This window comes from Patiria miniata, unplaced genomic scaffold (assembly GCF_015706575.1).
Source record: "Patiria miniata isolate m_02_andy unplaced genomic scaffold, ASM1570657v1 HiC_scaffold_8, whole genome shotgun sequence".
Lineage (NCBI taxonomy): Eukaryota > Metazoa > Echinodermata > Asteroidea > Valvatida > Asterinidae > Patiria > Patiria miniata.
In genome coordinates, this window is record NW_024037075.1 from 3,619,136 (window position 1) to 3,723,824 (window position 104,689).

Genomic DNA, 104,689 nt, shown 5'->3' on the forward strand with positions numbered 1-104,689 from the left:
AAAATAGGTTATTTTTTTCTGGCAGCCACTAATTCGAATTTTGGAGAGACAATTTTTTTTTTAAATGTCGGTGGATTTTTTTCGGTTATTCAATGTCTCATTTAGGAAGTGAATAATTTGTCGGCCTATAGGCCTACTGCTAGGAAAGTAGCAATTGAAAAAAAAAATCTAACTTTTTTCGGATGAGTGAACTCGAAAGAGCACGGGAAATGCGGGAAATGTGTCTTTAAAGTTTTAAATTTAGTGTTGATATTGTTTTTCTAGCCGTATTGGAAAGGTTCACACAAATCCACATAATGTCTTCATTTACGGAGAAAATGTTGAAAACCCCAATCCACTCAAAGCTGGCGCTTACAACCGTTCGCTCACAAAAGCCATTGAATTTTGAGCAAATTTTGTTAACATCACACTGGCGACACATATCACATTATGTGTGACGTCACTAAACATAAACATTTCTAAGATTATGTGAACGTCCATACTCTTTCTTTTGAATGATCTGTTCAACTAATGTCAGTTCGTATAGTAACTGCACTTTGAGCGCAAATGGGCGCATTCCCTCAAATCAATGTGCTCCTTAATTAATAGAGTTTCGGCCTCGGCCTATATAGGCCCACGGTTTGGTCATGCGCAATCTGATGACGTGACGGGCGTGCAATCTCGTGGTTTAATAAAATGCAGCGAGTAACGCATCGATGGGTTGGTTATCAAGAAACAGTTATCAGGCTGGGTTTTCCGAGCGTTCACGTGAACGTGCCTCGAGGGAAGATTCATGTTTACAAAGTAGCTGCCACAAGCTTGCAGTTACTGTTCCGATTTCTATTCTCGTATATAAAGTAAAAAGTTTTGTTTTGAAGTCTAAACCTACAGTACAGGCACTGCTATCGGATGACACCAACATTATTTTGACGGCAGGCTTTATTGAGAAACTACATGTAGTCTCTTGTAACCACATTTACGAGGTGTCGTATTTAAACAGGAGGCTTTGGGTGTTCTCACGCACTCGTGGACAGTCACAAGAATAATACTTCGGACATTCGGACGTATAATATGCTTTGTGATTTTAGCAGCGGCAAGATGATTTTTCGCTGGCTAGTACTATTTCTGGTGGTTCCGAGGCCGGCGATTACCGGCATCATCCCGAGTGCAGCACACGCCAGCATGACCAGGCCCGGGCATGTTATCTTGGGGGCAAGCTTACCGATTCACGGCTGGTCCTCCGGGCCTCCGTGCAGTGGCAAACTGTCCGACTGGGGGATCGAACTGTCTGTGATTCTGCTGTTCGCCATCGAGGAGATCAACAATCGCACCGATATCTTGCCGAATATCACCATCGGCTACGACATTCGCGACAACTGCTACTCGGAGACCCTGTCAATGTGGACTGCGCTCAGCCTGGCAAGCACATCCGAGAGACCCCAGGAGGATGTCCAGTTCCCAAAGATCAACCCAGCAGAGTACGGGAATCTTTTCTGCATCATAGGAACTCAATCGAGTGCCACTACAATTCCGACGGCGCAGGCCGCCAGCCTGTATCGCATCCCTGTCATCTCTCCATTCGCCACAAGCAACGAACTCAGCGACAAGCGCCGGTTCCCCTATTTTCTCCGCACGGTCCCTCCGGACAGTCTACAAGCCGCGGCAATTGCCGATATTCTTCTACGATTTGATTGGAAGTACGTCGGTCTGTATTTCCAGCTGAACACATACGGTATTCACGGCGCCCAAAGCCTGCTCCACCTCGCGGAAAAGCGCGATATATGTATCGCGTTCTCGGTCTCGGTACAGTCTCAAGCAACAGATGCCGAGCTTCGGGACGCTGTGGGCAGACTGTCCAGCTCCCCCAAAGCCAGGGTCGTTATCATGTTCATGGATGTCGTGACAGCGAGTGGCATCTTGACGACAATGAGCGACGTTGGAATTCTACCCCACATCACCTTTGTGGGCAGCGACGGCTGGGCATTCCCCGAATCACTGACAAGGTACAACGTCGAGCTGTCAATGTTACAGGGTAGCCTTTTCGTCCAGATGCAGTACGTGAACATTCCAGGTTTCAACTACAATCGATTTTCGCAGACGACCGAACTCAGCCACCCGTGGTTAGCCCAGTGGAAGGCCGAGCGTAAGTGCTCCGATCTTACGGAATGTCCGGTCCCTATTTTTGCAAATGATCATCACTTGGTGGACGCCGTTTACGCGTTCTCGTACGCTCTTCATGACTTGCTGAACGATCTTTGTGCCAATTACACTGACTGCAATTCGACAGTTCGCACTATCACCGGCCAAGATTTCTTTCCTTACTTGCTAAACACCACATTTCAGAGGTTGGCTGGGGAGTTCAGATTCGACAGCAACGGCGATTCTGGCGGGAATTACAAAATACTGAACTTTCAGATTCACAACGACACTTTTACAGCAACTGAAGTTGGGCGATGGAGCTCATCTGCAGAGAATCCCCTTCAGCTAAACGCAAGTGCTTTGCAGTGGTATCGGGACTCGCCGGATCCACCAGTCTCATTGTGTCGAGAGGTGTGTCCACCTGGTTTCATAGAGGATCCACTGGAAGAGAAATGCTGCTACGGCTGCCGGAGATGCCCTGCTCATGCCATCGTCAGCGGCAACTCGTGCATGCCGTGTCAGAGGGACGAGTGGCCCGACCAGAGCTTTAGACACTGCCAACTCATTGTTCCGACGTCTCCAAGTTGGAGCGAGCCCACAGTTATTGCCATCCTGATCCTTTCAGGCCTCGGACTGGTCCTGTCCCTTCTTTCAGCGCTGGGACTCTTCCACTACCGGTACCACGTGTTGATCAAAGCCGCCAGCCGTGAGCTGAGCAGCATCAACATCTTGGGGCTCACTTTAGCCTTCCTTGCTCCTTTCACGCTCCTAGCTCCGGTAACGACAGTCTCGTGTCGTGCCTCGGAGATCATCGTCGCTTTGTGTTTCACCCTGACGTACGCGCCGACTCTGCTGAAGGTCAACCGGATCTACAGGATCTTCGAAGCCGGGAGGAAATCCAACAAGCGCCCTCGGTTCGCCGGTCCTCGGGCTCAGCTTGCGTTTGCATTTATTGCTACTCTGCTTATGGTGAGCGTGACCTAGGAATTTTGACCACACCTCCGATCCCTGTCCAAAACCTAAATTGAAGACTATGACTAAGGTATTCCCCTTGAATATCGCATCTACGTTGTCTGGTTACCGCACCTTTTCAAAAAATGGCATTGTGACTAGTCGGAAAACAACAAGGCACAAAGCAATGTTTTACATCGGAATATGTAAATCACCCAGATACAATGTGGATGGCTTCTACATAAATATGCATGAAGTTAGGAAAGGGCAAATGAGGTCGCCCTTGTTCAGGCACGGTCCCCTACATGACAGTCCAAGTTAAGCCCCGGGTGAATGAGTGTCCTTTGTAAATTATTGGCAGATCCGGATGGTGTCCTATAACAAATCAATTTGCATGTTTGTTTTTGCACGCCTTCATACATTTTTTAAAAATTGGTTTTAAATGGCGCGCGTTCCAGTTCAGAAATTGCACACACCATGGAGAACGCGTCCCGCTCTTAATTCTAAAAATCTATTTTCAAGGTGCCACACACAAAAAAAGCACGTTTACACCAACTTTAACTTTCCCGATTTTTTCGAAGCAGCTATCAATCGTAGTTAAACAGTGGTGATTGTTTCCTTCATTTAAATTGAGTTCTCCCTTTCTTTCATTTTTACCAGATGTTGATCTGCCTATCTGGAACTCTTATAAGTCCAGCAGTCCCAGCCAAGTTATATTTCAGTCCTCCGACCGGCTACATCGAGGCCTACTGTGCTTTCGGCTACGGCTCAATAGTATCCACTTTTTGCAGCCTGTTGTTAGTCCTAGCCTGCTGCTTCTTCGCCTTCAAGGCCCGCAAGGTACCCAGCAACTACAACGAGTCCAAATTCATCGCCATCAGTGTGTACTCCACGCTGGTCTTCGGCATGGCGGCCGTGCCCGTCTACATGACGGCGGCTACCGTTCAGCAGAAGGTTGCCACGCTGTGCGTGGCCATACTGCTCAACTCCTTCCTGACGCTGTTCTGCGTCTATCTGCCCAAGTTGTACGCCGTTCGCTTCGGGGTGGACGTCCTGGTTTGCGAGTGGAGGAGTAACGGAGTTGTTTCGGCCAACAATGTTTCAGCTGCGTCACCATCACCATGTTGTGCCGATGCACATCAGAGGAATGCCTTACCCATGGCGAACTGAGCCTCAGATCAGGCGAGGCGATTTTTGGTCACAATCTTTACTTTTACTTTTTCTGTCTCTTTTACTACCTTCATCTTAACACAGGAGTTCCTAATACCGGAACCAACGATCACAATTTGATTTTAACGTGCTGAGTAAAACTATTTGTGCGCACAAATGTCTCTGTTATTTTTCTGGACACCAGATAGCGCTGAATGTAATGTCCATTACAACACTCATAATAAATGTACAATTAGGAAGTCTCCTAAGAAAGGAAGGGGGTCAACTTCAGGCCACTGTAAGTGATACTCGTTTTTTGCAACTACAGTAATGTGGGTCTACAAATTAAAAATACCTCAAAAAAGTAGCTTGTTGGAAACTTTTGTGCATAATGCTTGCTGACAGAATACATATACCTCCCATCAACAACAAAATACACATACAACAGAAGTTCTACTTCAGCTACACAAGGAGGAATTGAGCAGTCGGTGATAAACAAGATAAATATTTTTGTGCACCGAAACTCCCCCTGGGACTCAAAAAAGTCTTCAAACAGGCTAATTCTTCTCTCATCTCAGTAGATGATCAGATCAAAAACGCTCACAACAACCTCCTGAAATCGGCTTTGCCCTTTCTCCGACGGTATGATGCTGTGGTGGACCCTGAATGTCCCGACGAGGTCTCCAAAGATATTATAGAACAGTTATCTTCTGGACTTGGATCAGCCAGTCAAAGTTTGGCAGTTGCTCGACAGCATACTTTCGACGAAGTTGTCGACAACAATTTTGATGTACTCAAGAAAACTGACCCATCCATGCGTGAACTGTTTGGGGATTCACTCATAAAAGACATCGAAGACATTGAGAAGGCAACCAAATTGGCAACCAAAATTTCTTGAGAAACGGTTTAATAATTATTACTTGTTGATTTATAAATTTGGTCAGCAGAGGGCGCTCACCTACTCACCGTTAAATTGCCAAGAGCTAACATATTGCTGTGTATGTGCACTAATCCAAAGATCCTGTATAGGGGGAAAATAGGACACTGTGAAGGGACGTAAATCCGGGGGGGGGGGGATGGGTGGGGGTATAAATCGCGTAAAATTTAATCTGAATTCAAGTCACTTTTTAATTGAACATGAATAAAGCACTCTTTGTGGAGATGATAACTCAAGAAAAACACATTGCACTGAATTGAAATTTCGTCCAATAATTGTTCGAGATATGGGACACAACCAGTTTGAAAATCGATGCGAACACTTGAAGAATAAATTTAATATGATTTAAAGAAATACAGTGTACAAATCACGAAAAATTCAATCTGAATTCTAGTCACTTTTTAATTGAACATGAATAAAGCACTCTTTGTGGAGACGATGAATCAAAAAACCAAATTGCATTGAATTCAAATTGCGTCCTCTAATTGATCGTGATGTACGACACAATAGTATTAAAAATCAACAAAAACCGTTGAAGAAAAAAATGAACACAACAAAAACAAAAAGTACAGTGCGTAAGGGCACTCCCGTGCATTTTACCAACATCATATTTCTTCCAATAGAGGGCGCGCTACACAAATAGTGGTCACCACCGTAAAGCAACGCGGATCACGATCTGCCCAAACGAAGTCGGCATTAAGTGAACAAAAATAACACACAGTTTGTGGAGATGATAACTCAAGAAAAACACAATGCACAAACTGTGTGTTATTTTCGTTCACTTAATGCCGACTTCGTTTGGGCAGATCGTGATCCGCGTTGCTTTACGCGGTGGTGACCACTATTTGTGTAGCGCGCCCTCTATCGGAAGAAATATGATGTTGGTAAAATCATTGAGGTAGAATGCACCGGAGTGCCTTACGCACTGTAGTTTTTGTGTTTATTGTGTTCATTTTTTTTCTTCAACGGTTTTCGTTGATTTTTAAAACTATTGTGTCGTACTGTCCACTCCAACTCCAGGGTTGGGGTTCGAACCCACTGGGCCAACTCGACACTCACCTGTTATTTATTTTATAAGTAATATCTTCTGTATTCTGTTTTCCCCTTCTTCCTTTATTAAATCCTAGTGTATTTTCCTTTTTCAGCTTTTTTTTTTTTTTTTTTTTACAAAAATCACCTCCTAAAATAGTCATGAAGCCCATCGCCATTTTGGCGTAAAAGGCCGCTGGTAAAAAAAATGCACTTAAAAAATAAGGCGGGGCACTCTTCAAAAATATTCCGGGGATTGTTTTTTTGAAAAAAAGGCACTTTAAATGGAAAATGGCAGTCTGTACAAAGAATTTGGGGGGGGGGGGGAATACCCCCCCCCCCCCCCCCCCCCCCCCCCCCGGCTACACTTCTGACCCAAGCCCGGTGCATGCAGCTTGTACTTTTTCTGACTACATTAAGGCTAAGTTGATCGAAAAACGTGTCCCCGTTGGTGGTGCGCGGTGCATGATTACCACCAAACCAAAAAAATTACCAGAAAGTGAAAGGTGGATAAAAAACTTATTTTTTGGTGTGGGTCATGTATCTTCCCTGATTTTTAGAACGGGTGTTTTTACTTCATTGTGTCTTGGGCAAGTTTATTTACTGATTTTCACTAAACACAGGCGAAGAAAAAAAGTATATTTATCATTTTCTATTTATTATCGCAGTTATATGATCGACTTGGTCGTTCCCAGTTCGGACTCGAACTCCATCCACCACCACGTGCGTTATCCACAGCGCCCTCTTGAGATAACATCTGCTCATAAACAATGTAATTTGTAAACAGGACGTGGTGTTTGCGTTTTCTTTTCGCTTTCTGCCCACATAAAGTGGTATGGTTAACCAGACTTCTGATTTATGCATCTCTAAGGTGACTTAGAGTGAATCGATTTGGAGGTAAAACATTGGCCTTATTTTCTGTGACTGGAAATACCTGTCAATCGAAAGTAGTATTACTCTGCGCGGCTCACACACGCACTCGCACGTCCGGCCCTATGCTACTTCATGTACATGTACATGTATATCATATGGCCATAGCATAGGATAGGGCCAGCTCACTGGTTATAAAAACATGTTGCAAAATGGGGGGGGGTGGGGGGGGGGGGGGGGGGGGGGGTGGGAGTAGGGAAGCTCTGGCATGGAAGTTTTGTATTGGCTGTGAAATGCAGATTTGTCTAGGGGGGGGGGGGCACACCTTGAGGTTACTAACACAGGAATATTAGTTGGGCATTCCTGGATTTCTTGTTTCCATTTGATTTCTGAGAAACATTTGAATATTTTTGGTCTTCACATTTCATCTGGCAGTTACACGGAAACTAAACATCTGTTAATTCCGAACTTAATTTAGAAGTTAGAAGTTTAAGGTTGGGCTTAATCCCAGTTTGTTTCTTTATTGTAACACTAACAGGAAAGGGACCCAGGATTGTAAGAGAAGCAGTCATTGGCTGAAGCCCAGCGAGGGTGAACACTCCGTAGTTTTCGTTTTGCATGGGCTGTTGTCCCTCACGGATCTGCCGTCCTAAGACCAAGATGTCTACAACAGTCAGTCAGTTTGCCAAGGAAGTATTGCACTTTAGTTCCCAGTATGGAACGGACGGCAACGTGTCCTACGTGGTGCCCAATCTGGCTGGGCCGTCGACAATCTACCCCAGTTACGGGGACATGACAGCAGCATGTGTGTTTGTGAGTGCACAATATCTGTTACTTGTTTGCTTTTCTGAAACATGGTGGACACAATAGTAGACTGCTGTTTTGGTTTTGGTAAATTTGGGTTGAATAACAAAGAGTTTACCCAAACCAAACAGCGATTTACTGTGTGTCCACCATATCGCTATTTTGAAAGGCATGTAATCAGAAGCAAAAGTGATTTTTTTTCTTCACCTTAATTTCTTAATTTGAAACTTGCTTGTAAACATAATTCATACTTGCTAGATCAGGAAGTTTTAACACGGGTTTTGAAATGTTGATTTGTTTTAAAGTTAAAAGTTTTGATATTTCTTTCTTTAATTACAAAACAATCACAAGATCTCTAAATTTTAAGGAAAAATCTTCTATAAAGACTCCCATGATTTGCTCTAAAATGCACCAGAGAGCCTCTAAAGTTCAAAATTTTTGCTTCGCAGGTTGGTGAAAAAATCCTGGGGAGAACCCTGCATCCTCCTAAATCAGCTATTTTTACCATATAACCTCAATCCTGCAAAATCCTCCATTTTGCAAAGAGGATTTGGGAGGGTTAGGGTTAAATAATGTGCCGCTTGTTACTATATAAAATACTGTATAAATTTGTTGATTGTCATTCTATTGTTTGTGACAGCGGACGTACGGACCTTGGTGGGAGTTGGCCCCATCCAGCCAGCCTGAGATTGGCCGCAATGCCAAAAAACCCTACCTCGGCCAAGACTTTGTTGGTAAGACCCTTAGTCATGCCTCAGGCGTGCATTAGCTTGAGTACAGCGCCCCTTAGGTATGTCTGGAATTGCTCTGATCGAATGCCAACGTTCCCTAGAGAGAAGATTTGATTCATCATGTTTAAGATGCTTCAAGGGGAAAAACCTTAATCCAGTCTTGATCAAAGACTATGAGTAGGCTGGACAGCGCCCTCTATAGTTCTTGCACATAGTCCATTACAGCCTGTGTGTCTTCTCTTTGCCCTCTCTACAGACCTGTGGTATGCCGAGAAGGTCTACCCGACTGAAGTCCGCATCTATGAGACGTATCACCCAGGCGCTGTGGTGCAGATATTTGCGTGTGAGATACACAGGGACCAGGCTGGTCAGATAGTCAACAACAATGTCAGGTCAGTACTAGCTCTGCACTAGTGTTGCGCAAACCCGACCCAAAACCGAATGTGACCCAACCCGAAACCGTCAGGTCAGTTTATCCATCATTTCAGTTGGGTCGGGTCGGTTTGTCCATCATTTCAGTTGGGTCGGGTCGGTTTGTCCATCATTTCAGTTGGTTCGGTTTCGGTTCTGCGTTTGCGATTTTCAGCTTGCATCGGGTCGGTTAAGCCATTTTTGAAAACCTGAAATAAACCAAAATAAACTGAAACAGTTTGGAAATTCCCACGGTGCAATATTTCTTGCATAGTGACTGTGCCCAGTACCAAAATGGTTTGCGGTCTATCAAGCATGGTCTATAACATGTTGGCCCACCAGTAGGTTACTTTGTGAGTGCTGTACGGTGTGATTCAGTTACTGAGAGGCGATGATTTTTTACGTGCTGTGGTTAAGTTCAGGCACAAAAAGCAGACACAGTTGCCCAAGCCAAACATTCAGGGGTTTTTCTGGTTGGCTCGGTTTTGGGTCGGTTTGGGTCCATTTTCCTTGAATTTTTGTTGGGTCGGTTTTAGACAGTTCAAAAGCGTTTTTGAGTCGAAACATAAGTGTGGTTGTTTTGTTTCGTGCTCAGGTGGCAGTTGTTATGGTCAGGCAGGCCCCAGGTATCGCTGTCCGATCCAAGAATCTTCTCTCCACCTCTCAGGAAAGTCCGCTTTGCATCCAAGTAAGTTAACCTAATCAGTTTCCTCTTTGTGATTTAGTAGATTGCTGTCTGTTGTCTTTTGTGTTCGTGTTCTACATAACCCCCGAGGACAGACACACAAAGGGAGAACAACAGATCCATTCAGTCCTCAGGCGTTGGGTCTTTTGTTCAAAATGGTCCTCTTTAGTAGGTTCGTGTGCTTAGTCTGTGGGAGAGTGTTATATTACAAGGACAAAGGGACACACAAAGCATTGTCCTCGGCAGTATAGTAAAACGAGAGTGCGTGCCTGTGTCTGTTTTTTTTTTTTTTAAGTAAGACTGAAGAGTACTTACATTTACAAATTTGTGTCATGTCGAAATCAAACTTATTGCTAGTTTGGAATATCATGAACAAGATCAACAAGTGTGTTTTCTTTTATCCCCAAACCAGTTTGATTCGTTTGGTTGTCCACCATCAGCATTTACGGTACTACACGGAGTTGGATGCGGTGGAGTTAGTTGGCACACTACAGGATGACGGCACAGGTAAAGCATAGTCATTGCATGGGACATCAAATATTTGTTTTTAAAATGGTAATCTTTGTTAAAGGTGCTATACAAAATTTTGCTTTTTTTATAATTTTCAGGAATGGATTGATTTGTTAATAAAGTTTTGTGTTCATAGATGCTGGAAAAACCATTAACAAAATGCTGTTTTCCTAGTCTGGTTCCCTGACCGTACTTCAAACAAAACAGAGCAATTGATAGACGTCTGGGAATCGTCAGGTCGGGGAACCAGACTAGCTGCCTAGCTGGCTTCCACCTGTCACAGATGTGTAACCGATTGTAAACAAAATATGCATTAAATAAATTTTGTACATTTGGGGCAGTATTTGAAGAAAAAAAAGTCAGTTTTTTCCCAACGATGGCCGCCTGACCATCATTGGAAATTGATCCAAAAATGCCACTTTCCTTGAAAATGACAGCACACCAGGTGCCATGATTTCACAGGATGCTTGAGACTATTACTCACTTACAGTCAAGTAAGGTATTTCTTTATAATCTGTGTAGTTTTGATTTTTGATGTTTAAATATTCCTCACTACCTTTAAATGCTGTGTATAATAAATAAGATGTCAATGATTGAAACCATTTTTGTCTGTCCTCCAGATCTTGATGCAGTCTACGCCTTGCGCATGCAGACACTATCCATCAGGTCTCAAGATGATCTCAATGTGTCTCCCAGTATGGCTATCGATAATGGCTGCTTTGATATGCTACCGGTATGCAAGGCTGGTTACTTGAATCTCGTAAACTGAAAGTCTGTTGTTACTTTTCTGAAACCATGTTTGCATTCGACAAATTTGTTGAAAGATTTTATAATAATCGAGATGATGGTAAAAACCGAATGGGTAAAATCTCACCCGTGTCCACACTTAGACTTTTGGCTCAGGAAAATTTTAAGACTGTCACTATTAAAGAGAAACCTATCTGGGGCTTACATATGTGTCTGACTAATGTCCGAGTCTGAGTCTCATAGCTGAGCTTTGCATTCTTTTTTTTTTAACAAGTTGATCGTCGTTATTGTCATCGTTTCAGGGTGAATTAATCCAGCTTATCTTCTCGGATCTGGAGTTGCTGGATCTCTGCCGTGCTGCACCCACCTGTAAGCTATTTAAGAAGCACTGCTATGACAAACTTCAGTTCGTGGAGTTGGATCTACAGCCCTACTGGCACAAAGTAAGTTTTAGGAACACATTAATTAGCTGGAACATCCATTTCCCTCGACTATGCCTCAGGAAAACATAACACTCCCCGGATCACCTCTGGCGGCTAGTTGTATTAAATACACCACTCGAAGCAGTCAATATTTGTATTTAATTAATATAGCTGTCTTTTGCCACAGGTCAATGAGAATACATTGGATGGTCTAGCAGAGCGATGTCAACATCTACAGAAGCTAAGCCTGGCCTGGTGTGGGGACTGGGGCAGCCTCTCTACAGAATCCTTCTCCAGGTAAGCAACTTTCATGGTGATTCTGAGAACAGACATTTTCCAAGCACGGAAAACAGTTGCTTAGCAAAAAACAAAATTTTCATGGGATTGTTGAACTGAACCAGTGTTTTTCATTGACCTGTCGCCAATGTAGTACAGCAGTACTTTGGGAGTCTTGAGATATAGCAGCGCGGAGTCGTGAGGCAGCGCAGAGTCAGCCACACATCAGAGAGGGACACGACTTCACGGAATCACACTGCATACATTGTGTGGGGGGGGGGGGGGCTGCGGTCTAATGGTTACGGTGTTTGACTCGTGTGCCGTGGTACCCGGGTTCGAATCCTGACAGGGAACATGGTGCTTGTGCTCTTAATTGAGCAAGGCACTTTACCATTATTGCTTCCTCCTTCGGATGGGACGTAAAGCCGCAGGTCCCGTGTGTTGTGTAATGCACGTTAAAGAACCCAGTAGCACTGTCTTTAAAAAATCGCTGTAGCAAACAACCGCTATTACAAACAATCTTTGATCGTGTTCGTTGTAGTCAACAGTCAACTGTATTAGCATATTGATAAATGCAATGTTTGTGTGTTATTTTACCTAGCTTCATTTTAGAATGTGGTGCTGAATTGAGATGTTTGCGACTGTCAGCCTGTGCCTTCCTGACACCCAATAACATCAGTGTTATAGCCTCAAAGTGTCCCAAGTTGGAAGGTAGGTTGAAATTAGAATTTTCTGGTTTCCTTCTTAAAATGTAACGCTCAGATTTTAAACAGCATGTCTTTTGTGTTTGAACTAGGGATTCACATTTGTTGACTGAGTTGGAGTTACAAACGCAAGGTGATCGGGCAGGCAACTATTGCCGTTTTTTGTACTGGGCATTCCTTACTCAACATTTCCATAATTTGTTTAATTGTGGTAACATGCTTCCCTTTTGAAGTTATCAATTTTTGTCGCACTCTCGGTAACACTGGAGGTAAAAGGTCAAAACGTTTTGTGCCTGGGAATCCTCTATATTGCCCAAGGCAATGTGTACCGGATTTCAAAAAGTGAGAACGATAATATTCCATTCGTTTGAAAAATTATAGTTCAACGTAACTTTTTCAATTTGATTTTGAATCACTTGTAATTTGATACCTGACGACGTCACGATGACATCATGAAATTCTTCACATCTGGGGACTAGGGTTCAAGTTCATACACAGGTTTTATCTTTATTTGTCCCTTGACCCATTGCGAAGAAATGAAATCGGATTTAATTGGAGACTTCGGTGGATTTTCACCTAACTTTGACCAAACTTTGCCCTTCCGGTAGCCCTGGAATTAAAGGTCAAGCCACTTCACCAATACATGTTCATCTACATGAAAAAATAATGGTACATTGGTGAAACAATTAATACGACGAACATTAATATTTACAAATACAAGCGTATCAGAAATCGGTGACATCGTAAGAAGCCAGGGTTTGCTTGTCCATCAAACAGACAAGCATCAAATAAATAGTTGGACCATTTACCCTTATCGTGTGAACACTTTCATTAATCATGCAAACCATGTCCTAAATCTTGCACTTTGAAATGATTAAGGAAATTGTGGTCACAATATCGGAAACATTTCCCCAGATTTTTTTTTTTCTACAAGATAATTTTTTTCTACTAATTTTTTAGCATCTGCGACTTTTTAGATATTGTACAAAAAAGCAGTTGATAATGGATGAAGTACATTGAGAATCATCGTGGTAAATTATTTATTATAATAAATTGTTTATTAAACAAGTATTAATGTTGCCTTTGGCAGAAAATACAGCTTGTTAAATAAAGCTACAATTAAATAGAATGTACATTAAAATCAAAACAAAATTAAATTTAAATAACAATAATAGATTAATTTGATAGAAATAATTTTGTTACTAAAATGCAGCCAAGCAGGATTAGAGGGAAATAGGGGGATATTTAGGAAAGGACAAGGGAGAGAAATTACAGGGTGAGCAAAAAAACCGAAACCCAAATGGCAGGACCAATTTTTGAATGAAGTTTTGCCTGCAGCACTTTCAAAAATCCAGGGTGTGAAAGCCCAATCAACGAGCTTTCTTTGAGTTCAAGAATCATTCAAATCACTTGTGTACTTTTCAAGTTAAGGAATATTAAACGCAAACACCGTTTAAAAGTTCTGTCCACGGATCATAAAAAAAGGATGTATGTGAATTATTTTGCCGAAAGCACACTTACCTTTTTTATGCTCCGTTGACAGAACTTTAAAATTTGTGGTTGTGTTCAAAATTCTGTAACTTTAAAAGTGATTTGAAAATAAAATCTGAAAAAGGCTGGTTTTAGCCTAAGATTGCAGGACTTTAGCGGTACTGATGAGCTACATGCATCATTGGCTCTCTCTGTGGAAACATAACATACGTTTTGCTGGGAACATGAATATCCGTCGAAATAGTGAACATGATACATAACAAACATGATACACAGCACTGGGGCTAGTAGGTAGTGGGGACACTGACAGACAAAACACCATTGTCTAGTGACTTGTCCTCAATTCTATCTACTTTAGAACACCAGGACCCTATCATTCCTGCTGTCGCAGACAAGTATCTGGTTATCTCTGGAAATAGTGACACCCATCGGTGTTTTCAATTGGTCCGACCCCTCCCCTTGCCCACCCAGTATCTTGAATGGTTTTCCTTTCTTATTGAAAAGCTGCACTCTGTTGTTGAGACGCTCCGACACTGCGATGTAACCCTCAGAATCCACAGCAACGCCCGTTGGTCCTTTCAGTTGGCCAATACCACAACCCTCTGTCCCAAATAACCAAAGGAAGTTTCCAGTTTTGCCGTCACACACCTTGAGACAAAAATGACAAGTGATCTGAATAAAGTATAGATTCTAGACATTTTTCCATTGTATTTCTGGAATCAGGACGGACCATTTTGACTGAGATTCCAAAGTTATGTCCGCAAAAAAAAGAAGTACTATTATTCGAGTACTTGGGTGAGCTCCACTTAAATAAATCAAGTGAACAATTTCAATGCTGGCACATTCACTGGGCCTTGCTAAGGAAATCAAACATGTTTGCATTGGGAATGCACCCCTGTTCTACAATGCCACATTGTAGTACAGTGGTCTGCAGGTCGCACAAAAAAAAAAGATGAGGCTAGTATTCTCGCACCTGTATTCTGTGATTATTGAAATCTGCCACAGCCACGTCCCCGTCAGGCATCAGAGCGATGTCACTGGGACGATTGAACTGCCCCGGTTCCTTACCACGTGCACCGAATCGCCTGATCTCAACACTCTGGTCAAAGACGCGGACGGTATGGTTGGCCCAGTCACAGACATACAGCTCCCCACTCGCGGTACAAGCCATACCCCTTGGAGAGAATTCTTCATCCCTGGTAGTGTGTGCCTGTAGTTGGTAATGTGACTTGCCATCCAACGCTAAGACGTGAACTGTATTCATGTCAGGATTACTCACATAGAGTCGGCCCGTTGGGCTCATACACATGCCTAAGAAAAAAACACACAAAAGGAGCAATTATGGTGGTCTGTCAGCACTTTGTTGTTAATAGAAGTAGATGAGGTGATTGTTGACCAACTGAAGTGACAAAATGGAAACATTAAGTGTTCCATATGCAGGATTTTCTTCTATGAGTTGCTATCATTTGCCAGTGCTCACCAAATTCACTGACGAATATCCCAATATTTGATCTTCCAACAAATATCCCAATAACATTTAGTAAATAAAATATTCGAAACGAAATCCATCTCAAGAAGAATGTTCGTGATGTTATTTTAGTCGTATAAGAGGTTTTATCGTTTGTTCAACGCCACAGTTTGTGGACAGCCACTTTACACGCATGATTTGTGAGCTTCTGTGAAGAATACCAGCCCTCATTTGCATCTCATGTATTTAATATACGAGTACCAAATAGTTACAAAAACCTCACCTGTTACTCCATCGTTGAATTTTTCCCCGGGAGGAATACCGAGACTAATAGATCTCTTGTCTTGTGGAGATGAAAAGATGCTGATCGTGTAAGACATTGCAGACCCCACGGCAACATCCCCATTTGGTAGCTCGGTTACACAGCTTGGGGAGTTCAACTGAGTACCGGGCTGATTGCCGTACGTCCTCACTGACTTGTCCTTCATGGCATATTGACTCAGACTCTCTCCAGCCGTGTCGGAGACTGAAGGATTGGATCCTGAAGCTTGGCAAGAGGGATGTGGGACCTTGATGGGGCAGTGCTCCTTCTTCAGGTTACCCCAGGTCTTGATGTTGCTGAGAATATCCCCGCAGTGGTCGTCGCTGAAGACCAACCTGTCAGATGCCACTTCTTTCCCGTGGTGAAAGCTTCTGGCCTTCGCTTGAGCCTCTTGGATGCACATTTCCAACTCTCCAACATGAGCTTCCTCAGCTTTCTCAAAGTCCTTCAGACTCTTCCTCAGCCCTTTGCAGTACTCTTCATGTGATGCCTTCTCTTCTTTGTACTCTTCTTCCTGAGCCGTTAGCAGGGCCTTACATTCCTTGAAAGATTCCTCCAGCTCATTCAAGAGTTCATCCTTTCGATGATTGGCAGCCTTGACGATGTCTCCCAAAACTTTCTTGATGGAGCTCTTCGTCGTCTTGTACGTGTCTGAGAGCACTGCCCGCTCGCTCTGGATTTTATTGATGGTGTCTCCTAACAGTGTACCAGACTGATCAACATCTTTGACGGAAACCCTCAGGGTTGAGAGGAGTTGCTGAGTCTCTTTAGACAAGGACCCTTTGGCTGCTTCCTTCCTCTGATGAGGGCTAGACTCTTGCGATTCCTGAAACAGAAAGATTCTATTAGAGTTGCATCAGTCTGTCACATGATCATACATGATATGGTCACCAATATTGGTGTCCCTAAGTCAAGTGCAATGATGTTTTAGGTTTTCATTGAAATAACAAGCAGTGTTGTAGACTGAGACAAAAGGTGGAGCCTGTCCAAGATTATTACCTGGTTGTCCTAGACTTCAACACCAAGCGTAAGATTACTGTGAAATTAATTATCACATACTGTTATAAAATAATTATGAGAATATCCCCTACAACACAAAAGCAGAATACCACTATGGCTGCGTGAAATATGTATCTATGAGACACTTAGTCAGAACTCATTGGCAAATCTTACCTTTGTTCTCAACTTTGAAACTTGACGTTTTGTGTTACGGTGGTCCAGAAGGTCTTGAATAACGAAGTTCTTGGGAAGCTTTTCCACTCCGCCAAATGGAACTGGATGTTCCCTCCGGCATTTTGGGCAGTGGATCATCGTACCCCGACAACATTGGTCAAGGCAGATGTGGCAATACGTGTGTCCACAGGGCAGCACTTTGGGCTCTCTGTTCTTGCCATATTTTTCCATGCAAACTTTGCATTCTAAAGTGTCGGACACGATGCTGTGATCACCAGATGTGTACGATTCGTCTGATGCCATGACCAGATGTGCTTTCTACATGTAAATCATGAAAAATATGAAAAAGTTGAGTTTTAAACTTGGCCTACATTTAAATATTCCTTTGAATATCAGCCGGCTCTAAAAAAAAAAATGATTTGGAGAAAGTTTTAACTAATGTCATGAGTTTTAATTTCTCCTTTTTGCAGTTTTATTCATGCCACTTTTTTGCATTTAAAACATCTCATTTTAAGCTGTAGAAAAAAGTTATAGCTATTTTGGTCACATTTGTTTTAATCATGAAATTATTATGATGAAATAAGCATTTAAAAAAAAACCAGCATAACATTATGGTTCATCCATTCTTTTTAGATGTAACTTTTAAATATTTCATTCAAAGCAGGCACTTTGCTTCAAACCACATTCTGTAAAATTTAATTGTAGGCATGCATACACACAGTGGGTCATTCCACACATCCATACAAACGTGTGACATTTACATCCGTGTTAAACCTGATGTGTAATTTGCTTCACAAGTATCATTAAAATTGACTGAAACTGATTCGTTTTGCAGGTTTTTTGCTTTTTACATGTAAATGGATTGGAAGTTGGAGATATAGGAGGCAATAAATAACATATTTTGTCTTGAATTTATGAAATCTTGCATTATTTAACATTAAAGCACATGAATAAAAATTGGACCCCAAATTTATGGAATGACCCACGTGTATACATAGGCCCTTAATTCTCTTGTATGTGAAGGTGTGAATATCATTCATTAACACCCGTGCCGTAAGTTCATATTTTTTTTAAAGTAACCCAGATTTTTTTTTTCTAAACCCAGCTTGAACAGTGCATATATCCATGAACACACAATTGTTGGCTTCACTCTGGATGTACACCTGCATGTACCACACCAAAAAGATTTCATAACGTTTTTAAGCTGGATATATGTCATGTACCGGCAGGCCTACATGTGATATTTCATATTTTAAGACAAAATAACCAAAATTGACACTCATACCTGGAAATCAGCATTCACATCGGTTCTTTTTAACATCAGCTTGTCAGTTCCGTTGAAAAATGGCGGCGGGACCGGACTCTGTACCCTCCATGCGCTATATTTAGATTCTGGGGAAATCCCACTGCCTGCCTGCCTGCTGGGCTTGTATCTAATTATAGAACACACACAATGCAGCCAGTGCATACGTGTGGTGTACTGTGTTCATGACCTTAAACCTGGTGACAAAGGAGTGAACCTATACATACATGTACATGTACATCACATTATATTCATGAAGATCACCTGAACTACATGTATTCAGGACAGTTGCATGAATTATGAGTTTCTTTTATGGGATTAATTACCGGGTGTGGAGGGGGGGGGGGTGAATGAATTTGAAGTTTGTCAACAAAAAAGTTTGGCATTGCATGTCATAATACAACAATACAAAAAAATTTAATTTATTTTGTACTATGTTACATGTACCATTCAAGTCAGGATTGACAGGCTTTCGAGTTACAGTGTTTTATTATACTTTTGTCAATCCTGGCCAGCTTGGATTGGATTGTTTTTGTTTAGTTTTGTTTACTTTTGTGGATTGCTTGTTGTACCTTGTAATTTGGCCGAATAAATAATAATAATAATAATAAATATTTAATGTATTTAAACTTTAAAAAAGAAATCCTCTTCTGTAGTCTGTACATGTACAAGGGAAGAGTCTGGGCCTTACTTGAAATATGTTTCTATATTATAGAAAAGAAATTAAAAGGACTTAAATCGTAAATTATTGTTTAAATATAAGTCACTGGGCAAGGAATGGTACATGTGTTATATATAAATGTTTATTCATTTAGTATTGTCATAGGGGGGCCAATAGGGCTGGGGACTGCATCTGAATCGATTGGTCTTGCAATTTATTGTCCCAAAAAGGTTTTTCTTTCGCAAGGTTATTTTTAAAAAATGATCCGGTACCAGCGAAGGAGAGCAAGTACTGCTCGACACCATGGGAACGAGATTGCTGAAGCTTCTGCCTTAAGTCACATCCCTGATTTGTCATGAAATGCAAATTCATGTGCATAAAACAAAAGGATCAGAAAAACCCTACGAACAGGCAAAAAATATTAATAACAGGGGCATATATATGCAAAAATAATTATGTTACATTGCTGTTTCAAATATTGTGTTTCTAATTCTCTTTTGCACAGAGCTGGATCTGTCGTCAGTACGTGTTAAATTGGACAGTGATGCCTTCAACCCTTTAACAACACTGAGCAACTTGACACGGCTGAACCTGTACCGCACAAGGATAACGGAGACAGTGGTCATCAACATCATAAGGTTGGAATTCTTTTAGTGTTTTTTTAACACTTTCATTTACTGCTATAGGTGTGGGTGGAATGAAGTCAGCTTGTGAGAACATCTATTTATTTGCACACCAGTTTTCATCACGTAAATGTGAAATAAAACCCTTCGACGTGTGCAAAATGTTCAACCTGAATGTCATTTGTCCCATTGTGTTAATACAGTGAATATTCCAATCAACGTATCAATCTGTAAGCCCAGTAAATTCCACTTCTCGGAGAGACAATTATGGAGGCTGGTCCCAACGTTTGCAACTTTTTGTAATCACCTGGGTTGCTGATACCCAGACTAGCTGTGGGCACAGATTGATAAGAGCCCCATGAGTACCAGTTAGTGCTGCAATCTGTAAGGGTTAGAATTACATGCCTCACCCTGTGGCCAGACATGCCAAATATGCAGATCCAGACCTTCTGTCTGTACGTATCAGATATCACCTCTCCCAGGTTGATGTGTGTAGGGTGGGTGGTCATGCTGGTGTGCTGACACAGCAGAATCACTGTTAGGGTACTTGGTGCAGCATGGGTGCAGGAACAATGTGCATGTCCTGTACAGTCCACTTCTAGTGTCCCCTACAGAATGTACTTGTATGTGTTCTTATTCCTCCATGGTGTGTGCTGAGAGTTTTTGAACCTTGCCAGTATGGGCTGCAGAGTGTTTCCTTTTCTGGCAAAACATGTCTAGTTTGCTCATCACAATACTAGATGTCCAACATCTTAGAAAACCTGAGTGGAACATTTGGATGGAGGGGATTGTTTATTCCTGGATGGGACCAGTCATTGCCAGTGCAAAGTTTGCATCAAAGTTGCTGACAGTGCTAGTGGTCAGTGGTCTGCCATAATGTTGGTGTACTCTTGGACATGGCATACTTCTTATTCCGCCATGGTCAATTGTCATGATGGTGTACCTTATGTACTTGTGCGTACAGACATGTAATCCTGGTAAGTGAAAAACAGAAACTTGCTATTTACATGATGTTGGGGCAGTATAATTTTCAAAATCTCTTTGTAGAAAGTCTGTGTTTCATCAAAAATGTTTACTAACTATAGTTCTAAATACTAGAAGCAAGAATCAAACTTTCATTTCCGAAGCAAAACAGTTATGATTTGGAAATCTTGCTTACAAACATGACAGATTTGCACAATGCTTATTTATAATCAACCTGGTAAGCTGTCCAAGTACCAAAACACTTTGTTTAGCTGACGTCATGCAAGAAATGTTTTGGGATAGCTGCCATTAAAAAAGTGATGTGTGTGTGTCAATAGGTTTAGTAAAAGTTCAGTTTTTTTTTAGCCAATGTTCACGAAGTAAACTTCCCTTTTATCTACTACCCTGACTACTAGTACTACTAGCGCCATAGTATTATAAGTGATTTTTTTTTCAATCTTCTTATTGAACCTGCGTTTACTTTCAAATTCAAGATGTCAGGCTGGCTTTCACTTTTAGAAATTGAAAACTTTTTGAACTTTTGAAATCGAAGGACCAGTAGCAGAGAAGTGGAGTGTGCCTCGGTCATTGTGTCGCAGTTTAAGCAATATCTTCAGAACCAATTGGCTGATTTCATTGATTTTTGGGTGGTACTACCCGAAGATATCAGGAATTATGATGGGTAAATTTCATTTTTGTAACCTGTGTAGTTTTTAAGTTAGGATTCAAAACAGTTGGCTGCCATGTCGAGGTCTGTTGTTTTTGTCAACAGGGAAAAGTCGCGTGACTAAAGAGCCTACGTAGTAGTACATGGTTCATGTACTTGATGTAGGTCCACAAACATAAATTTATGATTACTTTTTCAACTAATGGATTATTGCCGTTTCGATTACAGTGTTGATTAATTGAATAACTGACTTTCTTTGCCATGTTTGCATAGACTAATTATTCAAAAGCAAAACCTGGTCCACCATTTAATTTTTTTTTCACACACAGACGTCAGCTGTAATGTTTCTGAAAGCATTTGCCCCAAAGGAATTAGTTTATAGTCCTCTAGCCCATACTTGACCAGCACTGACTGCAATTTTTGTACCTAACATAAAGTCTCTAGTGTATAGTTCACTCAAACAAAATCATCCTTAATTTTTTTACCACATGTAATAAGGAGACACATAATAGTCAAGCCCCTTTGGGTACATTAATGGAGACCACATTTATTTTAAGGCTACTACTACTAGGTCCAACCAAATTGAATTAAGAAATTCTACAAGGCCAAACCACAAACTTTAGAGTCTTTATTCCAACTAAGAAAGAAAAGAGAATCCTACCCCAAACAACTGGATCACAGGTACATGTAGTTGAAATAAATTTGAATAGTAACTTACTGGTAGTAACATTAACACATCTGTTGATTGATTGGCAAGGCCTTGGAGAATGGTTTTGTTGATTTTAACCTTTGCTCAGGAGAGAGGGAATATGCTTGGAATGTCTCAGATTTTCAGTCCCCCATCATGTTCACTACATGAACATGTATCAGAAGAATGAAGGCCATACTGCAAAGCCCAAGTCCCCCCTCCTCCAGTCTGCCTAATCTGTGAGTGCCAACAGATGGTGGAAGGTTTAAGTTAGTCAGCAGCTTGTGGTGAGAGTGGTTTGGGAGTGGGAGGGAGTCTTGAGATAACAGTAACTTGAAACTTTGAGGTTTGATAAAGGCAGGGCTATAATAACAGTGTACATCTGGACATCATGAGAAATATCCAATGAGGGCAGTGACTGGGCAAAGCTGGTGTTGTTTGAGTTGGGTGAATTAGGACCATGGAATATTCAGCAAAATACCCCAAGAATGTACAGTATAATCTGATCAGGGAAGGTGCTGTTGAACTGTGAGGAAGCTGGACTTGAGCAACAATAAAAAAAAGTTGAATGATTTCTAAGCTCTGGCAACAGAGCTTCTACATGTCTCTCGGGTGTTGGTCGGTCAGTTGGTTCCCCCAAAAAAATGACCAAAAACGAACCCCCAACTCACCCAAAAAACTTTAAGAACCAAATTGTAACTGTCCCAGAAAAGCAAACAAAATACATTGAATACTTGACAAAAGGTTTTGTAAAAATGTGTGACCTTGTTATGATTTTTTTAGGAATAGAGGCAAGATAACGTGTGGTAATGTAATAGTCACATGGTAAAGGCACTGGGGAGTGTTAGCTTGAAGGGCTAGGGGCCTTCTTCTTCCTTTGTTCCCTAACAGACCTTGGAAAGCACCTGTGCACTATAAATTACATGTACCTTGGCTCTAGCCTCCGGCCCTGCGTTACTATTATGGGTCTCAAGGGGGGCATTTGGGAGGGGGAGATTGACCAAAAGTATGGTGTTCCATATTTGCCATCAGCATTGCATTTTTGAGCTCTGACAGGGATCATATTGATTGATTTCATGCAAGACGTTCATGTAAGACTTCTTGCAACATGGCCGGAGCTTATTGTGCACTCACACTTGTTTCCTACAACATTTGCTTTTGCTGTAATTTTCTGAAATGAATGGATTTGGTGGTTAGTATTTTATAGTGTCACACTGATATGATCTGTTTACAGTTTAGTGTTCATGAATGCTGGAAAAACCAAAGGAGAAAATGCTGTTCTTTTAATATTGTTAACGGTTCTGATAAGCATACACATGCATGAACACAACGCGAAACAACGGACTGGTCGATGACGCCTACAGGTGGCATATGTGTCAACGTACATGTATCTGGATATGAAACCTTTATCGTCAGTTTTACTTTTGTTTGTGAAGTATTCTGCTTATTTTTTTACTCTTCCCCTGTGCAGAAATTCACCCAAACTGGAGCATTTGAATCTAGGAGCAATACAGACAATACAAAGCTTTGACAATGTGGTAGCTGAACTGGTTAAGTGCAAGTAAGTAACTGTCATTTGATTTCTTACATGTATGTTGACATGTTAGTGGGGCAGATAGGGAAATAGTTGGGGGAATTGTGCCTTTGAGTTTGATGATGAAAGCATGGAATTTGGCAGACAGTCAGAGCATAGCTCTATGGTCAGAGTATGTCACGAGAAAGATGTGTGGCTGTAGGGCCATCACAGATTTGTCCTGTGACAATTGTCTTGTGACATGAATAAACTATAAAAGAGTAGGCATTTGTAACAAGTTCAAGCATGAGTACGCATATGACAAAGTACCGCTACAGGTATTCAGTATTCCATGATTAAGTGAAGCCATTCTTGAGACTATGCTATTGCATATTTATGGCAGATACCTACTAAGCTTGAATCTATGGCGTGCAAGGTCCCTGACGATTACAGGCCTCGGTGCTCTATCAGAAGGATGCAAGAATCTACAGGAGATTGACTTGGGATGGTGGTAAGTAGGCAACTTCTATCAAATATAAAATAATGATACATTTATAAACACCCAGGACACTTTACCTATTTCTGTTGGTTAAGAGCATACTATCATTTGCAGCTATTCAAAAAGTAACTGACAAAATTATTGTTAAAAAAACATACTTGGTTAACAAATTGCAATAACTCTTAATCTTAACTCCATGTGAAATTCTTCTTTCTGGCATGCTGTCATTTTGAAAAAAAAAAAAAAAGTAAAAGAAGGTCGTTTCCAAAGATGCGTCTTTTAGATGCATTTTTGGAAATTTCCGTTAATAGTTCGTTTTTAATTTGGCAAAGCAGTGAACGGGTGCATGCAAGCATTGACACGACGTACAGGCACACACGGTTGCTATTTAACTCTTTTGTTCAGTGCGTGACATCGCATAGCTGCAATCAGCTGAATGAGAACGTGTCCCGGACGCTGAATTTGGGCGCAATTCACAACATGACTTGGCAACTTTCGAATTGAAATCGAGATCATTGCTTTCTCGGAATATACAGCATTCACTAAGCTAAGAGTAGTTTTGTTTCCTGATGTTTGCAAATGTTGTATATTCCCTTTAATGCTCACTCCCTACAAAGTTAATCCCAACTTGCCTGAGTCTTCCCTTTCCTTTACCTGAGAAAAAAAACCGAGTAATGTATCTTCTTCTTTTTTTCAGTGTCCAGTTGAGAGGCACTCAGTTTTCGTCGAGTTTTGTGAGTTTTGTGCAGTCCTGCAGGAAGTTACGGAAGCTGTTTCTAACTGCAGTCAGGTGAGAATAATAGGGACAAAGGAGTAATGCAAGATATGTGATCTGCACAAAATCATTGTGTACTATTGGATGGCTTTGAGGGGGAATACAAGAATATATTGCACAAGCTATAACAATATTGCATGAGTCGCGTAATATATTCTTGTATCCCCCGAATAAAAAGCCATCCAACATTGTTATAATAATTTATATTAGGCTGACTAGCTTGATCCGCAAGAAATAAATTTCAGGACACTGCCTTTATTTCTCAAATTTCGTCAAATTATCACCGCTCGAAGCTGCCATTGTGGATGTTGACAACAGTGTGCATTTATCCTGCTAGTGCTGCATCCGCGTGCCGCGAGCTATGCTCTGTTAACTGGTTCAAAGCATAGCTGTATCAAGTCACATAGTCACAGCCAGTCAATCCTGCTCTATGTAGCTGGGGGCTCTCAGTTGTTCAACTGTTGAAAACAGTCACTTGATAGATATTGACTGAATCTATGCTCTGCGGGTAATTCATGTTTTGCATTATTGGCTTGTACAATGCAGGAGCGTTTCCAATAACGACATGAACGCCATTGCTGCCTACTTACCAGACTTGGAACAACTGGACGTCCTTGGTACGTTATCGGTGTCTACAGATGGTGTGCAGAGGTATGTCAAAGCAAGATCCAAATACTAACGGAAGACATTATTTCCAAAATGCACTAGACACCATTTTGTTACATTTGTACCGTTTAGAATCCTGCTCGCTCCTAGCTGGCTGCCCATGGTCAGTTTGGACAGGTCTTATATTGTTCAACACAATTTAAGAAGAAAAAAAATAATTTTTGAAATAAAATTTTCAATTTTAGGAGACTATTTCACAAAACAGCGTGTAACTTATGCTGTTGAAGAATCTACTGTTGTAGCATATAATGTTGCACAGCTGGGCCATTGTACTTACAATTGATTCATGAAATTTATTGAATACAGGCATGCAACTTTTCCTCGGATCCACTGATTTCCTAATTTTTATTTCTCTGGAATGCCATTGCAAATTGAAAAACACTTTACAAAGTCTTGTGCGGTTTGGAATTTCCTCATTTTTTCCTAAATTCCCAGCTGCATGTCTGTGGAAAAAAAGATGTGGATCAGAAAATAAAGTTTAGTTTGCAGTTTTTATCATGGACATGGTTGCATTTTGTATGGTCTTATGCATCTTAATCTTTATATTTTGAAAAAATAAGCTTATTTACAAATTATGTAAAAAGCCAGAATCTTCACTATATTATTTTTTTTATTGTCAACCATGGCAATGCTACTAGCCAACTACTGTGCATTTCACCAATCTCACACTCCAGAATACTGGAAAGCTGCCCAAAGATGCGTTTCTGTGACCTGTCGTTCTGCAACAGCATGTCCGATATGGAAATCATCGTGTTAAGGGCAGCCTACCCAAAGGTCACTATACAGAGGAGCTTTGTCACCTCTTGACCTCTGCCCTCTGACCTGTCAGCATCACGTCATCAATGTGTCAAGCTGGAGGACTGATCTGGCAGATCGAAGGTGGAATGCTGGGTCTTGATGATACGGATGCTCTGTAAGTAGACCAGCATCAGGAATCGGTGTCAGAAGCGGGATGTCAGCTAATCAAGACACAGGATTTTGTCTAGAGCACCAATCAAATATTTTGATCCTCCGGTGCTCTGTAAGTAGTAAGCAGTCAAGACTTGTGATGAGAATTGTATCACGACAGGGTTTGTCTCTCTGTTCACTATGCAAAGTACTGATGAAATCCATGTATTTTAGGATTTGGTTTTTAGTTCAGGTCTTATGGAGTATCATTTTTAACTTTGAAGTTTTCTCAGGGCCTTTAAAAAAATATACTAACAGCTGTAGGTATTAAAGTACTTTCCAAAACCTCACCGCACTAAACATAGTTCTTACATTAGATTTGCAGTGGAATCCTTGTCCTAATTCAGGCATCAATAGCCAAACATTTGAGTTCCAGTTGAATCCAGAGCTGGGTAAATCAAAAACCAGTTGAGGCAAGACATGCATGAAATGACATTGAACATTCAACCAATTTGTGGACCTCAATTAGAGCCACTACTGTGCGTGGAGATACCGACACACTCATTGCCCCTCTGACCAAAAGGGTTGCACCTCAACTCGCAACATGTGGATGTGCATGGTACCACATCAGCGATGGCATCTAATTGTGTTTTAAGGAAAAGTGAAGCATTGGTTTCTAGTGATGATTTTTTCTTCCTGCTCTTGATTCTTGCAGCGGCTTGAGCCTTAGACTTACAAGCCAGACGAGGCACTTTTGTTTATTTGAGCTCATTCAGGAAGCAACAAAAAAAAAAACTTGCCTCACCATCATCTTGTAAATGTTGTCAGTCAGCTTGGTCTACTGTTCCTTCTTATTGGCCGTCTTAGAATTTTGCGTCTTGTCAGGTCATAAGATGTAGTCAACCTGTTTAGCAGCTTGGCGTTCGAGGAAAATAACCCTCCACAAAGGGTCAGTAATAGTAGCCTTTGAAATCGATGACAAATTTCAACCCTCATGCTATGATTGGATGGCTTAACTTTGATTTGCATTTTTAAAGACACCATTGTAATGTTGTGTTATGCAGGAATTCTTAATCTTAATGGCTGCGCACTTGGCAATCAGCAACATTAAATAATCATCACACATGACAAAAGAAAGTTATTTTGCTATTATGAGAAGGTTGTGTTCTTCAAACTTTCTCAACTACATTATTTACAGTAATTGTGCATTGGGTTAAAGTTTACAAAACATTGATGACCATGGTCATCAAGAACAAGAGCCGGTTCAGTTGAGTTCATGTACTTACCTGAGCTCGCTTGCTTGCTTGCTTGTGGGTTGAGACGACTTCTCAGGGTGCTGTCTCTCGTTGTAGTGTTGGATTTGGATCGGAAGTCTTGAATCGCTTGTCTTGGGTAAGGTGATGGCATTGGCGATGTGCAAAGATGATCACTTGGCTTTGGGCATGCCAAGATCTGAAGAACTTAAGCTATAGAAGCTGTTGGAGTTTGATGTGTGTGTGATCTCCATGCCTCGTTCCATCAGCAGAAAGTGACTGGCAATCTTTGCCAGCAGAGATTGAAGAATTAGCTCTCTTGAGTCAGTCCTTCTAGCCAAGGGTCTCAAATGGTCCTTAGACTCTGTAACTCACATATCGGTACAATGTAGTCTTATTTTGTGGTATTCCCATCTAACTGATTACCTGTATTTAACTTGAGGAGACTATTGCCTTTAAATTCATGTTTCCTTCTCACCTTCTTGACGAAAGAACTTAATTTTGTCCTTCGCTGAAATGACCATGTTCAGCTTATTTCTGCCATAGGTAGAAGGCCGTTTTAGTGTCACTCCTGGAGGCATACCCACTGCGTGAATTTCTGAAAGGTGCTTGTAGGATATCTTTTTTTTCCCCCGTTGCTTCCTCTACATAAAACACACAGGTAGTTGGGGTGCAGCCCCATATCTCAAAGGAAGGTCGGCGAAGGGCACAGCTCAAGGACAAACAGTCTGAAGTCGAACAAGGGATCTTGCAGCGTCGGTGGGAGTCCCAGGTGGACGGGAGGTGCAGAAATTAAATTATAGACAAGAATAATATTATTGTGTGCCAATATCTACAGTTTATTGACTGGTTGATGAAATGCATGTAGTTATTTGTTAGTTTTGGTGGCCTGATGGTAGTTGAGAAACAGTCGTTTCCTCAACCGGTTCCTCCACTCACCCGACATCTCTCTCTTTTGGCAAATGCATCGCTGGACCGTTTTTTTTTTAGATGTTTCTGTCACTGGGGTAGTTGAGAACGATGGTGACTTCAACGATGGCACAGCATCCTTCCGCACATGATATCTACAATCTAGCCCCAAAGACACTTTCACTGTAGACTGCGGGTATTGGCAGTCGGCAGTGAAATGCTCGCCACAGACGAGTCTTGCGTCGTCTCAACAAACTTGATCCACTGCCGACGAACGACCTCATTCTTTGGAAGTTCTAAAAATCTCAATTCTGAATCTTTTGCAGAATTTCTCATTAAACCTCCGATCACACAGGATTTGGACATTTTCCTAAAATCACGGAGAAAGGAGCAAAAACTTCATTGGTCTTCAAATAAAGTTCAACTCAGCCTGTATTTTTTCTTTGTTTGCTTCGATCTGACTGGAAAAGTTGGAACCTGGACTCGGACCAGATCACCTTGCTCCAGTCATCTGAGTCCAGGCTGCCTGCTCTCTGGCCCAAGCTATCCGGTGGGCCTTGTGGTCTGCAGTAAGGCGGGGCTTGTGCCTAGCTACTCTGCCATTTAGGCCATCAGCTGCCTATCCGCGGGAAACAGTCGAGCGATGGATACCAACGCCGGTCACGTCAGCATGATCGATGGCCAACTCAGGGGCAGTCAGGACTTGGTTGCAGCGGGAATTCCGCACACGGTGTGGTCATCTCTTCTGTTGTCTTTCTTGGACGACCAGATCTTGATGCATTCTACATAGAATCATTCTCTTCCAATTTCTTCAAAATATACCTCACGGAACCCTCCCAGATCTCGAGCCTCCGGGCAACTCACGATTGGGAATTCCCTCCCCATGCAGGGCATGGATCATCCCTTTTTGGTGATTGTTGAGCTGAGATTTGTGCGGCATTGTGAAACGTTCGGTCGCACTCACATGCAAATTAACTATCTTTTAATATGTCCAGGGGATTCTATGTCCAATATTTATTAATGGATGAACAAAGTAAACATAGAAAAGTGGCAGGAGCGGTATCCTACTCCTGCCAGTTTTCTTTGTTCACTTTTAAATATTCTGACGAACTTCACAGTTGAGATTGTTCCAACCTTCCCATGGGACTCTAGCACAGACACACCCCAACCAACTGCAGGAGATTCTTGTGTGCCTCCAGCTTGTATATTTGCCTTGCTTCATGTACATGTAGGACGCTCTCACACAGTTTTGGCACAGGTAGTTTGTCAGGATTTTATCAATTGCTTGATGAACACCAGCATTCCTTTGAAAGTCGTTTTGAGACATTCACTGTTGGCTCCGGAACCTACAACTTCTTCGGTCGGAAACAAGTCCCTTGTTATCATCATTGAATGGGGAAGTTGCTTAGTCATATGATGCTAAGCATCCCAGGCTGCCAGCCGCTTTTCTGAAGCTTTTGGAAAGCCATAGTTTTGAGTACATTTACAATTTGTACTGCATGAACCATACCTTTTACGGCATTGAGCTTGTTTGGGCTGAGGGGTGTTTTCACTTCCTGGCTTTCTTTGAATCGAGAACAAATTTTGCCCTAGACTAAGCAGTCTTTTAGCTCTTCTGTGTCCCACGTGGCCTCTGCCAACTTGTCCAGGTATAAATCAACATTGCTTATATTTACACATGCGAAATGATACCAAAGATCACAATTATTGCACTGGATCCACTGCAAAGTTTTCGTCTTTGGTTGACAGCAAGTGGAACAGGCATATCTCTTATCTTCCGCAGTGACTTGTGTATTATGCAATCCTTGATGTACCTCCTGTACATTGGTACGTGCTGCTGCCGCATGATCATTGGTGGCATCTTGGCAAGAATTGCTTCTGCATACTGAACAAAAACTACAGACTCCTTTATGTCATCTGACAGACTATCCCATAGTGTGAGTGCATGACCACTTAATTTGGCGAGGAGGAGGGTGGCTAGGTCAGGTTGAGTTTCGTGGGGATTAGCATTAATGGCTACCTCGAGCCAGTGACACCAAAGAGTGAAATCTTCGGTGCCGTTTCCAGAGAATGGGGCAGGGAGTTCGGTCTTAAAATACCGTAATGGGGAGTGTTCTACTACTCGTGGGACAGGGAGACATGGCTAGGGCAGTTGGTGCAGTGTAAGAAAAAACAATGCAAAGATAAATAAACATAAAAGTAATGAACCTAAAAAAGGAACTAATAAGGCTACTATCATAAACAATGGCAATGATAATTGGCTAACTACATGTAGGAGCAATGTGCACAATTTACAAAATATGATGAAATACGAGTGAAGAAGGAAAACACAGTTAATTAAAATCGTCTAAAAATGTTGTGCGAGAACAAAATAACTTGCAAGAAGACGCCAGTTGGGCACTGTCAGCATGGTTCCATCGGCGATGCACTGTCCACAGGGACGATTGTGTTCTTCTCCAGAAGACAATCATCTCGGGAGGGCAAAAGATGCTTGCCCACAACGTATCACACTTATGTAACTCCGTTGAAATCCTTTCCTTCAGTGCTGTCTCCTTCTGTGCCCTCTTCTCTTTCTGCTCATTTTTCTCCTTCATTTTCTCTGCTCTGGTGGCTTTTGTCCACCTACATTGTACATCTATCTGTACAGACTGGCACAAATTTCACCTCTGTCATTCTGTAGTCTTCAATCAAGGCTCTGTCAAGACTTCTTACTCCCATCATCATCTCCCTCAAGTGGCTCACACTCAGCAGCACACTTCCCATCATCTTCTTTGTGTCCCCCCCCCTCCCCCTGCATACAACGATTTCTCTCCGTCCTTATCCAGCCACATATTGCCTCAGGAGGGCAAAAGATGCCAAGTGGAAGGGTAGGTATGTTTTTATTGACTCTGAGCCAGTCCGGAGTCTCGCCGCGCATGAGGGTTTGTTCTAGCTTTGTTGCCTGTTTCCGAACCTGATTTCTCAGGCTGGCCAGCGGATTACTTCTATTTTGGCACAGTGTACCACCCTAAGTGCGTCTGGAGTGAGCCTGATGTGCCCGTCTGGATTTTGGCATCAATCAGGCTCAAACCCGCTGTTTTGACTGATGCTAGTTGGTCCTTCAGCGAGATAAGCTTCGAACAGTATTCGTTCAGAATCAGGTTACCCAATTCCACCGTGCATTCTGCCAGTTTTCTTTTCCACGAGACAATCATTTTGGGAGGGCAAGAAATGCCAAGTGAAAGGGTAGGTATGCTCTCTCTCTCTTGCAAGAAACTCTTTCCCTTTGGATCTCTGCATGAAAATCAAACAGCATGCAAATAACTTAATCATATAAGGCAGAATCATATTTGAAAAATAAACAGACAAATACAAACATACACGTAAGCTAATTAACTGACCTTGAACATGACCTGAGGGTTTCACTTCCTTTTTGGGTTTGTCCTGTTGTTTATTCTCTATTAAAAACATCAAATGAAGCAGGAATGAGTGAATATTTTGTTTTGGCTTCTGCAGGTCGATCAGCACATACTCATTTAGTGACGTAGTGACCTGTACCTCTTCGTTGGTCTCCCACCACTGAACATATTCAACAGACCACTTTTTGACTGTTCATCCTTGAACACCTTTTTCCTATACCTCGTCTGCACTCTCAACAAATCACCCTGTTCTCTTTCATTCTTTCCATGCAGTCTTTCATCCATCTGTCTCACACTCACCCACAACGTATCACACTTATGTAACTCCATTGAAATTCTTTCCTTCAGTGCTGTCTCCTTCTGTTCCCTCTTCTCTTTCTGCTCATTTTTCTCCTTCATTTTCTCTGCTCTGGTAGCTTTTGTCCACCTACATTGTACATCTATACGTACAGACTGGCACAAATTGCACTTCTGTCATTCTGTAGTCTTCAATCAAGGGCTCTGCCAGGACTTCTTACTCCCATCGTCATCTCCCTGAAGTGGCTCAGACTCAACAGCACACTTCCCATCATCTTCTTTGCCCCCCCCCCCCCTCCCCCTGCATACCACGATTTCTCTCCGTCCTTATCCAGCTACATGTTGCCTCAGGAGGGCAAAAGATGCCAAGTGGAAGGGTAGGTATGTTTTTATTGACTCTGAGCCAGTCCGGAGTCTCGCCGCGCGTAAGGGTTTGTTCTAGCTTTGTAGCCTGTTTCCGAACCCGATTTCTCAGGCCAGCCAGCGGATTACTTCTATTTTGGCACGGTGTACCACCCTAAGTGCATCTGGAGTGAGCCTGATGTGGCCGTCTGGATGTTGGCATCAATCAGGCTCAAACCCGCTGTTTTGACTATGCTAGTTGGTTCTTCAGCGAGATAAGCTTCGAACGGTATTCATTCAGAATCAGGTTACCCAATTCCACTGTGCATTTTGCCAGTTTTCTTTTCCACGAGACAATCATTTTGGGAGGGCAAGAGATGCCAAGTGAAAGGGGAGGTATGTTTTTATTGACTCTGAGCCAGTCTGGAGCCTAAAGCCCCCCCCCCCCAAAAAAAGCTTCCTGACGACAACTATTGGTGATGCCTGTTCCTGAATGTGTCTCCGAACCTCCTGATGCTGAGAGGAGGGAAGTGACCGATAGCTTTGTTTGATAGGAAGGGCATCCTCAGGGTCTATGGTGTGCTTTACTGTGTCAAAGTAACCCACATCCCTGTCATGTCTGGAAAACACACCATTGTACTTCTCTGCAGGAGGGTAGACTAGAACTATTAAACTGGGCAGTTGCTTGTACTGGTACATTAGAGCCTGCACTAGCACAGATTCAGTCTTCTGTGTACTCATGCCAGACTTTGTTTTTTTCTGATGCCTCTTCCTCAGTGGATAAAATCATTTTGCCCCTAGTGCTGCGTGACATATATGGGAAGCCATATTTACCATAACATTTTCTGCGCAGACCGCGATCCCCCGTATGGCATTTGAAGCCTTAACTGCCATGGTTTTCATTCTATCAATTAGTTTTTAAGAATGCAATGGCCTTAGCCTGTGTCCTTTGACTTGCATCATCAGCAAAACGATCTTGCAGTTGTTTACTTAGTGTGGCACTGTTGCAGAGGAACATTATTTGAACTGAAATTTGCGCGACTGATGGCAGAGCATAGTGATCTGTTCAAAGGCGACAGATCGAGTTGTTTTACAGTTTCAAAACCAGTTCTAGTCTTCATTTGTGTGTTCAAGCCTGCTGCCAGACATCCATCTGCATCAACGGTGACACTGTTGACTAGTAGGGGCTCTTTGCATTGCAAAAGGTTTTCAACACATTGAGGGCACTTTGTCCTTTCTCCTTTGGCTTGCCTAATTTCTCTGCTTTTGCACAGTTTATTTCTGTGATTTTCTCACACCCTGTTCTTGAGAGTCAGAGAGTTTTCTCTGTAAGTAGCAATTGTTGATGAATTGGCTGCTTAAAGATCTTGACCATGACGATAGTGAGCATGCTCACGAGTGGAACATGGTATGTCGCTTACCTCAGCTCCTGTGTCAATGAGAAATTGTTGTGTTCTCTCTATCTTAAGAATATGAACATGTACAAGGTATTCCCATCTTGCTGTGAATCAATTCTTGTTGGTATTTTTTTTCTTCAAAAATTAAGGCTTGATGGACCGCCATTCCCGCTCAACAGTACTCTGTTTCAAAGCATTGGGGTAAACTATACGTGGAAGGAGTTCTGAGAAGAAAATCACTGCATGTGGGAACATCTTGCGTGTGGCAACAAGGCATTGACGGGCCATAAAAGTCAGCAACTGTTTGTGAGCAAGGCTGAGGTCATTGGACCCAACATGCAGCATGATGATGTCCGGCATCTGTGTGGCGTTGTGCTATACTTGAGTTATGAGTTCATCGAATCGGTGAAGCCGCACTCCCCGCCGACCCTTCCACTGGATGTGGGCCAGCCTTTGCATCTCCCCCCAGGGTGAAACGTCCGCCACATGAGATGATCAGGTCACAAACGAATCCCCAACAACCAAGACTGTTGGTTTTACTGGGGAATCTCTTGCAAGTTAGACTGGCCACCTGGTCCTCTCAGTTTTTTAATGGGCTACTGAAGGACAGTGGCAGTCTAGCACTTGCTTCTTTACAAATGTTGCCAATTCTTGTCCTTAGAGAGCCAACATTCATACATGTACCGGTGGAATAAAGCAGAACTCTCCAATCGCAAGATTTAAGTAATTCTCCTTGTACATCGTCTAACTCTGTTTTTGCCTGCGCTCGTGTTAAAATAAACATTTCTTTGGCATGGATTTCTCCACACATTTTATCAAGATCATGCCCTTATAGGACGTCCCTTTCTAGTCCCTCTAGAGCTGCGACCACAACTTGTCCTGAAACTACTGCACAATGCAGTTTAACCAATGTCAAGGGTACAGTCACCTGTCCCCCTACTCCATGGAGAGTGACATGCCTACCTGGCAGATAACACTCAGGAGGAACAATTTTGCTTTGACTGCGGTTTGTGTGCAAGCCGAGTCTCTCAAGATGCGGACTTGTTTACCTTCTACTGTCCCTGCAATCATACACTTGTTCTAACAGTGTTTCCGCAGGGTCAATTTGCACTGCGTTTAACCCTTGTTCTACGTTTACTTCACACCTTTTAACTGACTTGGGATTTGGACCCTTGTTGTGTGATTTACTTTGACCAGACATATCATTGTCTGCCTTAGGCACTGCCTCGGCACGTGCCTGACTACTACTGTTACTTTTACTTTTGCTGCCCTTGCTGACTTGTAACCTTAAAGGGCAAAATGGACTAATATGTCCATACTCATGACAGTGATAACACTGCCTTTCACTGACCGGTATGTATGGTTTGGACCTACCAGGATCATTACTGTCCTGCAGCTTATTCTTAGTGCCTATACAGGCACACTACTACTAGTAATAGCACCCTGTCCCAGGCTCCTGTTTGTAACTAACTTTGCCACCGAATGGTGTTCAGAGTGGCTGATACTCTCACTACCTAAGAAAAATTAGGTTTATTGCTAGGTATTTCTAGATTTTCAGTTCCCTTTCTGCAAATCTACTTTATACCAGTAGTCGGACCCCCCTCTATTTGCCACATATGCATCTGCCATATCTGCAAATTCCTTACAAGTATGAGGATTCCGCCTTAAGATGTATTTTGAGGTAATACGGCAATTTATTCATTGCCTGTTCCACGATCATGAGACCAAAAATTTCTGATGGGTCTCAACATTCCCATCCAGACTGTCTTTCAGTCTCTGCAGATTTCTGTAGCCATGCAAAGGATGGTTTCTGCGCATGCAAGCCTCTTGCGCAAGCTCACATTTACAAAATGATGTCTTACAATGACAAGCTGTAAACTGTATTGGTCTATGTGGTGATTGAGCCTTCAGTCTTATCAATTGTTACAAGATGCTATCTTTCAGGTAGAACCCATTTCAGAAGTTAGTCTGTTGTTGCATGCTCTCAATACCACGGTCCAGTAGCTGACTGATCTTGTTTTGGAGGAAGATATTCATTCTTCTGACCTTTTGCTAAAAAAACCACTACTACATGTACTTCTCACTTTGTTTCTGGCTTTCATTCTGCATAGTGCAGACTGGATACGAAAAAGCCTCATGGCACATCTTTCTTACCATGGTGCTAATGCAAAAGTCGAACACGGCCTGCAGACAGCTGACTGGTGATGATATCTTGATGAATGTGTTCTTTTTGCTTCATAAATGAGCGGCGGTACTACATGTACCTTATAATAGTTAACCTGCAAAATAAGAGGTTTTTAGCCTTTGGGTTGCTTGCTGTGGCAATTGAGCCATCATTATTTTCTAGGTATACTTTAACAAGAGGAACTTGTGCTTCACTTTTCTTTATAAACTCTTGCTATCTAAATATTTCATATGAATTTAATCACTTATTGGTTTAGCTCTGTATTTTAAGTTGTGTCAATATGCAAATTGCAACCTCTTTTTTCGTTGATTTTTTTTTGCTGCACATAAAAAAGTTGAAAAGTGTGCAGTGCATACTGCTTGGTATTGCAGGTTTGCATACGTCTTAAAAGCCATGTAAACCCGTTTCAGAACAGTGTTCCAAAGTTGCACCAAACTAATTTATTTCGAATCTTCCAATTAAATTCCAACCCCGGTTCGCGTACAAGTTGAAAAGGTTAAAGATGCAGACCCTGAACTCTTCAAAAAATTGCCTTTTTTTTCGCCCCATGAATGTTCAAGTTGTATGTTTGTTTTCACGAAAACCCATTTTATTACCCGTGTTTGATGGGCCCTGGTTCTGCCTTAATTTTGTAAAAAGACATGTATGCAGTGTAGTACTCTTTCATATTTCACTATTGTAATATTATTTATTTTGTTATCCTAACTGGCACGAGGGAGTTTACATAAAAATTTACATAAAAGTTTTTAACTGAAAGGTTTATATTGTGATTTGTCTTGCCTTAAAATTGTTTGTATGATTAAAAGCAATGAAATGTAATGCAATTGATTTGATATTTAGATTAATTACACCATTCGGTATCTATATAGGACAACACCAGTAAAATTTAATACCAGATGGTCCTATATAGATACCAATGGTGTGAATTTAACACTGCAGTTTTTGCAGTGTACTTGGCTCTTGGTTTTTTGGCACATTGTTGTATCTTGTCGGCATTTTATGCAATGTGTATACTTCTAGATCCCTTTAAAAACTTGTGAACAGCGATGAGGAAGTTATGAGGGGAGAATATATTTTCTTATATAAGAACTTATAAGGAATTGTTTGGGAAATGAATATCCAAACATTGGATATTATGTTTGGGACAAATTGATGAGTTGTAATTTAGTTGAACAAAGTGAGTTTCTTTAACTTTGGTTTTATCACAAATCATGAACATGTACATGAAGTAGTTAGAAAAAAGTCTTATTTCCAGCTGTTTAAACAGCATTATGGAAGTGGTAAATTTAAACTGTTTCAACTTGTTCATTTTTCTCCCATCCTTTGTATCAAAACTCCTAAGCCACGCTCTGCCCCTATGGACTTGCTTGGGGAAAAAATTGATGTTAAAAAAATATGTTAACAATATTTTTATACCTATATGTATGTACAAAACAAATCCCTGTGCATTTTTTTCGTAGAAAATATTCTTCAATATCAATTGAAATAAAAGTTTATTGAGTAATTGAGAATAATAGCAGTACGCGTATATCGGGGCACCATGTACCATGATAGTTGCTATTGGGCAATTCCGTAAATTTGGACGCACATGTCAGACAGTATAATGAGCTTTTGTTGGTACTGTGAATGTGATAATGTGATCTAATGGAGAGAAAACAAATGTACCACTAGTTTGATGTATTCCAATACACTGACCCTCATAATGAACTTAGTCACCTGATGATTACGAAAGGGGGTGTATACATAAAATGTATTATTATCAATCAGTATTGTATACTTTAAATATGAGCATAGTAATTTTTTTCATTTTATATTTAATGAAAATTACAGTTTTTGTCACATTCCACATCTCTTATGAATAGACGGCCACTTTTTGTACTGTTTTGTAGTGATTTTTGTGAATTCGTTTCCCTCTTCACTCACTGCGCTTGATATTTAACTACACAATTTTAAAATAATCTTCACTTTTTTGTAATAACAGTGAATTGTTTAGTATTATTGTATACTTATATGCAAATAAATGCACAATTATGAGATAAGAATTTTCAGATGAGTGTTGTTACATGTATGTGTTTTATTTAAGGTTCGCGTCAGTTTTGGACATTCTTGTCAGGTTTTTTTTCTCTATATCGATAAGTACATGTACTTGGAATTTTGTTATAAAGCAGGTATTTTTAAAACGATTTTTGTATTCAATTATAACCCCAGCGATAGTCTGCATAACAAAAAGTGTCAAACCATTTTTATTTAGGCCAAAAAAAAATAGTTCTGCTTCCGGTTTCCCTACCTACCCTAGTTCTGTTATGGGAAACTGGGGGGAAAAAGACCAAAACCATCAATTTCTATACCCTTGCCTACACCCAGACACCTCCATATGATCGTACACACACAAAAAGTGACCCCAAAAATGCCGAATCTAAAGGCGTACCGCATGTTGACGTTACAAACTAACGTCGTTGATGACTCGACACTGAACATAAACTGCGCGTATGCACGGGCAAAATTTATTTGTTACGTCATGACACGCCATACATCCACCATTGTTCTTCCTTTTTCTAAACCGCGTGCGCGCTGTTCGGACGCCCAAGATGTCACTTTTGACCAATCAGACGAGCGCAAAATTATATCGCGCGCACAACACACAATGGCTGAAAGGGTTACCTTGCTTGGTGCATGCATTGTATGCAGAAACTTAGATACCGATGATGTTTTCAAACATTACAGCTTACTCAAGACAAACGGTGAATCTTATTCTTGCTTCATTGTCACATTACCGCTCTTAGTGAACTCGGAAATATCAAGAAAAATCTGCAAAATGGCTGCTTATCCAGGAGAAGGGAGTCAAATGTCAAATTATGGCTTAAAAGTACCAACACCAGAGGAGCTAAAACTGCTCTGGGAAGAAATAGTCGGGGTAAGCTCATGAACTTCAAGAAAGGGAGAACAAAATCATAATAAACATAATTATGATAATTTTCTCTTTTGAATTACATGTATTGTTCGATAGTTCCTCTATTTGAATAAGTTCAACTATTTTTGTGCATTTTATTTTAATAAATATAAAGTAATAAATATAAGGGACAATAATTTCGTGTTGCAATCTTTGGTTTGATTTTTATATGAGAATTAGTGTTCAGCGCACTATGTTTATTATACATGTATATACAATATGCTCTTTTAACATCTTTTAAATTAATCAAGCTCATTTAAGTCCATTTTAAAGGTTTTTTTTATTAAACTTTATTTGTAAGCGAGAACGTAGGATCCGTGCAAACCATCTAGCCACCAAAGGGGCGGGGTCGCGCGAGCATTGGCCGGGGGTCCAACATCAGCAACCCACTGAAGAACAGATGAAAACGAAGTACACTTACTTCAACAACAACAAAGAGGTCAGAAAAGAAAGTGCATTATGATTTTTTACTAGTTTCAGTTCAATAACTCAGTCTTAGAATACAAATTATTTTACATTTCAAAACATTAATTTCAATAACACGCTATTAAGAAAAAGGCTTGGGAATAATGAGAATAGCTGCTCTTTCGTGATTTAGTAGCCTATAGTTAATCGTCGGGTGATGATACCTCGTTTGAAGTGTTTTTCAAAACAGAAGAGTTGGCTATAAAAACAGGACATTTTATGATTTAACATTCTTGCAGTTTGGCCCCTACTCCACGTATGACCGGTTGTTCCACGTGAAGGAAGGCTACGAGAGCAAATTGCACAGAGATGATCGTGAGCATACTATCGGACTCAATGTTCACGAAGAGGTAAATAACTCAAGGTTTTCGAGGGATTATCGGAATCAAATCTCTGAAAGGAAGGAACGAAAAGTCGTCTCTCCCCCCCCCCCCCCACCTTTAAAAAAAAAACCCAGTCATTAGGCCAAAAAAAAAAGTCTCCGGTTTCTGGTATGCGCGCGCGTCGCCGTAGCCATGCGCGTCGGCAAAATGAAAAAGTTTTTTTTTCAATAAAAGATGATGTCTCAAAACCGCCAAACTCACTGGTTTGACTGGAATTCTGCTGCTGCACAATTTTAACGTGTTTTTAGACGGGGTTATGATCGAGAATAAGCTTTATGTGGCCTCTCTGGACTCCCATATATTTGCACTAAGTTTAGTCGGGCACCATTTGCAGTCATCAGCCGACATTTGAAGCCAAAAAAAAAAAAAAAACAGGTAAAAAAAAAAAAAAGCCGCGTCGCCGCACCACTTTTGGGGCAAGCTCCATACCAGAAACCGGAGACTTTTTTTTTGGCCTTAGGATGTGCAAGCGCGTCAGTGGCGTCACGTACTAAGTTCAATTTGCAGGGTGAAGGGAACTTTCTGGAGGGGCCGGGGGCACCCGATAAAATAATAGAATTTGTTTAACCCCACTCAGTTTTGCCTGTCACATACTTCTGAGCTGACCGAGGAGTTAAACGGGACGTTAATTAAAATTTCCTAATTGACCCACTTATCAAGGGCATGTAAAATTGCCATCTTTTTCGTCATTACATCTTTCTGATAGTAGGTAGAACTATGAAGGAGTATTTGTTCTTTTCTTTATTCCTCCATACTTTATGCTCCACGCTAGTGGTAGCTCTGCACGACTTTAGTCGGCCTCCGGAGGGGGGGGGGGGGCAATGGATACGGTACCGGTGTCAAATGAAAATCCGACTCCTATGAAAACCGGACTCCTTTTTCCCCATTATTAGTTAATCCTCGCACTTCCCAGGTCATTCTCACTGATCTCTAATGATCCTTAAAATAGCATATTATCGCATGCGTAATGAGTCCATATTTCATGGTCGGATATATTCACGCGACGACGTCTATCAGCGAGCACGAGACTTGTACAAGTTTATTATTATAAGGTGGTCTAGATACCGTACTACTTCAATGCAATGCTAATGTATATGGTTATGGGTATGCTGACTATACATCTAACAATAACACTTGACTTGAGGTTTTCTTCTAGATTTATCGGCGGTGTAAGGTGGAATAAAAAACGCTTGATTTGAGGAGGAAAAACGGCGTTGACATTTTGTGTTATATAGAACTGGTTATGACTGTGTGGAATGTGACGGCCTTTACAGTGGTGATCTTTATAACTCTTTCAGAGAAGTAGAAATTGTCACTTTTTCCTTTCATTTTGAACGTGCATGCAGATCGTATACGGCCTTGACGGCCGGGTGTAGACAATGATGTGATTGTCATTGATGATTGAGTGCTGTTGTCAATGTTATGACTGTTGACTACTTTTAGTGTTCAATCATGGAGTTTTAAATTTACAAGTACGAATAAGCCTACTTTCAAATGGTTGGAACTTGACATTTCTGTCAAGGCGCTTTGTTGTTGCAGAGCAGTATTCGTTATGACATCGAGCATGTCCAGGAATAAATTTTTGGTGAGGGCTTCCCTCCGGGCGAATAACTTCGCACGTACGCCACGCAAGCCAAACTGGTCTGAGGTTGAGTGCGAGTACCTGCTGCAGGAAATCCAGAAAAACCTGCCCATGATACGAAGCCGCAAGCCTGACGGTCAAGGGTCCCGAAAGTCGCCCAAGGCTGACATGTGGAACAGTATGTGCATGGGGCTTCACGTTAACCGACCTACTGTCATGAGGTCTGTGCGGGACCTCAAAGACAAGTGGAAGAAGCTACAGTTCATGGCCAAGCAGCACATCAGCAGGATCCGCTTCAACTCCACGCCGAACATGTTTAACCGCAGTCCCAATGGCCTCATCGTCATACCCAAACTGGTGTACAGGGTCCTGGAGGCGCGAGGGCAGGATCCAACAAAGTTGGGGTTTTGCACCACACCACATGCGTACGAACTGAGACAAGGCAGCACTGATGCAGGTGCGCTGAATTTGGAGGGCGATTCCTCATCGGTGGAGCAGGAGCCTGCAGGAGCCTCCTCACAAGCTGTGGAGCCAAAGACAGAGGGGGAAAACGTGAAAGAGGAAATCACCGATGTGGATGAGATGTACCAAGACGAAAGTCCGAATGAGCCAGATTTCACACTGCAGATCCAGAGTGCGGTTTCCCTTAATCCTGCTTACAACCAGACGGAGCACGATGCAATTCAACCAGTTAGCACTTCCACAACAAGCACCAACTCCATGACCACAATTCCTGTGTCAATGGAAAAGGCTGCACCTTCCAGTTCCAGTCAATCTGACATCAGGCCAACATCGTTTTCAATTTCCTCCAAGCTTTTGCAGAAAAGGGTGGCAAAAACCTCTACAACTAACTGCAGTTATCGGCAGCACAGTCGCGCAAACAGGCCTACTCAATCCTTCAGCGGACAGCGTGCACGTGCAATATTCAACAATCAGATGCAAGTGCACAATCACGGGCTGGAAACTTCACAGCAGCACTTCCACCAGGATGGCATGGAGGACCCCAGTGCAATGAGACTTGAACTTGATGATTCCCTTACTCCATTGGATGAGCTGCAAGACGGTATGTCGCTAGAAGCTCACGATCAGCCTCCGCCGCACAACTCTGGGCCTGAGTCTCAGAATCCTCCAGGTACCTACTACTCTGCTGTCAGAGCGTCATCCTCCACACCCGCCGGACCCCATCCCAGAAGGCTGTGCCGAGCAGGCCTGCTTGGACACGTCTGCGATGACCAGGTGGTTGAGCTCCAGCGAGAAGTCTTGAGGGAGGAGAGAGACAAGATCCGTCTGGAGAAGGAGATCCTGGAGATGCAGCGGGAGAAACTCAAACTGGAGATGATAGTTTTGCGGAAGAAAGTCAACGGCATGCAATGAGAAAGGAGAAAGAGTGTTTCTTTAGCACGCAGTGCCCGTACTAAGCCTGTATATTGTACAAAATGTATGCATGTCTCCTTAGCACTACTTATGTTGCTAGCTCATTTATACTTAAGTACTGTTAAATATGTAGAGAATATAGTACTTTTTGTATTATTATGGGCCAACTCCACAGAGCTATGTACATGTGTATAGGCCGGTTCGTAAACATGCGAATGCGAACACGAATTTGTGACGTCATGGTACATTTCCGCATTGCAAAGTTGTGAAGTTGAACACATTTCAATGCTGGCAAACTTTGCAGCGAATGTTTCATGATGTAAAATTGGCTCCACATTTGCATGTTCGTGAAGTCTGAACTAGCATTTATTAAGCTTAAAGGAAACATGCAATAGGATTTTTGTGACTGAAATAAATTTATAACAGCTTTCTTGCCATGTAAACCATGACTTTCCACCTCCTTTGTAATGCAGGAAGAAATTTCAATATGTTAGTTTTTATGCTAATGAAAATTTCCATATTCACAAGCCAAAACGTGATGTCATTCCAGGCAGAACAGTAATGTCTCTATAGCTTTGTGTACTAATATATATCACACTTTTCTTCATTTTCTTGGAATAAGTTCCACTTTTACTTGTTTATCATGTTAAACAGCTTGTTTGGACAATAGTAGTGGCCAGTATTTCTTCCAAACTTTTTTTTGTGGGTAATTTTGAAGGACTAATTTTACTGTTCCACTTTTGACAAGGAGTACCTTGTGTGACAAAAGTAAAATAGCGCCCTCTTACATGTATTTATGAAAAGATTCGCTAATAATTGAAAAATTACCACTTTCTCGTCACTTCCAATGTAAACAATTATTAAGATCTTGTATGTGTTGTTGCAAGTAATGTGCATGAAAACACAATTTCCACTGCATGTTTCCTTTAAGAAAATTGCAGAAAATATTTACCATGGAATAGGTATGCATAGAAGAACAGGTTTACCAGCCAAAGTACATGTTGCTTGTGACTGGTTCTATAGCTACTTTTCACTGAGCCTATGCCTTTGCTCAGCAACATTTCACATAGCATTTCTTCTGTAAAGTTAGGATGTGGTTTTATAATCAGTCTGTCTCAATAGATGTGTTGTGCCGCTAGCCTTTAAATGGAAGACATTTGTATGTGTGTTCGTGTTTTTAAATTTGGTTTTAAACTTGTACAGTACCAAAAAAAATGTCACAGAGGTGCTATTTTAGTATGAAATGGGCGCGTGAAAAGAGTGGTGAGTTTGTGGTGTGCTCTTTAGATACAGAATAAACAACAGCAAAAGACAATATAGAACAAGAATTACAGCAAAGGCAAAAGGTCCTGTACGTGTTGGCAACTTCTCCCGTTCTCCGTACTTGGAAACCTCATTGTAAACAAAAAATGAAGATGGGAGAAGAACATGGGAAATTCGAGCGATTAAATAGGCATTAAATGTAAATGTTTATGTGTTGGGTACTGTTGGGGGGAGAATGCAAAATTAAACAGGCAGTAACTCGAGGTTTATCTCAACGTTTTGCAAGGTTGAGCAGGGTTTTGTGAAGTAAACCCTAGGGTAAAACCTGGAGTTACTCCTTGTTTGATTTTGCATTCTTCGCTTACAGTAGTTTTACTTTTATGTGCGAAAATTATTTACTTTAACAATCTGCACACTCATTGAGTAAAGAAAGACTGCTGAAGGTGCTTACAATGTGCATGTCTGAAATACATTGTAAATCCTTACAAATGCGTTCTTCCGATCCTAATGGGCGCAAATAAATGGCCTTTTAAGAATAAAGCCATGCTGTGAGATGTTCTTGGTGAAACTTTTACACATATTTGATTTTATTGAAATTTTGTTCCAAAAACCCAACTCGTCTGTGCATCATTTTTTTTTCAGTTAACATCCACTTCATGTGAAACAGGGTTTTGAAAGTGTTTTTCTTTGTTTATAAAAATGAAATTTTTTTAAATAGAAAAATCATTGCCCCTATTCCATCTCCAAAATTGCAAATTACCCGGTATGTACAAATTCTCCTCACAGTTGAACTTGCAAAGGCTACAAAGTCCTGTAATTTTTTTGTGAAACTATTAGACTGGCTCATATTTTCTATAAGTCCTTTCATCCTTTTTATTTCAGGAGTCGCAGAAAGCAATCCCTGTTTTGACATCCTCGGCCTATGGCCACCGCTCGGCGCTAGAGGGACCATGTCGGGAACATGTCCGCATTGAGAGGGTCATGAAGGGATTCTACAGGACTAGGGGTACAAACCTTCCCGAATACGGCTCAGAAAATTAATTAAAAAAACACATTTGCACCTGTCGTAATTGGCCATCATTATAAAGCGCACTATGGGACTTCATTTTTGAGTAATAGATAAATTTGTAGTTGGTTGTTAGAAAAAGCTCGGGCATTTTAAAATTTTACATCAAGTTTGAAGTATACTCCATACAGTACAGGTACCTTTTGAAAAGTCATTGAAAAAAGCAAGTGTTGCGTAAAGTGAAAGAAGTTCAAACCTAAAGTGCAATGATTTGATAATAAAGTGCATTTGTGATTAATGTATTGTAATTTTATACATGTACTTGGATTTTATCAGCTCATGCAACACCAGGAGTGTTCTTGGTCATGTTAATGTGGAATGGTATTTTGTCAACCAGGCTTGTCAAAAAATACACAAGAACTGTACTCTGCACAGTAACATATTTATAGGGATAAAATAATAAAAACTACATAAAAAAGACTCGTTTCAAATTCTCAAGTAATTATGATCACATCTTGTTTCTAAATCATTTTTTATTTCCAATAAAAGCTTCAAGTTCATTTCTCCGATTTGACATTTGAAAATGTTTCTCGCCATAAAAAAACTTGATTGCACTTTGTACAAAGTCGTTATTTGTAGATTACAAAAATTACAAAAATTACAAACTATACAAATACATTTAAAAGCAAAGTAATAATCGTGTCTCAAATGTGTGCGATATTAATTGGTCTCAAAGCACTTTAGTTATTACCCCCGTTCATCAAGCCATGAGACCACTTTTCTGCAGCAGAGATCCACGCAATCTGGTCTCTACCCTCACAGGTACCCCTGGTACCCATTTGTACTCCAGGATGGAAAGAGGTAATTGGAGTAAAGTGTCTTGCCCAAGAACAAAAGCATGTTCCCTGTCGGGGTTTGAACCCATGTACCATGAAACGTGGGTCAAACACCATAACCACTGGACGGCAACAGGTTTTCTTATTGGAAATGTGAAGAATTACAAGTCTTTTTAATAAAATTATAATGTGGGGGTACATATGTGCATGAAGTAAACGTCTATTGGTGAATCAAGGTAAAGATCACGATAAATGTGCAAGAGAAATATTGTTTTTCATTTAGTTTTGTTTATTTATCCAATTAGTACATGAACCAACTTGCGTATTAATATTTATTACTGTGTTGAAGTATATGTGTTTATTTTCTGTCGTACTTTGTTCAACTACTTCAAATTAAATCATCAATCCTGAAATTTGAGAAGAACTGAAATTTAAAAGGGAAAAATGTCTACAGTTATTGGGTCCCCTATGTTATTATTAGAAGCTTAATGATGTGAATACTGGCCCATATCATTTTGAATACATCAGCAGCATATAAACTGCTGAAAAAATAATTGGCATTACTCCATTCCATGCTTGCTTATATTTATCAATAAAAACATTCCATAAGGGCTCAAATTGTAGTCACACACTTTCAATTTTTTTTTTCCATCCTATTTCCCCCTGCTTGAGGAATAAACCACATCTAGGCTGGTTTATCGCATAAGCATTTCAGCCACAGTTCATGTCCATGGTGCATTGTGTAATACCACTGATGGCATACAAGCTACATCAAGCTCCTGGTGCCTTCGGCCGTCATAGTTTAGGCTGCTGTGGTTTGGCTTCGGAAGTTGGTAATCTCTCCATAAGCCCAGCCCAAGCCTTCTCCGCCTAAGATACAATAAAATGGAGAAAGAATGGACGAATGTGTTAGCATGTTTGTAGAATGAGTCTTGGTGAAAAAATAACGAGGTGATGGCCAAAAAAGAAGAGGCTAAACCCGACCTGTACCTGTTTCTGAGTGACCTCTGGCTCCCAGAAGGTGCAGAAGACGACATTGGAATGATCCACACGTTCCTGGTTACTGAGCTGGGATTCTATGCGCTGTCGTGCCTTCTCCTCTGCTAGACGATCCCTGTCTAGAATACGCTTCAAGGCCTGATAGAAAAAAAGTAATAAATCATCTGCATCATGGCAGAATTCCCATCTGTCCTCAATTGCCAAATACGCCGTAGAAGTGTGACGTCATGCGAGGTCATCTCCAATATGATCAGTCCAAACAATGTCTCATCCGCCATTTTTACCATAGGATTTGCACAGGTGATTTTGGTGTACATTTTCTAGTTGAAATTTTTCAGACATCCAGAATAAATAAGACTGGAAGATGGGACGATGCTTCATAGCTAAGCTGACTGTATTCATCGATCAGCTTCAATCACCCAATGGCAGGTGTGACTCCCCTCATCCTTATGAATAATGCATGACCACATCTCATGGCATTTGCCATCCCATCCAGCTTCAATCGCCCAATGGGAGGCGTGACTCATTTCATCCTTATGAATAATGCATGACCACACCTCATGGCATTTGCCATCCCATCCAGCTTCAATCGCCCAATGGGAGGCGTGACTCACCTCATCCTTATGAATAATGCATGACCACACCTCATGGCAGAACCCGTCCCACCCAGCTTCAATCAGCCAATGGGAGGGAGGCGTGACTCACCTCATCCTTATGAATAATGCATGACCACACCTCATGGCAGAACCCGTCCCACCCAGCTTCAATCAGCACGGCTGCATCCAGCACACACACCAGGCATCCTCCATCACCCAGGACCCTCATCTCCTCCCGAGCCATGCTGGCAATCTCCGGCCAGACGATCTGGTTCAGCCGGTCCAGACGGGATCGGTCTTGGAAGACTTTAGCGCCGAGGGCTCGCCTGTTGATGCTACCATCAGCCCCAACAACATCTGAGGAAAATACGTTTTACACCTTTTACAGTTGATGATTTCAAAATAATTAAATCCACTTACTAAATTCTGTTGGAAATGTCGAGTTAAACCAACTGAACCACATAACTCACAAAGAGCTATCATTCACATAATGTTACTGCAAACTGATCATTCATTCAAACTTCATTGATCATGTCCACCATGCAAACCTTCAAATCTCATTTTCAACCCAACAACGAAAAGAATACGTTTTCCGCTCTGTGAATTTTGTCCGCTTAGCTTTACTAGGCTTGCTTAATTGCCTTGTTGCGAGCTACCAGCACCCACCTTGTCCAAACTCAGCCACCACTCTCCTGAATCCCTGCGTGCCTGGTAGGTAAGCCTTGTGCCCCAGCTTATCACAGTCAATCACTGCAGCACCGAGCCCCTCCAGCCGTCTACATACTGAAGACTTCCCGCTGGCTATGCCGCCGGTCAGACCAATCACGTATGGGGTGCCAGGTAGATCTTTATTCTAAGGGGAAATTTTATAACAATTGACAACCATTTCAACCATTGTCGAAGTTTTGTGTTAAAACTTGATTTGAGTCCGCATGCCACTATGCCCTGCATACTACACACGTGGGCACCGTGCATAAATACCAAATTTCATTGTTGCAAAACCCAATGAAAATTAGCACTCTGAATGCAACGCTGCATTACTCACCGTGGGTTGCTTGAGCAGTGTTCCTAGGAGTCGAATCCTTTGTGTTGAGGAACTTATCTTAGCTTCTTCATGTGCAGCATGATTGATGTCCTCTACTAGAGATATCTCATGCATGTCTAGTACACACAGACCCTGAATGCAAGATTAAAAAAAAAGAAATTTTCAAAGCCTGATAATAATACTCTCAAATCTTGAAACACGCATATAAACATATCCAAAAGTCAGGTTACTTTTTGGATAGCTGTAAATGATTTGCTCTACCTATAACTCGAATTCTTCCCAAACTAACAGACAGTGATTCATTCAGTTAGATGTGCAAAGAAGACTAGATAGGCCCTATGGAACCAGCAATGAAACAAATAGTATTGTTCCACCTAACTAAGCATACAAGTTGGCGCATACCTTTTGCTGTCTGACCCTATTGACAGCATCTCCACCTTTCTTGGTCTCCTCACTGACCACAATGCACCTCATGTCTGGATCCACCACGCTGGGGCCGTAAGGATCCGTGATGGGCACGATGGAGTCTGATTGTAAGATGCGTGGTTTGATATCCTGGATGAAGTCACGGACAGACGCGATGCGCGCATCCATTGGCTGGATCAACTCTGGTAGTGTTTTCCCTGCAATCAGATGAGGGGGATATATTCAAGTGTTGTATTAATATAAAATACTGAACATTATACATTTATGACCTACTCTCGGCCAATGAAGAGAAAGAATTTAATAAGGGTTGTTTTAAACTTGATTTGATGCGTTCTTACGTTGCAGCATGGATATGTCTGTCACACCAACTGTAATCTTCTCTTCTGCTCTGATAGCCGACTCGCTCAGCAGGATTTTATGTCCAGCGTGGATGCGATCGAATGTTCCTCCAAGAACAACGCTTCCGTAACTCTTAACCGGCAAACAGTCTACTTCGCTAGCATCAGTATCCACTGGTGCAGAACTGTTAACATCTAACCAGACAGACTCTGGTATGATTTCCACAACAGGATTTGTTGGGAATACAAACCATGACTTCAGTAACGCTTGGAGTTTGTTTGGAGCGGAGCAGTCAGTCAGTACCAGACCCACTTCTCCTTTGAGAAGTCTAGTGGGAGGCAAGGTGCCAGACCGGTTACTTATATTGTTTACGAGTACTCTGACATCTTGCCCTTGTAGCTGCGCCGACTTGGCGTAGATTGCAGTGATGGTTGCGCAGACATCTTGCGTAACGGGAATCGGTCTCTGTTTGTACGGTTCCAGTTCGTGGTCAAGGCCGGGATGCAGCTGTACGTAGACTGTTTCCAATATGCAGCTGGCCGCATGGCATAGTATGGGACTGATTCGTTTGACGAGTTGGTTTATCGGTGAGGTTAAGATGAGAAGCCCTGTTTTGCAGCTGGGGAGCATTTTGGTTCACTGGAAAGCACAGCTCAAACCTGTACTGAACAACAATGGAAAGAAAAAGAATCAATTGCTCAATAATGTCAATAATATGTTACAGTTATTTCAGCACCAGAATTTTGGATATAAAACTATCCCAAGATCATTGTCACACGTTTTCAAAACAATAGAACTCAGTGACGAACGCATAACCATAGGAACATAGCCAGTGTGCTCACCATAGGGGAGCAAGTGGGGGATAGATGTAGCGGCATCTGGGCAAGGGGGGGGGGGGGGGGGGGAGAGACTGTGAGGACTAGGGGAGGTGTGCACCCCCCCCCCCCCCCCCCCCCCCCCCGCCCACATTTGAATATTTTATTTGGATATTTTAAGCAACGCGCACTGCCTTTTTCAAACGAAAAATAAACACTGGGGAAAATGAAGCAAACTTCGAGGTGACTCTCCAGATTCATGTCTTTTCAACTTTTTTGCAATGACCACTTGATGACTGACCTTTATTGAGATGATAAATAAAGAAAAAAGTGGCGTCAGTTGCAACATTCTTTCCAATCACAATACTTACCATTCATTCAAAATGAGCAAGAAACTACGAAAGCCCATTAGCGCCACTGCAAGTATATATGTTACAGATTATGTAATTCGTTATTACGGATTATTAATTCGTTATTACGGATTATTAATTCGTTATTACGGATTATTTAATTCGTTATTACGGATTATTAATTCGTTATTACGGATTATTAATTCGTTATTACGGATTATTAATTTGTTATTACGGATTACTAATTCGTTATTACGGATTATTAATTCGTTATTACGGATTATTTAATTCGTTATTACGGATTATTAATTCGTTATTACGGATTAATAATTCCTTATTACGAATTAAGTCTGATGTTCTCACACGTGGAGAGCACGTGACCAGGGGCCTATGTATATCGCTGCTATGCGGCGCTATATCTTTGCATACAACGTTTGCACTCCTGTGCCATACTTGCCGAGTAATGACTCAGAACGTATGAGTAATTCGTAATAACGAATTATAATCCGTAATAACGAATTAATAATCCGTAATGACGAATTAAATAATCCGTTATAACGAATTAGTAATCCGTAATAACGAATTAAATAATCCGTAATAACGAAATAATAATCCGTAATAACGAATTAATAATCCGTAATAACGAATTAATAATCCGTAATAACGAATTAAATAATCCGCAACATATATACTTGCAGTGGCGCTAATGGGCTTTCGTAAGAAACTGTGGTCCTAATCCTATCATCATAACATTACAACACCCAACATACATGACATACCAGGAAGTTGTTGCATCCAGCTCCAGCCAGCTGTACTATAGCTGTTTGGTCTTTGGATCGATCCAGCTGTTTTAGCTACAATTACAAATGTATACATTTACAGGCGCGCGTACGCGGGGAACCGGAAGTCTTTTTATTCTATATCTATGGAAATAACGCGCCAACTTGTAATATCGGCACAGCGCATGCGGCGAGTACCAGCCGTGGGGTCATCGAACTTACCCAACAAGTCAGTCAGTTGCTTCAATAACCAATGGAAATTAATGTAAGATAGTGCGGCAGGCGTCCAACCTCTGTCTGTCATCCAATTAAATGACGCGTTTGATAGAATTCAGCAGCACGCACAACATGTACAAATGGATGTGAATGTGCTGAACTTCTGGTGCGGTGTCAAATTTTAGGAAAACTGACAATTTTTTTCATCAAATCTCGAATTGTCTTTCATGTCACAGGGTGTCTTTTCTCTATCCGATATGGTGATTCAGCAGCTTGACCACGAGGTGAGACAATTTGTTTTTAAACATACTCGTCTTAGTTGACGTTCGATCGGCGAAAAATGTGAACTGGCGAATTTTGATCGACTCGCCCCATTGACGTTAAGTTAATACTGCCCGTACAAACTCGCCCCAACCATTCTGTTCCTTGCGTTTTTTTCCGAATCCGAGATTACAAAATACAAAACTTTTAATTTCCATTCCGAAAAAAGTGGGAAGATGTGATTGGCATAACTTTTAGTTTTAGCCTAGGCCTACTTTTGTTTTAGGCTTTTTTCCCTCCCGTTGCTCTTTTGCCAGAATTGGTTTCTTGCAACGTACACCTACACAGATACAGAGATTATTTTTCTTCAGCATGTTTGTTAGGAAATTGGGTGGGAAATGGCTTTGTTTTGATGGACGTTTTTGTACTTAGTTGGTCTGTTGGTGTTCTGTAGAAGCAAACAAGTTCTAGGACTAGGAAAGTAGGAGTAAGATGCGGGCACATTTTGCAATGACCGCATGATGACTTGGAAGCACCAAAGTTTTCCATTGACGATGAGTACACAGCAACGCTTGTAAACTTGCCCCGCAAGCAAGATGGCACATATTACCGTGAAACACCTTATTTTTTTCGTCGTGATCATGTCGATGCTTTTTTCACAAACCTCAGTAGGGCTCGTGCAATGACGGCCATTTCTGTAGGAGAAGTGCAACTGAGTATTTTACGCAATCGAGCACGCATTGCGCAGTGGTGAAAATGTTACAAACACGCCCGCTTGTTGATCGAAATGTGTTCGAAATACGACGCAGCTGATGTGCGTTATGAAAGTTGACGCTCAAAATACCGATGCACATGGATGGTCTGTAGGAAATGACGTCATTTGAACGAGACCTATATCTTGAATAAAGGTCATCCTGAGGTAATCGCATTTGGAGTTATTCCTGTTTTTAAAACACATTTTTGACTAACAGATTTGGGAAATTTTGGCATTGTCAAGTAAAGTATGCTTTGTTCTTTGCTATTTCAAAGTTGTTCATGTTGTTTGTTAAAACAAGTCTCTCTTTTAAATAATTAAACAGTACTTCATAAAGATATTTTACACTTCATGAAAACAGCAATACACAGATGCCTTTTATTTTCCCCATTACTTTGTACACACTCTTTTTGTCACTTGGTGAAAACATAAAATGGGTGAGAAATTGTTACATTTACGTCAGCGCGCGTCCACTCCCATCCTAACGCATGTAGAGAAATGCACAATCCCTCTGTCACTTCTAACGAGGTGACTGTTTGTCACTTCTTGAAAACAGAAAAACACTGAGTTCAGGCTTTTTGTCAAAAAATGTTTGTTTACGATAATTACAAAAGTAAACAATATTTCGCTTTGAAACTTGGTCGAATGCAATTAGATGGCCAGCAAAAGTCAATATCGAAAAAAATATCAATTTTTCAAGTTTTTCGTCACGTCCTGATAACACCGACGTTCTGGGTGTAGTCAAGGGTAAAAGGAAGTAATTGATGGTTTTATGCATTTTTCTCCTCAATTCCCCCCCCCCCCCAAAAAAAAATTTGGGTAGGGGCTGTCAAAATAGGGTAGGTACTTAGGGTAACCAGAAGCAGAACTATTATTTTTTTTGGCCTTGGATGAAGAAATCGCTGTTTTTACAAAATGTCCCCCCGACCATCCTCTAAAAAATGATAATTGAGAATATGCCAGAGAAAGGGTTAGGGTTAGGGTTACATGTATTGTAGGTGTTTTTGCTTGATACTGGGTCATTTTATTGGAAACCGAGTTAGCCTCCTGTATGGGCTTCCTATATACCAGACTTCGTATCATTGCATTTTCTCATTTTAGGATGCTATTTTTGTATTATTTGTTACCAGTTTTAGCTTCTTACTTCTTAGATAGTGGTCAGTGAGATATTCCAAGTTAAGTGCGGTTGAAAGAACTTTCAAATGTTGTGTAATGGACACCCTTTGGCAAAAATGTAAGATAATAAAATGCAGACCAAAATGCAAACCAGTTTTAGATCCGATTTTGTCCTGAAAATACATAGAACCCCCTCTTAGTGGAAAGTGGCTTTGCCCCAGCATCATGTACATGTACCGGTACAAACAGTAAAGGGTATTCCATTTTGTTGGTAGGTTAACTTTCTTAGTTGAGGTGCATGCATGTATGGTAGTGACAAACCTTTTACCCATGGTACTACACAGTAGTTTGGCCCTGGATACACAAATGAATGTAATCCGCAGGATATTTTTGGCCGTCAGTTATTAACAATGTCCTGTCTGGAAGATTGAAGAACTTGACTCACGCGGGTGGAGACTCAGCATGGACAGTGTGGGCCACGCTTCCCTGCTGGGATATTCATATTTTGCACTGCAGCCATGGCAGCTGTCCAAGATGTGGACTTGTCTCGTGAGTTAACTACTTTGGATGTTTCCCTCCAGCTAGGGTCCTGCTAGCATTCCAAGCGTCGCGGGAGATCAAACTTTCAAGTCCATTTGTCACAGAAAGTTTTGGTTGACACTGTGCTGTTGTTTCTGGGGAGAGTGGCTGGTCTTCAGTACCCTGTATTCTAGCCTGCAGACTTGGTGGCTGTTGAATGTTACCGCACTACCACCAGGAACATTCCTAGATGATAGTACAGACAATGCATCGCTAATTTTGAACTTGTGATGAACTTGGCTATCTACCAGGGATATTTGAGCTTATCTTGTTACATGTATCATGTCAATTTCAGCTTCAGCCTGAAACAAGACCTCTGTTCAAAATATAATACGTATTGTGCATTCATTGGGTTCCGTGGAGGCTATGGGATTGTAACACATAGTGCGATCTGATTCCCTGAATCTGCCAGTTTGTACATTCAAGTGTTTCCAAGTTGCAAGTTTGGATCGAGAGCGTCATCATCAACTTCTTATACATTTGTGAATTCTCAAATCATCATGACGACTACAGTGGAGCTGGCTAGTTTGACCATAGAGAAAGGTTTGACACTGGACAGACCGACTATCTCTATTGCCGATCCCACTGTGGTGTTTTCCGATCTTCTGTTCAACGCTGATCTAGCGCGAGGACGTTGCGTAAGTTCCGGGGTCAGCTACCGGTACAAGAATGCATGCCACAGTTTTTCTAGAATCTGATTGTGATACGTGTACGGTATTTTTAATTAAAAACTATTCTGTCCTAGCAGAACAACTGATCATTCTAATGTATTACTTCAGGAAAACTACAAAGGCAGTGGATTTTGGAGGGTTAGAATAAAATTAAGTAAAAACTTAATACAACTTGGTTTGGTTGTAAACACTGAAAGTACATATCCATAACCTCAAGTGATATATACAGTGTATACATGTACGTGTTCATCTTTTCAAACCGTGGACGAAAAACACCGGAGAACAAAAGAGAACACTATCGTCCACGATTCCCAGCATAAGTCTGCGATTGGGGTCGTGTACAAAACCTATGGGAGTCTTCCTAAAAAGTTAGTATACAAACAAAAGAGGGACAATAGGACGTCCACGATCGACGGTGAACACACGTTTGCGTGCGTGTATGGACATGTGTAAGTATTCTGCATGTACATGTGTATAGCAAGGAAAGTACATGTACATGTACATTGTATACATGTACATGTAGGGAGGAACATTCAGTTGTACAGCACATTACATGTGTATACATGTATATTTGTTGTGGAAGCATCTAGCTAGATGCATCTGAGTCACCCTTCCTGTCAGAATGTCTGGAGGAAGCTGTGGGATTTGCTTCCATCTCCTGAAGGGAACCGTGAAACAAAACTGAGAACCATGGAAAAACAAACTGGGGACCGTGGAAAAAGAACTTGGGAACCATGGGAAAAGACATAAGGGACCATGGAAAAAGAAAAAGGGAACCATCAGAAAGAGAAGTAAGAGATCATGGAAAAAGAAATACAGGGTCTATAGGTCCTAGTATTTTTCTGCTTCTTTAAAGATGTACTGTCCTGTGAAATTTGAACTTGTATTTTTTTTTATTGTAATAAAAAAATTTTTTTTTAATCTTTCTACATGCATTTTGCACACCAGCAACCCTCTGAAAAAAAAGAAACTTTTGGGAAAGATTTGTTTGGTGCAAACAAACAGATCCGCCTTGCAAATGGAAAATCATTGTAAAGCATGCTTTTGAGGGTCCAAACTCTAGATACACTAACTTACACGTTTTTGATGAATTCTGCCGAGAAAACTACATGTACATGTATGCTGAGTCCATGACAACTGTTGCTGGAACACTTTAATAGGGACGATCCCAACTACAGCTTGGACCAGTGATATCGGTTGGTGCAAAACAGGACCATTTTCAAACCAGTTCTTTTTAGAACCCAACATTTCTTCAAAAGTGGTATAACATAAAAGTGTAAATCCTTCCTTTTTTGTTTTGTGTTTTTGTTTCTGTTCAGCCACCACTGGTTCAGGCTGTGTTCTATGGTGATGCTGACGAGGTTAGAGGCCTTGTGTATATGAATGAAGATGTCAACAGCACGGTAAGTCCCAAGAAAATAACAAACCATGCACTTTGATCAGGAGAAAGAAGTATTTATTAAAACACTGTGTATTCAAGGAAATGATAGTAATTCTTCTTTTCTTGAAAATGACAGCAAACCAGGCACAATAACTTCATAGAATGCTTGATCCTATTTACATACAAAAGAGTAGGGTAATTCATAATATTTTGGCAGTTTCGTGTTTGAATGTTTGTAAATTGTTTCCTTTTGCTAGGACATGGAGCGGCGTACGCCCATTCATGCCGCAGCCTTCCGTGGTGAAGCAGAGATCGTGGATTTTCTCGCCCAGAGTGGTGCCCGAGTCAACACCAAGGATAGCAGATGGCTGACACCGTTACATAGAGCTGTGGCCTCCAAAAGCCTGGTTAGTTCATTGCTGCGGCTTTCAGTTTCATGTATTTGACATTTAAGGAAGAGCAGATCATTTGCAGCTATCCAACACGCGATCCACGGATCACCTTGTATTATTTCTTTATAGTGACTTGTTTCACTTTCAAGCAGTCAACAGCTGTTTTTATGTCTTTAAGTGGTGTGTTCATGTACATGTTCTTGTTTCTCGTTTCTTGCCTGAAAAAATATAAATGAATTTTAATAAATAGATTACTCAAAATACACTTGCCATCCCCCATCTAACTAAGTTTCATTTATCACAGAGCACAGTCAAGATGCTTTTGAAGCACAGCGCCGACGTCAACGCACGAGACAAGAACTGGCAGACACCGCTGCACGTAGCCGCAGCCAATAATGCCATTGAGATCGCAGACACGCTCATGATGCATCTTAGCACTGTCAATGTGACCGACAGGGCTGGACGGACGAGCTTGCACCACGCAGCATTCAATGGGCATGTCAATGTGAGTATGGCTAGTGGTATGTTAAGCCAAGTTGGCATTGGACTTGATCTGTAAAAGTTATCGCTAGTGATTGTTAACATACCATAGAGTACCGAAGTGCGCTGCGTATTCTGTTTTACGCGCACAGCTTAAGTGTGTGAAGACATCAGCGCGTGAACCAGAACAGTGACAGCTGACGTCACACTTTGGTACTCTATTGTGGTTATTTTAACATGTGTCTGCACTTGGATTAATTTTAGCCCTTGGAAGGTCATTCTTTACGTAAACCCAATGACATGAATGATGTAATTCTCTCGCACCCCTGTAAATGTACAATCAGTAGTCGACACTTGACAAGTTGGAAAGTTTACCATCTGTCCGCAGCGCGCTTAATTTGGTTAACTTGATAAGTCTCTGTAAGCTTTACCTCATAAAAAATAAAATGCAAACACGGCTTTATAAAATTTTCTTTCAACCATCCTGCATGTTCAGTAGAAAGATGGGGTCGAATGCAGTGCAGAAGCAAACACCAACTTGTGAAATTACAAGAAGTATTCGTGCTTCAGTTTCACAAATATTGACCTCATTTCAAATTTGGCCGTGAGATTTTCATTGCATCAAATAGATTTGACAATCACATTCATGTTGGGTGTGAGCCTAAAATATGTCTGTGGTCATGGATTCAGAATTACTTTGTGTGAGGTGGAACATGTATACATACACATAAAGTTTCCTTCTGTTTTGTTTTCATTCATTGATTTATTTATTGTTTATTTTCACTCATACAGATGGTGAAACTCCTAGCATCCAAAGGAGGAACCATTAACGCGCAGGACAAGAAGGAACGGCGCCCTCTACACTACGCTTCTTACATGGGTAACGAAATACTGTCCTTAACCCTAACCGCCCGGAATCCTTCAAAATCCTCTTTTCAATTCACTCGGATTGATTATTACGTTTTGGAAGTAAACTCCTCATACACAGCAAGGATGTGAAGGAAAGCCTTACTGTTGTGCACACAGCACGTTGTTGTTTCGCTTACTTTTTTTGTAAAATTTATCCATGAAAGTCTGAAAATAGAACCTGCAAAGTTTTCCTGTTTTTGCAAAGCAATATTTTCCATGCAAGGCAAATGTCTATGCATACAAGCTCCATTGAATACTATTCTCATTTTTGATTCGCTCACAGGGCACGTAGATGTGGTCAAGGCCCTCCTGGAGAATGACGCTGATATCGGCTGCAGGGATCGGACCCACTTCACCCCTATCCATGCGGCCTCTGCCAGCGGGCAAGTCAGCGTAGTTAGAGTTCTGCTGGACTTTGGAGCAAAGGTTGGTACTAACTCAAGCTTATGACATAAACGCATGAATTGTTTGAAATTGTTTCTTTGGTATTTCATATAAGGCAAAAAAGAAAAAAATTCAGTCTCTGGCCAGACCAAAGTTCCGGAATTGACGCAGCCACGCGGCTTTTTTTTTTTTTTTTTTTTTTTTGCTTTTTTTTTTTTCTTCAAGCTTGGATTGTACAGACAAGGTGGGGTACTACTTTGCTTTTTTGGTGTCCTCATGTACATTGGTGTCCTCCATAATTTGCCTTGGTGCTTTCGATCATTTGCCTTGGTGCAATTTCCCATTCCTTGATGCTCTTTGGTAAAAAGTAAAAAAATTGAGGAGGAGCGGAAATAGAGGGCGCTGTTGGAGCTACCGCGGAACATTTTGGGAAAAAAAAGATCGACGCGCATGATTAAAATCGAGGCGCGCGCTGACCAGAGGCCGACTTTTTTTTTTTTTGGCCTAACATTGTAGTCAACACCTGACCATGTTACCTTGATTTGAAAAAGTTCCTAATGATCAGATTGAAGTCAACAGATGTGTTGCAATTTTTATTTAACTCTGTAGACAATGACACGATCTCCAATGAGCAACAAAAAACAGAGTGTAAGTATTAAGGAAAACACAAGATATGCATCACAAAAAATGGGAGCACTCAATTTTTCTTGTCATTTTAATCATCACAATTTCAGAAAATCAAAAGTCATTAACTCCAACATTCCTCAAGCCTCCAAAGTCCTCCGGGTGGTTTTGGAGTATTTTGGAGGATTGAGGCTGAATGCAACATACAAATTTGGAGGATAGTGGAGGATCGAGGGCCCATGGACATTCAGTGTCGGTTGATTTTGGAGGATTCAGGCTGAATGCATTTTGAGAGGCAGGGCTGTTGAAGGATTTTGAAGGATTAGGGCAGTGGGTATCCTTACAATTTGTAAGTGCAAAATTTGGAGGATTGAGGATGGTTCCTTTGCAAAAAAGGCCTGGGGTGAGGGTTAAGGGATTAAAGGAAAGCTCATTGTCATTGTAATCACAGTCTCAGCATCAAGGATGGCTGTTGAATTTATTTTGACATTTTCATATTCTAATTAATAAGTGCATTCAAAATAAGTAAGGGTTAAGTGGTTAATTTCATACCCCAGGATATCAGGCCTTCAGATTTTCACTCCCGCACCCCCTACATGTACCTCTGTGAAGAGGTCACTGAAAGGCCAGATCATGGGTACCTATCGTTGGGGTGAACCATTTCACTTACGCACATGACACATTCTCAAGACTCATCTATAGACTAATCCATTGACCACAAAGAGATACTGTATGCATTATTGTATGTTTTGTGTAATAAAGTAACGTGTTCATTTCAAGATCATCGTCAGTTATGCCCGAGTTATGTATTCAGTGGATTAGTCTGTAGGCCTTTTCAGTCTTCCTCATCAGGAATGTGTTCCATTTTACACAAACAATGCAAATGTTGCCAACCATTTCTCACTTATTTAACAAAAAGATCACAAACGTTGGCAATGTTTGCATAAAGAAAGTCCACATGTCTCAGGCCTGTATTCTGAGTGGAATGGTCTGGTTCCTTGACTCTTTCAGGCGGACGTGGTGAATGCGAATGGCAACACACCCATCCATATTGCCTGCCTGAATGGCAATGATCTGGTGCTGAGGGAGCTGATCCAGCATGGTGCCGACATCAACGTGCTCAACCACAAGGGACAGGTACTAGACTGCTATTCTCTGAGGTGGCACCAAGCGTGTGCCAGTCGCGCTCGGGTAGCATGCACGCACTCTGGGTGTTACCAAAAAACACGCGTGCGTCGTCTTTAAGAACGCCTGCAGCATGCTCGCAAGCATGGCACCACCTCAAAGATGGCTTCTAATTTTGTTCACCGGATTACTTCATAGGACCAGTGTTGAAGAACAAATCCATCATTTATAAGCCTGCTCACAAAATAAATCCAAAGTCCTTTCACAACAAGCAGAGGTAGATGGCTAACTACAAAGGCTTTGTTAAAGTGCATTTAAACAGCGTGTGACTTGACTTCAGACTGGAGGACTTGTGCCGACTTCTTCTTTAGATCTTGTACCAATGTATTTAGGGGCAAATTGAAAGAAGGGAATGGGGGGAATTCAAAGAAAATTACAAAAACGTGATCTAGAAATGATATTTAAATGTGCCCAATTTTGTTTTGCTAACAAATTGAAAACTAATAGGCTATGATACTGTGTATCAAATAAAAAGGTTAAACTATCTCTCACAGAACATGGATGCCTTTTCCCCTATACACTGTTTCCACAATACGTTAACTCTAAAAGAATACACAGACTGCAGAAGAGTCTAAACCCTCTCAATACTGTCATTCAGCTATACACTGTGACTTCATTTGACCTCATTCTAGTCTCCTCTCCATCTGGCTGCTGTGTCGCCCCATGGAGGCACGTGTCTGGAGATCCTACTGAGCGAGGGGGCGGACGTCAACATCCGCTGCAAGGAAGGCTGCATGCCCCTGCACATGATAGCGCTGCAGGGGCGATACACACGGGCAGAGAGCTTGATTGAACACAGTAAGTGGCACTGGTACCCCGCTAATGGCATCCAAATGAATAGCTAGTCTTAGTCCAAGACTGCATTTCAGTTTCATGCCCCTAATACAGCCAGTTCCCAACAAGCCTGGTCATAAGCTGTGACGGCGGTAGAGGTTGCTATCGACAAGATTAAGCAAATCCAGCCTTGGTAACTTTGGCAGTGCTACCCAGGAAATTTGGAGCATACCTCACGCATGTGCATATATCCTTAATGCTGGTTAATACTTCACTTGAATATGGATCTCAAGCAAATTGGACGTCAGGAAGTGTTTGCTGCGAAATTCGCTGGAGTTGCAACGTGTTCAACTTCAGCAAATTCGCAGCGATGTCGTGGCATCACAAATTTGCGTTCGCTTTCACACTGACTATGAACCGCCTGTTCACAAATATACTTGTAGCAAATACCTTTGTTTCCCTTCTTTGTTCTCCTTTGTTTCTATTGAAATTTCAACTCCATAGTGTTTTCATAGACATCTAACAACTGACTTGTGGGGTCTGTTTTCTCTGTTGTTACTCTGTGTGCTTGGGGCACCACAAGGAACTGTGAAGTATCTCGGTTTTTGTAAAGTACACCCTCCAAGACTTGGCATGCCTCGGTATTGCACAAGTACACCTGTCCGAGAAGAAGACATTAACTTTTTGAATGCCAATTAAGAATTAAGTCATTTGCTGTTCGTCTGTGTCTTAGAGTAGTATTATATGTTTGGCATATTTTTCAACTTTGCTAAAAAAAATGCAATGCTTATGTTTGCACATCTTTTTCAAACCAATCACATCCTTGAGTGGGACACTGCAGTTTTTACATTGCAATTTGTATGTTCAATTAAAAATTGCAAAAAAAACCAAGATGCACACACAGATCGTGAGTAAAAGGCACGTAGTAACATTGGTAATTACCCCCAAGATGGACCTGAGGCAAGGCACTTTGTCACTCATTGCTTTTCTCCACCCAGGAGTAAATGGGTACCTGTGAGGGAAGAGATGGTTATTGTGGTTGATTTAGCTGCTTTGCACCAAAATGGCATGGAGCTGAGATGTTTCATTGGCCCAGTGATCAGGGGTAATAATGATATAGCGCCTTGAGCACCAATACTGGAGGATATATGCACTTTATAAAAACACAAAAATATAAAAAAAAACCACATTGTCTTGAGCCCAGACTGCAGTGTCCCATCAGTGAATGTGATCGCATACCGGAGTTTTTGTATGACACTTTACTTTTTAGTCCGTTAGTTCATGGTTTAAATATGTTGTCTTTTAATGTACCTACCCTCTTTCATTTCCTTACGTCGTTTCTAGTCTCCCAACAACCTAAACCAACTAAGACTTCTAACCACGGTAATATTTACCCACTTTAGCTGTAGATGTGGCTTATTAAGGCAGTTACTTTGAGAAAAAAAAAGTTGCTTATAATTTTGTTGCAAGCACAAAATACACTATGCTTTCCAGTCACGAGACTATTGACTCCCGACAGAAACAAACATGTTGTGGCTATGTAGATTGACACTCGTGTGTGTGTGTTTGCAAAGCATGCTCAGCACCAGCAGGTACATACATGTACAGTCCAACCCCGATAAGAAGAGCACTGTTAATACATCCAGGGGCCGATTTCACGGCGCTGCTAAGCACAAAAATTTGCTTAGCACAAAAAAAGTCTGGCTTATAAAAGCAGGTTACCAGCCAAAACTCCACGTGATGTATACTGCTCGTGATTAGTATTCAGCTGTTGTTTGCTTAGCATGAAAATCATGTGGAGTTTTGGCTGATAACCTGCTTTTAAAAACCTGCTTAGCAGCACCGTGAAATTGGGCTGCTTATAACAAGCAAACTTTACGTCCCAAGTCTTTGTTGTTCTTTGTTTTCCATTACTGTTAATACAAGGTACCTGTTATAACAAGGTAATTTGCAAAGTCCCAAGGACGTTGTTATAAAGGTGTTCGACTGTACATGTGAAAATATGCTGCAAATAATAGAATAGGTTTTTTTGCATTTTAAGAGAGCACTTCAAGCAGTCTCCAGCAAATTTGAGTTGGCCTTTGGTCTGTGGTGTTACGAAAACGATGCTGCAAATCGAAGCACTTTTTTTTTAAAGATGGCAGTCTGCATTTTTTAAGGATATATTGCGTTGGCCCATTTCCCATCAAGTTCCAAGATACTAGATCATGCAATCAAGTCAAAACGTGCAGGCAGTGGGTAGGATGTTGGGCTGGTTTTTGTTTTTGTTTTTTTTGTTTTGGAAGAGAACAGACTTTTAATATATGGAGCTTTCAAAGCTGTAGATGTTTTGTGGCAATGTGTATAATGCCCAAAGTGCATTAGATTTGGCACCCGATTTTTTCTTTCCTTGGAGTCATTTGACTATAATACACCATATTAATTAGAATTCATAAATACCTAAGACAGTTTACCCATTCCTATTGGTCGAGATCTCGTCAAGTGGGTGGTTTTAAACAGTTGATAAAACACCAACTGGTTTTGGACACTTTATGCCTGCACCACTGAGTTCTGCTCCACGCGCGCCAATTTCCATAAAAGGAGCTTTTAGCACTACGCGCACAAGGCACATACTACAGACAAGGCAAGAGGGGTGTTTCACAAAATATGAGGTAAAATTGTTGAACAAAATTTTTGGAAAATTGTGAAATTTTTTAAACTTGTCTTGAGTTTTTGACCAAAAGGTATTGATGAATGGGAATAAATATGTGCTTGGGTGGTATTAAATAAGTACATTTAAAACGGGCTAGAGGCCAGTTTTAAATGTACTTATCGTTTCAGTTTGCGGTAACGCCATATGTTAATAACTACTGCTTAGAAGATGTTTAGTTCTGAAAAGAACTTGTCCTGCTTATTATCAACTTTCGCTATGTAGTTTTGTTCTGTAAAAGTTGATAATAAGCAGGACAAGTTCTTTTCAGAACTAAATATCTTCTAAGCAATAGTTATTACCACATGGTGTTACCGCAAACCGAAACGATACCGATACTCCACCATGCAGTCTAAAATCAAGTATATTTAAATGTACTTGTTTAAAACCGGCCAAGCAAATGTTTATTCCCTTGGCAAATCACACGTAAAGTTTGTTTCGCTTGATGCTGGCTTGCATGAAACCTATATCTCTTGTGGACTGCACCAGTACATGTACTTTCTGCTCTACAGAACGATAATCTGTCACGCAATAGTTTAAATACATGCTTCAATCCGCAGGACCGCCTCTGAAAATTTTGCTCTGGCTGCTACATATATACACAGTACATAGGCCTATATGTTTACAAAGTACATATTTGTGTTGGTTCACTTTAATCATTTTCCCGTTGAATTAAGAAAACTGACTGAAGTGGGATTGGAACCAGCATCCTCTAGAATACTGCAACCGTGCCCTACCAACTGAGCTTTCAAGTACTAGAAGTTTTTTCCTGAGGTCTTTTTTTTTTTTTTTTTTTTGAGCCCACGGAAGTCTTTTGCCTTATTTTCAGTGGGGTCCCTTGGTAGAAGATGTGGAAGGAAATTACAGTTTTAGTGGTGGGAGGAAATCTACAGAATGATATTCTAGAAAAAAACAACGGAATCAGGCAGGGACTGAAAACCCAATCCACATATTGGCCCAGGTGATAAAGTCCAGGCCAAACTAGAGAAATTGCAGAAATTTAAACTGCCAGCGTAGGGCAAGATAGCTTACATGGCAGCATAATAGTTTGTCAGTGGCGGATTGTTCAAATTCCACTCCAGTCAGTCAATTCTTTTCTTAGTTCAACAGAAAACTGACTCTTATATGTGTGACCCAACCCAACAAAATGAGGCACAAGTCGCCAGAGCTATTATTGAGTAATGGGCCTTTTAACAGAATCTTACACAGCGGAAATCAATGCAAAACAATCATCTTTTTCAGCCACGTAACATCTTTTGATATTTAGAAGTCAAACTGAGTGACATGTTTATCTGAAGAGAACATTAAGCGCTTGTAACTTCATGTACAAAAACTCAACAAGAGAAAGTTTGTCCTTAAGACTCATTTTGTGGGATTGGGCCCCATTTGCTTAACTCATGTACAGTTCATAGCACGTTTGTGTGACATGTGTCCATTCAATCTACCACTGTGTTCATCTGGTGTCTTTGTCTTTTTTCTTCCTGTTTGGCACCCGTTACCGTAGTAACAGAAGTTTTAATAGAGCATGGTGAGTCCATTTCAATTCTCTCTTCGTCTGTTGCTAGCAAGCTGCAGCCTTCTCCTACATTAACCCTTATGGGCTCCGTGCACAAGTACGCCCTCAACGGTTAGAAAGAGAGAGTTAGGGGAGACCCCCGGGCGGCACCATTGAACGCATTACTGCTGTATGCCTGGCACTCACATGATGCTGGGTTATGGCGTTGATCTCTGTATACTGACTGGATACCACATGCCCCATATACTCCAAACACTAAGTTGTGTGGCTTTTTTGTCAGTTCACCCCCAGTCTTCTCAATATGGCCGATTATACAGAGGCTGTAGGCATATAGTACAGCCATAGAGCTATATTGAATTACTAGAGCGCTAACTCCTCATTCCCCCGCGGAGACATTTTGAAGCCGTCCTGTGCGCAGACATTTTGATTTCATGTGCGTGTTTGTAGAACATAGTGAAATTAGATGGAATGAAGTTCGAATAATGTACTCTAAATGCAAGGCACAAGTAGAACGCATGCATTTGCATTGTTTGAGCAGAGCAAAATGAAATGCTCATGTACTGATTGTGCATTTCGGTTTTGGGTGTAAGAGCCCTCTTTTTCTCATGCACGGAGTCTATACTCTTACCCTGCCTAAACCTGCCATAGGCATATGTGTTGAGTTAAACTTGTTATATTTAGAATAGAGGTAATTATACAACACTTGCTTTTGCTGTAATTTTTAGAAATGGATGGATTTGGGGTTGGTATTTTATAGCAAATATTGTCACACTGACCTGTTTAAAGTTTTGTGTTGCTGCAAAAACCAAGAAAAAGTTGTTCTTGTTGTCTGGTTCCCTGACCCTACTTCAAGCAGAACGGAGGAATTTATAGCATTAGGGAATTGCCAGGTCAGGGAACCAGACTAGCTGGCTGGCATTCATCACGGACAGAAAATATCTGGTAGGGCTTTTAGAAAATTGACTGCAAACTTGAGTAAATATTTGTCAGTAGTCACTTTTTTTGTTCAGTTTCTTATCTCGGTTTCTTATCTCAGTTCATATTCCTGTGTCTTTTATCTTAACTCTCCTTTTTTCCCCTTTGTTCTTCACTGTTGTTATCATTTATTGTTCATTTCACGTTTCAGTTTTACTTGTTTGGACGTCAGTCCACCCCACCATCTTTGCAGACATGCAAATTTTCTTATTGTTCATTGGCAACAGTTACTAACCGGAGCCCAATTTCATGGCACTGCCAAGCACACGATTTTCTGCTAGCAAAACCTTCATCCATTTTACAGTATTAAGCAGTTAGCTCAACTTTTTCATAGTAAGCAGCAGTTGAGACATTTGGCTGCAGCATAAGGAGTCCCTTAGAACACAATAATGCTAAACACAGAAAGTATTACTTTATTAAGAATTAGTTTTCATTGTTGTTTTACCCTTTGTTTTGCTACATTTTCAATTAATATTTGAACTATGGTTTGATTATGGTTGCCAACATTTTTCTCAAAACACTGTGTACAATGTCCATGTATCAAAGATATTTTAGTTAACAGTTGTATGTTAATTGAAAAACATGCGTTGTTGGAGTCGTACATGTGTACATGTAAGTTTCTTCTGAAACTGTTACTTTTACTGTTTGATTTTACGTTAATGTGAATTTGACTCAATAAAAAAAATATAACTAAGGATTCTGTGCTTGCAGAGTTAGCACAGAATTTTCATGGTAGTGCAGTAAGTACAAAATGGTGATGGTAAGTGCCGAATTCTGTGGTTAGCAGAAAGCACAGAATTCTTTGTTACATGATGTGCACATGTACTTACCCTAAGTACAGAATTTTGTGCTGTAGTAAGCAAGAATTGTTCGCTAACGGTAAGCAGAGACGTGAAATTGGTGTTCTTTCCTAATTTTACACTGGGGATGATGTCTCCATGGCCCACATGGTGATTTGGTTTTCAGTGCTACCTGTGCCTCCAACTTCATTGGGCTGCTAACCACAGCAGTCTGCTAAGCACAAAAGGTATATGCTCAGCAGAAACCGGTTACCAGCCAGAGAGTCTTGCAATGTATATGGCCTGTGACTGGTTCCCAGCTAGTGTTTGCTAGGCTCATCAATTTGCTTCCAATTATTAGATTATAGTGAAGACTTCTTTATCACACATTCAGGTGCGTCGGTGGATTGTGCCGATAAGAACGGAAACACGCCGCTGCACCTTGCTGCACAGAATGGCCACCAGGAACTCCTAGTGACCCTGCTCATGCATGGAGCTAACCCTACCAGGTAAACAAATATAGTCGAGTCCCCTAATATGGCACACTTCAGCATGCCCCCCCCCCCCTCCCGAACTTTCCTCATGCAGTGTTGCAAAACTTCCTTGTTGACAAGCGTGCAATGCTTGCTGATGAACCCTTGGAAACAAGCTTGAAATGCTTGCTGCTGACCCTTGGGAACAAAATTAAGTTGTCGTGAAATTAAATCCAAAAACCAAAAAGATGGCGTCCAGAAAGTGGGCAAAATTGCTTACAATTTTCAGTGCATAACAACTAACCTGTTGAAGTTTCAACTAAGTGGATACTTGTACATCTTGAGAAAACTGGAAAAAAAATGGCACTGTTCTTTGGTCTTATAGGTAGATTTAGCTGCTGGTGCTTCCTATCCAAAAGATGCTGTTTCATATTTTAAATTGTACACTCTTAGGTACAAGTGCGAAATCAGCACTCCTCGCGTTATTTGACGAGCAGACATGCTTTTTAAAACCGCTTTCAGTGTTCTACCAAACGAGACCATTTCAGGCAGAACATTTTCTCAGGGTGATCTACCAGCCTGATCTTCACTCTCAACAAATTTTTTTCTCATTAAATCAGTAGGTTTGTTTCCATGTAATTACTTGTACTAATGTTCCTACATGCTTTTTAGTTGATGCTTGTCTTGTTTGTCTGGTGTAGGCGTGGCATCCACGGAATGCTTCCTCTACATCTTGCAGCTCTGAGTGGCTACACCATGTGCTGCAAGAAGCTACTGGAAGCAGGTACTGGTCTCACAGGAACCTAGTCATGCTCGTTGGCAGTAAGGCAACGTCTCAAAAGTCCAAGAACTTGGAACCATCCATCGGGGAATATCGCCTGTTCCAACTGGGAACATGCGTTCCCAGTTGGAACAGCCCAGGAACACCCCGGAGACTTATGGGATTATTCTGATATCATTTTCAGGATATATACGTCATGGTTTCATTTTTACTGAAATATCACGATTTTGACTGAAAAGGACAACTTAGCACAGAATTTATGTTTGTATTGGAGTGTTAACCCTTGATGTTCTTCAATATCGCTCTCTGCCATTTTTACCATAGAAGGGGTACTTAGGTGTGTATTCCATATTTAAGTTTGAACAATAGTTTGTGTTTTCTTGAGATTGTTGAGATTCCTCCAGGTCCTTGTACTTGTTTTAAGATATTTTTTTGTCCGTTGTAACCTGCAGCAGAGTGTGACATTAACGCCTTGGATGACAACCATCGTACCTGTGTCCACTGTGCAGCATGCTCAGGGTAAGAAGTCAGTTGCTTTGCATGTAGTTGTCCGCTCATATTCAAACATTTTGTCAAACAGAGTAAGCTGCATTTTCGCTCTTTTCACACTTCCGCCATGGGCATGCAGAGCCTCGATCTGGCAACTTTACACAATGAATATAGCTGGTTCAGTGATTCCCGTGTCGGGGTTCAGATCACTGAACCGGCTATTTTTATTGTGTATAGTTTATTTTTTATTGTGCATGCCCAATGGCGGAGTGTGAAAAGAGCGAATTGAAGTATCTTTGGAGTTATGCAGGAACAGAATTGTGGCATTTTCCCAAAATGGGTTGTTGCATAGTTTGCACTTCCTTTTCAACAAATCATTGTAGTCTTGAAAGTTTAATCTTGAGCAAGTTCAGGTGAGGATCATTATTCCACTAGAGGTTGATTCATGACGTTACTTACACCTGCACACCAACTGACCTATCGCCGTTTGCGAGTTAGTTTGATGTTCCATGACTGACCATAAATATTTGAATGTTGTTTTGTTTGGTTTGATTATTCGAGTACCTTCTTCCTTCCACAGCAATGTAGATTGTTTAGACCTGCTGATTCGAAGTGGTGCCGATTTCAGCCTAGCGGATAAGGACGGTCGGACGCCGTTACACTACGCGTCGGGCAACGCCAATCATCAGTGCACGCTGTCCTTGGTGGCCATGAAAGCCAACGTGAATGGGTTAGACACCAGAGACTGCTCACCGTTGCATTATGCCGCAGCTGCAGATATGGAGGCAGAGTGAGTAATGCTTGTCAAATGTTACGATTGCATTGGAGTCTTATCTGAGTCTATTTTGCGTTGAATTGCCAGTTTCATCATTTGATGTTTCTTGATTTTTGTTTTTAGTTGTGTGGAGCATCTTCTGCATAACAACGCTAATCCTCGTCTGCGGGACGTCAACGGATACAACACGCTGCACTATGCTGCAGCCAATGGACATAGCCTAGCTGCTGAGAAGGTAATGCTCAGACTTCTGCTTTGCCATTTTGCACAAAAATGTCGTCAGAATGAACAAGTTAAGCTCAGCAACAACAGATTACCAGCCAAAATGTCATTTGGTATATAGCATATCACTGGTTCCCAGCTAAATTTTGCTACGCATGATTTTGAGTATTGTTGTCTGTTCTATAGGTCCATGAAATTTTGCCGGGTCACATACAAACAAAGCTAACAAGTACCAAGTGGTACAGCCCACAGCGGCCTGGTGCGCCCGGGCCGTACCAGTACCTTGAGAGTACATAAAATGAAAACAGATGGGGCGTGATCTAATATCAGGCATGCAACTTTTCCTCTTCTGTAGTTGCAGGCAGTAGCAGCTAGTGATCTACTCAACACCGGTGGCTCTGCTCCGCTCACCACACCTCTTCATCTAGCGGTACGTGGCAACTTTGCACTGTATCATCAATTTGTTGTGATCAAATTGTCGGTCGCACCATGAAGTGACGTATCGTGTGCACAAAGTCCATAGACGATACATCATCTGACAAAATGAGAACAGCCCAAAATTTTCCAAGATCAAAATGAGAATATCCATTCCTTGGAAAAGGCGTATCCTTTCTTGAGCTTTAGTCGATTTTGAGAAGTCGTTAAAATAAATATTATCACAGGTGTCATCTGAATCTTATCGAATGAACAGAAATTTTGCTGGTTTAAAAAAAAAAGTTTTAAAAATTGCATGGTGACGTGAAAGTACAATGTACATCGTGTTGTGCATTCTTGCAGGCCTACAATGGTCATGTGGACGTTCTCCACGTCCTGATGCGATCCATCGTCAACCTGGACATTCAAGACGCCAACGGCCGGACAGCGCTGGACCTGGCAGCGTTCAAGGGCCATCTAGACTGCGTGGAGGCACTGGTGATGCAAGGAGCTACAATACTGGTCAATGACTCGGTGTCCAAGCGAACGCCATTGCATGCCGCAGGTAAACAGAACAGTTAAAATACACAAGTGTTCTGTAAAAATTAAAATCTGTTGTGAGCCAATATGGCCCATAAGGCCTGCGTTTATCTCTGGTTTCCTTGGCATTAAATGACTGAGAATATTTCTACTCCCCCTGGATGGGATGCCAGTCCATCGCAGGTTACTCCCCAGCTAATGCTGGTACCCATTTATACTCCTGGATGGAGAGAGGCAAGTGGGGGTGAAGTTGCTTGCAAAACCTTTGCATGTATACATGTCATCCGCCGTGGACTGTGTAAACCTTGTGCAAATAATAACAGAACTCTTTCTGTTTGCATTCCACAGCATACAATGGCCATGCTGAGTGCCTGAGAATCCTGCTAGAAAACGCAGACCAAGAGGGGGCAGTAGACTGCCTGGACAACCAATCACGGACTCCACTGATGGTTGCCGTGAGCAACGGTCATACCGACGCTACACTGTTGCTTTTACAGCATGGGGCTAGTCTGAGTGCCAGAGATATTCATCATAGGACTGCACTGCATCGTGGAGTGAGTATGAAACCTTAGGGTTTTCTCTCTTACAAGACTAATTTCTCATTAACCAGTTCGCGTCGGAGGACGTGATAATATGCACTGGCTGTTTTTGTACACAGGCACGGCTGACGGGCTAAGACGTCTAGATTGCCTCGATACGCCTCCAGGTGACGTTAAAACTCGCTAATCCCTCGTGCCTTTTGTACACACACATAAAGTCTGTGAAGTCTGTGGAGGCGGACCGTGTGTTGATCTTGAATTAGCCGTTGTTCACGAACTATTGTTGTACAATTTACGCTCGAGTACACACCCCGGAATATTACAACATATGAGGTTTCGGCAAGAAATATCGTAGAAATACTGTTTAAATATGCCTTTAAGCTGAAGAATTTGGGCCATGTTACCATCATATGCAAGTTACTGTAAATTTTGTTTCTTTGTATATGGTTGTTGAAGTTGTTAGAAGATTACCGTATGGTTTATTTTATTTCAAATCTTAAGTAAAATGTCTTGCCCAAGAACACAAGCACCTTGTCCTCATCAGGGTTCCAACTCCCGTATCTTCGCTGAAGAGTCAGACACCATAGCCATAGGACCATGTCACTCCACAGCCAACAAATGTCTGAACACCATTGCTTTATGTTTTCTGAACCCATAGGCAGCTAACGGACACGAGGAATGTGTCGATGCGCTGCTGCAGAGCCAAGCCAACACGTCCTGTGCCGATATCAAAGGTCGTACACCGCTGCACATGGCAGCTGCGTGCGGTCACGTTGGTATTCTGGGGGCGCTGTTGCAGGCGGGATGCACCAATCACTTGGACGGCAATGGCTACACGCCCATACACTGGGCTTGCTACAATGGTCAGTTGTGATTAATCTTTAATTTGTTGCGAAGGAAAATTGTCCGTACGAGATGAGAATTGTATCCTCTCCGAGTGATACCCATTCGCTATTTACCAGGTCTGATTTTGGGCCCGATCCCTGGCTGCATGACATATACAGATTTATGGCTTCTGACTAGCACCCCTTGAACAAAGATATTGACAAAATGGGGAACTGCCAACATAGGGCTGGATAGCTCAGTTGGTAGAGCACCGGAACGGTAATCCGGAGGTCGCAGGTTCGAACCCCGCTAAATAGATATATTTCTGCTTGATGTTGATTTTGCAGGGCATGAGAATTGTGTAGAGTTACTCCTGGAGCAAGATCCTAAAATGTTCTTCAAGGGGAACTCCTTCACTCCATTGCATTGTGCGGTGTAAGTACATGATATTTCAGATGTATGTTGTTTTGAAACAGTTTTAGTTTGGTTAACAAGGAATTTATTAAAAAAAGATCAAGATCAACAAAAAAACAATTGTAAATCACTTGTGAAGCAACTGTGTTTATTTTATGTCATACTTTTTTGCATGGAGATGAGTGCCTGCTGATTCCACAAAAACAAAAACTCTTATAACGTTTATTTTGCAACACTGAGTTATCTGGATAACTTGTAGGGATTTTTTTGCTTATCTTTTATTGGTGTTTTGCACTTTGATATGGATATTCATGAATTTGTTTCCCTATTTTTCAGTTTAAATGATAACGAGTCCTGTGCAGAGCTGCTGATTGAGTCACTAGGAGACGAGATCGTAAATATTCAAGACCGGAAAGGAAGGTTAGATTAATGGTTGTTTTAATAGTCTTTGGAATACAGGGTCAAAAAAACGAAACCCAAATGTCGGGACCATTGTTTTAGTGAAGTTCTGCATGTAGCACTTTCAAAATCTAGGATATGAAAGCCCAATTCATGAGCTATCTTTTAGTACAAGAATCATTCAAATCACTCATGTACTTTAGTGAACTTGGCTGCGTGCTACACCGAGTAAACCATTGACATTCAAACGTTTTGGACTGTTCTGCCTTTTTTCCTTTTAGGACACCTCTCCACGCCAGCGCCCTGAATGACCAGGTAGAATGCCTTCAGCTCATGATGAAACATGGCGGCCAGCCCAACATAGCTGACCAGCTGGGCAAAACCTGCCTCATGGTGGCAGCAGAGAGTGGATCAGCAGGTACCATCGGTAAGTCCCTTTAACTGAACCTTGACAAATCTTACACCTATACTTCCAGGGCATGTTGGTTAGATGCAGTACTTGTTCAAACTGCCTTAGAGTCCTTAGTTGCCAACTGCAACATGATACAACTGTGGCATTGTTCAATGGGACTAGCTCTCATTGCCTCAGAATTGGCTGTTTATGCACTGGTGTTGATTGGCCAGTGCAACTCGATCCCACAGACTTTACACCTGTTCCAGTGTGTTGCACCTGGCAGGATTTTATGAGTGAAACACGCCCTCGTTATTTCAGAAAAATACAGCTTTGCTTTACCATAACTCCTCTTTCGCCATGTAAGAATGGCTGTATACCTACGGTACAAAAAGTTTTTGTGGAACCCTTTTATCCTGTATTTTTAATTATTTTGACACATCGTCACCTTATGTGCAGGTCAACGTGGGAAACTTGCCTTATTCAAGGGAGTTAACTGCAGTTTGTTTTTGTTTTATTTTCTATAAGAATTGGTTTTTGATAATAGAAAAAATACAGGTTGCACAAACTATAATTTCCAATGTTGTCCTTGGAAAATTGAGGAACTCCTGATACGAAAAATGAATGACATGCTGATATATTCAAAAAAGCTCTAACATTGTCTTGCATGTGTGTACTACAATTCAAATTCAATCGGTTCTTTATAGTTGGTTGTAGAAGTGTTTGAGTTAACAAATGAAATGATTTAGTAAAGATTTCCCTGAGTAGCTGTGTGAGATTGACCCCAAGATGACCCCGTGACCTCTAACCCCAACCCCAAACCTCCAGCATGATAGCGCAAATTCAGTGTGCCCCATGTTTCGCGGTTGCAGATCGTCTTAGAATTTATTTCACAATGACAGTGGCCTAGAATTTATGCTGTGGAGTGGCTCATGAATGCTGAGCTTTTTCGGATTGAAGAAAAAATTTCATCAGTCATCGCTGTTTTTATAGCAGAAAATGTCTTTTGTACAGGGTTGTGTGTGAATACATGTGCGTGTATAGGACAATGTAGATCAGATAGAAAATTTGCATTGTAACTTACTATTGGTGTTTTGTACATGCTGTGCATATAAAACCAAGCATTCAGGAAGCAAAAAGTATATATAGTCAAGTGCAAGTATTGAATTTCTCATTATATAAATGAACCCAGAACAAGTGTTTGATTTGTCGCCTGCACATTCCTTGCTTCCTGCATTTTCTCCTGTTGGTTGTTTAACCCTGTTTACATCCAGACCCATTCCACGTGATCCCTAATCTTTGATCCCGCACAATACATTGACTGCTTCTCAGCCAATCCTGCCTACCACATGCCATTGGAATCCTAGAAGCTCTACCAATTCCTTAACTTATCTACCATCAATCCAATAAGCCATATGCGAGTTAAATTTGAATGAAATCGGAACGCTGAATAACATGCAATGGCCGCCATTTTAAAAATTTGGAAAATTGCTTGCTATTCTATGGAATTTTTTTTTTCAAAGGACAAATCTGCGATGGCCCTATGGCCAAATATCTTTCCCATAACAAACTCTGACTTTGTGCCAAATTTCATGCTGTTATCATCAAATGAACAATCTTATCTCCAGTGTGCTGTACTATAGGCCTAATAGTTGAGGAACCCAGCACATGGCACAAAAGTGGGCCTTTCTGAACATCACTACACATACAACTTTGCAAATGCATATTTTTTACCAAAATTTGCCTTCTGGAAAAATCAGCACGTAGATAACTAAGACTGTTCCCCCCTCCTTCAACCCTTCCTTGCTTTCCCTATGACCCACAAGCTACCCCTGTGACTAATCTTGTTTCCATGTCTACCTCCCTCTGTCCTTGTTCCTCTGCTCAGAGCTCTTCTGCTCCCCATCAGACCAAATAGATGGTCCCACCGGTAAGACCACAGACAAACTGTCTCTTGTTTTGGTGCAAATTTGTACATTTTTGTTTGCGGCTGTTTTTTTTTCTCCCCTTTCTAACTGTTCATTCTACTAACTTTGTGACCGGAGTCATGATTTAGATGATTGTTGTGACTGTGTTGGGCAGTGCTTTTGTGTTTCAACACACCCAAGGTTAAGTTTGCCCATAGATTGCTTTTGGAATGAGACTTATTATTGGACTTGCTCATTAATTGAGTTCGTTTCGTTTCAATTGGCAAAAGCCAGTACAGGTGTAGACAGTAGACCATTTCACGCATTTGGCGCCGTCTGCATACTTAGGCTCAAAATTCATGTCAATAAGACATGTGTAGTGCTTAAAAATAGATCAATAGTGCATACACTGTACTTCCATGTATCTACATTCAGAATTCTGTAGTCCAGTGTGCATAATCCATTGCTTTTGTGTAGGTGTTTTTAGTATGAATGTACCGGTATGCATCACATGCTGCGCCTCAATGCAGGCTGGTGTCATACCAGCAAAAAATGCATTGTCCATTGCGAGAATGCGACCCACGACAATTCTGTTCTGTAAAAGCTATCACCATCAGAAAGCTGCATTTTGACTGCAGCCAAAAAAGTTGAGCCTGCCGCACACCTTTCCGATATTACCGGCTCATCGGGCCATCGAACGCACAGATCAGAGAGAGGTGAACTGAAAAATCGGACCGATCTGACTGTACCCTGGGCGACTGGATGAAATCAAACATGTTTGATTTTTCTCGCATCAGATTTCACCGGATCCAATGTCACTGAAAAAGGTGTGCAGGCAACACTCCGACTTCACCGGACACGATATTTATGTTAACCAATCAGATTCATGAAGGAAGTCACATGATTCAAAATGGACGGCTGCCATTTTGTCATCATGTGACCGGTCATCATGTGACTGATCATCATGTGACTGGTCATCATGTGACTGATTATAGAATGGAATTGGGCGTGTATGCAGGTAACATCGCGATCTCCACGACAGTGAAAAAAATGAACCGGTGAACTTGTAAAATCAGAAAGGTGTGCGACAGGCTTTAGTAAATCCCAGCCTTAAGATAGATGATAAACAGTCTGATTTTAACAAATTGCTGACATACTGACTGAGCACCAGGTATGTGTAAGGTAAACTCAAACATAGTGAAGCTATTGTCATATTAGAATAATATTGGTAATTACTATTTAACTCATACATTATTTCATCTTTTTTCACTTAATCTGTTCATTGCAAACTAATACAAATTGTTTTTAGATGGATTTTTGTATTTTTTAAGTTTTGCTTTATTAAACTTTTTGAAAACAAAAATTGTTTTAAGTTTGGTTGGCTATTCATTGTTGCTTTTGTATGATGTACTGTGAGTGTGTGGTAGATGGATACCCATGTTGCTTTGTAGTTTAGTCTTTCAGTGCCGTGTGTAACGTGTTCTCTTATAAAGACTTTCAACAAAATTAGGGCGCAATCATAAAAAATGGTACAATGTTCCAGTAGTTTATAAACATATTTGCAAAATTACTTACATTAGGTAATTAAAAAAGGAGCTCCAATCAACCTTTTAAAAAGACAATAACTTAACAAAAGTATACTGAAGAGTAGTAATTTTGTTTTGGAGATGGAAACGCAGCTTTGGGTTTTGCCGACCATGCAGGACCAGATGACATGTATTTCTCTCAAAGTTTTTGCAAATTGTGCTATTTTTGAATTATATTTCATAGATTTGTTTTTCATTATTTCAGTGTTTTGATTATTGTGATTGTTCTGATTTGAACTACGTGAGGTGTTGTACGAGTTGTGATAAATCTTCAATTTTTTTTTTTTTTTTTTTTTTTTTTTTTTACATTGTGGTTTACACTCCACTGTTGTTTAGTAACAAATTTTATTGGTTTTCTTTTTTTAGTGTTGTTTTGTTTATGTACTGATTAGTGTAGATTCTTATTTTGCAATCTATCTATGATGAGTCAGATATTTTTTAATGTTCAGTGTTAATCTGTAATGTCAAGAGCTGCATTGAAAGTCCCAGAAATGTTCTAAACCTGTCCATTCGTTCACAGGAACAGTAGAATTCACCTATTTGAAATGTTTACTTCATGGAAAAGATCACACTAAGTGATGTCATAGGGTACACCCTTATTGAGAGCGACCAATAGGACATTGTCACATCTCAGGAATATTCAAATGTGATTTCTACTAATGTTGGTAGTTCTCAACCAGTGCCTTCCTCAAAGGTAAGCACCTGTTGAGACAAGAGCAACACTAACTCTAACCGCCCACTTGGGGTAGAAACTCTGCTCAGCACAACAAAATGCAACACTTGTCAAAATAAGAAGCCTGCCCAAAGTAATAAGATCTACCAGGGCAAATATCCTAATGCCGACAGCCTCAGAGTCTGTGGTTGCCAATTGCAGCAGGATACAACTGTAGCATTGTTCACTAAGACTAGCCCCCAATTGTCTCAGACTTGGCTGTTTATGCACTGGTGTTGATGGCTCAATGCAGCAAGATCCCATAGACGTTTACACTTGTTGCACTGTGTTGCACCTGTCAGGGTTAGGGTTTGGGTTAATATTCATGACGTGTAACAATGTCACATTGGTGGTTCTCGATTGTGCTTTCCTTCTGTTAGTGTCTAGGGAAATGACATTGTCACTAAATAAAATTAACTGTTTCTGTGTGTACTCAAGATGGCGCATAATACAACAAAGCAATTTCTGAAGATAATGTACAGTCCATCCTGCATCATGCTAACATGCAGCGTAGTTCTGCTCCAATGGCCAAGTAGGCAGCTTACTTTTGGCCAGCTATAGTGCTACGATAGTCACACCAGATCACGGCGGTAGTCAGTATGTGTACATGTGACTCAAGCATGTGACTCAAGCAGTGAGACTGGGTAGCGGATGCCAGTATTAAATACAGTTATACCAACAATCAAAATCTGCTTGGTTTTGTACTACTGTAGACACTTTTTTTTGTCTCCAAGAGGTGATTTGTGTCTTCAAGATTCCTGTTGCCTAACCCATACTGTTTCTTCTTCATTTCAGAGTTGATAGTGAGTAGCGCTTGTGCCGACCTCAACGCCTGTGACAGTCGCAAGAACAGTGGACTACACCTAGCCTGTCTCCAGGTACTTGTTACTTTATTTTTAATACTCGATAAAATTCGATACCAACCTTACCAAAAAAAATAAGCCTTTTATTGTTTGTGTCACAGGCTAAACAAAACAACTGGAACATTCCTGAATTTTCTCCATGGTCTCTGATTGTAACTGCATTCACTTGCTTGTGGTCTTCTTGGTACAAATGTATATGAATAGCCTACTCATTCAACTCATCAGAGAGTTGCCACCCAGTTGAAAAGAATATGGGGCATTCTAGGACAATTTTTTCTAGGCTAACCTAGTTTTTTGTGGCCTGTCTTCCAGAAACACGAAGGCTGTGCATTGATGATACTGGAGAAACTGGAAGAAAGTACCATCATCAACTTGGCCAATGATGACGGCTTGACGTGAGTCTAATTAACCCTTGCAAATTCATGCAAATGTATGCAAATTTATTCAAATGTATGCAAATTGATGAAAGGTTTATTGGGAATAGTCATGCCCAAGCTCTGTAATATCATAACTACATGTACCTAATTGTTGATTGTTCAGAATGCAGAATTATTGTGCGGTATTTTGTTTAAAAAAAATCGCTCTGGTTTCTAAAGGTGATGGAATGTGGTAATGGTGAGTATCGCAGACTGAAGTGAAACATGAAGAGGAGAAGCTTGGAAGAAGGTTGCTTGTGTTTTTTTCAGTTTCATATCATGAATCGTTATATTGATTGATTGTTTTGTCGCCCTTAGGCCTCTGCACATAGCTGCCAGTAACGGTCTTGTGTCAGTAGTACAAGAATTAATCTCCAAAGGAGCTAGTCTATTAGCATTGGATAACAAAGGTAAGTACACTAGTTGTCACTGATTGTAAGGAAAGACATTTGCTGGACTTGAAATCAAGTCGTTAGACACCGTCGTGTTTTGTCCAACGAGGCCCCCAGTATGTACAAAGCACAACATTAGCTGGCACCCTGTATCGTGTTTACATCCGGCATCTGACAGGTCTAAGACTTGACTAATAGGAATTAGGACGGTTATTCATTTATGCGCCCAGCAAAATGCATATGCATTACGTTTCCATAGAGAGGGCCAATGGTAACAGCCAACAGTACTCGACAGTCTTAGATCAGGGATGCCTGTTTTCTGGCTATTGTCGGAATTCTGGCGTTTTCAATCCAGCATTCCATCCCTTTGCAGGCTGGAAAATAAATCCTTGTGTTGCGTGCAAAGAGCAAAGAAAATAAGAGGAAAAAATACTACATGTCGTCATCAGCCAATACGAAAATTCATAGCGTTTTAGACAAAATGTAGTACTTAACTTATGTTCATTGTCGACATACGTAACAGTATGTGGTATTTATGGTGTCTTGGGCTTGTGACGTGGACCGCAATCGATGTTGAGATGAGCAAAGTAGTTTGCTCAGTGCTAATTTTGTTCCTTCATTTGCTCACCGAAGGTTACACCCCAGCCCTCAGCTGTGCCCCAACCGACAAGATAGCGGACTGCTTAGCCATCATCCTGGCCCACATGTTACCCTTCTCCCCGGCAAGCACCGCCACCAACTCCCGTATTGCCTTGGCCATGAGCGGCGAGCTAGGCCGGCTCCGTAACGCCAGCTTGGAGTTTACTGACGGCAACCGCAGTAGAGGAGAGAGCAACGCCGATACCTCAGACTCGGAAACTTACTGAAAACAAAACAGTCCAAAACCGCATGGGTATACAGTGGCAGGTCCAGGATTCTCCAAAGGGGGTGGCTGGAATGTCGAAGTTATCAGATTTTTCAGGGTTGATGAGACGGTCAGTACATAAAAAGATCAATGGCCTAAAGCAATGAATCAAGATTTACAATATTTATATAATATTGGATGGCTTTGAGAGGGATACAAGAATATATTGCACAAGCTATAGCAATATTGCACGACTCAAAAGACCAGGTTATAGCAAGTGCAATATGTTATTATATCCCTAAAAGCTATCCAATATTATTATTTATATCAGACTGACTTGATCCAAAAGAAAAACAAATCAGGAAACCGTGTTTATTTCTCAAATGTCGTTCGAATATTCTTCGTTTACCGACACAATAGTGTGCCTATAAGTAACCTGCTACGCGCTGCGTCCGCTTTCGATGGTACTGCGCGCTACGCTCTGATGACTGGTTGACACCTGTGAGTTGCTACGCTCTTGATTGTGTGGGAACCAGCAAAATTTGTGAAACTGCCCGGATGAAAACAATATCAAAAATCATATTGCAGTCATCCGGGTACTTCTTCCGATAACCGTACAATATGCTGATTTACTTTTGTACGTGGAAGCCTGCTATAAGTTATAATGAGTGATATCATTATTCAGGGAACTTTAAGGAAATTGTGGACTTTATAATTAGCTTTGGCCAGTCAGAGGGTGAGTGGTTAGCCACCCCAACCACCCCCTTGGATCCGCCCCTTGGTATATCAAGCCACAAGCTTAAAACATCGGATCGAAGAAAACAAAGGGCATTTGTTTAATGGCACCAAACTTGGCGCACATAATTGTTTTTTTTTTTTCCGTAGCACCTAACCTGATGTATATTACATTTACCCAAAATTTGTAGACATTAAAAAGTACCTCAGCGTTTTGATCTAGATGAACTTTTTGATGAAATCTGAGCATTATTTTCTGGTGCTAGCTCTCATTTGTCTGAACGTATTATATTGTGATTGGGAAGACGATTTAGTGAAAAGCGTTCATTTTTTAATACGATCTGTCTGGTTGTTATAGTTACTGTTGGCAGCTTCTGTTGCCATGCAAGTGTCATGGTCAGTGACAGCAAAACATTGCCCATTAATAACATTATAGTTATATTACAACAAAATTCAATTTCAAACATGTGGGAATGGGCACACTATAAGAAACCTATAAGAAAATCCTAAATACTTATATAAGTGTACAGTTAGAAACGATCCACAACTACATGTATAACAACATGCATTACTTACACCATAAATTAAATTTCTGCATGAAATAAAAATATGTGTAAACATTCATCACAATACAGTCAAAACGATATCAATGAACAGCTTTCTTCGTGTTGAAGAACCACTTACATAGTGTACAACTAACTAAATTTCATCAATTTCTGTGGCATGTGCTCATAAGTGACGGGGCCGTTAAATGAATAGCAACACACTGAAACATTTGTTAATAACTATACAAGTCTCAGAATTGTATGCATATTACGGAACACTCTTTTCTTGCACAGTGTGCGTTCAGTTTTAAAGAACGCCTGACTAAATCCCCGTCATCTGATAGGTATCTGATAATTATTCGTCCCAGCCACGGCCCAGCCGCTTCGCAAAAATAGAATTTCTAATCCATGGTAAATGGAAGTTCCATTGCACGGTCACACGTTTGGTGGCTCTAACCAATCGGATGACAAGGATTTTTTCAGGTGTTGTATAAAACATAAAATGAATGTGTCACATGCGTGCAATGGAAAGAATAATTTCATTCAGTGACAGATGGAATGTTCCATTCCACTCGGCTTCACTTCGTAGAATGGAACATTCCATCTGTCACCTCATGAAATTATTCTTACCATTGCACTCATAAAACTTTCATTATTCGTGTATTATTCATTCTATGTTACTTATTGTACAGCCTTGTGAGTCGATTGCATTTCAAGTGACCAGTGACTGAATGTAAACATATAAGCAAGTACAGCACCTATTCACTGGATTTAATTATGTGCACAAGATGGAACTTGCACTGTTAACTGCATTCTTTCAATTTGCTAATGAATACTAGTGTATTATTCCAAAAATATAATATGAAAAAAAAATTGTACAATATCAGTTATTTTCTTATGGCAGGACCAAAGGTTTGAAATGACATGTATATCTGTCTTCTTTTGTTATAGTCAATAATTTGGATTGTAGAATTAATATTTTTAGGGATTAACAAATGTAATGGTTAATAACTGTTAGACTTTAACATGTCTTTCAAGCAACACAGTAAGTTGCAGGTGTCATTGTCAAATCACATTTTATTTACTGACCGTTTTTTTTCAGCAAAAGTTGTCAATATTTCAGCCAAATGTTGTAGTGTTACTTACTGCTTGTGTATTTCGCTTAGCATACATGTTAAAACTGGAAAAATTCTAAAGTGAAGTTAGAAAATTAAATTTCACTTGCAGGGCAATATTTACCTCACCCTTGTTCACGTGTCCTGTGTATCTGATCATGTATGGTATTATTTTGAAAAAAAAATACACAAAAATAGAATGAACTTTAATTTTGTGCCATATACTATCCCAGCAGAGAAATGTTGCCCTTGATATACACTTACCTCCAATTGTTTACGTTTACTTATTAAAAATTAAGATTGTATTCTGCTTTTGTGTAATCCACTGTTCCTGAAATGGGCATCTATTATTTACATTTGCCAATTTGTTTTTTATTTACTAATATGGTACAGGCTACACTGAGTTTACTACTAATTATCTTGCAAAGCGAGAATTGAAACAAATGTTGTGAAGAGAAGTTTGGAGAGACACTGGAAATAGGTTTTTAGCAACCCCTTTATAATGGTGTGTGGTGCAGCATCAGACTTTAGAATAGACCGAATGTGTAGTAGCCATTTTAGAGGGCATTTTGTTTTGTAATTCAGTAACAATGCATGTACAAACGGTTCATGCATGCATAGCCCAGCAAAACAACGACATTGCTTTCTAAGATGGCTGCTACGAATAAGGTCTGTCCTCGTGTATGTGTATTTTGTTGATGGCGGTTGGAGAAATTGTCAAAATACAAGCCATGTGTACAGCAGCTATACGGCAAAACTGATGCAGTATATACATGTAGCTCGGATATACTTGTTTTTAAATTTAGAAATGATATGGGGTGTACAGAACGGTGATCTGAGGGATTCAACCTGCCTGGCAAAGGAAATTAGGTTGTGATTTCAAGCATTGTATATTTTTATCTCACAAAATTTGGCCGTTTTGTTTTGCATTTACACTTCCCTTTTGTTATTAAGTAACAAAATAACTACAATTTGTAAGTCGGAAAAAAAATTTCCTGATGAGAAAAAAACGGCTTTCTCTTTATTTGTAACAATCTCCCCCCCCCCCCCCCTTAAAAAAGACTAAAAACCTGGGACGGGGTTATGGTGAACTGCCCTTGTTGTGTTTTGTGTTTCAGAAAATGGTGCTTTTCTTGGTCCGCCATGGTCAGATTTAACTTGAATAAAATGTAAACATTGCTGATTTGATTAAGTTCATGAATTTGACTCACAAAGCTAATAAACCATTACGTTAACAGGAATTGCCATCGGTTTATTGAAAGAGCATTTTGTTTGGTTGGTTGATTTGGTTTTGGGGGATTTTCCCCCACATGTACATTCCCCAGCATTATAATCCTTTGCCGACCCCACATGCATGGCGCAGCGCATCATCATTTTGACATTTCCGATCATTCTGATCCGATCATTCTTTCTCTCCGAGCCTTGTAACAAAACTGGGAAAAAACCCTGGATATTACACCCATAAGTATATACGCCAACGTGGAATCATATTTCTCGGTAATTGCGGTGTACAGTGTCCAAGTGCAAATAAATGGCAAGGGGGTTGTTCAGGCCTTGGGCCGGCCTAGTAGGGATCATAACTTTCACTGAATCATCCCTGTGCCGGATTATTATGCGCACTGAACCTGTGTTCGCAAGTTCACTGGGACGCCACATCATTCAATATGACAACAAATGCATCAGCTGAAAAAATGTTGATTTCCCGGAATTTTGAATGATGCCCGTTGGACTAGGACGCTAGTTTTCGGCTCACAGTTTGCACTGACTCTTTGAACCTGAAGTCTTAAGACTGTCTGCCAGTTACTGTGATAACACCGATGCCCCAAATAAAAGCACACCACTGAGGCGTTCAAATGATAGTGAACATAGCTCTCTCATGCCGCCTGTTCATATCCTTCGTACGGGGTTAAGCCTTAAGGGTACTTTTGCAAGGGTCATTGAACTCTTTCTATAAATTTGGGGCCTAAATTTCACTTTCCTGGCATATTACCTAGGTAGGCTTACTCTGTAAATGTGCCATGCATGTATTATTAAGAATGACTTCAATTTTCTTTTTTACATTTGTTGGATAGGCCTATAGGGCCTGTAGTTTTCTATGATAATCACTCTCGGGACAATTGCACTGATTATAAGGTAGGGCCTAACAGAATTTTAAGATCATAGCCTAGTTAAAGATGTAAAAGGAAAAGGGAATAAATTGGACCTCAATTTATGACCCATAATGCTAACATCAAAGTAAGCATGAAATTTAAGTAAAACAACAATTAGAGTCGTGTAATGATAAGTCTTAAGCAATGATGTTCTTCAGCATGTTTTGAGCAATACAAGTCGGGTATAGCTGACGGAGTAAGCTGGACGGTGTCAAAATTGATTTCAAAATACCGCCGACAGTTTCTGGTGACCCTGCAAGTTGTGTTGGTTTCCCATCCCAATTTTTCATCAAAAAGTTTCAATTCAAAAGGTGGTACCACTGGACCAAGAAATTCATCTCGATGAAGAGCATAATGCATTGGGGACCTAAATTGTATTTTAAAATTATTGCCCACAGTCAACGCCGGGAACCAACATTTTTTTGTTCCAAAATTATATAGAGACCAGTAATCAATTGTCATTAGATTTTTATTCTATGTAACCGTATCTCAAGTAAAACAGGGCGAGAAGTAGCTGTAGTTTTGTGCTAAAAGCTCAAGTTCAGTATTTTATTTTAAAAAAAAGTAAACAAATTTGGGGAAACTATATAATTACGGTTCGACCAGGTTGGGAGGTAGCCAACAGCTGCCGCGTCGACAGGCCGGCCAACGCCGCGGCTGTCACCGGTAGGTTTACCCGCTATACAAGCAAAGGCGCTGTCGACCTACCGAAGTAATTGGATAAGTGAGACCATTGATTTTTGCCTGTATGTTAAAGAATATAATTTCTCCTTTTTCTGTGAAATTTTGTCATAATAAAATGTTGGGGAAGGCAAGTTTTCAAACGATTATCGGTGGAAAAGTGGCGCCGTGGCATAGTGTTCCGGTTGCGAAGATGGCTGGGTCCGCCCGGTTTCATGTGTTTGTCGGGTCCACTTCGACCGGATTTTTTTGTAATTACCTCACATGTTCGAGTAAAATTATCCAACACAGTGAAAGACTAAGACTTGGAGAGTTGTCTAAGACTATTTTGGGGAGTTTCCGCCAAAAGTGAGATTTACAGCACGTTTTCGAAATCGAACTATCGCTTTTGTAAACATTCCTACTGCGACATCAACCGGCTGTAATAGCATGGATGAAACCGACCAGCACAAAGATAGAGCTGTATATGCAAGGAAAATCATCGCTCTTTCCGAATTCAGGCTCAATTCCTCGAAATATGGTCGCAAAGAATGACAAAAATGGCATTTTCGTGACCCAACAAGTACATTGCACCTAGTGCGCCATTTTATTTTGACATGGCGAGCATCGAGCGCACTGTGGGAGGAGTGATTTCTGCAACGTCCGCAATGACAGTATAGATTGTCCGCGTCCTGCAAAACGGGCATTTTCCAAACAACAAACGGAGTCAGCATTGTCATTCCAACAACATCGATATTATTTCCTCCGTGAAAAGTTAATCAGTACAAAGATGGATGCTCCAAAAGCCAAGAAGTCTGCTTCCAAGAAGCCCGCTGAACACCCGAAGTATTCGGATATGGTCGTCGCGGCTATCAACGCACTGAAGGAGCGTAACGGTTCTTCCCGTCAGGCGATCGCCAAATACATCAAAGGCAACTACAAAGTCGGAGATAACTGCGATGTTCATCTCAAGATGGCTCTCAAGCGGATGACCACCGCGGGCGCACTCGTACAAGCCAAAGGGAAGGGAGCATCGGGTAGCTTCAAGGTGCCCAAGGCGGTGGCGGCCCCCAAGAAGAAGCCAGCTGCCAAGAAGCCTGCCAAGAAACCTGCCAAGAAACCAGCTGCCAAGAGCAAGAAGGCCAAGAAATCCACTGCCGCTAAGAGCAAGAGCAAAGTGGCGCCGGCCAAAAAGCCGACGGCGGACAAGAAACCTAAACCAGCAGCCAAACCATCAGCCAAGAAATCAGCAGCCAAACCCGCAGCGGCCAAGAAACCAGCATCCAAGAAATCCCCGAAGAAGCCAGCCAAGAAACCAGTGACCAAGAAATCAACGAAGAAAACGACCAAGAAGCCAACCAAGAAACCAGCCAAGAAATAAACTGAACTTTTTTGCAAAACCTGGACATTAACAGAAGTTACTCTTTTTGAGCGCTTCTTTTTGACTTGGAAAACTTCATTGTACATAGGGCCTATGCATCTTCGATCCATTTTGAAGTTGTGTACATGTACTCGTTTAAAAGAAATGGAACATATTTTACTCCTCAGGGTTTAATAAGTGTACTGCTTTGCAACTTCAATTTCGAAACGTAATTATAGTGCACTTTGCCCAACTGAATACACCTGTCGCATTCTGGCCAAGAACATCATGCATTCATTTCAGATATGCTCGCTCACACTCACAGTCTCTTGGTAATATTTAAAAAGTAAGGGTTTAAAGAAATAAATTAATTTATTTTATATAGGTGGAAATGTTATGTGTCATCATGTGTTTTATTGATGTTTGGATGTTCTTTAATATTAGGTTGCCTGGGTATTGTTGGGTAATTCGCGTTGGCCCCTTTTTGAGTAAATCAAGCAAGTGTTCAGTCACTGTACGTGCATTTGTGAACCGCATGCAAATCAGAGGGTCGGCAAGGTTCTGAAAATTAATATGAGTAACATGTAGTCTAAAAAAAAGTCAATACATGTACAATGTAGTTCAATCAGTTCATTCATTAAACATCAAACCATTGATTGGGTATAAGTACATGTACACATATACTGTACATGTACATTATACTAGCTGTTAATGAACAGCGCCCTCATACTTCATAATGAACAAAAATCACGGACGGTAGGCGTACAGACAGTATTAACGCCTACTCTTTTTTAATAGATTTGTACTTTTCATTGTATTAAAATTCCCATAGACACTAGTGCTAAATGCCCATACTTCTAAATTCTTTCAAAAATGGAGATCAATATGTCATCTTTTATTTTATTTTCTATTTTTTGGAGGGTTGACAATTGACTTTTCGAGAAATTCTCACCCAAAGAAGACGACCCCTATTTTTCCCAAAGCGGAAAGTAGCCATCTTAAAAAACGAACTCTCCACAACATGAAACAATAGCGCCACTTTCGAGCTCAATTGCATCCAAAATGCTCAGAATTGGAAGTCTCAAGTCAGGCCCAGAGGTTCATTGCCATATTTTTTTTCAATTCCCCAATTGTATGGGTCTCACAACTCTCATATATATATGATCTTTTGAGGGTATAACTTTTATTCATGATCAATTTTCCAGGGCGTTGAGTCAAATATCATAGGAAACAAAATTGGACTCAATATCATTTCAATGCAATGTGCTTTTATTGAGTTTTCGAGCTCACAATAGTTTGTTTATACATGTACATCTCGAATATGGACCGAAGTCGGCTCGGTAAGCAGTATTTATGTAGCGCGCCCTCTTTTGGAAGAAATTGACAAAGATAAAATCTTTCTAAATATCGATGATTCGTGCCCAAATCTTTAAAATATTGGGTATTTGAATGATGATTGATGCTCCTATTGCCTTTAAAAGAATTTCTGAATAGTTTGAAGAAAATTCATTTTTTGGCTAAATTTCATCAAAAAAGTAAGGCTTAGGCCAAAAAAAAAAAGTCTCCGGTTTCTGGTATGGAGCTTGCCCCAAAAGTGGTGCGGCGACGCGGCTTTTTTTTTTTTTTACCTGTTTTTTTTTTTTTCGCTTCAAATGTCGGCTGATGACTGCAAATGGTGCTCGACTTAACTTAGTGCAAATATATGGGAGTCCAGAGAGGCCACATAAATCTTATTCTCGATCATAACCCCATCTAAAAACACGTTAAAATTGTGCAGCAGCAGGATTCCAGTCAAACCAGTGAGTTTGGCGGTTTTGAGACATCATCTTGTATTGAAAAAAAAACTTTTTCATTTTGCCGACGCGCATGGCCACGGCGACGCGCGCGCATACCAGAAACCGGAGACTTTTTTTTTTTGGCCTGACCCCCTTGTATTTTTTTCAATTTTGGCCAAAAAAATGAAATGGCTTGAAACTTGCTGGAAAGATTCCTAAAGGACCATAGAAGACATTCCGATTCGATTTCTGGACACGTGTGCTTTTCAAAATAAAATTTCCAAAAATTTGGGGTGAAATCAGTCAAAATTAATGATTTATTTCCCTCTAAATATCGATGATATTTGCCCAAATCTTCAATATATTTGGTGTTTGAGTGTTGATTGATGCTCCTCTTGCCTTTTAAAGAATGTCTGCATAGTTTGAAGAAAATTCATTTTTTTGGCCAAATTTCATCAACAAGTAAGGCTTACCCCTTGTATTTTTTTCAATTTTGGCCAAAAAATGAAATGGCTTGAAACTTGCTGGAAAGATGCCTAAAGGACCATAGAACACATTCCAATACGATTTCTGGACACATGTGCTTTGCAAAATAAAATGTCCGAAAATTTGGGGTGAAATCAATAAAAATTAATGATTTATATTTCTCTAAATATCGATGATATTTATCCAAATCTTCAATATATTTGGTGTTTGAATGTTGATTGATGCTCCTCTTGCCTTTTAAAGAATTTCTGCATAGTTTGAAGAAACTTCATTTTTTGGCCAAATTTCATCAAAAAAGTAAGGCTTACCCCTTGTATTTTTTTCAATTTTGGCCAAAAAATGAAATGGCTTGAAACTTGCTGGAAAGATTCCTAAAGGACCATAGAACACATTCCAATTCGATTTCTGGTCACATGTGCTTTGCAAAATAAAATGTCCGAAAATTTGGGGTGAAATCAATCAAAATTAATGATTTATTTTTCTCTAAATATCGATGATATTTATCCAAATCTTCAATATATTTGGTGTTTGAATGTTGATTGATGCTCCTCTTGCCTTTTAAAGAATTTCTGCATAGTTTGAAGAAAATTCATTTTTTTTGGCCAAATTTCATAAAAAAGTAAGGCTTACCCCTTGTATTTGTTTCAATTTGGCAAAAAAATGAAATGGCTTGAAACTTGCTGGAAAGATGCTGAATGGACCACAGAACACATTCCAATTCGATTTCTGGACACATGATTTGCTTTTCAAAATAAAATTTCCGAAAATTTAGGGTGAAATCAGTCAAAATTAATGATTTATTTTCCTCTAAATATCGATTATATTTGCCCAAATCTTCAATATATTGGTGTTTGAATGTTGATTGATGCTCCTCTTGCCTTTTAAAGAATTTCTGCATAATTTGAAGAAAATTCATTCTTTGGCCAAATTTCATCAAAAAAGTAAGGCTTACCCCTTGTATTTTTTTCAATTTTGGCCAAAAAATGAAATGGCTTGAAACTTGCTGGAAAGATGCCTAAAGGACCATAGAACACATTCCAATGCGATTTCTGGACACATGTGCTTTTCAAAATAAAATGTCCGAAAATTTGGAGTGAAATCAGTCAAAATTAATGATTTATTTTCACCTAAATATCGATGATATTTGCCCAAATCTTCAATATATTGGTGTTTGAATGTTGATTGATGCTCCTCTTGCCTTTTAAAGAATTTCTGCATAGTTTGAAGAAAATTCATTTTTTGGCCAAATTTCATCAAAAAAGTAAGGCTTACCCCTTGTATTTTTTTCAATTTTGGCCAAAAAATGAAATGGCTTGAAACTTGCTGGAAAGATGCCTAAAGGACCATAGAACACATTCCAATACGATTTCTGGACACATGTGCTTTTCAAAATAAAATGTCCGAAAATTTGGAGTGAAATCAGTCAAAATTAATGATTTATTTTCACCTAAATATCGATGATATTTGCCCAAATCTTCAATATATTGGTGTTTGAATGTTGATTGATGCTCCTCTTGCCTTTTAAAGAATTTCTGCATAGTTTGAAGAAAATTCATTTTTTGGCCAAATTTCATCAAAAAAGTAAGGCTTACCCCTTGTATTTTTTTCAATTTTGGCCAAAAAATGAAATGGCTTGAAACTTGCTGGAAAGATGCCTAAAGGACCATAGAACACATTCCAATACGATTTCTGGACACATGTGCTTTTCAAAATAAAATGTCCGAAAATTTGGGGTGAAATCAGTCAAAATTAATGATTTATTTTCCTCTAAATATCGATGATATTTGCCCAAATCTTCAATATATTTGGTGTTTGAATGTTGGTTGATGCTCCTCTTGCCTTTAAAAAATTTCTGCATAGTTTGAAGAAAATTCATTTTTTTGGCCAGATTTCATCAAAAAGTAAGGCTTACCCCTTGTATTTTTTTCAATTTTGGCCAAAAAATGAAATGGCTTGAAACTTGCTGGAAAGATGCCTAAAGGACCATAGAACACATTCCAATTCGATTTCTGGACACATGTGCTTTGCAAATTAAAATGTCCGAAAATTTGGGGTGAAATCAGTCAAAATTAATGATTTATTTTCCTCTAAATATCGATGATATTTGCCCAAATCTTCAATATATTTGGTGTTTGAATGTTGATTGACGCTCCTCTTGCCTTTTAAAGAATTTCTGCATAGTTTGAAGAAAATTCATTTTTTGGCCAAATTTCATCAAAAAAGTAAGGTATTTTTTTCAATTTTGGCCAAAAAATGAAATGGCTTGAAACTTGCTGGAAAGATGCCTAAAGGACCATAGAACACATTCCAATGCGATTTCTGGACACATTTGCTTTTTAAAATAAAATGTCCGAAAATTGGGGGTGAAATCATTCAAAATTAATGATTTATTTTCCTCTAAATATCGATGATATTTGCCCAAATCTTCAATATATTTGGTGTTTGAATGTTGATTGATGCTCCTCTTGCCTTTTAAAGAATTTCTGCATAATTTGAAGAAAATTCATTTTTTGGCCAAATTTCATCAAAAAAGTAAGGCTTACCCCTTGTATTTTTTTCAATTTTGGCCAAAAAATGAAATGGCTTGAAACTTGCTGGAAAGATGCCTAAAGGACCATAGAACACATTCCAATTCGATTTCTAGACACATGTGCTTTGCAAAATAAAATGTCCGAAAATTTGGGGTGAAATCAGTCAAAATTAATGATTTATTTTTCTCTAAATATCGATGATATTTATCCAAATCTTCAATATATTTGGTGTTTGAATGTTGATTGATGCTCCTCTTGCCTTTTAAAGAATTTCTGCATAGTTTGAAGAAAATTCATTTTTTGGCCAAATTTCATCAAAAAAGTAAGGCTTACCCCTTGTATTTTTTTCAATTTTGGCCAAAAAATGAAATGGCTTGAAACTTGCTGGAAAGATGCCTAAAGGACCATAGAAAACATTCCAATGCGATTTCTGGACCCATTTGCTTTTCAAAATAAAATGTCCGAAAATTGGGGGTGAAATCATTCAAAATTAATGATTTATTTTTCTCTAAATATCGATGATATTTGCCCAAATCTTCAATATATTTGGTGTTTGAATGTTGATTGATGCTCCTCTTGCCTTTTAAAGAATTTCTGCATAGTTTGAAGAAAATTCATTTTTTGGCCAAATTTCATCAAAAAAGTAAGGCTTACCCCTTGTATTTTTTTCAATTTTGGCCAAAAAATGAAATTGCTTGAAACTTGCTGGAAAGATGCCTAAAGGACCATAGAACACATTCCAATTCGATTTCTGGACACATGTGCTTTGCAAAATAAAATGTCCGAAAATTTGGGGTGAAATCAGTCAAAATTAATGATTTATTTTTCTCTAAATATCGATGATATTTATCCAAATCTTCAATATATTTGGTGTTTGAATGTTGATTGATGCTCCTCTTGCCTTTTAAAGAATTTCTGCATAGTTTGAAGAAAATTCATTTTTTGGCCAAATTTCATCAAAAAAGTAAGGCTTACCCCTTGTATTTTTTTCAATTTTGGCCAAAAAATGAAATGGCTTGAAACTTGCTGGAAAGATGCCTAAAGGACCATAGAACACATTCCAATGCGATTTCTGGACACATTTGCTTTTCAAAATAAAATGTCCGAAAATTGGGGGTGAAATCATTCAAAATTAATGATTTATTTTTCTCTAAATATCGATGATATTTGCCCAAATCTTCAATATATTTGGTGTTTGAATGTTGATTGATGCTCCTCTTGCCTTTTAAAGAATTTCTGCATAGTTTGAAGAAAATTCATTTTTTGGCCAAATTTCATCAAAAAAGTAAGGCTTACCCCTTGTATTTTTTTCAATTTTGGCCAAAAAATGAAATGGCTTGAAACTTGCTGGAAAGATGCCTAAAGGACCATAGAACACATTCCAATTCGATTTCTGGACACATGTGCTTTGCAAAATAAAATGTCCGAAAATTTGGGGTGAAATCAGTCAAAATTAATGATTTATTTTTCTCTAAATATCGATGATATTTGCCCAAATCTTCAATATATTTGGTGTTTGAATGTTGATTGATGCTCCTCTTGCCTTTTAAAGAATTTCTGCATAGTTTGAAGAAAATTCATTTTTTGGCCAAATTTCATCAAAAAAGTAAGGCTTACCCCTTGTATTTTTTTCAATTTTGGCCAAAAAATGAAATGGCTTGAAACTTGCTGGAAAGATGCCTAAAGGACCATAGAACACATTCCAATGCGATTTCTGGACACATTTGCTTTTCAAAATAAAATGTCCGAAAATTTGGGGTGAAATCATTCAAAATTAATGATTTATTTTTCTCTAAATATCGATGATATTTGCCCAAATCTTCAATATATTTGGTGTTTGAATGTTGATTGATGCTCCTCTTGCCTTTTAAAGAATTTCTGCATAGTTTGAAGAAAATTCATTTTTTGGCCAAATTTCATCAAAAAAGTAAGGCTTACCCCTTGTATTTTTTTCAATTTTGGCCAAAAAATGAAATGGCTTGAAACTTGCTGGAAAGATGCCTAAAGGACCATAGAACACATTCCAATTCGATTTCTGGACACATGTGCTTTGCAAAATAAAATGTCCGAAAATTTGGGGTGAAATCAGTCAAAATTAATGATTTATTTTTCTCTAAATATCGATGATATTTATCCAAATCTTCAATATATTTGGTGTTTGAATGTTGATTGATGCTCCTCTTGCCTTTTAAAGAATTTCTGCATAGTTTGAAGAAAATTCATTTTTTGGCCAAATTTCATCAAAAAAGTAAGGCTTACCCCTTGTATTTTTTTCAATTTTGGCCAAAAAAATGAAATGGCTTGAAAATTGCTGAAAAGATGCCTAAAGGACCATAGAACACATTCCAATTCGATTTCTGGACACATTTCCTTTTTAAAATAAAATTTCCGAAAATTTGGGGTGAAATCAGTCAAAATTAATGATTTATTTTTCTCTAAATATCGATGAAATTTGCCCAAATCTTCAATATATTTGGTGTTTGAATGTTGATTGATGCTCCTCTTGCCTTTTAAAGAATTTCTGCATAGTTTGAAGAAAATTCATTTTTTTGCCAGATTTCATCGAAAAAGTAAGGCTTACCCCTTGTATTTTTTTCAATTTTGGCCAAAAAATGAAATGGCTTGAAACTTGCTGGAAAGATGCCTAAAAGACCATAGAACATATTCCAATGCGATTTCTGGACACATTTGCTTTTCAAAATAAAATTTCCGAAAATTTGGGGTGAAATCAGTCAAAATTAATGATTTATTTTCCTCTAAATATCGATGATATTTGCCCAAATCTTCAATATATTTGGTGTTTGAATGTTGATTGATGCTCCTCTTGCCTTTTAAAGAATTTCTGCATAGTTTGAAGAAAATTCATTTTTTGGCCAAATTTCATCAAAAAAGTAAGGCAGAAATTCTTTAAAAGGCAAGAGGAGCGTCAATCAACATTCAAACACCAAATATATTGAAGATTTGGGCAAATATCATCGAAATGAATTTTCTTCAAAATCTTCAAAATAATGGGTGTATTTTTTTTCAATTTTGGCCAAAAAATGAAATGGCTTGAAACTTGCTGGAAAGATGCCTAAAGGACCATAGAACACATTCCAATGCGATTTCTGGACACATTTGCTTTTCAAAATAAAATGTCCGAAAATTTGGGGTGAAATCAGTCAAAATTAATGATTTATTTTCCTCTAAATATCGATGATATTTGCCCAAATCTTCAATATATTTGGTGTTTGAATGTTGATTGACGCTCCTCTTGCCTTTTAAAGAATTTCTGCATAGTTTGAAGAAAATTCATTTTTTGGCCAAATTTCATCAAAAAAGTAAGGCTTACCCCTTGTATTTTTTTTCAATTTTGGCCAAAAAATGAAATGGCTTGAAACTTGCTGGAAAGATGCCTAAAGGACCATAGAACACATTCCAATGCGATTTCTGGACACATTTGCTTTTCAAAATAAAATGTCCGAAAATTTGGGGTGAAATCAGTCAAAATTAATGATTTATTTTCCTCTAAATATCGATGATATTTGCCCAAATCTTCAATATATTTGGTGTTTGAATGTTGATTGATGCTCCTCTTGCCTTTTAAAGAATTTCTGCATAGTTTGAAGAAAATTCATTTTTTGGCCAAATTTCATCAAAAAAGTAAGGCTTACCCCTTGTATTTTTTTTCAATTTTGGCCAAAAAATGAAATGGCTTGAAACTTGCTGGAAAGATGCCTAAAGGACCATAGAACACATTCCAATGCGATTTCTGGACACATTTGCTTTTCAAAATAAAATGTCCGAAAATTTGGGGTGAAATCAGTCAAAATTAATGATTTATTTTCCTCTAAATATCGATGATATTTGCCCAAATCTTCAATATATTTGGTGTTTGAATGTTGATTGACGCTCCTCTTGCCTTTTAAAGAATTTCTGCATAGTTTGAAGAAAATTCATTTTTTGGCCAAATTTCATCAAAAAAGTAAGGCTTACCCCTTGTATTTTTTTTCAATTTTGGCCAAAAAATGAAATGGCTTGAAACTTGCTGGAAAGATGCCTAAAGGACCATAGAACACATTCCAATGCGATTTCTGGACACATTTGCTTTTCAAAATAAAATGTCCGAAAATTTGGGGTGAAATCAGTCAAAATTAATGATTTATTTTCCTCTAAATATCGATGATATTTGCCCAAATCTTCAATATATTTGGTGTTTGAATGTTGATTGACGCTCCTCTTGCCTTTTAAAGAATTTCTGCATAGTTTGAAGAAAATTCATTTTTTGGCCAAATTTCATCAAAAAAGTAAGGCTTACCCCTTGTATTTTTTTCAATTTTGGCCAAAAAATGAAATGGCTTGAAACTTGCTGGAAAGATGCCTAAAGGACCATAGAACACATTCGAATGCGATTTCTGGACACATTTGCTTTTCAAAATAAAATGTCCGAAAATTTGGGGTGAAATCAGTCAAAATTAATGATTTATTTTCCTCTAAATATCGATGATATTTGCCCAAATCTTCAATATATTTGGTGTTTGAATGTTGATTGATGCTCCTCTTGCCTTTTAAAGAATTTCTGCATAATTTGAAGAAAATTCATTTTTTGGCCAAATTTCATCAAAAAAGTAAGGCTTACACCTTGTATTTTTTTCAATTTTGTCCAAAAAATGAAATGGCTTGAAACTTGCTGGAAAGATGCCTAAAGGACCATAGAACACATTCCAATTCGATTTCTGGACACATGTGCTTTGCAAAATAAAATGTCCGAAAATTTGGGGTGAAATCAGTCAAAATTAATGATTTATTTTCCTCTAAATATCGATGATATTTGCCCAAATCTTCAATATATTTGGTGTTTGAATGTTGATTGATGCTCCTCTTGCCTTTTAAAGAATTTCTGCATAGTTTGAAGAAAATTCATTTTTTGGCCAAATTTCATCAAAAAAGTAAGGCTTACCCCTTGTATTTTTTTCAATTTTGGCCAAAAAATGAAATGGCTTGAAAATTGCTGGAAAGATGCCTAAAGGACCATAGAACACATTCCAATGCGATTTCTGGACACATTTGCTTTTCAAAATAAAATGTCCGAAAATTTGGGGTGAAATCAGTCAAAATTAATGATTTATTTTCCTCTAAATATCGATGATATTTGCCCAAATCTTCAATATATTTGGTGTTTGAATGTTGATTGATGCTCCTCTTGCCTTTTAAAGAATTTCTGCATAGTTTGAAGAAAATTCATTTTTTGGCCAAATTTCATCAAAAAAGTAAGGCTTACCCCTTGTATTTTTTTTCAATTTTGGCCAAAAAATGAAATGGCTTGAAAATTGCTGGAAAGATGCCTAAAGGACCATAGAACACATTCCAATTCGATTTCTGGACACATGTGCTTTGCAAAATAAAATGTCCGAAAATTTGGGGTGAAATCAGTCAAAATTAATGATTTATTTTTCTCTAAATATCGATGATATTTGCCCAAATCTTCAATATATTTGGTGTTTGAATGTTGATTGATGCTCCTCTTGCCTTTTGAAGAATTTCTGCATAATTTGAAGAAAATTCATTTTTTGGCCAAATTTCATCAAAAAAGTAAGGCTTACACCTTGTATTTTTTTCAATTTTGTCCAAAAAATGAAATGGCTTGAAACTTGCTGGAAAGATGCCTAAAGGACCATAGAACACATTCCAATTCGATTTCTGGACACATGTGCTTTGCAAAATAAAATGTCCGAAAATTTGGGGTGAAATCAGTCAAAATTAATGATTTATTTTTCTCTAAATATCGATGATATTTGCCCAAATCTTCAATATATTTGGTGTTTGAATGTTGATTGATGCTCCTCTTGCCTTTTAAAGAATTTCTGCATAGTTTGAAGAAAATTCATTTTTTGGCCAAATTTCATCAAAAAAGTAAGGCTTACCCCTTGTATTTTTTTCAATTTTGGCCAAAAAATGAAATGGCTTGAAAATTGCTGGAAAGATGCCTAAAGGACCATAGAACACATTCCAATGCGATTTCTGGACACATTTGCTTTTCAAAATAAAATGTCCGAAAATTTGGGGTGAAATCAGTCAAAATTAATGATTTATTTTCCTCTAAATATCGATGATATTTGCCCAAATCTTCAATATATTTGGTGTTTGAATGTTGATTGATGCTCCTCTTGCCTTTTAAAGAATTTCTGCATAGTTTGAAGAAAATTCATTTTTTGGCCAAATTTCATCAAAAAAGTAAGGCTTACCCCTTGTATTTTTTTCAATTTTGGCCAAAAATGAAATGGCTTGAAAATTGCTGAAAAGATGCCTGAGGACCATAGAACACATTCCAATTCGATTTCTGGACACATTTGCTTTTCAAAATAAAATTTCCGAAAATTTGGGGTGAAATCAGTCAAAATTAATGATTTATTTTCCTCTAAATATCGAAGATTTTTGCCCAAATCTTCAATATATTTGGTGTTTGAATGTTGATTGATGCTCCTTTTGCCTTTTATAGAATTTAAAGAATTTGGCGCAACACACGATCGAGGAGGTGTGCAATGACATCAGGGATGATCCTGCACTCTTTCAGAAGCTTTCCGCCACAGTCCCCAGCACTGTATCGACATGACGCCAAGTCGAAGGTTGCAGATTCTGAAAGTGAGTATTGTTTTTTTTTCGTATGGCCTTTTAAATCTCACCCCCTTGCACGAAGTTGATGAAACTCGCTCCATCTTATTTGTCATGCCTTGTTTACAAGTTCTAAAATTTGGGTTTAATTCCATTTTTGTTTTCTTCTATACCGTAGCCCTTTCAATTCTGCAACAAAAAAAGATAAGTCAGGTTTGTACCAGTTTCGTATCCGCGTGTCTCATATTGCATTCTATGGACGCGGTAAACCGTGCACGGGAAAACACCCAATGAGTAATATATAATAATACCACAGAGTACAAGTAATACTAGTACTCTGTGCACGTACAACCGGAAAACGTGTGCTAGTTGTGATGCTATAAAAACCTACGTTGAGATCGAAACTTTACTCAGACAGTTTGCGTGTCAAGGTTTTGACTGCTCGAAGTTTTGATCGTATCTGGAAACCTAAGTTTCGTTTAATGTCACAGACGCATCTAGGGTCGAATTAAAGAAGTGGACTCTTACAGTCTACTGTAGTCCTATTATGTTCATGTGAGAAAAAAAGTACCGTCTGCTATTAATATTTGGCGTTGCCAGTGGCGGTTTGTTTTTCAAGACTATTAATCTTCGAGAAATCCTTGTTTTAGAGGGTACGTTTAACAATCTCTTGAAACGTTAACATGGATGATGAAATGGCAAACGGCTCTATCGGCAATTCGACGGAGAGCCCGCGATTCGAATTCAATGACTACACCCAGAGAGTCATAGTGGCCGTCATGTATCTGATCGTGATCCTGTTGGGAACCGTGGGCAACATTATGGTCATTCTGGCCGTGATGTTGTCCAAGAAGCTCCGTACGGCCACCAACGCCTTCGTGGTGAACTTGGCTGTAGCGGACTTGTCAACTTGTCTGGTCCTCCCGTGGACCGTCGTCGCCACGCTCAGCACGAACGGCTTGCCTGTCGGTGAGTGGGTGTGCAGCGTGACTGCCGTGGTACAGGCAACGGCTATAGGTTGCAGTATGTACACCCTGGCCTCCATCGGACTGCAACGCCTGCTGCTGATCAAGCGGCCTATGACTACTTATCGAGTCATCTACACGCCGAGGAAGCTTGCCGTGTGGCTGGCAGTGGCTTGGTGTATCCCGCTGCTCGTCACTCTCATCCCACCACTCGCAGACGTGGGTGCGGTCGGCTACAACAAGAAGTACCGTCACTGTGGGTTCCCATCCACCCATCCCCGCTCCAACGACTACGATCTCATCATAGCTGCTGGGTTATACCCCATCCCTCTCATCACCATCATCGTCTGTTATGTTCTCATCTGGAAGCATCTCCGCAATCACGCCAAGAAGGTGACTGCTCCTGAATCCTCAGCCGAGTCGATGGCCACCCAGATGACAGTGGCGTCAGAATCAGAAGCTACCGTGAATAGCAACCATGCCAAGACATTGACGGCTACGAAGGGAACCCTCCGCAAATCCGACGTGAGTCGCCGTCAGACCGAGATCACCAAGAACATGTTCTACATCGTCTGTGCCTTCTTGCTCTGCCTGACTCCGTTTGCCATCTGCCTGTTCTACGACGACAGCGACCCGTTCCTACCCTACGCCTCTGCGATCCTGGTCTTCAACAGTTGCGTCAATCCGCTCATCTACGCCACCAAACATCGTGTTTTCAAGGCCGTCTTCCGTTGCATCCTTCACCGCAAGTGGGAGGACATCCCAGAACCCTCGGATTTTCTGAAGACGCTGATATCGGGTAAAATGCCATGCTGTGGAGGGGGAGGTATGTTCGCCTAAAACTGTGCGGACTTTCGCATTTCGTGTAAAAATCATTCGGACTATCCGGTGTTTTTTTATATTAATCGCGCTTTTCTGAATATCGGTACGCCACTAGTAGAAAATCTTACGAGTACTTATTTCGAACTTTAACAGCCGCAACAATAGCTGAGCCGTTTTATAGCCTCATATTCAGGCATCAGTTTTAACATACTGAACGACATCCACAATGTGCCTGATGTGACCTTGACTCGGATTAAAAACTATCAAGTTATTTAACAATTAAAATATGGTATTTAGAAAACTAGATATTTATGCAAGTGCTTTTTAAGGAAACTGATCGCAATGGGGATGGTGGATATGTAATAAGGTATATTGTAGGTTAATTTTTGCACTCACTTTAGATACTTTGTAAATATGTACAGTGTGAGTCAAAAAGAAAAGGATTAATTCCTTTTTTCCTTTAAAAAAGCAATTAAATTCGATATACCAATGAAGCCTGTATTGAACTCGTAAAAAAAAACACTCTTATAAAAACAAAACCAAAAACAAAACCCCGGATTATCCATGCTTTCAGAAGTTAGGCATGTTTAAACGAATCCATTTTACAACTCCATGGAATTCTAAATGCTTTGAAGCTATTCAAGCTGAGTGAGAACCAGAGATTTACCAATCACAGGTATTCAAATAATGACATTTTGATAATTTGAATCAAGACTGAAACATTAATGTTACTGTCAGATGTTGTGTTTCGTATAGTTACGAGGAACAGATCAAGCCATTTCTGACCCGATGATGGTGATTTTTGTCTGTTTTCCTTTGTAAGTTTTCGTTCATTCATGAAGGTGGGAAAAAGACATGGTTCATTGTATTTAAAGGGGTATTTCTCAATGTGTGTCGGGACAGACTTTACTTTATACTATCAGTTGTGTATATCGGTAAATGATCAGTGGTGGCATGCAGCTGAATTTTGTAGTATTTGTATTGAAATAGAAATAACTTGTGAATCGAGTATGAGCATTACGTGAAATGTTCACACTTACTAGTCGATAACAGGTACCTTATTCCCCATGAGTTTTTATTAAATACAGCTAGTCCCATAATTTCTAAGATATTTGTTTACTGGCGGCACAGTCACTTTCTTTTTGACTCGTAATATACAGGGTGTCCCCATAAAAGTTATGCAAGCAGATATCCTGTAATTTCTCAAACTACTTAAAGTGAGTATTTTATGAGCAAACCAGAGATCTAACGGATTATTAAAGGCTATGGGTCTTTACCCATTCCAATGGGATGGGATTTGCACCCGTAACTTAATTTACATCAGAGCAAAAGGCCCATGACGATCTGATGCACTGATAACACTAACTGTGTAAATCCCATCGGAGTGGGTGAAAAACCAATGGCCTTTTATAATCTGTTGGATCTCTTTGCATGAACGGATTTCCATGGATTTTTTTTGCTGAAACACAAGAGTATAATCAATATGCTCCATCAAGGTGAAATACTAGTTTTTGAGATACATGTATAAAAGGATATCTGCTTGCACAACTTTTTGGGGACACCTGGTACAAGCGTTTTGTATTGAGAGAAAATATTATTTAGTATTGCTCTTCGATTTCCGCTGGTTCCGCTCCGTGGTTTGTTATTTCTTTCTCGTTGTCAATTACAGTTTCGATTTCATGTGGCAGGCTCGTTCAAGCTACACGGAAGCCATGGAAGGGGATATTTGTAAAATCCACAAAAACTCGGCCTCGTGGAAACCTTAAAAGCACTGACAAAGCAATGTAAACATGACAGGATTTCGAATTTCCAAATCAATCAAAAAAGGTAGCGTGCTTTCATTATTATAGGCGGCCGATCGGAATTCATGCGTGTAATTACACGGGACGCACCTATACCTCAGGTGTACAGTACACGTTTGCGCGGTTAAATACAACATTCAGCTTGTTGGGTTGCTTTGGGACATTTTTGAAAATAGGTTTTAAAGTTGCTCTAGCCAGGCACATTTGATTTTTATCTAATATCGCATTTTCAATTTTCATGTTTTATTTCAAGAGCTTATTTTGTTTTCCATTTTGACGTTTTCAACCCTCTGAGGATGATGCCTTCATTTTGACTTTTGATGTGCGTTTGCACGCATAACCCATGACAAAATATACTATGTCGGGCCGCAAATCATTCAAATAATTTTTGTTTTGCCGAAGAAAATAGCAATTAAAAAACAAAATCTGTTTCCAGGGTGAAAGACGTTTTCTTTACGATTTTGTAGCCGCATGCCTGCTTACACACAGATGAAGATTGCGGCACCACCTTGGTAATGCTTAAAATATTCAACTAAAACGGCATGCGTGATGACGGGTCATGTTCATCAACATTAATATGATGGAATTTTTGCGTCGGGGTGATGTAAATCAAATTAGGTTTGGCCCTTCACCGACGTATAACACACACCGAGTATACAGTGTTTATGCGTCGGTGAAGGGCAAAACCTAATTTTGGTTTTCATCAACATTAGCTTGTTAAAAAAAACTATATCACCATTTACTTATCAATGTAGAAAATAGGCCTATCCAGCACCTCCGCCCTACACTCTAGTTGTGTTACCCCTCCAGTGTCCAGGTACCAAAGCAGGCCCAACATGGTATACGATAAGCTACTTTCGATTGGCACAATGAAATACTTAAGAGTGGATTGGTCATCATCCGGCACCATGACTCCTTGACAAATACATGTCTTTCCGTCACGCAATGTTTTCCTTTCCAAACTCCAGGTTCAGGTCTGCCTGAATAAACATGTTATATGCACACTGACAAATGAGTGACATGCACGTACAAAAAGGGCAAGTTTCGTTTTCCTTGATGACTATAACCAAATTAAAAGGTTTAGGGAAAACCTGGTGACAGCCCACGCTTGATATTAAATGTGCCGGAACATTTGCATTTGGATATCAAAGGGATTGAGCTATTTTTAAGGGCTTTTTGGTGCCTTTTTGGTCTATATGCTAATGCGAAATTTGCATAGGCCTACTCATGATCAAAAGTGTGATGTCATTTCAGACAGAAACCTCAATGTAACATTTATTTCATCACCAAAATTCGCCAGAATGTTCATATTTCGTGTCGTAAATGTTCTTCTTGGATGGTTCATTGTTGTTTCAGTACATGACAGTAGGACAATGAGCAAAGTTTTTCCACAAAAGTTTTCAATGAGTAAATTTTGGGTTCACACTTTGAACAGAAAATCCCTAAACTGAACAGTGGCTTCCTGAAATGACATCACAGCAACAGCGCCCTCAGTTGTCAGGAAAAGCATGGACAATAATTTGTCAATGTTTTAAGAAAGTGCGCTTTTCATTATTAACCAAAAAGGGATGTAAAATAGTTTTCATACATTTAAGAGGAATAGAGAGTTTCACACAATGTGTTCCCAAGTACAATTCCATGTCGAGCCCTTTAAAGTACTGTCCACCTCTTCAAAGATTTCGAGTCTCCCTTCTTTTGGCTTTCGAGTGTTTTATTTTAACGAGAAATCGTTTCCCCCCTTATTTTGCACGTACGCCACCCTTTATGAAAAGGTCCTTTGTGGTATGTTTCCTGCTTTCGTAAAATAAATTCGGAGTCAGAATCGATGACAGATAGAGACTCCAGTTTCCTTTTCTAAAGTTTCTTTATACATTGTATAATATGTAGCACATCCGGCCAGATCCGCCCTGCGCGTAGACTGGTTCCCGGTCCCTACATTAGCGCTTCCAGTTAAAAAAAAAAAAGGGGGGGGGGGGACACCAGTCTGCCCCGGGATAACTTGATTATTGTCATGTCGCATTATAGAATAATCCACATTGAAACGTGCGACGACTTTTTTTCTGTCGCTGTCTCATTAAAAGTGAATAACTTTTGTATCAGCGTAAAAATGCAACTTTTTTGGGGGGTGAAACTCGAAAATAGCACGAGCAGCACGTCTTTGATAGGGAAAACCCGATGCGTGTTGCCCAATTTGTCGACATTAAAAGGCAAAAACTTAAAGTCATAAACAATTCAGAAGCTGTATCTTCAGCATTATACACGTATGACGGAAACATATGTGTGGTAAAGTTCATTATTCTGCAGTGGAGATGCCCGAATACTTCCGATGACCAAATTCATGAGTTACGATGACTGCTGTAAGTGTTAATGAATGTTTCTGTGATAGCACAGGAGAAAGTATGTGCATGTGCACGTACTCAATTGACCTTTATCATGCTGCCACATTCCAGTCATGTTCCCTGTATCCAATAACAGTATTGGTTGATAATTGTGTTTTGTGCACAAAGGATCAGACTATTTTTCCTTCTAGTCTCGCTTTAGTTTAGAGTTACGTTGGTTTGAATGAGAAAAATCATGATGGCCGCACTTGAATATGATAATGGTCTATTGACTTTCAATTGGTTAATATGAGGTTGTGCGCATGAGTGAATTTCGTTTCCTAAATTGTGTTTTCAACTCCTGATGATCGATAAAATGAAATTCAGCCTTTGTTTCTCATTCAACTGACGCATGCGCATTATGGTCATTAACAATACCTGCTGGTTGCAGAAAAAAATTATTGCCTCCAGCTGCCAACTTGAAACGCCCTCTACGTTTGCATCGAAAGAGATGATAAGAGGAACTACCGGTTCTGTATAACACTACTTGATGAGTATAGAGATAAAGATCTTACCATGCAGCTTGTCCCGAACAAAGTATCACATTTGTTTTCCAACATTTAAAAAAAAATATAGTCTTTTATTTAAATCACACCCCTTTCAACTTTAAAAGCTCAGTCATTAGAGAAATGTTTCGATGATCGCAGTAAAACGATGCACTTCCTGTTAATGTTTCTCTCGGTTTCGTTTCAATCTTACAAACCGAAAACAAAACAAAAAACCGAAAGAATAACTCCATGTACCTGCCCATGTATGGTTCTTTGACAAATGTAACAGGTTACGTGCACTATGAAAGGCCCAGTCCCATTGAATGAAGTACTGAAACAAGAATCCAATAATATTATTTGCAACCAATACAATAGGAACAATTAATTGACAGGTGTTTCCTGGGTCCGGAATTCGTGGAAGGGAATTGAATAAACTATGCTCAAGGTAAGCAGGAAATAATAGATGACGTAGTAATGAATTTGTCTATGTAGTTCCTTGTGGAAACACAATTGTTGATTTTGCAGTAAAATTGCCTGTGATAATTTTTTTTTCAGATGTAGGCCTACACGTAACTATGTGCGGGTG

The 104,689-nt window shown here is 40.1% G+C and overlaps 8 protein-coding genes across 23 annotated transcripts; 6 read left to right on the forward strand and 2 right to left on the reverse strand.

Moving 5' to 3' along the window:
- Positions 1 to 1,161: 1,161 nt before the first annotated feature.
- Positions 1,162 to 4,239, forward strand: LOC119719668 (metabotropic glutamate receptor-like). Its single transcript, XM_038189165.1, has 2 exons — positions 1,162 to 3,087; positions 3,730 to 4,239. The coding sequence occupies exons 1-2, from the start codon at positions 1,162 to 1,164 to the stop codon at positions 4,237 to 4,239; spliced, it is 2,436 nt and encodes an 811-aa protein (XP_038045093.1).
- Positions 4,240 to 6,942: 2,703 nt separating this feature from the next.
- Positions 6,943 to 27,051, forward strand: LOC119719538 (F-box/LRR-repeat protein 4-like). Its single transcript, XM_038189000.1, has 16 exons — positions 6,943 to 7,081; positions 7,593 to 7,867; positions 8,499 to 8,592; positions 8,846 to 8,981; positions 9,596 to 9,688; positions 10,098 to 10,192; positions 10,816 to 10,928; positions 11,245 to 11,385; positions 11,552 to 11,661; positions 12,242 to 12,351; positions 19,268 to 19,400; positions 23,175 to 23,264; positions 23,620 to 23,727; positions 24,413 to 24,505; positions 25,037 to 25,141; positions 25,831 to 27,051. The coding sequence occupies exons 2-16, from the start codon at positions 7,673 to 7,675 to the stop codon at positions 25,961 to 25,963; spliced, it is 1,749 nt and encodes a 582-aa protein (XP_038044928.1). The 5' UTR covers positions 6,943 to 7,081; positions 7,593 to 7,672; the 3' UTR covers positions 25,964 to 27,051.
- LOC119719537 (RING finger protein nhl-1-like) lies at positions 13,755 to 18,512 on the reverse strand. Its single transcript, XM_038188999.1, has 5 exons — positions 18,084 to 18,512; positions 16,799 to 17,116; positions 15,587 to 16,451; positions 14,809 to 15,146; positions 13,755 to 14,483 (listed from the first exon to the last, which is right to left on the reverse strand). Exons 1-5 carry the CDS (start codon positions 18,264 to 18,266, stop codon positions 14,190 to 14,192), a joined length of 1,998 nt encoding a protein of 665 aa, XP_038044927.1. The 5' UTR covers positions 18,267 to 18,512; the 3' UTR covers positions 13,755 to 14,189.
- An 11,448-nt stretch (positions 27,052 to 38,499) lies between the features above and the next one.
- LOC119719617 (uncharacterized protein C5orf49-like) lies at positions 38,500 to 46,307 on the forward strand. The gene is made up of 4 exons (XM_038189115.1): positions 38,500 to 38,739; positions 39,077 to 39,214; positions 39,480 to 39,590; positions 44,725 to 46,307. The coding sequence occupies exons 1-4, from the start codon at positions 38,641 to 38,643 to the stop codon at positions 44,881 to 44,883; spliced, it is 507 nt and encodes a 168-aa protein (XP_038045043.1). The 5' UTR covers positions 38,500 to 38,640; the 3' UTR covers positions 44,884 to 46,307.
- Positions 46,026 to 51,356, reverse strand: LOC119719615 (bifunctional coenzyme A synthase-like). 6 transcript variants are annotated; one of them, XM_038189108.1, is made up of 9 exons: positions 50,979 to 51,031; positions 50,276 to 50,299; positions 49,089 to 49,748; positions 48,727 to 48,947; positions 48,325 to 48,456; positions 47,946 to 48,132; positions 47,389 to 47,636; positions 46,675 to 46,821; positions 46,026 to 46,554 (listed from the first exon to the last, which is right to left on the reverse strand). In XM_038189108.1, exons 3-9 carry the CDS (start codon positions 49,717 to 49,719, stop codon positions 46,480 to 46,482), a joined length of 1,641 nt encoding a protein of 546 aa, XP_038045036.1. In that variant the 5' UTR covers positions 49,720 to 49,748; positions 50,276 to 50,299; positions 50,979 to 51,031; the 3' UTR covers positions 46,026 to 46,479. The 6 variants fall into 6 exon arrangements, with proteins under 6 accessions (XP_038045036.1, XP_038045038.1, XP_038045039.1 ...); XM_038189110.1 differs by having other exon boundaries at positions 49,089 to 49,753; positions 50,276 to 50,292; positions 50,972 to 50,995; XM_038189111.1 differs by having other exon boundaries at positions 50,276 to 50,292; positions 50,972 to 50,991.
- LOC119719614 (serine/threonine-protein phosphatase 6 regulatory ankyrin repeat subunit A-like) lies at positions 51,353 to 83,340 on the forward strand. Of its 11 annotated transcripts, none has more exons than XM_038189105.1 (27): positions 51,353 to 51,533; positions 55,950 to 56,033; positions 56,269 to 56,418; positions 56,708 to 56,908; positions 57,676 to 57,763; positions 58,076 to 58,218; positions 58,786 to 58,824; positions 59,812 to 59,937; positions 60,618 to 60,783; positions 64,953 to 64,976; positions 67,113 to 67,227; positions 67,893 to 67,975; positions 68,425 to 68,491; positions 69,042 to 69,251; positions 69,360 to 69,471; positions 69,814 to 69,888; positions 70,236 to 70,437; positions 70,761 to 70,966; positions 71,610 to 71,814; positions 72,124 to 72,211; positions 72,527 to 72,610; positions 72,871 to 73,016; positions 74,869 to 74,910; positions 77,981 to 78,063; positions 78,361 to 78,443; positions 78,783 to 78,874; positions 79,490 to 83,336. In XM_038189105.1, the coding sequence occupies exons 1-27, from the start codon at positions 51,477 to 51,479 to the stop codon at positions 79,720 to 79,722; spliced, it is 3,204 nt and encodes a 1,067-aa protein (XP_038045033.1). In that variant the 5' UTR covers positions 51,353 to 51,476; the 3' UTR covers positions 79,723 to 83,336. The 11 variants fall into 11 exon arrangements, with proteins under 11 accessions (XP_038045033.1, XP_038045034.1, XP_038045025.1 ...); XM_038189097.1 differs by lacking the exon at positions 51,353 to 51,533 and adding an exon at positions 54,349 to 54,597 and having other exon boundaries at positions 79,490 to 83,340; XM_038189098.1 differs by lacking the exon at positions 51,353 to 51,533 and adding an exon at positions 54,349 to 54,597 and having other exon boundaries at positions 68,428 to 68,491; positions 79,490 to 83,340.
- Positions 83,341 to 85,521: 2,181 nt separating this feature from the next.
- On the forward strand, positions 85,522 to 86,890 carry LOC119719669 (histone H1-delta-like; the record flags this gene model as incomplete). Its single annotated transcript, XM_038189166.1, has 1 exon — positions 85,522 to 86,890. A coding segment is annotated over one exon (765 nt), but the record flags the coding sequence as incomplete, so codon positions are not given.
- An 11,189-nt stretch (positions 86,891 to 98,079) lies between these two features.
- On the forward strand, positions 98,080 to 100,291 carry LOC119719358 (alpha-1D adrenergic receptor-like). Its single transcript, XM_038188787.1, has one exon. It carries the CDS (start codon positions 98,332 to 98,334, stop codon positions 99,451 to 99,453), a length of 1,122 nt encoding a protein of 373 aa, XP_038044715.1. The 5' UTR covers positions 98,080 to 98,331; the 3' UTR covers positions 99,454 to 100,291.
- The last annotated feature ends 4,398 nt before the right edge of the window (positions 100,292 to 104,689 follow it).

Coding starts and splice junctions, on each gene's coding strand:
- LOC119719668 (XM_038189165.1), top strand. CDS start 1,162: ATGACCAGGCCCGGGCATGTTATCTTGGGGGCAAGCTTACCGATTCAC. Junction 3,088..3,729: donor TTATTGCTACTCTGCTTATG/GTGAGCGTGACC, acceptor CATTTTTACCAG/ATGTTGATCTGCCTATCTGG.
- LOC119719538 (XM_038189000.1), top strand. CDS start 7,673: ATGGGCTGTTGTCCCTCACGGATCTGCCGTCCTAAGACCAAGATGTCT. Junction 10,193..10,815: donor ACTACAGGATGACGGCACAG/GTAAAGCATAGT, acceptor TCTGTCCTCCAG/ATCTTGATGCAGTCTACGCC. Junction 11,662..12,241: donor TCTACAGAATCCTTCTCCAG/GTAAGCAACTTT, acceptor TATTTTACCTAG/CTTCATTTTAGAATGTGGTG.
- LOC119719537 (XM_038188999.1), bottom strand. CDS start 18,266: ATGCACTGGCTGCATTGTGTGTGTTCTATAATTAGATACAAGCCCAGC. Junction 17,117..18,083: donor ATGTGAATGCTGATTTCCAG/GTATGAGTGTCA, acceptor ATTTACATGTAG/AAAGCACATCTGGTCATGGC. Junction 15,147..15,586: donor ATTCAACGATGGAGTAACAG/GTGAGGTTTTTG, acceptor TTTTTTTCTTAG/GCATGTGTATGAGCCCAACG.
- LOC119719617 (XM_038189115.1), top strand. CDS start 38,641: ATGGCTGCTTATCCAGGAGAAGGGAGTCAAATGTCAAATTATGGCTTA. Junction 38,740..39,076: donor TCTGGGAAGAAATAGTCGGG/GTAAGCTCATGA, acceptor TTTATTTGTAAG/CGAGAACGTAGGATCCGTGC. Junction 39,215..39,479: donor ACTTCAACAACAACAAAGAG/GTCAGAAAAGAA, acceptor ACATTCTTGCAG/TTTGGCCCCTACTCCACGTA.
- LOC119719615 (XM_038189113.1), bottom strand. CDS start 49,719: ATGCTCCCCAGCTGCAAAACAGGGCTTCTCATCTTAACCTCACCGATA. Junction 48,457..48,726: donor ATAGGGTCAGACAGCAAAAG/GTATGCGCCAAC, acceptor TCTTGCATTCAG/GGTCTGTGTGTACTAGACAT. Junction 47,637..47,945: donor GGTGGCTGAGTTTGGACAAG/GTGGGTGCTGGT, acceptor TATTTTCCTCAG/ATGTTGTTGGGGCTGATGGT.
- LOC119719614 (XM_038189097.1), top strand. CDS start 54,460: ATGACGACTACAGTGGAGCTGGCTAGTTTGACCATAGAGAAAGGTTTG. Junction 70,967..71,609: donor GGACTGCACTGCATCGTGGA/GTGAGTATGAAA, acceptor CTGAACCCATAG/GCAGCTAACGGACACGAGGA. Junction 72,212..72,526: donor ACTCCATTGCATTGTGCGGT/GTAAGTACATGA, acceptor CCTATTTTTCAG/TTTAAATGATAACGAGTCCT.
- LOC119719358 (XM_038188787.1), top strand. CDS start 98,332: ATGGATGATGAAATGGCAAACGGCTCTATCGGCAATTCGACGGAGAGC.